Consider the following 137,492-nt stretch of genomic DNA (forward strand, 5'->3'; position numbering starts at 1 on the left):
AGAACAAATAAATTGCAGTGCATTGATGAATCGATATTTTTACCCAGCCCTAAATGAGTGTTTGGGAATCGGTATGGTATATACGAGAGACGTTCATTATTTTCTGTATCATTTTTAGGCCATTCAATATTTAATAATTCCAGGACGGCCCACTCAGAGGAGAGCCCCCACCGGATATAACGAGAGTCGCCAACGTGACGGAGCCGTTCGGTTAAGACACGACTACACGACAACTTATGCCCACTATCAAACAATAGTGGGTTAAACGGTTTTTAACACACTCTACACACACAGTACCCTCGAATCCTCCAGATAGGGTATCATTATATACTACTCACGTATGAAACGCCCCCACCCCCCAGCGTTTATCCAATCACGGAAGCCCCACCACTGGACCGGTCTGGGACCGGTCTGGGACCGGAATCTCGCAACATCAAAAAACGGTCTAAAGGGGGGTTCATTATATACTCCTGCTGTTTGTTTGTGTACACAGATCAGCCCTTACCTTTGACTTCGAGGTGCACTCGTCACACTGGCAGTTGAAGAAGTAAGAGTCAATCAAGCGCTCCCTCCTGTCTTCAGTGGGGTAGAGCAGGTCTATGTAGCTGTTGAAGACCTAGAAACCCACACACAGGGTTGGCGGACCGATGTAGGAACAGAAGGAGGAGGGCATGCTAAAGAAAGCCGTGATGACTCATCCGATTTCATTTTTTTATAAAGTGAAGCAAACTTTCTTGGCCAAGGCTGAGGCTGATTTTATGGAAACTCGACGTGTATATGACCAAACATGAAATACCAACTGGAACATTGTTCGATCCATTCTTTTCACATCTGAAGCACTGCTCCGTCTCTCCTTGTTAACATTCTGTCACAGAGCTTCTATTTCAGACACCCAGTGTCTCCTGTCCAACGCAGTGCAGGGGGGGGGGGGGGGGGGGGGGTGGGGGGGGGGAGACTCACCTCGTCCCCGGGGTTGATGTCCTGCACGGCGCGCACCTCGGCCACGGTGCCTTTGTAGGTGACGATGACGTTTGGACTGCAGCTGTGGTTCATCAGTGCTACACTACAGTGGGGGGCGACCAACAGCACCGCACAGACCACAGAGGGACAGAAAGACAGACAGAAAGGGAGAACGATGAGCAAGATAATAGCATAGAGCAGAGCACCTGCTTCTTAACCAATAAAAAAAAAAAAGGAAAAACTAAAACGTGGTTTTTAGAATAATAAAATAAATTCAAACCGTGGAATAAAGAAGAATTCCAATGTATTTTCTAGAATCGTATCCACTCAAAATGGAGACATTTTTTGCTTTGGTTTGCATCACCACTTATGCATATACACGTACACTCCTTGTTATAGTACGTTCCAGGCAGTGACCCCAATGCGCTTACTCTGGGAACACGGCAGACCCGAGATGGGAGAGCTCCTCGTCCTCGATGGTGAAGCCGTTACAGTTGACCTGGAGAGGGGTCGGGAGAGGAGGAACACCAACCGATCAACGACCAAACCAGTCCACCCATTGACCACTGACATGTACTGCAGGAAGTTAAGAAAGTCATGGACTATTGCCTGACGGACAGGGCGGGCAGGCTGCTGGTCTGTGTGGTGGTCCCCACGTGGATAGAGAAAGTACCCCCCCCCCCTGGGGGAAGCTTAGCTGCACTGAGTTAAGCGCCCATGGCCACTGACAGACTGGGATCAGAGCTAATGGAGCTCATTTAGTAGAGATTGACAAGCACCATTGGCTGTGCGTGTGTGTGTGTGTGTGTGTGTGTGTTCACATGGATTCAGCACACCCGGTGCCCCTGTGTCTATGTGCTAACAAATGTAGGACAGCTGCAGAGGGCTACAGGGGGGGGGCGGCGGCGTTGTGTGACCTACACACACTGTGGGGATGTCTTCATGCGTGACACAACAACATTTGAAAAAGGTCTCATACCCAGTGTAGGATTTTGACACAGCCTCCCTCCCTCTATATTTAAACGATGGATTAAACCACCTAGATGTCAAGTCATACCATCTTAAGACAGTTGTCATCTCTTTTACATATGTTTATACGATAAATATAATGCGTTTGTTACCTGGTTATTATTCAAAATTAAAGGCCAAAATGTAAATTACCATTGAGAACTCTCTTCATTAACCAGGGATTTAACCAGGGCTTTAACCAGGGCTTTAACCAGGGCGTCAACCAGGGCTTTAACCAGGGTGTCAACCAGGGCTTTAACCAGGGCTTTACCTGGCCGAAGAGCTCAATGAGTGCCTGGTTATCAGGAAGATCTATGATGTTTTTGGAGTAGAAGTGGTGGAGGGCTGCGATGTCCGACTGATTCAGCTCCTCCTTCTCGCTGTCCAACTTATCCAGATCTGAGAGGAGGGATAGAGGAGACATAAACAACAGAACCAAAACATCCATCAAGGAGAAATGAACGATGGATGGAAAAGGAATCAGAAGATTGAACTGTTTGAGTCGCACGATGGATTTCCGGGAGTCGTTTCGTTTGACACTTCGATGACATTCAGGCGTCTAGCATGCCAGGGTCACAAATTTGATATGATAAGCTATATATATATATATATATATATATATATAGACATAGATTAGTAACTGGTACCTGAATGAACATGTGTATGAAATAATCTGGTGAGTTAATGTGAATGAATGCATGTCTGATCGGGTGAATGAATGTGAAAGAATGTGCCTGATCTGATAAGGTGAATAATGGAATGAATGAGTTCCGTCGCGACAGTGATTAACAGAGTTATATCGAATTTCCCTTTCAACCCATACATTAGTCAAGGGGCCGTTCATGACGCCCAGGTGAGCGAGGTGTTGGGAAACAAACACTGCTTTAGACCACACGTCCGTGTCAGTCTGGGCAGCACATTAACTATTGCCGGGTGACAGCAGATGGGGGAGGGCAAACAGGGGGATTATGCTATGAGCGAGACTATGGGGTTTACATTTTAAAAGGAACTACATGGTATATTCATTTGGTAAATTAAGTGTAAAATAGTTATACTGTATATTCCAACAGCCATCCCTGAGATAGAGTGTTTGGTCAGTAACATAGGTCTCCACGTTCCTCCAAATTCCTCCAATCAGGAGCAAGATTTCCACAAAGAGGCGGTACTCTCTGGTTGTTCACAGGTGGGCAGAAGGACATCAGTGTGAACTCTCAATGGCAAAACGGGTGAAGCTAACGATCCCAGCGCTCCCAGCTACGGCTCACACTGCCAAACACTGCAGGCAAAAGAACCGGCTGAAGAAGAGAGAGAGAAGAGGAAAAGGTGCCAGGAAAAAGAGACGACCGGTGGAATTACATGTGGTGACGTGGAGAGAGAGAGGAGAGGAGAGATCTAACTGCAGGAACGGACAGGAGGTGCCTTTATCTTCCCCGCTCTCAATTCAACTCTTGTCCTAGCTCTGCGACATACAGCCGCCCTACTTTCCACCAGTTTAAATCCCAGTGGTGGCTTCAACAAGGTGCCCGTGTCCATCACGGGGCCCAGCAGTCTCGTTTTAGGATTCATGCGCTTCCTTTCTCCGGCTCGGTAAAAAATTCATGCATCAACCACAAATCTAAAAAGTGTCTCAGGAACAGTTGGAGTGGAAGGCTGCTGGATGCTGTTGTATCCATTTGGATTGGAGTTTGCGGCCAAAAGATTTCAGCAGTTCCCAGATTGTAAAGCCAAAATGGGGGGCATCCTAAATAGTCCCATTTGTGAAAGACCGAATGTGCAAAATGCCGTTCTGTTGAGCTTTTCCCTGCACCACAGGCATCACTCGCTCTGATTATCCTATCAGGCTATTTGAAAACCAGCCAACAGAATGAAGCAGGCCAGGTGCATGGTTCTAAAAACACCTGGAGAGGGGCCCTGCAGAAGTGTTGTTTGTGAATGAGTGGGAGAGACAGTGCCCTGGCCTGCACTAGAGACAATAAATAGATGGCCACTTTACTACTCAGGCGAAATGTCAACAGGGGGACAAGAAGTGTAAGTATCACTAATGGGAAGGATTCGAAAAGGTCATCGAATATACCCAACTCTATCCTACACGACTATACAACCGACGCCTCCCGTGAACGTTTAACCATCGGTCTGAAGTCAGCCCACGAGAAACACACACCTACTTACGGGATTCAAACTCTGTAAGCAGCAGCAGTCGCTCTGAGGTGGTCCGTTCCGTTGTCGCTCTCTATAATAGATATATATCGAACAAACAGGGAGGAGGTCATCATCATCATCAACATTATCATCATCATCATCAACCTCAACATCAGCAACGTCATCTCTGATCAGCGTTGAAATGAGATTAAAGTTTTTTCGTGATTCTTTGTGAAGTCATGCACAATTTGGCCCCTCAGACTTCAGCCGACCAGATACCGCAATGTATTAATTAGACTGTAGTGTGAGGACCAGGTGTGGTATCATGTCATTGCTTGAAGGATCAACAGCTCTTAAATACAGAGCAAACTTTCCTCAGCAGCCCAAGACGACCTTGTCTTTAGATGGAGCGATGGACCTTCTCCAGCATTCTGTGTAGGAACCATGACCACGTGCTGATGTACTCCTACCATACCGTAATGATGCTTCTACCACATGGATCGTAATGAGGCCTATACAATTGGGTTCCTACCTGTTTCATTATGATTCTGGCCACTAGTCTGACGGTTTCAGACGGACACCAGTTCTCCCCATAGGCACACATGGCGGAACATTCCAGTTTATGCATGGGCCAATCTCCCTTCTGTAGGGCACACACACACACACACACACACACACACACACACACACACACACACACACACACACACACACACACACACACACACACACACACACACACACACACACACACACGTTTCTTATGTTGTTGTTGTTATTACTGCTAGATAGATGACGTTCAACAATCCAACAAGGAATTTCAAGGTATCCACCATTGATGAAAAGGCCTACCTGACAGTCGACATCACAGTAGAAGGCTTGTTTACATTTGCCACACTTGGAAAGGCCCTCTTTCCTGCAAACACAATTGTTGTCATTTTGATATGAACTTGCCATAGACAAGGAGGCACATTCAGCACTAGACTTTAGACCAAAGTGATGTCATATCAATACTGTAGCTTTCTTTATTCTGTCATATGTTGCATAAATAATGTAATATTTTATGCATTGTAACTTTGTCAGAGGATTTAATGAACCACTGCACTAATGGTATCCCATCAATGGCAAGCACAAAAACAGAGCCCTAATTCCCTCAGCTTGTTTTTTTTGCTATCTTTTTGTGGTAACTAGTGGGTGAGGCAAATTTGCATGTATCTTTGACTTATTGCCAACGTGTGTAAAGCCGTTTATGCTGCATCAGCTTTCGTCTCATTAGACTCCCTCAGAAGAACGCAGGCTCCTCTGCCAGCCTGCTCCTACACCACCTCTAGCAGCACGTGTCCAACTATATTTAGAGTCCTAACCTTTGCTGCTCACCGGAAAGGGGGCAGAGAAAACGCCGAGGGACAATATAAACGTGTTATTTCAAAATATAAATCCTATTAAGGAGTAAGCAATGCATTAATTATACGAAATAGTGATCATTAACTAAAGCTTGTGAAAATAGCGAAACAGACCGTAAGACCTTCAACTGGAAACAAATACATGACACAATGTCTCACATTCAGAGCACTTTGGTTGTGAGGACGAGGCACACTATTGTCCAATTTTGCCTCATATCGAGATTCTCGACATTTCTAACATAATTTTCAACCGATAACCTGGCTGCACAACGATGATTAGCCAATACATCGCTGAGATCACATTGTAGTAAGAAGCAGATTGTTTACTTCTTGTGGTATGCCTGCCAACCCATCTGCAAATACGCTTCACCATTATGGGCTGCAGGGGGTTTGGCGTTTACAGTGACGTTACCTTGAGAAGCAGTATTCACAATGTGCTGCCCTCTCATTCACTGTCAACACATAGGAGTACGCAGGGCAGGCGAACACCAGCTCCCCGACGGCAAAGTGTTGGACCGCCCGCAGTCCTCTTCCCTTGTCAGGACTCAGGAACCTCTCGGTCCCCTCGACGCCTTCGTTTTTCATTATCCTTCCGTCTTCCGTTATCTTGACGAATCGCTGCCAGACCGCTGCTCTGTGTGTGACTGCTCTATATGTGACTGCTCTATAATGATCTTATCTACTGAATGACTTGTTTGGTCTTCTTTGCGTTCTCCTTTCCGGGATCATTTGATTAGACCTGCTCTAGGGCGCAGCACTGCCGCTTATTGGATAGGAGGCGCTCTAGACAAAGTGAGAATAAAGTGGCCATAGCTGGGTCCAATCTGACAGAGGCTGCCCAGCTAGACCAGCTGTTATTTGGGGCAATTTGATTTCAGAAAAAAATATCAATATCATTAAAGGATATTCATGTAGCTCTACTTTAATGTAGAATTGGATAGGAAATTAAGTAGGCCTATATGTGACCTTATATTGACATTAATAAAGATATAAATATACATGAACGCGACAATGGAACGTTGATCCATTTTGACAAGCTATGTAGGCCTACTTTAAGTTTTTACTGCTTTTAAGATCACTCTAAAATAATTTATATTTGGCAACTTGTAACTGCTTTTGATGACTTATTTAAGGTTTGTAAACTCATATTAATTGACATTAAGCACTTTAAGCATAGACTGCTCAATGGCCAGGTCAAACGGTTGTTAAGACAGACAAACACTTTTATATAAATGTATTTATTTAAGTTAATCATTTATTCGTCTCATTCAAAGTTGTATTCCTGCCCCAATCTATAAAACAAATCCCAGAAGAGCTGTACAGTCCCAGGTCAAGCCTAGGAACCTCGGTTGAGTACATTGTGTATATATGTACATCCTGTACACACACCCCCCGACGCATGTTTATATATATATTCATATATACACAAACATATACACTTTACATGTCGTTTACCTAGACATACCCAACACCGTCCCCCCTAGTCACATCATTCAGTTAAGCCACATCCTCTTAGAAAAACCCAATAAATTACCCGTTTGTTCAATGCGCACGTCGCTGTTGTAAATGTTTGGCTGGTAGATCCGATAAACTGCCTGCGTCTATGTACTTGTCTGCAAAGCTCATACGCTACAATCACTTGCTAAACAAAAAACAAAGGAAAAAAAAAGGGGGGGACATGTTTTGAGCAAGCGAATGTGCACAAGGCTTTGAATGCGACGTTGGTATCAGGTATAAAGGTGACGTGTCAACCCATGAGGAGTGCACGTTGTGCGGCTGTTGTTTCTTGCCTAATTTATCGTTACATCAGAAGCAGCAGTTTATTTGCACACGGTAGGCATACATGATTTGAGGGATGCGCTTTCAAAAGCCAGATCGACTACGGCCCGTCTCTAAGAACAGTGAGAGAGGAAGAATAATATCGGGCTCGGAGGTAAAGAGGAATTGGTTTATGCAGAACACTTTGTTCAGCCTCTGAATTTCTGCTGAAATGTTGTATGGATAAGACAGTGAGCTAAATAAAATAAAAAAAATCACAATGAATTGAAATCAAACAAGGCTGCCTACAAATGTATACATCCGAGCCACTTTAAGATGACAGCAGAGTAAGAAAGGCCCCTTACTGGTCCATGACCTTCAGGAAGAAGAGAGGAGAGGGACAATAGGAACAGACCATTTCCTAAAGGTCAGCCATAACAGTAGATTCACATGGACCGTTTCAGAACATCTGCAGTTTGTTGTAACATTTCAAATGATTTGACCTCCCTTGAGCTACCTCTCAGAAGACCAGCCGAAAAAGAAAACGAAAACCCTTTGGCACATTGTGCTAGAGATGTAAACATTTCATCATTTGATTAAAATGAAGTAATGGACTTGATGTTGTACTGACTTCTCTTTTTTTGTCTTAATATAAAAACATATAAACAATAAGACTATTTTAAAAGGCTTTAAACAATATTTTACATGAAGCATTCCCACGGCCCCGCAGATTGATTTTGAATTTCGATGCAAGCAGAGATTGAAGATCTCCAAAGATTGGATATTCAATTAGCAAATAAATGAAAACACTTTTCATCATGGAGACAGTTTACGAAGTATGTAAGCATTCATTGAATGAATCAAATTTCCTCATCAAACACAACAATCAACAAACGTTTAAGAAATGCGTTAAGTGTTGCAAACCATCCCAGTGTTGCAATGTCGGGTCTGTGTTTAAAGTAAGACTAATTAATAAGGCATATCAAGTATTGTTTGGCCAAACGGCGGCTAGCGGGATATACGTTAAAACACTGCTTGGATCGTGTCCTGCTTTCCTCTGCTGTTTTTAACGTGACAGGTCAAGAACAAATGAAAAGGAACAGAAAAGGGGACCCAGAAACAAAACAAGATAAATGAACAGTCACGGTAAACGTCAACAGCGATATGGTTCACCATGGTAGCGTCGAGCGGCCGCCTCTTTTACTCAAGACTTTCTTCCTGCGATCGTGTTGTAGGTACCACAGCTTCTGGTCCATAGCCTACATGTCAGATGGTAGGGTGGGACACATTCATTCGAAGACAGCCGCGTTACGCTACCCGCAGTATAGGGCGAGCACAGTATGTGTGGACATGGGTCAAGGGGAATACTGAGTTCAGAGTGGCTCAAACTGTGAGGCTGCGGTCCCTTAAGGAGTACCCCATCATGAACCCACATTAAGAGGGCGGTGATACTTTACACAACCAACAAGGAATGTGAAGTACTGAGCGTTGAAAGGAAGATCCCGAAGAGGTTACTCCCGAGACATGTTAACAAATCTCATCTGGTCCATACGCGTTGTAGGAGGATGCTCTTGTCCAGTGCTTTTAACCCCCCTCATAACAAATTAAAATGAGGGCAGCTGGGAATTGTAGTCCATCAAGTAGGTTTTGAGACGCTTTACATTCCCATCTGACCAGTGGCACATGTTTAGAAATCACACCTTTTCCATCCGTCTATTCACTCGTTTAAACACTTCAAATATCCAACAAAATAATTAATTGGGATAATTGAATACTCATCTTCCATCTCAAATATCACTTGGAAGAAATATGATGGCTGCTAATATAATTGCCAGTATTTTCTGCATAATTAAACTTCAAATTAAATTGGTCCACAGGCATAACTGTTGTATCCATATTTTCATCTTGAGGTTGGATACGTTGATAAAGCAAATAGGTTAAAACTTACAGGCTGAAATACAGAAGTAAACTGTATAGGCTCTGGACAGAACAAATATGGCATGGTTAAGATAAGTCAGGATCTTCATCTCTGTTGGAAACTAAATACAAATGAATTCAGTCGCTTTCACCCAGATATAAATGTAAGATCTAGAATTGATGTCACACACACAAACAGAACAGTAAGTGCCTTAATGCTACCATTTGGCTATAAAACCAATCAAAGCTGATTCCCAAATCTACTGCCATCCCAACAAGAGAATTTCCTCTGGCTTCACTTTGGTGTGTGGCAGCAGAGATATCCTGTTCAACATTAAGTACACCCGACCTGTTGTGACACAAAATAACACCCACCGGAGGAGACAGAGGTAACCAGTCTTTTATGTACTAGATGAACTCAACATTATCAACTCATAGAAAGATCAGACCGACCATATACTGTCTTACTGGACCTCCAAAGAAATGTGTGGGGCTTTAAGTGGGAATGATCTTTGATTTATAATGTAAATAACATGCTACTGGTACATAGTATTCAAGTTGTTTGTGAAACATGTTATAACTTAATATTTGAGCCAAATGATCACCAGCTACCCAGCAGTTTGTGATATTGTTAATAATATGGAGCAGCCTATATATTGTTTCTGTAAAGAAGAGTAAATTAGGCATAGCTTTTACTCCCCGACCACCAATTCAAAAGCATATGGCATTTGATTACCAAGTCCTGTCAGAACAACACAAGAAAATACAAAGGAAAAACTTTGCACAAGGAGGGCATAGGTCAATAAATAAAACGGTATTCTGTCACTTGATTATTCTACAGTTTAGCTGGAATACAACAGATGCATTTCCTACACACGTAGGGAGGAAAATGAAATTAGAGCTTGGTTGATTCTGCAGACCAAATGAATAATAACGACAGTTGAGTGACCGACAAGGATTCCTATGTTGGCGTTAAAATAGAGCAGAGAAGTGGAGTTACTGAAGCAACCTTTGGACCACACACACACACAGGACACACACACACACACACACACACACACACACACACACACACACACACACACACACACACTTCAGAAAGGTCCCTGGCTGTTTGACCCTTTGACACCGCACCCTTCTCACAGAGACAGGACCTTCACGAATATAAAAAAAAAACTAAATCAAAACCAATTGATCAACAGGAAATTCGTCGCTCCCATCTCGTGCCTTGCGTGTAAATGAATGCGTTCCCTGCTGGACAGTCGGCCACCTCGGTGACTCTGTGGGAAAACGAAAGAGCTCTGTGCACGGTGAGTCCCTTTCTCTCTTTTTCACGCCAGCAGCAGCAAACGTCAACTTAAAAACTCAATAAAACCACGAGCACATATCAGCTAAATCACAAACCCAGGAGAGAGAGTCTGTCCGAGCGGAGAAGAAAGTAAAAGCCCCCTGGTGGGGAATATCGGTCATTAAAATACATGTTGAAAGAGGAACATAATTGCTTGGTGGAATCGTATGAAGAATATGAAATGACAGAAACGTGAAAAAAAAAATGCTGAAAGTCGGAATGAATCAAAAGTAAAAGCGTTCAAACGAGCTTCCGTCTCTCTCACTCTCACCAGCATTGATTTTGTTTGTTTGTTGTTTGTGTTTCCCTTGATTGGGTGACCGTCGAGAATAACCTTTAGGTACGTGGTTTAGATGGAAAGCATATCCCATACAACCTTCATCACCACCACCACCACCACCATCGTCATCGTCGTCCATCCTCTGAACATACACAATTCTTGCCTCCCCCCCCCCCTCCCCCCCCCGCGACCCCTGACCTGCACACCCGGCTCCCAGTGAGGGGCAGGGGTCGTTGAACGAGAAAGATAAGGAAAAGGAAGATTGTCCGTTTATCCGTCTGCGGTCTCTCTGCACGTCTCTACATCCACTTCCTCCTCCTCCTCCTCCTCCTCCTCCTCCTCCTCTCTTCCCTCCGCGTCGCGCCTCTCCCCTTCCGCTGTTGTATACCCGGAAGTCCGTCACAAGGCCACCATCCGTAGCATTCCCCCCCCCCCCCCCCCCCCCCCCACCACCGGCCCCTAGGTGGGAGTGGGCGTGGGGGTGGGTGGGGTTTACGACTGCAGGTTGAGTGTGAACTTCCACTGCTGGTTGAGGCTGGGGCTGCAGACCTCCACGGTGAGCCCCCCCGCGCGGGCCGAGCGGCTGTCCAGGCACACGTTGCTGCCCACGTGGCGCAACTTGGAGTTGGACTCGATCTGCTCCCATTTCTGAGAACCCCCCCCGAAGAAGAGGAGGAAGAGGAGGAGGAGGAGGAGGAAGAAAAAGAAAGGGGCACCAGGTTGGTTTTAAAATAGGAGACCGCAGAAGGACAAACTCCCAAGAACAAACGCTGTATCGGTGATATAAGTAATGGTGCGGGCATGGGGTTAGCGTGTGTGTGTGTGCACGTCTATATTGGCTTACTGCCCATGTTTATTCAGTGGGTTTATTCACCTGTCTGCTGTCGTTTTCCCTGCAGCCCTGCAGCTTGATAAGGGACCCAGCGGTCCGGTCCACCACGGTCAGGCAGAGGTCCATGTGTTTGACAGACTTATCCTTGGTGAGGGCCCACTCCTACAGGGAGAGAAATAGAGGTACTTGGGTACGTGCGCCAATGGGGATACACTTGCATAACATTGCATAATATCTCTCGTCAGCGGTTCGTCTAAAGCAGCTCGTGCAGCCACTAAGCCCACTCCTAGCGCCCCCTGCGGTTCATCCAGATCCCTTAGCCATTCACACACCACACACCACACACCACACACACTTTTGTCCAAAAGGTGTAGTGCTCGACACTTTCTTTTCAGAAGGAAGCCAAGGACTTAAGCTGCTCCGGATTGCCGGACGACCACACTGAAGTGAAACCGGTCCGACGGGACATTGACACGGCGGCGTCGGTTATTGCGATGGATAAAACGGCCGAGCTCCCGGATTCGGAGCAGACTTGGAGGCAGCAGCGGCAGCTTGAGTGGCTTCATTAAAAACAAACAGTTTGTAATTCGGTTCGACCCAGTGCGAGAATCCCCTTCAGTCCTTCAATAGCTGCTGCCAGGGTTGTTATAATGCTAAAAGTAATGTACTCCACGCAGTGTTTTTTTAGTACAGGCCTGGTAATATGTCACATAATCGCCCAGTCGTCCTCTTCTCTTTTAAATCTCTTTTATATACCCTTCCACCGCCGGTGAGCGCCCTGGTGAGCCGTGGAACAGGGATCTGATTGGCTGACCTGTGTGTGTTGCCGTGGTAAGCTACCTGGTTGCCTCCCGCATTGTGGCACTCATAGACCCCCACCACCCCATCAGCAAAATGGCCGAGGGTGTCCAGGCAGTTCCCACCCTGTTGTAGGGCTCCAAAGGCAATATCCTGATGGTCAGGCACCCTACACACACACACACACACACACACACACACACACACACACACACACACACACACAATCAAAATCAATCACTGCTCTACAGACTATAAATATGAGTTTAAAGTTGTATATGGCCAACCCATCCTGTCATATAAGTTCTGTTAATTTATTAGAATTCTACATAACCCCTTTTTCATACACATTTCTTTAACTTTAACTGATGTTCCAGATAGATATTGGACTGTAATGAATGATGTTTTAACTCCCGCTAACATGTTAATGAAGCTATTTAAATGCATTCAGGTCTCACCGTAGTTCTGGGTAGACATTCTCCAGGTACCATTTGAATGGTTTACAGGACAGTCTCTTCTTCATCTCCAAGCGACTCTGGATACTGGGAGAAACAAAAACAGAGAGACGGAGAGAGAGCGAAATTGAAGGGAGACAATAATAGAGATCATTTACAACACACTTCAATTTGAGTGGCCGATTCACAGCCGAACTCGACCGTCTGATGTGAATGCGGGTGTGAATGCGAGCGAGATAAACGTTTATATAGATCATGTTCTACATAAAGAGAAATAAAGCGTCAGATAATGTATGCCTATTGCTCCAGTGTCGTTGAGCCTAAACTTTGGAGTGGGCAGGGGCCGAATTTTGGCTGTCAAACAAGCCGAAAGGTGGGGAAGCCAGTATTAAAACTCCCTGGCTCTCTGGGAAAGTGTAGTGAAAGGCGTCCGCCCCCTGTTCCTTCTCCATCCATGCGTGAATCAACAACACGTCATTCTTTCTATTTTATTTTTTGGTGGTGTGAGAGTGAGATAGATTTTGTGTGTTGAGAGTGAGATAGACTGGAAGGTATGGGAGAGAGGGGAGGACATGCAGCAAAGGCCTACACGCAGGAATCAAACCCGGTTCGCTGTGATCAGGACCGGGGGCGCCCCAACAATCCGTCATTCTTTAACAATAACCCCCCTATAACAATGAGGGAACAGAGCTCTCCGCTCCCCCGGGACACAACAGTGTTCTGTGTCTTCAGAGTGTTCAAGCGAGGCTACTTACTTGCCGTACGGCACGTTCCTGGCGGACGGGACGGCAGCGTAGTAGAAGTTCTTGAACTCGTCCATCCACACCTCTGCAGCCCTCCTCGTGTTCCTACATGGGGCAGGAAGGAGGGGGGGGAGGCCAGGTAGTGGGGAGGGAAGGGAGGGAGGGAGGGAGGGTGGAAGGGGGGAAGGAAGGAAGGAAGGAAGGAAGGAAGGAAGGAAGGAAGGAAGGAAGGAAGGAAGGAAGGAAGGTAAGAAAGGAGTCATTGAGCGTTAAGAAGGTGTGTTAACTGATATGTTTACGTCTGCAACGTGAGTCATTGCAACAGAATACTGTTTAACTGGATAGTTGGAGTCAAGGCTGCCCGCTTTGAGAAGAAAGAAAACCTCTGTGCGCGATTGTTAGAAAACTAAACCGACCGCTCCCCCCGTCGCCCTCCTTCCGTCTCTTTGTATGCCATGTTCCAAGAGAGAGGCAAGACTGACACAGATACCAAACAACACAGGGTAAGTATGGACGAACACATCGCCACACACAGTAGGACATCTTTCACGTTATGGGACGTCGGCACACTCGTGCCTGGCAGCACGAGATCTCCCATGAAATCACACAATTCATGCTTCGCCCCATTGTCATTCCCAAGCTAACCACGCGGAAGTCCACAGCCAGGTGTGGGGAAGAGCAGTCTGTCGCGTTGGCAAGGGCTTGAAGGACAGAAATACCCAGTTACTATGGTAACCCATTCACCGAAATGACTTGTAGTAATACTCTCCTCTCACAATGTTCACACATCTATATAAGCAGCCAATAATCCCCAAACTGTGCCTTACGCCTGGAGACAACTGTGTCTAAGAGTGTCTCAATGCGCTTACATCGACAAAGAGGAAGGGGCTGGTTGAACCCAAGAGGGCTTCGGAGAGCTATGAAATCCACCCAATGAACGCTTGGAGCCTTACATCTTGTGTAGGAGGAACCGTGGGCATCTTACAACATTACAGCTGTATAAAAGATCATTAGTTCTATAATTACCTCCATGTTTTTAGACGTTGCAAACACATGTAATACATGCATTTGACCACAAGGGGGAGCACACCCCGGTCAGAGGACGAATGGCTGAAGTTGGTGAGTTGTGCGTTGATTATTGCATTTCATTTGAGTCAAACATAATCTGTGTTGTTTAAGTGCAGGGACCAAAAACCACAATGTTAATGTCTACTCCTGTTGATGGCAGTGTCCCACATTATAATGTGTCACATAATTGAAAACTTGAATCATACAAAAAGGCCGAATGGAAACTTCCAAAACAGCTCACTATACTAGTCACTGTTAGCCAGAGTAAACACTGGAAAATGCTGTAGACAGAAGTAGAGGTTTGAAATGTGTCACGTTCAAACAACATCCAACCTCACACATTACCATATTTAGTAATATTTCTGAATGTTGCCATGGAACTTGTGTACAGAAAATCTTTAACACAAATCTAATCTTTTGTTTGAGCGTATCTGTCTGTCTGTCTGTTTGTGGGTGTTTCTGTCTGTGCGCGCGTGTGTGCACACGTACATGCGTGTGCACGTGTGTGCACATGCGCGTGTTTGTGCGCATGTGCGTGTGCGTGTGCGTGTGCGTGTGCGTGTGTTACCTGGCGAACACCGTCCCGCTGCCCCCGGGGAAGGTGTATGGGTGCTGCTTCCTGAAGACGTGGCCCACCCGACTGCAGGGGATGATCTCCAGGCTGCCACCGCACTGCCACACTCGGAACGAGATCTCTGGAGCCCAAACCAACACAAGGAGACCATCCGTTATTTTAAACTTACTTAATTGCGAAATCCACCGATATACAGGCAATCAAAATCGAATTGACTACAATTTACAAACAATTTCTGCATGACCAAGGTTCTAAAAGATAAATAAACACGGCACAGAGTAGCTAGGAGTGACACAAACACACACACACACACACACACACACACACACACACACACACACACACACACACACGTGTGTCATTATTGCTTGACTCATTTTACCGGCCAAACATTGTGAAATGTCAGTGTTTGTATATGCGGGGGTCTGATGTTGGACCCTATGCCTCAAGGACAGGATCTATTACTTCCTACGTCTAGCATCGAGAGAATAAACCAATCCATCCTGCCACGAGTGCTGATGCACAAATGACAAGCCAGCTGTTAACTCGACACAAAAAACAGCGGCCCATTTAAATCCTTGATGGACTATGGTTCCGCTCTTTTCAAACTGGGGTTTTCATCACCGACCCTGTGTCTTCATTTGTGTCTGACCGTGCTGCAGGATTCTCTGTGGACGATGACAGCCGCGGCTGCACCTAGTGCCCCTTCTCAGCTGTGGTTAAACGTTCATTTAGCACCAAACACAGGTTCCTTAACCCAAGCTGCTGCGAGTAACAAGTTCGGTCGTTAAGGCTGGTGTATTTTAATTCACTACATGTATATCATTATGCTGGATTTGTTTTAACGTCTGTGAAATCCGGTCTGTGTCGTCACGCGTTTCCCTTTGATTCTGCTTTCTTGGTCAGGCGATGGGCAAGAGATAAATTATCCTAATAAATCCTATAGTCATGTAAAAGTCTGTTGTCTAGACGGGAGGATCATAGTTCTGCAAAACAAAACATGTGAACAAATAAATGAGATACCGATACTATAATTGATTCAGTGCACATTTGGTCAACGGATTCTAACAATTGCTCCCATGGTTGAATAATAGTTATTCCTGTGCATTAATATTGATCCAGACATCTTCGTGAGAAGGTCTTGTTGGGAGAGCACTGCAGATGCAGATGACGCACCCTGCTGCAATCGCTAGATTCTGGGGTGGAGGGGAGGGGATCAGTTCTCTAATGCTATTGCTAGACTCTGGGGTGGGAAAGGGATCAAGACCCTGCTTCCATTACTGGACTCTGGGGTGGGCAAGGGATCAAGACCCTGCTTCCATCGATGGACTCTGGGGTGGGCAAGGGATCACGTCCCTGCCTCCATCGCTAGGCCCAGCAATGGAGCAGAGGGGATCAAGTCCCTGCTGATATCGCTAGACTCTGGGGTGGACAAGGGATCAAGACCCTGCTTCCATTACTGGACTCTGGGGTGGGCAAGGGATCAAGACCCTGCTTCCATCGCTGGACTCTGGGGTGGGCAAGGGATCACGTCCCTGCCTCCATCGCTAGGCCCAGCAATGGAGCAGAGGGGATCTAGTCCCTGCTGATATCGCTAGACTCTGGGGTGGACAAGGGATCAAGTTCCTGCTTCCATCGGTAGGCTCAGTGGTGAAGGAGAGGGGATCAAATCCCTGCTGCTATCGCAAGACTCTGGGTAGGAGAGTCCGGTGATAGTGTGCGTGTGCGTGTGCGTGTGCGTGTGCGTGTGTGTGGAGGAGAGTGGATCAAGTGCAGACATTGCTGAGCGACTGTGGAGCCCAAGCCAGGGGCGCTTCTAGGATATGACCTTTAAAAGAGGCTAAGCCCAAATATAAGATGTACTTTTCGTTACATCTGCACCGCATTATTACGTAGGGCTACTAGCGAAGGGAAAGTGGGACACGGAAGACATGGGCTTGATAGGGCAATACATCTTGTATATCCATGGGGAGAATCTGTAGATTGATCCTTTGTCTCCTTCCAGACGGTGCTTACATTGAGCCCATCAGCCTCCCCAAACAGCTGGGATGAAGCCTGAATAAAAGTGAAAAACGACTGGACATTTTCAGACGTGGCTGGGATTAGAAACATTGAGGGTTTCAGCCCGACAACATAGGGTCTAACATCACCACTGAGCCACACGGAAGCACACTCCCATGTCTCCACACGTCTGCACCGTAGACTTCAGAGTCTGCATACGTCGCGGTTGGTAACCCGTCGTTAAAGGGATGTTCAGCAGATGTATCCCGCCGCCAGCACACCACTCACCCAGGTTTTCTCCGCCCCAAACGTCCATCATCATGTCATACTTCCCCAGCAGCTCAAAATAGTCCTTATCCATCACAAACAGCCCGCCCGCGATCATCGGCGTCCTGGTGGGGGGCAGAAGACGGAGAACACGAATGAGGAGGGAGAACCGGGTATTGTTAGAAGTTTTAGGAGCAAGTGCAGGGGAATCGTGGGCAAGGGCGCATGATGCTAGGAGTGAGGGAGTGTGGGGGGGGGAGCATGGGTTGTGGCGTGTGTCAGTAAGGCAGTGAATGAGTGAGTGAGTGAGTGAGTGAGTGAGTGAGTGAGTGAGTGAGTGAGTGAGTGAGTGAGTGAGTGAGTGAGTGAGTGAGTGAGTGAGTGAGTGAGTGAGTGAGTGAGTGAGTGAGTGAGTGAGTGAGTGAGTGAGTGAGTGAGTGGCATACAGTATACGACGTGATTGGGGGAGTGGACTGTGTGACGGAGCGAGGGAGTAGCATGCACGGGATTGGGTGAGTGGAATTTGTGAGTGAGTAAGGGAGTTGCATATCAGTGATTGTGTGAGTGGACTGTGTGTGAGTGAGTGAGGGAGTAGCATACAAGTGATTGGGAGAGTGGACTGGATAAGTGAGTGAGCGAGTCCTACTTGATGGGGGCAATGGGGTTGCTTTGTCTGGCTCTCCTCTGCTCCGGGGTCATGTAGTCCCACTTGAACACCAGGTTCCAGTCAAATCCTGCAGAACCAGCAGTAAGTCACGAACACTACAGCACTAAACATCTCCAATCGAGTCTTTACAAACTCAATTCTCTGAAAAATGATCCAAAAAGTAGCATGCAACACAAACGCCCAGTTACTGCTGCACACCTTTCTCCAAACTGAAGTACTGGACGTGTGCATTGGTTCGTTTGTATCTTGATATCTGGTAAATCATGTGTGCACGCTTGCCCATGCTTAAGGAATATACACCAGGGTTCCTTACCTCCTTTCAGATCGGCCGAGGCTCCCACGTACTGAAAGTTGTCCATGTTGATGACATCGATGATGGGCGACACCACCCTCGTCTTGTCCTGAACGGGTCGAAACGAGAGAAGATAGTCAAAGATATGAGGGAGCATGAGGGAGAGGGAACAGCATGGGCTTTTAGACACACTGGGAGTCACATTCCTGTACCTCGTGTGAGCCAAACTTGTTAAAACATTATGACTACTAATCACACATCCCCATCCTTGGATCTGACCCAAACTGAGCCCCGTCTCAAAACAACCGGGCCAAACTGTATCAGTGCCCGAGATTGTTGACGTTAAACATAGAAGATTAGACCATCCCGCTTTAACTGCTTATTACAAAGTCACTTGTAAATTTAAAAACGCATTGAACTTGCACAGCTTCCACTTCAGCTGATTAAAAAGAGGGGACTGCAAGGGATTTCAAGAGTTGCACAATATGCATGAGCTGGCATCATGAAGCAGACGCACCCTTCGGTCAGGGTGGGAGCCGCCTTTGTTGCGTGGAACAAAGAGGCCTTGTGTGAGACCGGCAAAGCCTCCAAAAGGTACTTTTGTAGTTTTTCGAGGATCGCTGACAAGATTGGAGGTAGACTGAGCATTTGCAGATGTTTACCAAGAAGCGTTTTATTTTTAATAAATGTTTTGCTGGGCCGTCCATACTAGTAAAGATAACAGATTCTAACACTAAGCCTCAGGCACAAGATACATATAGCATTCTGGAGTTGGATTTGAGGAAGAAGAGCTAGATCTACTTGAAAGGACAGCCTCAAGATTATGTTGACATCATCACCGTATTTCTTTGGTATTTTGTATGTGAAAAGAAACGAGTGACAGGCGTTTTGGTCTTGGCATAGACGAAGGAATGGTCCGTTGATGGCTGTGCTCTAGACACTGCATTCCACAGATAGACACACACACACACACACACACACACACACACACACACACACACACACACACACACACACACACACACACACACACACACACACACACACACACACACACACACACACACACACACACACACACAGGCTTTCCAAGCTGCTCTGATTGCAGCAGTGTGCTGTGGTTTCTGCTCACAAGGCCCATGCATAAAAAAGACCCCAGGAACACATGTGGAAACACTTCTTAAGACAGTGTGAAGCACTCTGAAAGCATAACATGATACATGAAATCCATATATGGCAAGGCTGCCCTAAACGGTGCATTGTTGAAATCCCTGAGGATCGTCTCAGGGGATTTTATTGCATGTTTGGGTGCATGTGCATGAGCGCGTGTGCGTTAGCGAGTGTGCGTGTGAGCATGTGTGTGGGTCATTACTAGAGCAGAGCATCACCTGGAGCAGGGCCGCATTCCCCTCGATCATGGCAACAATGTCCCGTACTTTATTACAGGTCTGCAATCTGCTCATCCATCTGTATTATGTCATTTCCATCTTTGCTCCATTAGTTGTGTGTGCGTGCATAAGTGAGTGAGTGTGTTGCAAGGAATTTGACAGTGCTGCAAACACAATCGTGCGTACGCAGGTACGTGCGTGCGTGCTGCAAGGAATTCAACAGTGCTGCATACACCATCGTGCGTACGTGCGTACCTCAGCCACCCTCTCCAGCAGGGGCTCGAGCCAGTGGTCGTTGCATTCACAGTGGGAGTCCAGGAAGGTGAGCACTGAGGCGGTGGCCGCGTCCGCTCCTCGCACCCGGGAACGCATCAGACCTGGGAGCCCCCCCCGACAGACACCGTTAACCCCCTCCCATCGCTCAGCCGCACACAGACTGCTATCCTGAGCATCACTATGGCAACAGGATTCCAAAAAACACGCGTGGACAAAAACAAGAGAGATAGTGAGTGTGTGTGTGTGTGTGTGTGTGTGTGTGTGTGTGTGTGTGTGTGTGTGTGTGTGTGTGTGTGTGTGTGTGTGTGTGTGTGTGTGTGGTGTGTGAGTGTGAGTGTGAGTGTGAGTGTGTGTGTGTGTGTAATAAAGTGAACAAAGCATCAGTTTCAGTCCTACCTTCCCTGCGGTCATTTCTCAACACGCGCACCTTCTCCATCTTCCCCAGCAGCGCTCCGTCCTCAGCTGGATAGCACACACACACACACACACACACACACACACACACACACACGTTACACCATAGCAACAGCCTCCGCGTCTATTACGAGCCGATGTGTTTTTTGTCCATCTCTCTCCAAGGTCCATTGCACCACTCACGGTTGTCACTGTAATCATCCACCAGGATGATCTCCTTCACCAAGTGGACGGGGCTCTTCTTCAGCACGCTGTGGAGGGAGCCAGGTCGGTCATCCACCCCCCCACCAGGAAAACGAGCAGAGACAGAGGGGTCAACGTGGAGGTCCGACAGGGTGCGTGGAGGAGGGCGGGGGGGATGTGTTGGTGGGGGGGGGGGGGGGGGGGGGGGGGGGCCTACCTGACGATGGTCCGCAGCAGGGCGGAGCGAGCCTCGTTGTGGAAGGTGATGACCACACTGGACGCCGGCAGCTCCGACTTCCACTTGCTGTGCTTACAGCTACGGAGAAACACACACACTTTTAAGAGACGGCAAATGGGGCGAAGAATGATGCAACGATCATCTCGGAGACTGTGATAAACCTCTAGGAAAGTAAAGTCAACTAGCAACGCCAGACCCACAGGACATGGAGACGTGCAGGCACGCACACACGCTCAAGACTCAGAAACGTGAGATGCATAAAGTTATAGATTCCAGGGTTTACATGAACGCAGCCAACAGGAGTCGGTACATCCTGGACAATGGGGAGCGTGGGTAGATTGGAAGATGACCAGGCAAAAAGGCAATTGAAGAAAAGAGCGCTGTCATTGTGCGATGACGCAAGGAAAGGATAGACTAGGAGAAAATAGTGATTCGATAAAAGCACTCGTCTCAAGTGGTTTTATCGAATATATGGTCTCGACATAGTGTCATGGTCTCCACATAATGTCAGACACACACACACACACACACACACACACACACACACACACACACACACACACACCACACACACACACACACACACACACACACACACACACACACACACACACACACACACACACACACACACACACCCAGTGTTTACTAAGAGCCTACTCTGTTCAACAAGGCTACCGTCAATACAACATTGGTGCTGTATCAATATCAGAAGGGAAGTGAGGAAGTAGGCACTAGCCTTGTAAAGACCAACTTGTGATAATGTATTTTATTACTAGAGGACTATTGCATCAATGACAAACCATGTCCGAATCCATTGATTTTCAATTGTGAGATGAGATGGGGCTATGCTATTGGCAGCATAATATCCCGGGAAAGCCAATAAGAAGAACAAAGTTTCAAAGCAAGGTCAAAGTTCATTATATATTTTCTTTAATGAAACTTTGATTTGCGCCAAAGGCTTTTTTTCCCCCCTGAGAGCCAACATTTATCTGCACATTTAGGCTCTCTCTTTATATATACCAGCTCCTAATAGACAGAGTTCATCTAATTTGCTCTAAACTAATGTTCTTTAACAGTTTGCCCAAAACCCTGCTTAACATTTAGACCCAACCCAGGTCGTGCTTGACCTCTTATGTTAGTTTGTACTAGAGTTGGTAATAACGTGTGTGTAGTTCTCTTAAGTGTTAAATATCCCGCCAAAAGGCCGGGTCCATGGAGTCACTTGATCCAGGAGATTGGTATCAACAGGGAAAATCCATAGGAAAACATAAGAAACATCTGACTAAAATATATTTGAACGTCTACACAGTTCAACAGTTTGCCATGACTATAGAAAAAGGAATTTACAAAAATGGTTAGTTTTCAAACTGTGAAGAGTCAGACATCCCTGAAGCCGCTTTACATTTGTCTTGACTCTTGAGGCACTTTCCACCCCTCAAGCCATTCCAGTTCCTCATCAACATCAAACGCAAAGGCTCCAACCCGCCGTCCTCACAGTTTTAACACATGGAACAGACAATTGAATTCGTCCTCCGGGAAACCAAACTGAAAACCACACTTTGGGGGTGGATGACTGACTTGTCGTGCCGGGTGTCCGGTACGGCCCGGTCCATGCGGAGCTTGTCGCTCTCCAGCTGGTTGAACTTGTTCCTGGCGTAGGGGTCCTGGCCTGGCCGCACCACCGTGGCCCCCACATACAGGTCCTGGTCAAAGTCCTGCCAGCGGACCTTACCTGCACGTACACACACACACACACACACACACACACACACACACACACACACACACACACACACACACACACACACACACACACACACACACACACACACACACACACACACACACACACACACACACGTTAAGTTGGTTGTAAACTGTTGGTATATATAGAAATGAGGGGCCAATGATGAAACAACCTATTTAGATGCAATACTAGAGCAATGCTGATGCAGAAATATGAAATATATGGCTATACAATGAAAGGACAACAACAACCACTACAAATACAGTGTTCACACACAGAATTGGATTAACAGAGGAAAAAAGTTCAATTTCACAGTTTGTCACTATCTGCCCAGGAACAAAACGCATAAATAGTACAGTGTGTGTGTGTGTGTGTGTGTGTGTGTGTGTGTGTGTTGTGTGTGTGTGTGTGTGTGTGTGTGTGTGTGTGTGTGTGTGTGTGTGTGTGTGTGTGTGTGTGTGTGTGTGTGTGTGTGTGTGTGTGTGTGTGTGTGGGAGTGTATAACAATGGCACTAATTAGCTGCAGTGCCTCGTGCAGCTGCTATGCTAATGAGTTTTGTCGAGCACATGGTGACGTGAGATTATGCCATCGTTTAGCATGGATAGCTGCGTTGGAGCCGAGGAAACAAGAGACAGACAGGGAGGAGGGAAAAAAGGAGAGACACACACAGTGTGTGTCTGTGCAGTAGCACAAATGAGCGAACATGTCTAGCATGCTAATGATGCGAGAGGCTCATCTATCCGTCTGTGATTCCCAGCATGCCTTCGAGACACTGTTGAATAAGCGTGTGATGTCCTTGATGAACGATGCAAGGAGGAGCACCCACGTATGGATCCCATCCTAATGTCTGATCCCACAAGATGTGTGCCCCCGCCGGGTGTGGGCAATCAAATTTTGATTACAGCAAGATTTCCTTAAACATATCCTCGGATCCTAGTTAGCCTTCAAGCTTGTGCTTCGAGCTCTTCCTGTTCCCTATTTGCTATTAACTGATTTAAGCCGACGCTCGCATTTAGAGGAACGTACAGTGAACTCAGACTCAGCAGGTAGGTGGCGGGCTCTTTGCTGAAGGAGGCAGATGCACTGCAGGCGATGGGAATCGAAGGCAGGGACTTTGGTTTGGGAGTCGAACAACCCTTAGCCCTACCTCTCTATCCCGGCCACGGTCCTGTAAATAATATCCGTGATCATAGAGCGCTGGCTAGTGGCTGGCTACCCTTTCTATTCAGATAAAACACCGCCATTAAGATCATGCACAGCACACGGTGAGAACTACGGAGTCCATGGGGCATGGTTAAGAGGCCAGTCATGGAGGACCAGTGAGCGGAGTGCTCGGAAGTGTTCGTCATCTGTGACCACAGCTGTTGTTCTCCCATTCGAGGTCCAGGGTTCACTCCTCCGGGCTGTCAGACTGGTGAACCACTCCGATGCGGCGCTTCGGTTAGCCGCAGCGGAGAAGCGGCCCGCCTGAATCCACAGCATTCAAGCCTCTTTACGTGGGCGCACGGAGGGGAAACTCACGGGTAAACGCGTTACGTGCCGACAGGGTTGCAGTCCCGAGTGTCCCAGGCATTGCCTGAGACAAGCAGGAACACGTTGTCCCCCCCCGCTAGGTAATTACACCGCGGCAGGGTTGAGGGTGGGTTGAGGCGTCATCTCCCACCACAAAATAGGTCTCCGGGTGTGTGCCATGATGAGTGGGCAGATTTTAGACGGTGTGCAAAGCGCTTGCTTGCTTGAATTGAGCTTTATGACTAAGCTCAATTAAGGAGTTAAGGAGACTTAATGGCATAATGGGCAGGATTTACATGTGGAGTCAGGAGGTGGTCATGGTTACACGGACAAAAACGAGCAGTAAAGTGTGAATGATACAATAGAATGAAGAGCGTTCTATCTAACCTGGAGGTAGAGTCTCCTGACTCGCCTTGTCTTCAGAGTTGCCAGCCTGCCTGTGGCTGGAGGAGTCGTTGCTGCCCCAGTCATCCTGCCACAACAACAGAACACAAGAGAGACAATGTGAGCACACACATCAAAAGTCATACCCGAGCACGATTGTGTGAGGGGATGCACATAATATCTACGAGCTGATCCGATGTGACTGAGACAAAATATTTTTTTCTTTAGGGTGTTTTTGGAGCCAGCCACTCCAAAACTATTTAACACAAAAGAAAAAAAGGAAGAAAGAGAAAGAAAGAAAGAAAGAAAACGAGAAAGAGGAGAGAGAAAGAAAGAAAGAAGAAAGAAAGAGAAAGAAAGAGAGCGAGAGAGAGAGCGAGCCTCCTTTATACAGGAAGATACTGTACAACTTAATCAAAGCTGTCATCAAAGCAGGAAACTGAAAAGTTCCTCTATGTAATCATAAATGTCCTCTGTTTATTTATTATCTGATCCATTGTCTTCCAGGACCAACGAACCAACACTGGTGGTTACTCAGACCCATACTTTTACCAATCACTCAAATATTTTGTGAACAGGCTCCAAAAAGACGATATTGAGCGAGTTGTTTTTGGAAATGCTCAAAATATACTTGGTGAAACAATGGAGTGAGTGTGTGGTGCTTTTCTGATCAACCAGCCATTCACACTGACTAATAAGCCGATCAGATTGCACGCATCCACGTGAAACATGTAGGCCTTATTCGTTTTCAGACAGCTTCAGGACATGTGGAGGACAGAGCACACCTTGTACAGTACAGTGATTCATGCAAGTTCATCTAATTCAGTGGACGGGGGAGTGAAACACAGCATGCGTGCAAGACTAAGGTGGAGCAGCTCTTCTGCCATCACATGAAATCCCCGGTGCCTCAAAGTAGGGGCTACTCCCTCCTGGTTCAGAATGAAGATTCTCCCTTCTGTTTAATGTTTTAAGAAACGGTGAGAAGTCAGCGAGCCAAAATGTTGAGGAAATTAACTTTCAAGTGCAGTTTGAATAAATATTAGCTCTCCTGCAAATGTATCACAGCAATGTAGTACTTTATTTTGGGGGAAATTCTCTTGAATTATGTGTGGAGCAAGCCGTTTATTATAGTCTAGGTTCGATAACCATAGATGGTTTAGAGTGCTAAATGGTTTGGTTTGTAAGATATAACAAATGGGCCAAATTCAAACAAAGAGACCGGGTAGAAACAGTGACACAGACGAGGGCAGAAAGATAGGGCAGCTCAACATCCACTACATGCCTCCAAAATTCCCGGCAATCACATGGGATAAAAGGGTCTGCGAGATGACTCAACGTAAACATAAACCTCAATCTCAAACCAACTGTATCCTTCCATTTCTTCGCTGTATTCATACGTGATTCCCATATTCCTACTTTGGCGCCCATCCAGCTTCTACTCCACCCTAACCAACCCCAAACTCTCCTGAGACAACACCACCACACCAGGGACACTGCTGTAAACGGACAGCGTCCTCCTGGCCCACGCCGTCTACTGGATCCCCCCCGCTTTGAGCTTGGAGGGGTGGGTCGCAGTTCAAACCCCCTGAGCGCTATCATCATGCAACTTGTTTCGCTTTTGATGAAGGCGGCACATTCCTTTGCTGGCCTTCTCGTGCCACAATTATTCATTTTTGTGACTATCACTTACTCTACGTTTCTCACAACTGGTGGTTAAAGAACGCGCGGTACCATCTAGGGACGGGCAAAAGGAGGGTTGCTCTTTTCTCCCTTAATCCATTGAAGGATTTCGCCAGGCAATGGGTAGGGAGAGGAGAGCCATGGAGCTCAAGTGACTGGAAAATATGTCTGACACACACAAGCAACAGAAAACAAAGACAAAAGACAGAAACATCTCTTCTTTTCATGGTCCTTCCTGCGTGCTCTGCCGTTCTGTTGACAACCTCTGCTCGCCTCCGATTCACCCCTTCTCCCCCGCCCTTTATTCTTGTCACATGGACGTCTGTCGGTCATGTGAAGGTTCTTAAAAAATTCAAGTTTGTTACAATTCTAGAGGGTGCATAATACGCAGTACACCGGTCGGCAGACCGCAGACGAGAAATGACCGACAGCCCACTCCGAGAGTCTGATTCACAGGGGAAAATTATAAAATTAGCTCATCTCAAAATTGTCTTCCTTGGAAACTTTTAGGTCCCAATATATACAACTCAAATTAAAACACCCACACACAAACACGCCTCACTGCCATTAAGAGTAACATGAGCACTGAGGGTTTATAAACTGTGATGAAAGTAATGTATTTTAGTTTAACAGTATGCGTCCAAGTCTCTGAGAGCTTGCAAGCATTCTAATTAGGGGTGGGAATCTCTTGGCACCTCACGATTCGATTCCGATTATGAGGTCAACGATTCGATTCTGAAGCAATTATCGATGCAACAATTTTTTTTATGTACATTTCCATGCGTGATTTTCAAAAATATATATATATACATCTGGGTTTGCTACTCAGAGTTTGCTAATCACTTCCTACTTTTGTGATGATCATTAAAGACATCAACAGATTAATTAACTTATCTAATATTTCATAAGAGAGAAAGCTTTTGTCACAAATATGACTTTCTATGAACAATGCAATAATCAATGCAGCTTGCATTGTAACACAATATGGAAGCATGCAAAAAATAGTTTTCAGTTTTATTTTATTTCTAATCTTTCTTTTCTATGTCATTAAAGGAAAAGCTGCTCTTGAATTAGGAGTTCTTATGTCTGGCTGTGAGTTTGCACGCATGCTATGCATAGGCTTAATCACAATCGTGTCAAGACTAATCAGATTGGCCAATACACACTGAAGATAAATTCAGTGATTTTAAAATTACTAGGGCCCGACCGATATTGATTTTTGAGTGCCGATGCTGATGCCGATTTAATCGGCCGATTAAAAAAATAAAAATAAAAATAAAAAAAGCATATAAAACGTAGTTTTTGATACCTTAAATATAATTTAAACACTTTCGTGACACAGTGACTAACACTCACTTTTCGTGAGCAGTGACTAACACGTGCGTGCTGAGCAGTATGGTCTCACCGCTAGAGTCTACAGTATAACAAATTAACATGGCCTGGGACCCAAAGAAAAACAGGCACAACATGCTCAAACAACGCGTTTTGTGTACATTGGTGAGGTGAGCGCGCAGCTGCCTGAGCGAGCGTGCTTTCATGTTGTACGGTAAAATTCAATCTCCTCTTTTTTACTCCAGCTAAAGTTGTTAGTTAGAAAGGCGAGTAGGAGCGCAATCTGCAGGATACCAAGCGCAATAACATTTAAAAAAAAATTTAAAAAAAAATTTAAAAAAAATCGGTCAGCAATCGGTCTTTTTGGCCAATGCCGATTATTTTTCAAAAAGGCTATAATCGGCCGATTAAATCGGCAGGCCGATGAATCGGTCTGGCCCTAAAAATTACAAAAATTATCCCTCTCTGGTGAACAGAATGTTGCAGCAGGCAAAAAATAAATAATAAGAAATCTATTTTTTCTAATTTTATTTTAGATTATTAATTTATCTGCATCGAGACAGAATCGTTCTAGCGAGGCTCGCGATGCATCGAAGAATGCTATCTGATCACATCTCACATCCGACAGGAGACTACCACAGCCAGAAGTCAAGAGTTGAGCAATAAGCAGAACTGCAAGATGCAAAGACTAGGCTTCGGGGAGAGGTTGAGAGAACCCATCTTGAGGGTCCGGTGGAAGGCCACCGTGCAGCAACCAGGGACCAAGAGCCAGAGCCTTGGCAGGAGTATTTACATGCTCTGAACCACAACGAGAACAGCCTCCCTGTTATGCATCCCCGAAACTGGCTTTGAAGACCAAGCCACACGTTGTGATAACCAAAATAACCTCATTTCCTGTCATTCATGGATTACAGACAACACACTACAATTGCCACACACAAAGAAAAGCATGCGCTGGAATTTGGTGTGAAAAAAGGCTGGGTTCCATTGCCATCGTATCAGTTATGGTGCAAAAAGATCCTCCAGCCTGTTGGAGTCAGCTCTCCCCCATTAGTGGATTGTGAATTGAATGCAGATCTGTGTCAAGTAGTAGCATGGTTTGCCAAATCGTTTGCGTTGACATTCAATGTTATGGTGCTGCTGTTGCTGTGGGCCATGGCAGAGCAAATGGGTTCAACTTGAACAAAATCCAAACAGAAGAGAAAGTTGTTAAAATCCCTCTAAATTTGAATCCCTCACATCATAGAAGCATTGAATAAGCAGTCTATTTTTACCATCAGTGACCTTTGAAGAAAAAACAAACAAGACATAGGGTAACTTAGCAAACTTAGCAAACTAGAAATTACTCATTCTATCATCAATGCGCATTGGCCTTATAATTTTAAATGAAACAGACACGATGAGACATTTCTTTCATCAATTCTTTCAGTTTGAATGGCTAGGAAAGTTTTCTGCAGCAAGCAAATGAGAGATTTACATTAGTGTACATTTTGATCAAGGTACAAAGGACAGATTGATGAATCATCGTCATACAGTGCACTGCACAAACACAGCCCATCCCGGCGGCATTTGTACTCACTAGCATGAGTCAAACTCAAACATTGCTAGATTCATTCTGCACGATTTGGTTCGGATTGCAAATCATTTCGTCACCTGTTGCACATAAATTTTACCATCTGAAAATTGAGACTGCACATTTGAACATTGTCGATGTGTTTTGATGTAGGTGTGTGTACTGCGTTGATGTAGGTGTGACCTCACACATGTATCAGCTGCCTGCTTGCCCTCCCTCACCTAAAGCCACGTGTTAAATGTAAACAGTCGGTTTATATTCTTACGTCCATGCAAGAAAAAAATGATCGTCCCACTCAAAACTCCCCTACTACCGAACAATATGCATGCTCACCTGTGCGGTCTCAGCGGGGCCGGACATCCTCATCAGCTCCTCTAATTACATGTGTTTCTACCAACTGGGACGGTTGGACGTTTTTATGTGTCATGGTTTGGCTCCAAAAAATTAGACAGGCTTGCAGCGTGAGAAAGATGAGAAATCCCATCTGCCCTTTATTTGTGTGCACGCACACACACACACACACACACACACACACACACACACACACACACACACACACACACACACACACACACACACACACACACACACACACACACACACACACACACACACACACACACCAGCTAGTCTCAAGGATTTGATTAGGAGAATGGCCAAGAACCTTTCCAAGTAGATCGAGGTGAACAGCTGACGAATACAATTTTTACCATTGAGAAAACCTGTGCACTTTATGGGGTCATCGACTGGTATACCAAGCGCTATTACATTTAGATTCTTACTAATAATGACCAGTGCACTCTCACTTCCCATTCAACATTAGTTAGAAACCTTCACTTTCACTTGGCAGTCGGACTAGTAAGAGCAGGAATGTGCCCCGACCAGAAACCCAATGCACCTCCTAGCTACTGGTGTGACTTGAGCTCCATGCATGAGCAACAAGGCCTCTCCATGCACTGCCGATTGTGAGGAAGAAGCGGACAGCGTTCGAGGAGCTAGGGGGGGAGGAGGAAGAGGAGTAGGCAGTAAAGAGAGGAAGAGAGGCACCGCAGTGTAATGCCTGCCTTTTAAAGCTGACAAGCCTCACAAACAAAAAAATGGCGAGCAGGGTGAACTCTTAAGAGAGAGACCCAGGGCCCTATAAACTCATACCAGGCAGGGGCGGGGTGTGTGTGTGTCTCACAGGGGATCATCAATGATGAAAGAGGGATGGACAGCAGACACCCAGGAGAAGAGGTAGAAGGATGGGAGGTAGAGAAACAGAAGTGCTGAAATAATCATTATATGTCTCTGAGAGAGAGAGAGAGAGAGAGAGAGAGAGAGAGAGAGAGAGAGAGAGAGAGAGAGAGAGAGAGAGAGAGAGAGAGAGAGAGAGAGAGAGAGAGAGAGAGAGAGAGAGAGAGAGAGAGAGAGAGAGAGAGAGAGAGAGAGAGAGAGAGAGAGAGAGAGAGAGAGAGAGAGAGAGAGAGAGAGAGAGAAGTAGGTCACTCCTGGGTGGGAGAGGAGTTGCAAAAGGAGCAGGAGACGTGAAGGGACAGAAGAGGCAAAAGGGGGTAAAAACGAGGGTGAGGAGGTGGCAAAAAGACTGCCCTGCTGGGGAATCGGGATCTTCAAATACCCACTCAAGTTATCAAAGCTCTTTCATCAGAGGCTTCCTCTCTGGCTCCTCACCCGGTCTTCTCTCCCCCTTTGATGCCTCCCTCCCCCATAACAGTAAGGGTTCTGTCCCTACATGCCAACAACAGCGCTTATTCAGGCTCCACTTAGGTGCAGGTTTAAGCTGCAGGCCAGTAACAAAATAAACATAAGAACAGAAAGGTTGATTTCAGATGACGGTGTATCTCACACACACACACGCTGTTAAGGTTAAACACAAAAGGTTGTTAAAAAAAAATAATTCTAACGCACATGTAAATCAGCAGAAGGGATTTCATGGACAATGAGCTCAGTGTTAGGAAAGGGATAGCTGCTACTGCAGTACCCAGTGCCATAGCATGACCTCATCCAACCGGAGTCTAGTGTGAAAGTCCAACAAATTATGCAACATATAAATATTTTCTTTTCCATACAAGGAGAAAACCAAGGAGTTTGTGCGTGTGTGCGTGTGTGTGTGCGTGCGTGCGTGCTTGCGTTTCAAGCCAAACTTGCGGCATGTGTAGATTAGATACCGCTGGAAGCAGAGCAGTGGTTAAGTGTGTAACGGCGTGTCGCCTGTGACAGAACGGGAGTTGTTAAAAAATACAAAATACCTGCGGCTGAATCTACAAATACATATTTTGTGTGGACCTTGAATTATAGTGTACATCATGCAAATCAGAATTTGTATATGGCTTTTTTATAACTCGTTTAGAATTTCTGATGTCTACCTTTATATTGCCTACCAAAGGACTGTTATTCCAGTTGGTAGTATTTCTTAATGACTTTTCTTAATGGGAAATCACAGATTTGTTTTTAATGGGTGACAATTAACAAAACATCACAAGCAATTTATATGCAAAGTAGGTGAAAAAGGATGGTGACTTAACCAATTTCAACTGGTTGGATAAGTCTCCTAGTATGCATTGTGAAAATAATGGAGATTTATGAGGACCCAGAGATGAGTAAACACTAAATGATACGTAGACCGCTGGAAACCATGTGAGCTATACGCACCTCACGTGCCTGCGTAATGAGGGCTGAATGGACGTTGTGTCGGGCTATTGGCCGCATGCTATGCTGCAGTGTAGTGCTTTTCAAATGCTGTCCTTTGGGTTCCATACGTTAAACTCCTCAACTCCCCATTAAATTGTTTACCTGATAAGCTGATGACTGCTTAAGCAAAAGGGTTTCGGCAAAGTTTAAGCACAGCTATCAGAAGAAACAACCAATCCATTAAAAAGTAAATCACGGCTAGACCAGTTAAAAATCAGAGTGAGCCGCCGAAGCATTTATGAAGATCCCACTGCATCCCCGAGATTGGCTGCCAAGGCTCCCAAAGCAGATAGCCATCTCCCTCATTAATCTTGATAGCACGGGGAGATCCACACTCCCTCACCATCACTCACGTCTCAGCGATCACGGCGGCGGCCCGCTGCGCAAGTCCAGCATGATCAAAAAAGCAATAAAGCACATTAATGAAAGTATAACGAGCCATTGTTGCCACCGACTTCTATGGTTCCAGATGATAAAGAGGCTAGGTTAGCATTCAGCTACAGTTCCTGACTGTACACTAGGAGACTTTGAAAGTCAGGGTCGACTTTAAAACACATCAACGCACAGAGACGTGATTGAGGTCCCCCCGGTATATCTTTATAATAGCTGTTGGATTTATCGACACCTCTGAGGAACACAGGCCCCATCATTTCTACCGAGACAAAAGGTTTCGAGAACAGTTTCAAGCCTGCGTTTCTGCATGTTTAGACAACAGGACTTGTTGCTCTAGGGAAAAGTTAAGCAGCAGGTTAAGCCATTTAAAATTACAAGGAAGAAAATAATGGGTTTATTATTAACATCAAAATTTTTATCCAGATAGCCGCGTTGACAGTTATGAGGAAGTTCGGGTGTTTGATTTCAGTTCCAGTCCACCTCACGGCCCCCATACTATGACAGACTGGTCCAATAATATCAAAAAGATTGGGAGCTAATCTTTGCACTCAAGACTCAACAGGGGGTTGCCAAAATGTGTGTCTTAAGACCCCACCCACCACATGACCATCACAGCCGAATTCAGCCCTCATTCAGCGGACTCATTATCGGCGGTTTGGAGGCCTGGAGGGGTGAGGCCTTCACAGAGCCCCGATGTGGATTCAGCTTGATGACCGGCCGGCGTCGAGTAGCCCGTCACGACTCAGCATTCGTGAAAGCTAAAATACCACTTTCCACTTTCTTGTGATCCATATGGGTTGGAGCCTATTTTGAGATCCGGGGGTCTATTCTAGTTCTATAGTGTCTAGCAGCGGACCGGTCTACAAAGCCCCACCCGAGCATTATCAATGTGGTTTCGAGCAGGACAAGGTTTCACTGATACAGATACATGCAGCTGGCCCCAATTTTGGTCTGTGAAACATGGAAACATCCATCGAGAAGCAGGCCTTTAAAACATCTATGTTGGAGAACGACTACTCGTACAACTGTTCATTATGTCTGATTACATAGTAAAACATACATAGTTAAGCATGTTGTTTAACTTGGCAAGTAAAAGGAGACATTTTGCATCATGCCAAGGAGGGATAGCTCATTCATTTAAAAACAATATATACAAGGGTACACTTTCCTGTATGAGGCAGTTCGGAGTGTACCGTCTTTGCTAGGAAACGCAATTAGGGACCACTGTTATTCAAGGCTCAAAGTCCCCCTCTGGTGATTGTTGTACTTCTAACAAAACAGATTTGGGGTTGCTTGGCTCATTTTTGACTACTCTGTACATTTTCATTTTCAAAGCATTTTGTGCGGACTGTTTCTATCTTCTCTGTTCCGATCTATGCCAAAACGTTATTGACTATATCTACAAAAACACAAAACATCCAAGTGTGCATTCAAAACCCTATATTTTGTTGCATTCAATGACAATATAGGTAGCCCACTACAAATGCCACTCTAAACAACCGAGTCATTAGTTTGGTTCGTTTTTAATATGAATGGGTATAAAACAAGTCATATAACTTGGGCACAGCGACCACACACCAAATTCTTTACTCACACAGCGGACAACAGCTGAAGGGGGAGTTAGTTTAACCGAGGCGTAAACACGCAATAGGACAAGTTATTTATTTGTGCGAAAGTTGAGCCTCTGATCTCCAATAGCAAACTCGAAACCGCCATTTAAGCCCCAATCATTTATAGATTAGCTTGGACAAGTATAAACTCTCTCTCTCTCTCTCTTTCTCTGTGTGTTTGTGTGCATGCGCGTGTGTGTGCGTGCGTGCGTGTGATGAATGTACCATAATAAAAATATATGACACTTGCAGAGTGAATGAAGTACAAGGCAAGAACATCAGATAACGAGCGAGGGGGGTGAAAGGTCAGGGAGCCTGAGGGGTTAAGGCACTTTAACCAGTCTCTGTATGCATCCGTTTGGCTGGACCAGGCTCTATCCATGCCTTTAACATGATGTTAGACAGCCAAACGCTGTGCACAGGAGGAGGGGTACCGCTACAAAACAATCGTCAGCTAAACAAGGTGGCCGGCAGCCAGCTATTTCAAGACACATCCTGACAGGAACTGAAGTAATCACATGTGCTTCAGCGCGGGCCAAGCCTCGAGGAAAGCCAACTCAACCCACTTCGGTCGTGGAAAGTAAACGCCGTACAACAAAACTGCAGCACAGGGGGAAAAAAAAAGCTTGTGCTACTTTGAGAGTGTCCCAGGTGATGAACAGTACAGTTTTCACCCGGGTTCCCCCTTGAAGCAAATTATTTGAAAGTGTGGCAAGAGACCAGACTACATTTCTCATGGACTTCAGTAAAGAGGTAGAGCTGAGCGGAGAGGGGGGCCGGTATCTAGCACAGAGCGAGAGCGCAGGAGAATGGGGTGAGTCAGGGCGAGAGAAGGCTAGAATAAAAGAGAAAAAGGAGATAGAACAACTACATGGAAAGTGGGAACATTGACGTTTAGCCAGCTGGGGAGAAGATGCAGAGCTCAACCATTGTCACATTGAACACAATGTCACAGGATAACACAAAGAAATCATTCAAGATTTAACATAGTGTGTCCTAATGGCCCGTTGACAGCCTAAATGCAACAATGACAGCATTACACGTACAATGGCCCTGTCATCTTCTTGAATTATGGTATTATGTGAATTGTGTGGCAAAGGTCTATTTTGTATGGATTATTATATTTCTAGGCTCCTCCCAAACTGAGAAGATAGTTTGGGGGGGGGGGTGAACACACAACATGAAACAGTGCCATCAGAGCCGTTATGTGGACTTATCCACTATCATAATCCTACACAAAAGCAATGATATGACACAATGGAGTCCTTGTTCATTTAGGCCTAAAATTTTTTTTTGTTTGGTTCCGGTTTCCGACCGACCCTGTCCATTTGTGTGCGACCCAAATTATTTTATGAGCTTTAAAAAAAAAAATTAAAAAAAAATGTTTTTTTTTTTATTTATTTTTTATGCAAACTATAATTACGTTTTTGTACAGCACCTCTTCATTCTGTACAAGGATGAGCGCATTCTCTCGTTTTTAAATGAAAACAACCTACTTATCATTCGCTGCCGCTGGAAAAAATAAAAAAATAAAATAAAATAAATTCCCTACCTACCCATGACCTCAACTGACAACCAACAGGAACCAAATTTTTTAGGCCTTATAGTAACCAAGACTTGCTATAACACAATGTTGCAGCAAGGTTATTTAAACAGTCAGCAGAATGATTAGGTCAGAACACCCTCTAAATGTGCCTAGTGGTTATCCTCAGGCTATTACACAATAGCCCTTAGCCAGCATTTTCCACAGCCAATCACAGATAGCCTTTTTGTGTGCCTTAACCATCCCTTAAACCTAAACCAATTAAAGTCGTCATTAACAAAAAACTATTGCCAGTCTGGGAATTAAACCCACAATATAATTGAAACTTTTGCCGTTACAGATATGCTAGTTAGGCTATAAACAATGATGCCAGTATTAAGTGTTTCCCATACTTAGACCAATGTGTGGCGCAGGGCCACAGAATGAACACGAGCGCCACAAATGTATTCTGCTTTTTATTTTATTTTTTTATTACGCGATTTTGATATACAAATATCGTTCCGTTCATTCATCTCTGCATAGCACTCTCTCCCCCTGTCATTCTCGTTCATATGCGCAGACAGAGAGAAGCGTGCATACATGCCAATGGTGCGCGGGTACACTACCACTTATTGGATAAACCTGCGTATCACTGATACATGCACACGAACTGACAGCGGATTCGCCCGCTCCTCTCAACGTGCCTGCAAGGGCGACTCCACGTCTTCCCACCCCCCCCCCCCCCACCACACATTGCTACCTGGTCTGTGGGAAGCATGTCAACTCATATAAGCTCATTATTAAATTCATTTTATTAAGTTAATAATAAAGAAGTGGAGCTAATATTTGCTCATGTACTTTTTCCAGAAGGCAGCCAATAAAATAGCAAACATCTCTGTAAGCTAGCCTGGAGGGGTCAGGAATTCAGACCTTCATTCCATTTATCTTTCTGTCCAAACACGACAAATCTCTGTCAATTACAAAGTGTATACGTGTCCATTTCGAAGAGGATGTTCAGCTGGCGAAGTCTCAACCTTTAATTTCAAGTTTAAAAATAGAAACGCATACGATACAAAAAACTAATAAAACATAAAAAGATAAGCTGTTTAATAGAAATGGATCAGAAAGATGAGACGCCAAGTGTCTAAATATAACGCGTGGCCCAGCCAGTTCTGGATGAGAGGTTTTTTTTGTGTTGCATAGGAGTCTGTTTCCACAGTGAAATGTATCTAAACTAAATATAGATCCACCCTGAGTTGAGGGGATGTTCTGCTCCTTCTCAGACCAACGCAGAGCGAAGCCGCCTCCAGCTTTCACAACCCTCCCATTTACACTAACTGAGAGTATTACATTGTTGATAAATGTAGCTCCAATTATTTTAGTTATCTGGACGTTATACAGTTCGGTCTACAATCGCGGTCTTCGTCTAAAATCAACGGTTCTATTTCAAATTGTAAAAACAACTGCCAAATTGACGTTACTGCTTCTGAAGTGGTAAGTATCAAGAGTATCAAGAATAATTATGAAATAAAAGTCACAACACACGTTTGAGCCCCTCCAAGATAGTAGGCGGGGGGCTTTCTTTTAAGCCAAGAGGTAGTTTAAATATTACACATTGTGACTTTATGATTCATGGGAGTTGTTGATAAGCCTGCTAAAACAGCAATAGCTGGAGTAGATCAGGACAACAGATTGAAAATTAAAACTAATTAAAAAAAATAGAAAAAACAAATGTCACGCAACTGTAGTTCTGTTAGATAAGTAAAAGGCCTGGTGTTAGGCAGCAAAAAGGACAAAATTAACAATAAGAAATCAAAGAAAATACAGTTTTTCACATTAAGTACAACAAGGATAGATTGCACTCGAGAACACTGATAAAGTTACATTGCGGACGAAAATAGTTTGACGACTGGAAAATCCCGGAACCCGTTTAGAACAAGATTCAATATCAAGATTCATACTTGTTGCAGTGTAATAACAATGGGATTCATGAAAAGCCCTTTCAACTTTCATGATCCCCTCATACGTCGTGGATCGTTACCTACATGCACATCTACATTTCCAGAGTGCAATTTATTTTTCCCCCCTTTTGTTTCTCTTACTACCTAAAATTCCCCTCCTTTATTTAGCAGTCCGTATTCCGTCACACAGTGACAAAAAAACAACTCCAGCGTGTGTGTGGGAAAGTTGTGAGTAGAATTACTCAACCTCCAAGCCTGACATCACCAGACAATTAGAAGACGTGCAATAACACGTTATCTTTGGATGCAATTGTATTGACCTACAGGCAATCAAAGCAACAAAATGTGTTCCAAATGCATCTTGGTTGATTATGAAACATCAGCGCTCTTGTAGGGCACTCCTCAGTCATCGTATCAAACCCGCCCCATATGAGATAAATGGTTGTGATTGGCCGGACTGGGGCCAGGTCCGCTGGAAATCTATCTGAATGGGAGGAGGGCCAGAAGAAAACTTGATCTATCATAAATCGACTGGTTCCCAGGCTAACAAAAAAAGGGACACAGGAGTGAATAATTACAAAAATATATAATATTCAAAATATTGGGGGGGTTGATCATGAAAGCCAGCTCCTTTTTTCAAACCCCATTGAATTCTGGATTGGTCAGATAGATTTGGAAGTATGACATATAACCACAAGCCATTTTTATGTACAAAACAGGGGAATTATCTGGAACCTCAAGCGTTTTAGGAGTAAAACTCCAGCGACAGGGCCAAAAGGCACCTGGCAAGTGTAATTCAACTAGTTAGAAATCTCATGGCCATGGCTCATGGTCCAAACCGGTGGAGATTTCACAGCACAGATCTTGCCCGCTCGATCTCCTGTGGAAAAGAGAGTAACACTCATCCTAAACTCGTACAGAAGACTGAACATCTGTTTTGGACCGAGTTGCCTGAGTCACGCCGGCCAGGAAACAGAGTTTGGCAGTGTTGGCAATTACTAAATAGTGACTAGCAGCTTGAGCCAGGTCCCAGTGTGTAGGGGAATAGTATGTAGCCTAAATATATGCACTTGTTAGTGGTGTGCGTGTGGTCTTCTGTAATCTAGTGATTACAGGAGTCACCTCACCACAGGGCAGGCGCGCACACACACACACACACACACACACACACACACACACACACACACACACACACACACACACACACACACACACACACACACACACACACACACACACACACACACACACACACACACACACACACACAGCCTTGCATAAATGTATTTGAATGTAGTGTAGTGAATATGGGGGCGCCGTATGGGTTTTTAAGAAAATGCCAACGGCATACCAAGGCACATTGAGATACAGATGGGTCTACTGGTGAAGCCAAAGCTCTGGACAAGCAAGGACAGGTCAGAAATCAGGCTTGGGGCTACAGAAAGCCTCAACGCCAGCCTTAGCATCATTCTATCTTCTGCCTACTCCTCAGGCTGTAATGTCAAAGACCACATAGACCCCACATTCGTTCTGTCTAGGACTCAGTTAGGTGGCTGAGAAACCCTGCAGGAGTGTGGATTGGTAGGTGACCATGCATTTCAGAGAAAGGGATAGAGAGGGCAACGGAGAGAAAGAGATGGAAGAGGGCTGCTTTGCAACACTGATTACAGCATTTCATGGAATTTAATTATGATTACAAGCATTGTTTATAATGTGACTTAATGGGGGTAGATGATAAAATCAGTGTCGCTTAGTTTTCTCAGGGGGGTCAGGACCCGCCCCCTCCCCCTCATTCATCTGTCTGTCATCACACTGATGATTAGCAAGAAAATAACTCAAGCATGAGATGTTATCCAATTGACAACCAAATCTGGAAAATGAGGTTTGTCGCAGAGGTGAATCACCGTGAACAATTTGGGCCTTTTCCCTTAAAAAACACTTCATCATAATCCAACTGTTGCACTTAATTTCATTTTCATTAGGGCAATCATTTTTTCAAGTTAGAGAAATCAATTTGAGAGCACATTGGTGGCGTGGCCCTGGCTGCCTACCTCCAGGCTGAACATATTGTTCCATTTGATTCTAATTTGACACACAAAGCAAGTTTGTAATTCAATGACAGAAAATACAAAAACGATTATTTATTTTCAAAGCCATTATGTGACATTTCAATATGCCACCACCACACTTAAGCAAAGCTCACAAAGATGTTATCATGAAAGGCTATACCGTGCTTACTGTCAAACAGGGCATTTGTCAGCCAAAAACGTAAACTTCAGGCAACTTGGCGCTCAGAGCCTATGTGTGACAAGATAACTTCTAGTTTACCCTCAACTGATAGGAAATGCATTTCCGTTCAGCCCATAAACATAAACCGAGCGGAGGATCTATTAAATACCTTACACACCATAAGCGATAGCGACTAGAGTGGGGTGAAACCGACGGGTTGTTTACCAGGGGCAATGTTCATCGATGCTGCACATGCACAAACACCTGAATCTCCATCTCCTTGATTGACTGACCATTTAGAAACAGCATTTGTGTGAATTGTATACAACTTTAGAGTCAAGTTATTGATCATCATTTTTTATACATATTCTGTTTTATTTTCTGACAGGATAACAGAAAGAATCCAGGCTACATCTAAGTATCTTGCGGATAGCATTATGCTAGGGAATGGAAATGATTGGATCTTTGTGTTGCGTTTATCAACGAAAGTCAAGAATTGTAGACGGTTTAAAAGCAAGGTCAATTTGAGTCATGAAACGTTGTACGGAGGGTGAAATTTCTTAGTTTTGGTTTAAATAAATAAGCACAAAATGAACAAATTACACACACACACACACACACACACACACACACACACACACACACACACACACACACACACACACACACACACACACACACACACACACACACACACACACACACACACTTATCAAGTTAATGGAAAAGCAAAAGAACAGCTTTGGTTGACTGAAGCAAAGCAAACAGTGAAGTAGATAACAGGCAGGTGTTATATGTACAAGACGATTAAAAAATGCACACGCAGACATACACACATCGAGGAGGTAGGGATAACTAATATCCTGTGCAAACAGAGACCCACACAGACACCCACACACCCTGGGGTAAATATTCCAGCAATATTTAAGGTCTGTATCCGGAATATATGTACTTATATAAACAGCACACCTCTGTTTGAGTGTACTTTATTAATTCTGCACAACAATTTAAACATTGGAGTAAACATACATGGCAAAGTTTGGATTCTGACTAAAATCATTACAAAAGATAGAATAACAATAGCAAAACAATTTACAAAGCATTGTTTAAATTGTCAAGTGTATTATAAAGCGTAGGGACGTATAGTCCCTTTTTGAACTTATTCATACATAAAGTACAGTGTGTCCATGTTAGAGTAGGTAGTCGCCTACTTGATTGCTTAACCCAAGAAGCATTTTAAAGACGACTTAGTGAAAAGCTGAAAACGTTGGAAAGTCTTCTAGACTAACGATCATAACTATCAAACAATAGTGAAACCCTGTGTAGATGTCACATCCCCGTGACATAAAAATGCATACTTCCTCAATGCCATTGCTGTTGCTTGCAGTGGCTTATGATGACGTGCTCCACAGTCCAAAGCGCCCGGCCCGGTGTGCCAGGCAAGCCGGTTAATAGTCAGTGGTTTGGCCATCTTATCAAGTGTGTTTGGGGAATTCAAAAGGCGTTTGTGTGAAGAGGCACATCATTTGCATCTTAAAAAATGCTAAAATGTTTAAATGCACTTTAATGTCACAGAAAGGCATTCGGAACAGCGGGGGATCGGTAAGTGTAAACTAGCCCAGCACCGCTACTCTACTGCCCTTGCCCACATTAGATTTCGACAAAAAGGAAAATCAATGCTCAGCCACTGATAATAAAAAGGCCCATATGCATGCCTCCAATCTTTGTAGGCAAATATAGGTTATAATTCACCATATTTACCAGAGGCAGGAAACGTCATCAGTGGGATTCTGGCTTACAGGTTGTGATGTTTAATGAATTCAGAAAAAGCAGGCAGGCAAAGGCAATCCTACCTTTCGACTCAACGATGTCCCCGAGTAGAAGTAATAGGCTATTCCCAAAACCCATAGCACTGCAAAACACAACTGTATTCTCGATTTCCTCCTCATCGCGGACTGTTTTTTTTTGTCTTGAGTGTCAAGATGTGCGGGTTTCGCTGTTAGCAACGGTCCGTCCTGGCTGGCTGTTCAGGACGCTTCGCCGTGCGGCTTCGGAAGGCTTCGTCGGTCGGTCAGCGCAAGCGAAGAGAGCAGGAAGCAGCCAGCCAACATCACCGGGGTTAGAGGGGAAAGGCTACTCCGCTCTAATCCAATCACGCAGCGGCTTAGGCAGCCACGGAGGAGGGCCAGATCTGGCAGCCGAGTTCAGTGGCTTGCTGTGCCGTGCCGAGCCAGACTACGTGGTGTGGGGGGTTGGGACGACGCTTGCTGAGAGGATAGGGGAACGGTTGTTGAAATATTTCTGAGTGATTCGGCAGTAATGGATCTGGGAAGTTCCACCTATGTGGATGCATTCAGTTATTAATTTAACACTAGAAGTCCAGGTCTAAATTAATTAGGTTTAACTTTGCATGCAGACACCAATCAAAAACAATATCATTTTCAAGCCTATTTCATCTAATTTGTTAACTTGTTTTCTTTATTTCTTTCTTTGTGTCAAGACTACTGCTACTGAGTGAGATAACGTACCCTGGCCTGGCATGGTCAACAAGATAATTCCCACATATTAATAATCAATGTAGGTTAAAAGAAAGAAGAAACATATTTGCATTCCTTGCTAACCTTCATCTCTGCCTGAACCCTCTCTGGCTACAGCTTGCACAATTAGCTTCTCTGTCCTGCAGATCATTAAAATTTTCTGACCTACAGCCAGAGGCACTTTAGAAGATGATGGAAATTAATTTGTACTTGGAACAGTGTCAATTCTGACACATTAAATTAATATGGTAGCAGACATAGAAATGCACATGTTTCTAATGAATGCAATACAATGTGGACTAAGTGGAGTAGTATATATATATATTTTTCCAACCTAAAATAGGCCCACATGTGGAAGTCAACAGGACATAAACATTGCACCTCAGTAGGCAATATCTGTTGTAATGTTAAATCAAAATTAGACTCTATTATTGTATATCCTTGTGTCTTAATATAACATATCATCGCAATGTGTTCAAGACAGTGAATATGTATCGTACTCTCCTGAAGATTATGGCTTTGAAACTTGAACAGGAAACCTAAAGCCTCTCTAAGAGCAGGTCAGAGTTCAACTGTAAAAGTTAGTCCATCAATAGTTTCAATTGCAGGTAAAACCTCAAGTAATGGAATTGTCTAACCTTCGCTCCTCCAATAACCTTGTAATTTGCACTACTTCCTCTATGGTTAGCTGGTTGGTTTCCTGAGGTCTCCAGAGATCAGGTGTTATGATTGCCAAACAGTTTTTTGGTGTATTGTGTAGTTTCAGGAACACATGACGATTCCAGGAACCGCGGACAGGAATGCATCCAACCAGAGGATGTAGGATTGTAGATCGTTTTTGATATATACCAGGTGAACAATTTAATCTGGAAGGAGGGGTGAGCTTTGTAAACCTATCTGGGAACTTCTCCAAGATTGAGTAAACAATTGAAAACACAAAGCAGCAGGCAACTGCTGCTTATCAATTTGATTACCTGGTTTCAGTCTCCATGCGGATGTGTCTATTCTTAGCTGACGATTTAAACAGCTGAAATGAAACTATTAAAACCAGTTCGCCGGAGAGGAGCCTATTGGTAAATGCAGAACACCTTACAAAGTGTCATACCGCATATTAGTGTTTGATTTTAGAACAGGAGGCAGGTGAGACTGGTGGCGTTGGAGGTAGAAGCAAGAGATAGTGTGTTTGACAAGGTAATGTCAGACTGAAGCATAAACATGCATTTATGAACGGGGGAGGGTCATCGATTGTACTGGGTGGCATGATCCCCACAGTCAGACCTCCTTTGGCAGAGCCACTGCCTAAAAGCAGAGGTATTCGCAGAAATGTGTACGTTGTCTTGTATTTTGCAAGCATTACAACGTATTGGTTGAACTTTTAACATTTGATTGTAGCAAAACGCTTTTTATTTATTAATAATATTAATGGAGGAAGAGAAGTATGTAGATGGACATGCTCCGAGCAAGCTACAAGCCTAGTTGTGGCAGTCCAACGGGTTGAATAGGTGGAGTAGAGACAGACTTGTATTGCAGTGTTGCAGAGCTGTGCGTGGTTATGGGAGAATGTCAGTGTTATGGCTACACAGTGATTTAGATAGACATTTAACCAATCTTCCAACTGACATTAGAAGGGAGGTGGCCGTGCAGTCTCAGCTTCAGCATAATAGTCTGACGTTTCAGAGGCATTTTCTTTTCCATCTGAGAAATTAGGTATTTACTTAGATAGGAGATAGGAAGATAGGAAGAAGGCACAGCCCAGTAGGTCATTACCAGTTACTTAAGCTAATAAAACAACTTAGTCAGCAAAGAGGCAGATGTCAAAGATGCATCTTTCGTCAGGCAATTCCTGGTTATCAATCGAAACTGACAAAATCATTACAAGTACATAAAACAGGCGTTTAATAATACACTCCATATTATATTCATTTTCTTAAATCAGCAATCTAAACAGTTACAAAATGTGACTTTCAAAAACAGCCCTTCATTAAATTGTATGTTACACACGTACATTTGGGACAAGAGATCGTTCACACATGAATTACTGGAATGCCAAGTAACCACGATGAGCACGGCTACCTAGGCTGCTGTGTATTTGTCCTCTCCTTGTCTCTGAGCCTTGTGGTAGTGGCTGTAGCTAGCGTAAAGCTCGTTAAAAACTTCCCGGACTCCGGGTTGTAGACCGGCCGTCAGGAACTTGATATCTCTCTCAATGCAGAGGTCCATGATCTGATAAATCCCTTCCGTGACACGCAGCTTGACGTCGGGGCGCAGAGTGACCTGGAGAGAAGAGTGTTGATGTTAAGGGAGGGAAGTACATAGAAAAATATATTTGAAGTCTCCCCTTGAGTTTATTATTGTCAGGCGTAACCGTTTGAAAAAGTTTGGATCCCTAAAAACAGATCATAAATCATTAACTTGTCGGAGCCCAGATTATTTTCTTTATGAACACGCATTTCCCTTTGTGTCTACATCCTTCTATTGACAAAATAACAAAAACAAGGAATTATAAAATCAGGAGGATTGGAGCATAGCTGACCATGCTTTCTGAAACCCGACTAGGAATACACTGACTGATCAAAACAAGGAAGAGCGCTGCAAGTCCACTCACAAATTGAGTGTAAATGGAGCACACTAGTTTGGAGGTCTTTCAGAGTGCCGAAGGTCTTTGAATGTCAATGTGATTCTTAGTGTTCTTGTCTGGTTCAGAAGGGATTGAGCTGTTGACATATTTTCCTCTGACTCTCTCTAGTGCACAACAGAGCTCTCTGCATCCGCATTATATAAGGTCGCTATAGAGATCAATTAACGTCTACAACCCATTTTACACTGCTGCATTTAGCGGTATCGTAAACCAACACTACTTAACTTTAATATTACATACAATTAAATATCTAATAATGCAGTGGGTGTAGGACATGGAGTTAGCTGTGGCAAACAAAAGCTAGGATAGGATAAATGCCCCCTACATAATTCAATAAATCTGAGCATAATACAACACAGAAACTACTGGAGTGCTAATTATCCTCTGGTGCTTGGAACCTGTGGCCTCTGCCAGCCATATCCTTTTCTCCTGCATTTCTAATTTCTGCATTTCAGTGTATATACTACTCCGCCAGCAGCGGAGTGGAAAGTTTAATTAGGGCCAGAGACAGCTCTGAAGGAGAAATGGGATCATAAATAGCATCCATTCTTCAATGATTTAAAACGAAATACTTTTTTTTTTTTTTTATGCCTTAACAAGAAAATCTAAAAAGGCGTAGGAAGAGCAATGGAGGGAACGAAGCCCTACTTGAGAGCAATACATGAAGAAAACCCTCCACGAGCCCTTTAGTTTAGAGTTACGTTAGGATTTGAGTCCATTTGAAAAAAGACACTTTAGCCCGATTATTATTCAACACCTTTGCGTAATGGACCAACCAAACCCTTCATTTTTCAGAGGCTTTCATGTACGGTTTTGTCACATCATTATTTTTCTATCAATCCATGTTTAAAGAAAAGTTCAAAAAGGAGCATTTTATTCAAACACCCCACATGACTTAACACACCACTGATCTCACACAGAATGCTTAGGTTAGTCTCCGCCTGTATGCTGCGCCCCGTTTGCTTTTCAATCCCCTGATCCTCTTCTGCCGCACTACTGGCCTGCCCCCTGAGGCCACTTGGATCTCTGTGGCCGGTTTCAGCCGGCCAGAGGCGGGCGAACGCTGACGCTACACCTCGCTGCGCGGGTGGAAAGCGCAGAGTCAGGCTGGCGTCATTTAACATCCAGACTGGTGGTGGCAGAGCCGAGTCCATAAACCACACATGGGCTCTCCGTTAGTAAACGGAATTAGAAAGTACACTATAAATATATGATGTGCAAACATGGGGGCCAGGAGAGGAAGCGTTTGTTTGGTTGTTTGTCTGTCCCTCCCTTCAACAACTGTACTGAACTGCCAGTTGGTGTGTGCTACACGTTCGACCACAGACAAAGTAGACAGGAAGAGCAGAGTCACTGGGTTTCGGCTACATTATTCGGTTTTTCCGTGAAACTGTGCATGAGTGTGGATGAGTGTGGAAATGTGTGTTAGAGTCAGAGCAGTACAACCTCGAGCGAGCGAGCGAGTGAGCGAGTGAGCGAGTGAGTGAGTGAGTGAGTGAGTCTACCTTCTGCAGCTCGGTGACATACTGAGACACTATGAAGGGAGCGAAGTTGGTGAAGACCTCCGCAGCCGCGGCGATGTGAGTGTACATCCTCTCCAGCAGCATGGAGCACTGGAGGTACACGTCCCCGTCAGGACCTGCACGGCGACAAGAAGCGTGGAGGTGCACTTTTTAAACACGGTGACTACACATGCGTCGGACGCAGGAGAAAACACACATCACGTTCGGAAGTGAAATGAGGAAGTTGGTTCGCAGTCAAGTTCGAGAAATCCACGCTGCTCAACCTTTTCCCGCCATAAAAAGAAGCTCCGGTTGGATTGTCCATGTCTGAATTGATATCTCACCTGTGTCGCTGTCTCCTTTCTGCCGTCCTTCGTGCATGATGGACGCCACTAGCCGGTAGAACACCGTCAGAAAGGTTGGAGCCGTGCTCACCAGCACCTGAACACGGACACAGACGGGAGGTCAGACCGGGCTCTGTAGGACCTTTACAGCACAATGCATCATGGGATTTCTTTTTTTAACGGCGATACCAAGGTCATATCCAGAGAGTTGAATTACCGTCAAATCCTAAATCAACGTAAATATACCGTAATTTAGGCCACCAAACAGTTTGTTGCGCCCTGTCTCGCATGAGGACCGATGTGGCGGCTTCGAACAAAACAATGTCCGACAATAACGACAAATCATTTCATCACAATACAATGGGCTTAAAAAAACATTATGACCAGTACCAACATAATAACTCAATTCAGTCATACAAATGAGGAGTGGAGCAAACGTATGATTCAAATTCAATATATTACTTTTTGGAGTAAGAAGAAAAAAAGTAGTTTATGAATTAAAAAAAGTAGTTTATGAATTACATTGCTAGCCGTAGCACAAGCTCCCCTTCGCCTTCTGCCAACGGAGGCCTTGTGGTGGGCCAGAGTGTTATAGGAGACAGACGCAGGGAGGGAGTGATGTAAGCCACTAGCTGGATCTAGGTAACGCTTTCCATCTACCCCGGCCATGCCAGGCCTCCGTGGCACGCCAGCTTCCTGCCACGCTACACAGCTTCATCTCCCCAACACCCCTCCCCTTCATTCATTATTACTTATTCTCCACCCCACCTAGCGCTCTACATTCTGCTAGACACACACACACACACAATATGAAACAATATCTCTCACACACACACACACACACACACACACACACACACACACACACACACACACACACACACACACACACACACACACACACACACACACACACACACACACACACACACACACACACACACACAGTAACCTGGAGTGGGCCTGAATGCTGGTGGGCAAGTCTTTTACAGCCTAAACAAAAGAAGGAGTGTGTAAACAGAGCTTTGCGTGTTCCAACATAACTATTCATATTATGTTTTTTTACTTTTTACTTTTGGTCATTGCTTAATTCTTGATTGTGAAATAATAATTATTATGGGCAGACAATGAAACTACCACAGCGTTTCTCATGCGAGACAGGGGAAATTTGATGATATTTGAAAGTTGGCATTGGTCACGGTATATTAACGTTGGTTAAGGATTTGACATTACTACAACTCTCTTGAGTCCTCTCAAAATGGCAGAGTATCGCCAACAAAACGTCCCATGAGTAACAAGCCCTGTTGTACAGATTTATTGCCGACAGCTACCTCTCCTCCTGATAAAGGAGAAGAGGCAGTGCGTTTGAACCTGTAAGCGTGACTAGACCCACCGAACTCTGAACAAGATATATGTGCTACATGTTCCAGGTCGAAACAACATAGCGGAGGTTGACGATCCATGTAAAGCGTGTTCAAAGTTTAACTGCGTCCTCTAAACCAGGATGTTCACAGGGCTGTCTGTTTGAAGGGCTGCAGGTTGTATAAGCCATAAGTTCAAAGAATCCGCTGAGTGTGCTGCCTCCAGCTTTCAATCCGTTTTTACAAATGTCGTTCTTCCAAAAAGCTGGAGTCGCTTTGCTTGTTTAGGAGGGAAACCTAAACCAATATTTGCTGTGCCTTTCCAAACGCCACGCCCATCCCGGGTCCCAGGGGCCCATCGGTCACGGAGCGTACCTGAGGATGGCAGCTGACGACGGCGAACAGAGTCTCGTGCACGGCGTGGAAGGTGGACCGGTAGGCGGGCGAGGGCAGCCGCTCCAGGGGAACCAGCTGCAGCGCGGCCAGCACCAGGGTCACGTGGTGCGGGCTGGAGATCAGCCCCTTGCCCTGGTTCAGCAGCGACGTCATGGAGGTCAGCGTGGGCACGGTGAGGGCCTGGGACAGGGTCGGGTCCTGGCTGGATGACCTCACGACGAACTAGTGCACGGGGGGAGTCGGGCAGAGTTAGGTGGAGTTTTAAGCAAACGCACGGAATGGGTGCGTGCGAGTGCGTGCGTGCGCGTGCGTGTGCGTGCGTGTGCGCACGCGCCTGCGTGCTTGTGCGAACACCTGAATGACGAGGGAGGGCGTGTGTGTGTGTTCTTCTCACCACCATTGAGGAGATGATCTGAGGAGCGATGAGCCACAGCGCTCTGGAGCAGGCCTCAGGCATACCGCAGCGTGACAGGAGCTTTGTGGTCGTGACGGCAGACAGAACCTCCTAGCAGAAAACAGATGACCACCCAATCAGAATGTGACGCAACTCACACAGAGCCTGCACATGGTTCCCATCAGAGTCACACCAAGCCCGAAATATATCCCTACATATATAGTAAACGGATCATCGAGTGATTTCAGGGTACCTTGAAAAATCGAAGACCACCTTCTTTAGTTTTATCACATATTCAGTACTTTGTGAAATTAATTGTGAAATATTTCGAAAGACATTAACTGTGGCCTCGGATTGCTATTGATTTTCTGTTGACTTCTTCAAAATGAGCTGCACATATATTTATGAAATGTTAGGCTTCAATGCAGATGCAAGGCTTCACATCACTTCAATTCCCTAATGCAACTTTATGGACGTTATTTAAAATATATTTCCATCCGAAGCGATATCAAGACACTTACACCATAAAGAAAAATGAGGATGTTGTGATAGGAACCCATTGTGTCTGTATTTAGCATGTAATTACACACGCTCTCTCAGTCATTACATGATGCTGAAGAATGCTTTGTTCACTGGGGGAGGGAGGGAGGGAGGGAGGGAGGGAGGGAGGGAGGGAGGGAGGGAGGGAGGGAGGCTTCGGGGAAGGCGTAAGTAGAGAGTGACATGATGGCTGGATACAGACAAACCAGTTTGAACCAGGACTGAGTCATAGTAGTGTGGTGTTGCCCACCAAGAGCTTCCAGATGTTTATGTTCATAAATGACATTGTAATTATTTCAACACCACTGTCCTTGTTAACAAGCAATTACACAGGTTGATTCGAAGCATGCCTCGGTAAATAATCAAGATAAGCCCTTCTATTATTGTCCCCATGTCTTAAGCAGCCATGTGCCAACGTGGCTTTCCAATAGATCAATCGTTTCACGTACAATGGCCACCAGAAGAAACACCTCCGCATTTTGAAAGCTGATCGGTTATTCTGTAATACGTTTACTTGTGACTAGTGTTTGGGCCCATCGAAAGAAATAATAAGGAAAGATTGTGAATTGGCTTATGGATTCTTGAGTTTTCTCTTAACCGTCCAACTGTCAAGCTCATTGTCTTCTTTATTATGAGTACATTGGACACCACTAAGCCCCATTGTAATTGCAAGTCAATACAATGCCACTGAATTACTCCCAAGCCCTCGTTTCGAGTTGGTTCTTACCCTGTAGCTCCCAGCCTCCAGCTTGCTACTGTCTAGTCCCTCTCTGATCAGCAGTAGCAGAAGGTTGAACTGTCCTGTGGTACTCCCATCCAGCAGGTGGCCTAAGAGGTCTTCCACCGCCGGCTCCAACCCACACAGATCACTCGGTGACAGCCAATCAGCTGCAATCCACAGGAGAGAAAACGACAACAAAGAAATACTGAAAAGCCGCATACAAACCGGGGCTGTTCAGAGGCCGCAGACGTCAGGTAAAACAGTTACAGTATCATTACAGCAACATAATGGCTATGAAAGGCTCCATACCTGCCAGCAGGGTGAACACAGTCTGCAGCATCCGCGTGAACAGCTCGTCCACCTCGTCTCCTCCGCTCTTCTCTCCCGCGTTCCTCTTGACCATGCAGTAGAAGGCAGACAGAAAGCGCAGCGAGGAGAGCAGGAAGTCTTTGGGCCGCGGCGCCGAGTGGATCTCCTTGAGGATCTGCTGGCAGAAGCTGTGGTACAGAGCAGTGTGCGCGCTGCTCGGTTTCGCCCCCGGGTCCGCAGGTACGGCGGACAGCTCACACTGGAGCATGACGGTGACGACCTCGACCAGAAACGCCTGGCCGAGCACGCTGGCCGGCCGGCTCACCGCCTGGGACTTGAGGACGGTCTCGATGATCGGCCCCAGGGCCGCCGTGGATTTCCGTATCGTTTCGGACAACGTTTGGTCCATGGGTTTGCTTCTGCCGAGGCAACGCGCCATCGTCTTGGAGAAGGAAGTCAGCGACGCCAGCAGCAGTTGAAGAGAGGGAATGTCTGGGGCCTCTGGAGCTTCAGACACGGTTACTGTGGGTGTACTTGGTTCGGTCTGAGGCAAAATGGTTTCCATACCTGCAATCCTTTGGCTGGCGAGGTAGGATGTAAACTGGTCAAGGTTCAGGCGGACGCTGCTGTTTCTGATGATGATGCAGTGGACTAAGGACTTGATGAAGCCCTGGACAGCTTTGACCAGATCCATCCAGCCACTGTCGCCTGTGGAGGAACGTCCTGCCTTGCCACTTCTCGCGAGGATGGACGACACAACCGCCTGCAGAACGCTACTGCCATGGATCTGCTTCAGCACGCTTTGAAAATGGCTACCCTCCATCAGACCGGTCAGAAGACCGAGCAGCTTCCCCAGAAAAAGCGTGTCGTTCCCCGGGTTATCGGTTTCCCCCGCCGGCCCCTCTGGCGGGCTGGTGGTAGACGTGAGAACGAAGAGAAGTAGGAGAAAGAGGTGGGTGAGGTCCTCGGCGTTGATCCCGTCTGGGTTGAGGTTTGCCGCGAGGTCCATGAGGCCGAGGAGCTCCTGTGTCCGTGCGTGGGACACCACGATGGAAGCTTCTCTGGTCTGAGAGGATCCCAGTATCACCTCGACTAAAGCCTCCACGTCGGCCAGGGCTTGGATCGCTTTGTCCGATGGGCTCGGCGGACTTCCTTTCTTCGGGAGATCAGTTTCGGGGGACATCTGAAGGACCGTGATGATTCGCTGAGTGAGAGACTTCACTGTGGAAGAGTACAGGGAAGGCAGCTCAACGTAGAAGTGGCTTTGGAGGAGCTGGGAGGATATGGCTGAGATGGACTGGCTGCCACACAACACCGGCAGCCAGCCCGTGTTTTCCTTGGTCCGTCTGCTCAGCATTGAGCGGAGAACCACGTCTGCCACACAGCCTTCATCTCCCACCGATAGATAGGAAGCAATTAAGGGTAAACTTGATGTGACCAGAAACCAGTGCGCCACAGGGTAGGAGTTTGGGCCTTTGTTCGTCTCCCTGTCTGCGTCTTGCTCCTTCTCCAAGCTTGCCAAGAGCTCTTCTTTCGCCAAAATAAACTGCGCTGCACTGCTCAGTATTGCTGCAGTTTCAGCTTTGGCCAGTAGATGGGAGTCTAACAGCACTTTCTTAAATTGTTGCAAGGCGAGGAGTTTGAGCAGCCACCCGCTGGTCGTGCTATCAGAGGACTTTGAGGGGAAAGGCAGGAACATACCCGGCAAAACCTCACCAGAGAGAAACTCTTTCAAGCGGCTTAGCACTAAAGTACTGGGTAGCTCTTGGTCATCGGTCTTGCTTAGAGCTGGGCTTTGGGGCGACTCGAGAGACGTGTATTTGCTGCAATGTATATGGAAGAGAGCGTCCACCTCCACCCAGGTGTAGCGCAGTAGCAGCGCCGCCTCTGTGGTTTTCTGCTTCCACTGGGTACAAGGCTCCGTGTCTTGGCCTGGTTCGCTTTCCTTAGTCTTGGAAGTACTTGGGTCGTCGTCGGTGTCCATCCGAGTACTCTCCGACGTGACCAGCTTCAGCAGAGTGTCCACAAGGTGTCCCATGACCCCCATCAGTTTGGTGGTCTGCCTCACCAGCGGGACGGGGGAGGCGTTGTCCAGCGTCTTCAGGCTGAACAAGACGGCGTGGAGGAGCTGGCTGTGGGAGAGCAGCTTCAGGGACGCGTCGCCTCGCTCCCCTTCCTCCACGCCGACGCCCTGGTCCATCTTCACGTCTCCGGCCTCCGCGCCTGCCTCCTCTCCACTCATCTCAGACTCCTTGTCCTCCCCCTGGTTGTCCAGCAGGTCAGGTAGAATGTTCCTGTTGATGCTCTCCAGCGTCAGAGCGCAGATCTCCGTCGCCTGGGAGGCGGACGTGTCGAGCAGGCAGGTCTTGATGGAGGTGCAGATCTCGTCGGTCAACAGGGTCGGGCGGAGTTGATCGGACGCCGGCCAACAGACGACGGACAGAAGCTCTGTGAAGAGGCGGGGAAGCTGGTGGAGTTTGGTGTACGTCTGAAGCAGGTTACACACCAGCAGCTGTTGAGGGACATATATATTTTAGTTGAAGATAATTAAATATGTATCCAGTCCACAGATGGAAAAAAATCCCAATTATAACTTGAGCACAAATTAATCTTATTGTTGAACTAAACCAGAAGTTGAAATTATTAATTATTACTACATTTTATTGTTATAAAAAATATATATATAATTTCAATGTCCTTTCCCCCAAAGGAAATCATGTGAACTGTGTGCTGTATTTCTACCTGTCTGGCCCGTTGGACCCTGGAATCCATGCAATCCGAATCCACCCATGCCAACGACAAGAGCTGGTCCAGTTCCGGTTCTACAATCAGATGGTTGAGTCCCAACAGCACCTTCAGACAGCGGTACCAGGCCGGGATGCTGCAACACAGGAAACAAACTTTGAGTAAGGATCCACAGGGTGGCATCACGCAACATCATGCCGCCTTAAAGAAATGACATATTAAATAGTATTGTCATGCATGAATTACCTCTGCTGGGCATGGCTGAAGAGTATTTGGACCAGCCCTCTGTAAAACAGAAGTTGAACCTCCCCGTGTCGGATCCGGTCTGCCGCTACATTATAGATGTCTGAAGACAGTGCTTGATTGAGCAGGTTCTCCAGAGTCAGAAGGGCCTGGCTCCAGCTCTCTGGTTGGGTGGTTTGGTCAGAGGGACCGGGCACCGCTGAGGAGCCCAGGCCTAAGTCTAAGGCAGGAAGGAGGTGGGTGAGAAAACGGAAACAGAGCATCCTCGGCTCCTCATTGACACCGGTACCGCCCTTCCCATAGCTGTCCAAGCACAGCTTGAACAGCAGAGACAAGGCGTTCGTCCTCACGGCATAATGCAGGGAGGCATCGCAGTAGCCCTGGGCCCCTAGCTTGGTCAGTATGGTTTTCAGGGGCTTCGGTTGGCCCTTGGCCCCGCCGGGACCGACCTTCCCGGTCTCCGCCTTCACCGGGACGAGCTCTTCCTTGTAGGAGCCCAGCTGCTCCGTAGGGAAGAGTGCCAGCTGGAGAATGGAGTCCATTTTACCGCGGATGTCTCTGCTCAGCTGGGGGCGAAGGCGCTGAGAGGGCAGCGACGGCGTGGGCTCGGCAGAGGTCAGCAGGTGCCTCAGGAGGACCACGGGCTGTAGCAGCTGGTTGGTGACGACGGTAAACACGCGATGGGCGTTCACCTGTTGCCGTTGAATTGACAGATAACACGACAGCACCTGCAGCAGAACCTCAAACATGAGCGTGGGTTCATCTTGAGACGGGGCAGGTTCTGAGCCCGGTTTGGACGCCAGAGCGGGAGGCGCAGAGTCCCGGTGTTGTAGTTTGTGACAGGCCAAACAGCAAAGTTTAGCCATGAGCTCTGCCAAGAGTTCATATTTGGTGGTGAGGATGGATGAGAGGGTTGGGGAGGAGAGGATGCCTTTACACACGCTCAGCAGTGTCGATAGAGACACCGAGGGTTCAGGCCCGTCACACAAACACTCCTGTAGACGATCAAGCAGTGCCTGGGGAAAAACATAGAAAGAAAGGGTGTAGGTGAAGCACAAGAACAAGCCTAGTATCTAGTCTAGATAGACATAAATTGAATTCATCCTTGGAGTGGAAATCCACAATAGTTCAGAAATTTGTTACAAAAATGTAGGTGAAATGGCAATAGCATTAACATTATAAATCACATTTTCCACAATCATTTCACAATTTGTGTACATTCCGTGCATGCATGTGGTGTACGCATGGATCAATGGTACCTGTTTCACATTAAGCTTGAGGGTGATGTTTTTACCCTGGCTCAACAGGGAGTGAAGCTTCTTGCTGTGCAGCAAATCGTCAAGGTAACACCACAGTCCCTTTAGAACACTCTCAGAGAACTCCACCTTCTTATTGTAGAATCCTGTCAAAGCATGTGTGGTCCAATCCAGTAGCACCTATGGTGGGTGACAATGATGTACATGGTAAAATATGTGTAGCTATAACTGTTATTATATACGGTAATAACAGTTATAATAATAATAATACTGTAATAACATCGGAAACTATCAATGGATGAATTCACATGGCAACGCATTCAGTATAAAGAACTGACAGGAACCACACATACATGCAAACAAAAAGGTACCATATTCCAAGATGCAACATATATGATTTGAATACACGAACATTGCAAAATAACGTGAAAAAAATCAATGACATGGTTGTTGTTACCTGTTCCTTGTTCGGCAACAGGCACTGGGGGGAGATGAAGGCAAACCGAGCCAGCTTCAGCTTGTTCTCCCATGGAGTCCCTGGACTCTTCAACTTCAAGTGGATCCCAGAATAAATGGCAGCCATCTCTGCTGCTAATTTGAGTGGTAAAAGAAAAAGCGGGATACATTTCAATTTAAAGTTTTGACAGGGAAATCGAATAGCTTTTGACGGATCTCCGAAATTATACTCGTAACGTGAGTAAATTCCCACCCAATTAATTACAGACGTTACCCAACGACGTTTCAACCTTTCTGTGCAATTGAGACTAGATACATAATCAGATCATTGGCTGCAGCACATTGCTGCATCTCCTGCAACTTTAGAACTATGATGCTAACAAATACCAAGCTATCCCAGCATGTGCAAACAGACCAAACACACCGTTAGAGGAACCCCTGTACAATGGGCTGCCAAACCTAAAGCTAGAATATCAACATGTTAACCTTCGACTATATAACACGAATATTATGGCATTCCATACAATGATAATAACATGTAATAGAACCTGCACGTGTGCCTGTGGGTGCGCTACATGTCCGTTACCTTTCAACTTTCACCTCTTCACTTTAAGGCCAGGGGAAAGCAATCGAGCATTGTTATTTCGTAGTACTGGAATTTTCTGGAAATGTACAAAAATAATAATTTCTGTGATTTATTGGTTATGGATAGACAAATATTTCAAATTTAAAAAACATGAAATCTACGTAAATGCTACTTGATCTAACTTAATTCTATTTTGTATACAACATGTGTTTAGATGTTATTATTAAAGAGAAGACTTCTAGGTAGGGTATTAAAAAATAAAAGGTTTCTAGGAAATTATTTGTTGTACTTTACGTGCTTTTAATTTAGACCCATTTCTGAATGAAAAAAATCGTTAAACACAATATCCCTGGTTTACCTGTTTACCCCGTTATCTGTATTCAACTCTTTATGTCTGAAGAAGTTGCCGTCTACGTCACTGCCATTGATTTGATTGCATCCGCGGAGTCGCTCTTTCTCAGGTCACCTTTCTGTTTTCATTATGACATCGGTTTCGCCTACATACACGTAGTGGTATGTATGTGCACATGATTTGAGTTTGTATGGATTGAATCCGTTTGTTAAGATGATGATATCACTTGAGTGTGTCTACATGCCTGCCGACCACCTACCGATTCGGCGACAGATGACTCTGACAGGCAGGGTGTTGTAGCTAACTTGCCACTGCTGATCGGAGATAACTCAGTTGATATGGCAGTGTGCTGTGAAACATAGATAAAATGGACATAACCGTCAAAACTCAACAATACCACCGGAACCGCCTAATTTTGAGGACACTTCAAGTTTTGTTCAAGGACAGTGTGAATAATGCTGCTTACCAAAGAAAATCTTCAAGTGGACATCAACAAATTGCCTTTTAAAGGAACGCATCTTTCCATTACATGATCAGTTAACCTTATTCACATCTGCATTATACGTTGATTTTTCTTTCTTTACTGGATTGCTTGCCAGCAACAGACGATGCGACTTTTATTTGATATATCGAGATGCACCAGTGGGGTGCATTTACTGAAACGCACAATCAACCACCCCAGTGTACATAGATGTTTATTGTTAGACCACAGGAAGAGTCATGCTGCTGGACTACATGTTTGGAGCAATGGGACTGGAAAACCATCACCAGAGAATGTGACTCATCGGGGTCACCACCGTAGCACTGTATCAGTACTGCCATGTAGCGCACTTGGGGTTCTCTTTCGAGATTGCAAGCGATCGCAACTGTTGCTTGAAAAGCCATGGACGGCAGGGCACACATCAGTGGTGTTCAAGAGCTCTTCGGCTGCCTCCTCAAAAGAAACCACAATAAAAACACCAGTGGAGAGTGGCAGTGGCCAACCTCCGACAACCCTTCCCTTGGATGACGTGAAAAGGATTCTGAAACTCGCTTATCCTGAGAGACTGAGATTGTCGGGTATGTGTTGTTTGTATGCCAACGTTATGCCTCTAATCGCTTACTGGAACTGTCTGATGGTCTTTACAATTTACTGGACTGACCTTCAAACTATGTAGAGCTATGTGGTGATGAGCTATTCGGATGGCTATGGGAGTGCTGACATATATGTTAAGAAGGAAGTTAACGCATCATACTTTAACACAATAGTATTGGGACCAACCTTCTTTTTAACCTTTTATTGTTCTTAGACAGTAGGAGCTTTTGTCCTCAAATTGTTCCCATTGTTAAGCTTTTTGAATGTCTTCACCCTGACCTCCCCTCAGCCGCACTAGGCTTCCTGACCGTATCCAGTGCAGTGACGATGTCCGCCCCGTTCTTCTTGGGCCGGGTCATCGACACCATTTACACCACTGGCTCCGACATGGAGACCATTGCAGTGTCCCTGACCTCGCTATGCGCGGTGCTGACTGGAGTGTTTCTCTGCGGTGGAGCAGCCAACGCTGCCAGAGTTTACCTCATGCAGATCTCAGGTGAGGGGAGACGATGGAGAGATGGTCTTGAAGTACGCACTCTGATGATGATGATGATGATGATGATGTGTAGTAGGAGCAATGAAGAAACACGCAGACAGGTGGTAGAAACAGGAAGTAATAGCAGAAGTGGATTCAAATTCGACATGTGTGTTTGGTGGTTTGTGGTTAGGGTGTTCAACTCAAAGTTTGAATCCCCAGTGTCCACCTCACTCCTCCTAAATGACATGTTTGAATCCAGCTTAAGGATGCTTGCTTTCGATTAAAGCGTCTGCCTAGGGAAATAGAAATGACTTGTTTGTTGTGGAAAAAACAAAGAGTTGTTACCTTTCATCAGACATCAAAACGATCAAACTAAATCACCCGAACGGATGGTCAAACCCCCAATGCTTGCAACAGTTTTCTTTCCTCAAAACGTATGTGTCCTTCCTTTCATGGCTCTATCCCCGCCCAGGACAACAGATCGTCCGGAACCTCCGCGTTGCTCTGTTCTCCTCCATCCTCAGGCAGGAAGTGGCGTTCTTTGACCGCTCCCGCACCGGCGAGCTTATCAACCGCCTGTCGTCCGACACTACGATGGTCGGCCGCTCCATCACCGACAACCTATCGGATGGACTGAGGGCTGTTGCCCAGGCGGCGGCTGGGGTCAGCATGATGGTAAGAACCTGGAGGTCAAAGGTCCACTCTGATAGGTCAGGACAGATAAGCTCCTTCCTGTCCTCCCCCTTTTAAACAAACTCTCCCTTTTTAATAGGAATAATAAACTCCATTTGATTCAGCTGTGATGATCAAGATGTGTTTTTATGAGTAAAAACCTTTTCTCCCAGTGAAAGAATAGAAAAAAGAGAATGCGCTGTTGTATTGTCTTTTAGCAAGAATTAGGTTTATATTACCTATTCTTTAGTGAAAAAAATAACTAGGCCTTATCCTAAAGGGATGAGGAATGATAATTAATCAGTGAATTGAGTTGCTTTGATTTCCTAAATCATTCTGGTAGCTCATCTTAATTAATAACTCTATTAATCATTCATTCTTAGCTTAGCGCTTCATAGTTCAACGGTTTCCATTCAGGATATCCCGTCCTTTCTCTAGTCGTTCTCTTTTGTGCATTAATGTTACTAGGCTGCAGAAGTGTTCGCTGAGTTTTCTTGAAGGAGTTAACGAGGGAAGGAGCTCAGGATTTCAAGTAATTATACTGTAGCAGAGAGCAGGAAGTAAGGTTATTCCACTGCAACAAGAAGCAGAACATCTAATGAATTATCTGTAATAGGAATCAAGGAAAATAATCATTAACCTGAACCAGGAAATTTACTTTTTTAATTGCATAACAAAGTATGCAATAAAAGAGTGAATGTTATCCCACTGTATTCATGTGGTTCTCCCCTCCCCCTCCCTTCACCCCCTTCTTGTAGTTCTACGTCTCCCCCAGCCTAGCGGGCTTTGTTCTGATGGTGGTTCCTCCCATGGTTCTGCTGGCTGTGGTCTATGGCCGATACCTACGTGCCATCTCCAAGCGCACCCAGGATGCCCTGGCAGAGGCCACACAGGTATTTGAACCAGTCAGAAAGAATAACTAACCTGTCCACAGGAAAACCAGTTCCATCTCACACTAGGGCTGTGCAAGTAATCACGATCTCCAAACTGATACAATCGAGTCACTTTATTGAAGTATATTTATTTCATTCATTACATTTTTTTATAGAAATTGATCCAGAACAGTTGGATACATATTTGTATATTTTTCTTTTTTAAGGGGATATTTCAAAGCTCTCAGTTACAACGCTTTTTTTGGGAGATAAATGCTGAATAAATGCATCATGTATTCAAACTCAAAAACATTCTTTTGAATATTCATGATTTCAATATTTACCAAAATAATCGTGATTAGGATTTTGTCCATAATCGAGCAGCCCTATCCCACACTAGCGTGTACAGAGTCTAGAGTTTCTTGACCCTTTCCTTTCGGTTCCTGTCTTTTGTGAATCACATGCCCAGACCTATGTAGCTGGCCGCCGAAGTCTGCATCACATCACAAGATATGTGAGGCCAGTGTTGGAGATTAGGAGACGGCTTTCAAAGTCATTTCAATTGTGGACGGAGGTTACAAAACACAGAAAGAAAGAAGAAGAATAGATATTTATTCGGTCTGTTAACTAAGCAGCAGATGTTCCAAGAATCTATTATTTCATTTGTATGCATATAATAAACATTAAAGTAATTGTGTGTTTGTTGTCTTGTGGTTCCAGTTGGCAGAGGAGCGTATCAGCAACGTGCGCACGGTCCGGGCGTTTGGTAAAGAGCTCTCTGAAGTCAGGAGCTACACAGAGAAGACTGACTTCGTTCTCAGCCTGGCCAAGAAGGAGGCTGTACTGAAAGCTGGCTTCTTTGGAATAGTAAGTGTGTGCGTGTGCGTGTGCGTGTGCGTGTGCGCGCGTTTTATTGTCAGTTTATTACATAATTGTGTCCCAACATGGGGGTAGAAACCAGACTCTGTGGCCCACTGATGACGCAATCCCTCAGAGTTGGCTCATGAACTCACTGGCTTCTGCTTTTTTTCTGCATAAAAACATTTCTAGAAACCAGTTGGGTTTGAACCAAACTGTCACTTTGAAGCCCAATATCTCTGGGTTCCGTGTGTCCACATGATTACCTATTGGCTGTTTGTTTGCAGACAGGTCTGAGTGGCAATCTGATGATCCTCGCCGTGCTGTACAAAGGAGGCCTGCTTATGGCCAATCAGCACATGACCATGGGGGAGCTTTCCTCCTTCCTGATGTACGCCTTCTGGGTCGGCATCAGCATCGCAGGTACTATACGCCGTATCCAATAGACAGTAGACAGTTTGAATAGGCAGCCCTTATCTGATCTAGCACTCTCTGTGTTGTTTCACCTGATGATGTGGTTCCTGTGTTTGTTTCCCGGTGTGATGCCAGGTATGAGTTCCTTCTACTCTGAGCTGATGAAGGGCCTGGGAGCTGGCACAAGGCTCTGGGAGCTTCTGGACAGGAAGCCAGAGTTCTCAATAGATGGTCAGTTCGAACGCATGTAGACTCGCACACACACACACACACACACACACACACACACACACACACACACACACACACACACACACACACACACACACACACACACACACACACACACACACACACACACACACACACACACACACACACGCGCGAGCAGAAGACTGACACTATTTATGTTGCTGTGCATCCCCTCCAGGCCTGTCTGATTGGCTTCACGTGGGAATGTTAACATTGGTCGGATGTACATAGAGAAATCCCAAAGGTGTAAGGGTATAGCCACTTGAACTCCCTCTCTCTCTACCCTCCTGCCTCTCATTGGCCACAGAGGGCTCGGTGATCCCAGCAGACCAGCTCAAGGGCCGGCTGGAGTTCAGTGATGTCACCTTCTCCTACCCCACCCGCAAGGAGGCCCCTATCTTCAGTGACCTCAGCCTGCTGGTACCGGCCGGGTCCGTCATGGCCGTGGTGGGATCCAGCGGCTCTGGGAAATCCACCTTGGTGTCTCTGTTGCTCCGTCTCTACGACCCAGACGCAGGTGAGCGGGGAAGCCCAGTGGTGTTCTGGTCTTCTAGCTACATTCAAGAACTGTTTGTGTTTTTATTTGCAGCATTATGGTCTAGCAGTGGGTGTTTGATTCCCCGGGGAAAGGTTCTGAGTTTGGATCCCAATGTCCCAAGTCGGCCTATTATGCATCCTTGAGCAAAATCCCTTATGCCTACCTGCTAATTAATGTATCAAACATGATATATCGTCAAAAAAGTATGATATGTATCAAAAATATTTATTGAATTAAATTGGGAGGAAAGCGTTGGAAAGGTATTTCCTTCCCCTGATCACATTAGTCAAATAGATTAGCACAGAGGTGGTTTGGCTCTGAGACTGAGTTGCTCTTCCTCCTCCCACAGGGACCATCACGATAGACGGGTGGGCCCTGAAGGATCTGAATCCTCATTGGCTGAGGAGTCAGATTGGAACCGTCAGTCAGGTAATACAAAAGGAGCTTCCAGTTCTGGACCAATTAACATTTCATGTTCAAACATACCGTTTGTTGAATCATTTCAAACTACAAGACCCTTTCTCTCTCTGTCTCTCTCTCTCTCTGTCTCTCTCTGTCTCTCTACCAGGAGCCAGTGTTGTTCTCTTGCTCCATCAGGGACAACATAACGTACGGGGCGGTGGAGCCGGCCTCCGTGACCGCGGAGGAGGTGTACAGAGCAGCCAGGATGGCCAACGCACACGGCTTCATCCAGGACTTCCCCCAGGGCTTTGACACCGTGGTGGGGGAGAAGGGGGTGCTGCTGTCAGGTGAGGGAGCTCACGGGGACATCGTACCACTTCATGACTGGTGTAACGTGGCTTGAGTTGGTATGCTGCAACCTTTTGGATGTGATTGAAATGCTTGATTTAAAGCCTTGTGTTTTATGTCCAGGTGGTCAGAAACAGAGGATCGCTATCGCCCGGGCTCTGCTCAAGGTAACGCGTAGAGAAAAGACGCATAAAGAATAACTATTTGAAATGACGATTGCATGAATCTTAATGGTGATCTAAAAAAACACTGTGCATTCTATCCACAGAACCCAAAGATCCTACTTTTGGATGAGGCCACCAGGTTAGTGTGATTAAAATAAAAATATCTATATTGCTTGCTATGGTAAAATCAATCTGTGAAATAACTAAATCTTGGAAAAGATTTATAAAAAAAAATAAAAGGGTAAATTCATTCCCGATTTTCAAATGATTGGATGTGTCAGTCCTCAGCAACAGCAGTAGTTAGTTTGGACATTGCTCATTGAGCTAATGCTTTGGCTAAGTGCCAAACCTAATTCCCATCCAATGTCTCCTTTAAGTGCGTTGGATGCAGAGAATGAGTTCCTCGTACAGGAGGCCTTGGAGCGTCTGATGGAAGGTGGGTCTCTCTCTCTTTCTCTTTCTCTATCTCTTTCTTTCTCTTTCTCTTTCTTTCTCTTTCTTTCTCTTTCTCTCTCTCTTCCCCTTTCTCATCCCCCCCCCCCCCAGAGGTCCAGATTGTCCTAATGTCGTCCCTCCCGTTGAATATGAGTCTCGTCCCTTCATACTGCCGTGAGACTCACTTTCCGTGCCCCCCTCTCTCCCCCACTCAAAAGGCCGGACGGTGGTGATCATCGCTCACCGTCTGTCCACCATCCAGAACGCGGACGCGGTCGCCGTGCTGGACTCACAGCGCGTGGTAGAGTGCGGCCGACACGCAGACCTGCTCGCCGACAGACACGGACTGTTCCGGAAACTCATGGAGAAACAGGCCTTTCTGCTCGAGGAGCAGAAGGAGGCCCTACCCTGAGACACTGAGACACAAGCGTTTTATTACACAGAATTAATGGAGTAAGACCACTTCCTGCTGATTAAGAGCTCTCTGTTTCTCGGAAGATGAAACCAAAATCGCATATTTAAAGTTGGTTAAAATTACGTAACCAAACTGTGAAGTGGATGGCAAAGAGTATTCAGGTCCTCTTTCCAATCGTGAATAACCTAGATCTTTACCCACTCACTACAACATCAGCATCACTATCAGTTGGTGTATCACCATTTCGTTCTGAGCAATGTTTTTTGTATTGTGGCAGAATCAGGGTTTACTGTTAGTATCCATTATTCTGGAACCAGGCAGTACCACAGAACCTTTATTTGTTTATTTTGTGTTATTTTTATTTTTATTTAATGAAGATTGTTAATTCAAGCAAAGCACAGTTTTTTCTTTATTTTAATTCAAACATTACATCTAGTTAACCATGCCTTCTCAGGGGCAAGAGGGCAACGTTAAAAAAGGAAATAGTTTTGTTATTTTTCTAGGATGGATAAAAACTTCTTCTCACTTATTTCCCTGTTTTCTCCAATCAAAACAAGTGTGCTATTTGATTATTAGTTTGACTGAATTTGGTATTCCAGTGAAGTTTATTTCATTCAAGTAATGTAGCGTGTAACACAATGTTTTGCCTTATTTTTTTACCTTTTTAAAATTACTTTTTTATGAAAATCATAAAGGAATAATTCTAATATATAAATGTATACAACTATAGATGTGGATATATTGGTCAAATCTTCGTAGAATAAAACCTAAATCATTGGTCGCAGACTATCCCAGTGAGTGTTATAACATTTGACACTTTATTTGAAATGTTATAATCCACACACACTTTTGAAGACAAGGGTATATGAACACTAGCCTCATAATTCATGAAACATAATGATGGTAATGCTTTATAGTACCAACCACACATTCGAGTTGCACAATCAAATAATGATGGGAGGGAGTAGCGGTGTCCTATACATCAGTAAAAGTATAGTATTAGGCTACTATATAAAAATGGGTATAAATTAATAGACTTCTCATTAAAAGAAAAAACATCTTTATGAATCATATTCATATGATCTAGACAAGATGGGAAACGGTATCAAACTATTTACACATCCCTGCAAAAAAAACTTTTCCCAGTGCACCACTATCGATCAGACTCGTTTTATTGCATCGGCTAAGGAACCTTAGTCTATGTAATTTACCAGACAGTCAATGGAGGGCGCTGATTCTTCAGGTAACTGGCCATTTCGCCAAATCAATATCCGAAGTTGGACAGCAGATCTTGTGATTCAGCTCCTTGATGTGTAGGCCTACTGCACACCTATTGGCAAATCTTGCATTCGATTATTTAAATCTTCTATATGCCTATTTCTGAGTGAGTGTACTCACTCAGAGATATGCACCGGTATTATAAAAAACAGTCCTTTCCCAAGGTGCATTTCAACCCCAATGGTTGAAATTCATAATAATTCCAGTTGACCGAAAAACAAACAAAAATTCATTTTATCACCGCAGCACGTCAACATACACCGCTATAAACAGCGCTACAAGTATGCGTGTGAAGCGCTATGGTGTGAACTATGCCTCCCCCCACCCTCCCCTCTAGTTCTTATGCAAGCGGTTAGCAAAGTAGGTGCCTCCTCTAGTAGAGCGAGCAGTCGTGTCCCCTCCGGCAGGGCACTGGGGCGACGGTCAGGCCGACCTGTGGAACGGCAGGTGCGGCTCTGCTGATCCGGGTTTCCATTTACAGCTCTCCTCTCTCTCTAAAATACACTGGACTATATGAGGAAGTGAAAGAGCAAAGCTGGGTGGTGGAGAGAGGAGCATTCCAAACACACACTCACACAAACACACATACCCACACATAAACTTGTCCTCAATGTGTGGTTAGTCTGGGATCGATTTGGATACTATTGTCTAGCATTTTGGGGATTGTGGGGGATTCCCAATGAGTTTACATCAGAGCGTTTCTGAGAGGAAAGACAACGAGATATATTACGAGTAAGAAATACAAATTCTGAATCAAAGGGTGACATCTCAGCTCATCTACATTTCTCACACATTATTTAATTCCCATGGCTCTATGTATTATACAGACTGTTGTGGTTAACTCTTGTCCTTTGTTAACCACTGTGTAGCTGAGCTTAAAAGTCTGATGCTTATACCAGATATACTAAATCAAAAGAAATCCAGGTCCAGTGCTGTTTAAAGTTGAAACCATATTGAACCATATGAATCATAGTCTACTGTTCACACTGATTCTATTTACCAAATCCATACAGAAACATACAGTATAACCAACTATAATGCTATATAACTGCATAACAGGTGAACCAATGAATACACTTTAAATAGCCAGACAGATCAGTGTGCCACTTCTACTCTTCACTGATTCAGACAACAGAGAAACAATCTGCAGTATGGAGGATCTACTCATTCAAAAAGCTTGGCTTCTCTCCGTCAGTTTAGTCCATCAGCCTATCAGATCCAATGACTGAATTTGTCTCAAACTCCAAAAACCTGAAACTCTGTCTCTCCTCAACAAAAGCAATCTCATGAACTCCTAGAATCCGGGAGGGCAGCAAACAAGCTATCCAAAAGCCACGCACCCAAAACCTAAACTAACATTCTCCTCTAAAAACGTGATCGCTTTTGGTTCCATGATAGCATTCGAGTCATCTAATCTAAGCCATCGCCGCCATATATGTCTAAAAAAAGCCAAAGACAAACAGTGGTGTGGCGTGCGTTTGCCGGCCCCAATAAGAAGACTGCCGCATGCTCAGTGTGTGTGAAGGTCTCTCTCCTTCCAGCTGGCCCCAAGTGGGCAGCACCTCACTCAGAGGCTTGCCACCACCTGCTCCAAACCCTTTCTCCTCCTTCCCTCTCTTCTGCCTTCACCCTTCACAACAACCCCCGTGTCTTGGCCCCTACGCCCCTCCGCCCCCCCCGCCCCCCCCCCCCCTCCCTACCCCTTCCCTTCCCCCTCCCTCCGCCCCTCCCTCCCCCCTCCCCAGCCACTCAGCAACTGCTCATGCCATATACAATGTAGGGGTTGCCAGCACGATTATCCAATAGGCCTCACAACAAGTGCATAAAAGTAGCTCTGCTTTGGCATGCTATCCCCCTCCCACAAATCCACACAAACACGCAGGGATATGCACGCGCACACACACACACACACACACACACACACACACACACACACACACACACACACACACACACACACACACACACACACACACACACACACACACACACACACACTCTCACTACTTCACTTGGCAAGCCCCCTGTAGGTTCTCAATACCATGTGCTTCTGATCAATTATTATTGTTATTATTATTTCTCTGTGATTCTACATTGTTTTAAATGTTTTGGAGGGGTCCTGCTATTGCCACACGAATCCTGAGAAAATAGGACGATTTTGTAACTGAAACAGATGCATCCAACCTGGTGTGATAAAATTCAAACATTAAACATGATTTCCTTTATAAATTGCATTTATACAATTGAATTATGATAAAGATATATTTGTTTTGAGTCATATGGCTATTGATTTATTTTTTACAAATGTATTCTAATTACTACAATCTGAAATTAGCATATGCATGAAGGTATGATTAAATTATTCATCACTGATTTCTCAAAATCGGCCGATTTTCCAAGTGCCCTGAATTCCTTTCCCCATTTCTCCTTGTACTCGACCCCATAAAGATATTGAGATGTGCTATTTGCACCAATATCTTTGATTGATTGAATCTTAATTGATGCTTTATTCTGTTCCACTCGTCCCTTGCCCGGGTCTCCTGCTCTTTCTCTTCCCTTAATGGGAAGAAACGGCCCCCACTGGTCCACGCAGGGCTCACTCTTCCTCTATGGGGCCTGCATGTGTTGTCGTCACTTCCTTGAGGTTTATAATAGGCCCCTGAGCACCTCCCACCCTTGTCCACTCCCTCGACCCCTAACACACACAGACACACACCCACAAACACACCACATACACCACATACCCCAACACACGCACAATCTCACCCCCACACACACACACACACACACACACACACACACACACACACACACACACACACACACACACACACACACACACACACACACACACACACACACACACACACACACACAAACACACAGGCTGGGCGGGTTATAATTAAGCTCTTTCACTGAGTGAGTAGAGTCCAATGATAGGGTCACAGTTTTTTTTTCAGTTCCCCTTTTTATGTGTTTATTTTCCCTCTATATTTATTGTTTGAATATTGAAGTAGGAGAGGTGAAACCCATTAGTCTGATGTGTATTTTTGTTGTTCTACACAACCTCACTATTGGACATGTGACAAATAGGAATATTATTATTTGACGCCTACTGCCCATGGAATATTGTTTATTTCCCCACATTCTGGCTTAATTGTTGCAGTGAATATACATTGTATAGTTAAACCATTGATTAACATAATTGGCCACAGATACTTGTAACGAAAACAGTGTGATGACACTGAGAATCAAACACGTATTGTGTTGAGCCCCCAGGGAGCCACCTGCATTTTAATTTAGGACCCCAGTATGGCCTCACTCTTTTGAGATGAGAGCAGCATTTTCGTTTGTAAATGCTAGGTGGGGCCTGTAGTGGCACCCAATCAACTCGGGAGCACATGTCGTCTCACTTAGGGAATCCATGTCCGCGGGCTCCATATACGGCCCGTGAGGTGGGACCGCGGGGTGGGACCGCGGGGGGCGTCAAAGTCCGTGTGGGGAGGTCACAGCGACAGTTCCATATATGGCGCGCGCTCGTCTCCCCCCTTGGAGGACCTCGTCGGGAGCGCGCAACGTTACAGGCAAGCCTCACCTCATCACCTAGTGTCCAACTGATAGATTTCCATATATCCCGGCGTGGTTCCTTGCTGTCTTCTCCCCGCCTCCTCGTGTTCCTCCACCCCCTCCCGGCCTGTCAACGTCCTAATATGGCAGATTGCCGGTATAGGGGGACAGTCCGTGGTGTTTTGAATGGTCGAGGGGTTACTATATAAAGTGGTAGTGCAGCAGAAAGAGTTGCAGCTGGTTCAGCAATCGCAGTGGTTAGGTCTTTCTCTCCTCAAGCCGTAGACACTCACCTAAGGTAAGATACCATCTATACCGTCCCTAGAGCCTCCTCCTTGGGCCCTAACACAGGGGACCAGGCTTTGCCCGAGGGGCTTTCCTTTGGAACCAATGGACTATAGGAACATGTTTGGAGTTTAGTCGATATGATGCAGTGTGTGGATAGTGATCGGTCTTTGAGAAGTCTTCCATTCATAATATTGGATAGCAAACGATTGGAGTATAGCTCATGCCGCTGAGCAGTTCCCAGGATGAGGATAGTTCTAGTGCATCGCCTGAAGTCAAACTGGGAAGATACGGATGCAGATAGAAACCAAGGCGGCAGCGATACAATATTTACGCAAAGAGATAACTTTCTCTCTGAACAAATGATCTGCGTTTATGTGATACGTTAATGTTTTATTTAATTGACAGCTTGACAAAGTAAATGTGCCAAACGTTATTCGGCAGGCTACTAGACTGCAGATTATATTTCGAAGCCTAAATAGTGGACAAACTTACTATCAGATTTGTTCTTTAGCAGAACACACAAGAAACGTTCTACATAGGTAGCGTGTGCGTAACGGCTGTCGTGCGTAATGGTTCACAACAGGTGCGCTGTATACGGGATCTGAGCAGGGCAAGACAAGTCATAACTATTGGAGTATATAGGTATTCCAATACAATATAGAATAGTATTTTATTTATTGAAGTATTTAATTTTAGATTATATTATATTTAATATTTGACTATTCACACGTATGCAGTCGATATAGGGAGAGCTTGGGATGGCTTGAGATTATAGCCATGTCCTACATGGACCAACAATGCTGTACGGAAAATAACCGAGAAATCGAATATGTTTTAGTGTTTGTCCCGTCCCTGCGTTTCATCAAACGAAGTAGGGGGTAATTGTTCTTTCTTTCTCCCTCCTCTGTTTTAGAAGCCAACATGTGTGACGACGAAGAAACTACCGCCCTTGTGTGCGACAACGGCTCCGGCCTTGTGAAGGCTGGGTTCGCCGGAGACGATGCCCCCAGGGCCGTCTTCCCCTCCATCGTTGGCCGCCCCCGTCACCAGGCAAGCAGCCGCACACGTATTGAAGAAAACAATACAAAACAATAGACAGAAATGGGTGGACATAGTTACAAAGGACAGTACTAGAATAGATGGAGACTATTAGGCTATTCACAATCATCATTATTTAATCTCTATGCTTTTTTATTAGCAGTGAAATCTAGAAGCCTCCAAAATATTTTCATATTAATTTAGTCTATTTTATTCTGGGGGGTTTTCTGCACCAAGCAGTAACATTACACTCTTGACAGTCAAGCAGTTAGAAATCGTCAGGTGACAGACTCGGTTATGTTGTGTTTACTGCCAAAAATGTGGACACCGCCTATTATTACACACTCATAGTTCAGCCACGGTGGTAAAACGTCCATCCGAGTGTTATGTATCCGACGTTTTATATGTTCATAGACCGACCATTAATATTTTTAATGCCTCCTATTTGATCCTTCCAGGGAGTCATGGTCGGTATGGGTCAGAAGGACTCATACGTCGGCGACGAGGCCCAGAGCAAGAGAGGTATCCTGACTCTGAAGTACCCCATCGAGCACGGTATCATCACTAATTGGGATGACATGGAGAAGATCTGGCATCACACCTTCTACAATGAGCTGCGCGTGGCACCCGAGGAGCACCCCACCCTGCTCACTGAAGCCCCCCTGAACCCCAAGGCCAACAGAGAGAAGATGACCCAGATCATGTTTGAGACCTTCAACGTCCCCGCCATGTATGTGGCCATCCAGGCTGTCCTGTCCCTGTACGCTTCCGGCCGTACCACCGGTAAGAATGACAACATTAACATTACATAATTTCATTCATAAGAACACAAAAGACCGAACGATAAAATCTCCCCTCCTCTTTTACGCATTTCTCAGACTGATAAATGATATGCGTAATGTAGACTTAAAGTGCCTAATAGTGTCTTTTAGGCATACTGTATGTGTGCGGTCTGTGTGTCTAATCATCACGCGGCCCTGCCTCCTCTCAGGTATTGTGCTGGATGCCGGTGATGGTGTCACCCACAACGTCCCAGTGTATGAGGGTTATGCCCTGCCCCACGCCATCATGCGTCTTGACCTGGCTGGTCGCGACCTTACCGACTACCTGATGAAGATCCTGACAGAGCGTGGCTACTCCTTCGTTACCACCGGTAAGGAGTCATAGCTTCAAGCATAGCTGCCCCCAATAGTAACCACGTTATTTTATTAATCCCGCGAAAATGCAGGACATTACCCACAATCCAACAAAATATTTCACGGTGCCGTAATACTTGATTATGTCTAAACTGGGACTGAGTGTCATTCTTAACGTTCGACAAAAAATGGTCTACTTTCGGTGATGCTGTGCGACCGATGGACTTTCCCCACTTAAATTCCACACTTGTCTCCTCACAGCTGAGCGTGAGATCGTGCGCGACATCAAGGAGAAGCTTTGCTATGTGGCTCTGGACTTCGAGAACGAGATGGCCACCGCCGCCTCCTCCTCCTCCCTGGAGAAGAGCTACGAGCTTCCCGACGGTCAGGTCATCACCATCGGAAACGAGCGTTTCCGTTGCCCTGAGACCCTCTTCCAGCCTTCCTTCATTGGTGCGTAAAGAGGATCGATCGGATTCCCCAACCATTACGCACTTGGATAATCCAATACTTGCCCTTACGCAGCGGTGCTGACTTAACTTTCTCTCTCCGCTCACCAGGAATGGAATCCGCCGGTATCCATGAGACCGCCTACAACAGCATCATGAAGTGCGACATTGACATCCGTAAGGATCTGTACGCCAACAACGTGCTCTCCGGTGGTACCACCATGTACCCTGGTATTGCTGACCGTATGCAGAAGGAGATCACCGCCCTGGCCCCCTCCACCATGAAGATCAAGGTATAGCAGACTAACCAACAAATACACACTGCAATTAACGAGTTAGATATAGCCTAATCATCGAGGATAATGCACTTCAAAAACGTCACTTGTCCCTAACAACTTTCTCCCCTCCTCCTCCTCCTCTAGATCATTGCTCCCCCCGAGAGGAAGTACTCCGTCTGGATCGGTGGCTCCATCCTGGCTTCCCTGTCCACCTTCCAGCAGATGTGGATCTCCAAGCAGGAGTACGACGAGGCAGGCCCCTCCATCGTCCACAGGAAGTGCTTCTAAACCCTCAACCTTTTTCTCCATCGTCGTCTCCGTCGTCATCATCATTACCACCACCAACTTTCAGGAGACCGGGCGGGGAGAAGGACCACCCCTTGCGGCACAGCGACACCATGCGGTCAACGGACTTTCCGTCTGCGCTGTTGACACTCGTCGGCATTTGTTTTATGATTCTATCATGATTGCTGTGTGTTGTCTGTGTTGTTCGGAGAACAAACTGTGAACAAACAACACTGAACCATGCATCCAACCCCCAAAAAATAATAAAAAAATCTAAACAGCAACATGTAGCCCAGCACATGTGAATGTAAGTGTATATACATGACGATTATTAATTTAATAAAGTCCAATATTTGGTATTTTTCCGCTGTTTTTTTAAACTATATTAAAGAGTGGTGATCGGTGGGTGGAAGCTGCAAACATTGGAATTCAAGATATGGTTGAAAATTCCTAATTTTGCAATTCTTTTGCCTTTTAAATGACAATTGTTATAGGCTAAGCCAAGGTGAAGACCGACCTTTATATTATCAAAAAAGAAGTAGAATAGGAGTAGGCCTACTAATTATCGACAAAGTTACAGTAGCGACTCATCACGACTGAGCTGAGACAGTGTGCATGCTGGCCGCAGTTGAATTTAGGGCCCGGCCAATAGACCTAGAATGATACACTAGTCTGCTTATTGGTGAGGCACAAACTTAAAAGACTTATGACCATTGGATGATACCATAGGCCTACTTCTCATATACAAATAATGCGGATGTAGACCAAAGAAATCTCTATTGAACATTTTTCAATATAGGCCAGGCCAGGTGTATTGGGTTCAATGGAGTATAAATAGATTGGAAATTCAAACGGGGGGGGGGGGGGTAAGAAGGAGAGAAATAGATCCGGCGGTCCGATCACAGCTGATAGCCTGGATGCGGGGTGGGCACCCCAGCACGGGTTTGGCGCTCCAGGAATGTGTCACGGCAGCAGCAGTTCTACTTTTGACCGAGTGGATCATGGCGTGGACATCCGACCCCGAACTCTGTCTCCCAGTCAGGCTACAAATGTCCAACTCACAGGCCATCTTTAGAAAAATACCCATGCATGCAAGTCTGCAATCCTGCCCTCGTAGACATATTTGTGCCGCAGGCGTGGATTGACTGGAGCGCAAGTGTCCTTGTCAAAAGGTGTGCTAATTCTGGCCGAGACCTAACCATGGTGTTCCCAATATATATAAATATCATTTGTCTGTGAGAGTAGTTTGTATCATAAATACACTTAAGATTCGTACAAACAACTATCACAATAAAAGAAGGCTGCGTCATTATTTATGATACGTCCTCCTATAGGCCTACCTACCTACCAATGATGACCTAATTTGTGATTCGTCTAAATGAGAATGATACAATGATAGCGACAGGGCATGGTAATGAAAAGAGTAGTGCATCATCTGGTCAACGGTTATTAAAACAACATGTATGGACTAAGAGCATTAGTCATTCCCCGTGTTTCAGCGAGGGACACCTGTTGAATGCGGCCGGGTGGGTAGCTACGTTGAGAGGGCGGAGCTACGACGTAAAGCCCATATTTGGGCTGCCCCACCTCTTCGAATTAACGCCATCTGTTCCACTTTGCGTCGCTGAAATCCGAGCTGCTGTAAGTATTGTATTACTCCCAATTACCTTTTCCAACAGCGATATCTGCTTTTGCGTTTCCAGGCATTGCTCTTTAGTTGTGGGTGTTATGTTATTGTTTTATTTTGAATAGCATTAGCATTTGAAGTGTCTTATTCGGATGACTGTTGCTTATAATCCATTAGGCCTTTTTCTACAGTATGCTGTAAATCCCCGACATTCATAACTAGGTAAATGGACACGCAAAATACAACTCGAGGGTAGATTAGTGTGAACATGTTTTATTCCAGGCTTTAATAGGCTGTACGCCTAGAAAATATGACGTCTCAAACCATTTAAAACATGAAAGGGCAGATAAAGTCAGAGCGAAAGGACATGTGGTGTGATATATTACCGTGGAGTCGACATGTTGTGCGTATGTTATTGAATACATACGATGGAAGAATACATGACACGGAAGTGACGTGCCTCATCGAGCACGCACGCAGCTCTTTTACTATTGGCCTAAAACGTGCGGAGCTTTTCATTTAAATGTCTGGGCGGTGCCGTTTGTCCACGTCCGAGTGCCTTAGTAAATAAACATTGTTACCGGTTAGGGGATTTTTTGCATTTATTTGTTATGCACTGTGGACATATCGTAAAAAATGGTTTGATCTGAATCTCTTTTTATTTTGCAGAGACGAGAAGGAAGTAGCGAGGCAAGGGATGGTAACCATGAGGATTCGGACAGAATACATGAAGAAATTTAAAGATCCCAAATGGGAATCCTACTCCAAGTGTTATGAGGAGTTGTTCAGGTACCGGATGGCCCGGAGGCTTCTAGAGCACAGTCACAACCCTTGGTTCTGGAGCGGATCCGACACCGACTCCGATGTTAGCGAAAGCCCTACGCAGTCGAACAAAAAACCCACAGAAACTGTAACCGCAGGAGACCGACAAGATGCTGAAGAATATGAACAATGTAGGGGAGACGGTAGAGTCCGGCAGGGGAGGCACAGGGTAACTCTTCCGTGTAGCACAGAAACGGTACCAAAGATTCAACTTCCAGAAGAGGTTGAGGATGCGTCTCATACGACCTCTGCTGCCAACGGTAACTATAAGCGCCAATCAACTTCTGTAACGTATAAAACCGTATTGTGTTTAGCAAACGTCATGTTTGTGAAAGGAAAAAAAAGTTGCATGCCTTATTTTCCAATGATGTCCCCGACAATACCGCCTACTCAGCACTTGCCCACCTCCCTTCTACCCGCTGTTCTCTCAAGGAGGCCAACGTGAGGGTGTGGCCGAGTTAAGACCCCAAGTGGAGGAGGAGAGCGAGGAGCAGAGGGCCAACAGTAGATGTAGTAATCAACCACCAACTCTTGCAAAGCAACCTGACCAAGGTATCCAAATGCTGAACGACTTACAGCACCTAGTTCTCATGTACTCATCAAAGGCTAAGAGTGAAACAGTCTCTGTGTATATGGACGCCGCCCCTTGGACCAGATTCAAAGGACCTTGATTTTTACATAAAGACTGAAGTCAAATGTCTTTATAAGACAATTTAATCTAAAGTGACATTACACTGTAGAACATCAAGGACAGTTGTAAGCGGTGAAGGAAATAGATCGTTTTGGAAGCCATATAGACATCATGGCCAACAGTGAACATTCACTATGCTAAATTGGGCTTGTGTAAAACACGGACGATTTGAATGAACGTCTCAATAGATCAAGCATGTTTGAAGAGTCTGTGATAATTCCAATACAAACATTCCTTTAAAATGTCGACAGTAACAAGTGTCAACACACTACACACTTGACATTTCCTTTTTGTATTATTTTTGCTTCCAGAAAGAGTTTCCCGCCACCCAGAGCGGGTGAAGACCGCCTCCAGGTCTACTAAAGCACCTCAGCTTGTTAAGAGAGTGAGGTCTGCGCCGAAGCACAGGCCTCGGGACGAGAGCATGGAGGGCCGGCATCCCTTTGCCCTGTACGGGCAGGGGGAGCGGGCTGCCGACATGGCTGCCAAGAGGACTCATAATGTGGGCCCTGCGGCCTCCACTGGGGAGGTGAGCTCACGCTCTCACCTTCCACAGCACTTTCTACTTTCTTCCCTCATCGTGTGTGTGTGTGTGTGTGTGTGTGTGTGTGTGTGTGTGTGTGTGTGTGTGTGTGTGTGTGTGTGTGTGTGTGTGTGTGTGTGTGTGTGTGTGTGTGTGTGTGTTTGCGTTTGTTATTTATTACCATGCCACCTAATACGAATGTAGCCAAGTCATGTAGCAGCATGGACCCTTTGGATAAAAGCTTCCACCAAATCACATAAATGATTGATATGTATTTATATTCAAGATTTGATGTATTCACATGCCGCCCTCTCATTGTCAGATCCATGAGTCAGCACTACGAGCCAAGACCAGGCGGGATGTAGAGCGTCTTCTCCAGACCCAGCGAGTTGAGCAGCGAAGAGCGAAATCGGCTGACCTGGACAAGAAAAGAACCGGGCCAGAACAGCCGGAGTTCAACCCCTGGCTGACGGAGTACATGAGATGCTTCTCCGCCCGTGCACGGTAGAACAAATGGATGGACCAACATTGTGGTCCTCAAAGACTAAAAAACACACACACACACACACACACACACACACACACACACACACACACACACACACACACACACACACACACACACACACACACACACACACACACACACACACACACACACACACACACACACACACACACACCAGCATCCTTTGTAGATTTACAGGTTGTGGTTACATTAGAAAAATATAAATTGTTATTGAATTGCGGTTTTAATGTTCTTAGCGTTTGCACAGTGTGTCTGTCAGACTGCACATCATGTAGGTATTTTTAGTCTTTGTTTCGTTAGTAGAGTAGTTTAGATAAGATCAAAAGCTTTTCATTCGGGATATCGTGGTTGTGGATGATGGTTTTCTATTTCTGTATATTACAACACACATAATGTATTTTAATCAATGGTTAAGAACAAAAATGGTTTTCCTCCTGTTATTGTACAGAATGAAATGTATTTGGTTTGAGATTTCTTTTTTTGTGACCTGAATAATAGTGTTTGTATAGTTAATATAATGTGTTACACAATTCTTTTCAACCAAGTAATTTGATGTGAAAAGAGGCATTCCATGAGCGCTGATATAGGGTTTCAACAGCTTTGGGACTTTTAACTATACATGCATCACTCCGCTTTACAGATGTTTATAATTATCGTTAATTAATCCAACAATCGTGAACTGTAAACTCATTGGCATCACACATGCTACCAAGAGACTGTCAACATTCTCTAATTTCACTGGTTTCACAATAAATGGAAACCTGCAGATAAATGTACATGATACATTCTAGATACATAGTAGCTGGCCTACAATAACTGTAGACCTACACAAAGTAGCAAGCTAGTGTGCAGGAAAATGTTTTTTTGTTGCTTGGCAACAGTCCAGTCCCAGTCGAGTTGCAGAACGTTTTGTGCTGGCGGAGCCGAACAAATGATTAAACAAACAAATCCTATTCTGTGTCGCTTATAACTGTTATCACAAATACACGTCCAGAGTGATTATCCTCGTCACTTGGCGTGCAGGCCTCTGACTGCCAACAGACCTCCGTCTCATTTGTTATGGCTTAAATGACTTTTGTGTTATGGACACAGAATTGTGAATGGTGTGTACTGTACATATTATGTGTGGGTGTAGGCTTGTTTCTGGGATATTCACATGGTTGAACCAAGAAGCCTGACTTGTCTTTAAACTGGTCTATTATAGGCTCTACTTCACAGCATTACCAAGACAAGCATGGAACACAACTATTAGGCAACAATCCAAACAAATCACTTCTGTTCATAACCTTTTTATCCTAAAATACTATGGCTGTAATCTACATTTGCAAATGGTCAGCCTTAATAAAATATTGCCAACTGAGTGAGCTTTATAATAAACACCACCTAGATTGACACTTTACCAATGGAGGGTCAATGATGCATCTATCAAACGTTGGATTTGGGCTCTTCATGTAGTTGACATTTATGATTTGCAGTCACTTATTTCAAAAAGATATTTTATTATACACAATAAATAAAATCCATGTGATTGATGACGGCAGATAAAACATACATACACATCAAGTAAAAGGGTCTGAGAATCCCAGCTGGAAATCAAACCATATCAGTAAAAGTGGTCCAATTTCAGACAAGCACTATTTCTCAAATACATTTTTGCTTTGTCCGTGTGATTTAAGATAATCAATACTACCAAAATAATTGGCTACATCGCTAAAATATACCCGATGGGAGTGACCCGTTAGCATTAGGAAATAGCGACAACACACTTAGATAAACAAAAATAAAAGGACTTTACACCAGTTTAAATGGGTATATAAAAGGAGTTTGTGACTCAAAAGTAATTTTGGAAATAAAGAAATACTCTCACATTTAATGCACTTTAAATCTTCAAATATTTAAAATGCAGCAAGGTGAACCCAGGCGCATGCTGGAGTAGATGGACGATAATATGGCAGCAAGTTCGGAAATCTAGGCTTCACACAATATGCTCTCGGTATTTTTTAGGTCACCATGAACGGACACTAAGACAATGTGATCGTTATTTAAATGATATGGAATGTTGACAGCTCGGAGTGATCAAGGGAAACGATACAACTCTGCTCCCACTGGCACCACGAATATACTATTTTTTTTTTTTACAACCGACAGGTTAACTGACTTTCATGGCAGACTGTTATTATTTATGAAACTTTATTTACATCCACATTGACCGTCTTTTCTTTCCTTGTCGAGGCTGCCAAAATTATATTTTTTTCCCCAGAGAGGACGTTTTAAATAACTGAATGATGAGGCCTTAAACGATGATAATATAAACATGAAGTTAATATACACGTTTTTTTTTCTATACATAAGTCGTAATGGAATACTTTAATATATTCTGTTTGATAAAACATGCGTCAACCTCTTTTTACAGACTCGATGTACATTTTGCAAGACGCATTGAGGTGGGTGGAGAATGAACAAGAAAGGTAGGAGTGATGATGATATTAAGAGCAGAACAAATCATGGTAGCCAATTAACTAAGAGGAAGGAAGCAGGGACGCTCATTAACATGTAGGGGAAGCGGAATTGATGGGAAAAGCATAACAGAAAGACAATAAAAAGGGAAAAGGGATGGTGACCAATGGTTTGAGAGTAGACCGTTGGACAGATTGCAAGTAGACAAGACGGTAGGAATCCTTGCGTGAACAGGATAGAATTTCAACAAGAGGAGTTTTCCTGAAGAAGCTTCGGCACATACTTTAGCATACATCAGTAGGATGAAAAAAGATACGAAAAGATAGATTGGAAAGTTAGTAGATTAAGATTCATAGCGATATAGCTTAAATAACGATTTTGTTTGGTACGTGGGTAGGCGAATGGCTAAACAGGAAGGAGAGTTTAGGAATGGAGATAGATATGGATACTAACAACCTCGAAGAAGACTGGTGTTTGTTTGCAGAAGAGGCAGTTGGCAAAGATTGGCATATGCATATTGGTAGAGGACTCAGAGAACATACCAGTAAGATTAGAGTGACAGTAAGAGAAATAAGGTAGATAGAATCCATTTGCAAGAAGAGGAAGGTTAGCCCTTGGTTGATAACAGCAGGTGAGGAAGGGACAAACCCACAGTTTTTCATTGATACACTTCCTAATTAATGGGTTGGGCTTTATTAAATAGCTTGGTGGATGGGCTGAGGCAAGGTTGATAGAAACCACTGACAAGTACTGATTCTTGATTTTGATTTTGATTTTGAATTAAAATCCACCACTACAAGGACTTACCTAGTACAAAACGACCAAAGAGGATTCCTCGTCCCCTTCGGCTCCTTCTATGCCGACCAGTGCCTAACCCGGGATGACTACATAATGAAGTGCGGTTTAAAAAAATCAATAACATAACGTAACAAATGCACTCCTCATAATGTCCATGTGTTGTGTTTCCATGCATATAATATTACATCACTTTGAGAAAATCTACATAGCTAATTCGACCATTTTTTATAATGAACATGCTCATGTAACTATGGCTATAATGAGAGCAATGCAGGCCCATGGTAATGAAGCAATGTGTATAAACGGTACAGCAAGAAGCAACATCCAAACGCTTGCCTTTCGTTGTACCTCCATTTCACTCACGCCCACTCTAAAACGACAATTAGGACTTTCTGAGGCCAGGGGTTAGGGTTCCAGACAAGGGCATGGTATAATTAAGTATTTTCAATGCTCAGGAGATGGCGAATGGTTAAAAAGGTAAAAGAAAAAAGTCACAAGAATAGTAACCTAAAATCAACATTTTTTTCTCAGGCCGTTCTTCTTTTTCTTCTTCCACTGGTCTTTTTCCAACCTAAATGAAAGTATGTACATTTAAAACCACACCTGTGCCCAAACCCCCATACAAACAGTTGGCATTCTGTTTGTGACGATCAATAATCAATTGTCAACTACAGCCATAAAACCCAGCCTGCTGCCACCCAAGCTGGTCAATGATCATGAACCAGATAACAACTCCCAGATCTCATCTCCTCAAGGTGTGTTCGAGAGGCCTCGTTCACCACCCAAATAAGTTGCAAATGGGAAGTCTCCCAGCTTTCTTGCGACATCCGACCGTGGCAGCAAGTTCAGCGAGGTTGACAACTCGACAAACAAAAATGGCTGCGCCCGTAATGAGATATATTTTCTTTTGTATTTGTACCACGTTGGTCTGTTCTTCCCCCAACTTGTCCTGTAGCGATGCCCACAGAATCAAACGGGAACGCTACAAGTGCTAAAAGCCTGCAACTCGTGTGTGTGTGTGTGGTGTACGACGCATCTCGAACACACCGTGATCCCACCAACATACTCCCTAGTGTGTGGTTGTGTTAGCCCCACCTGGTGGATGCAGCGGCGGGGCCCACTAACAGCTGCAGTCCTGGCCCCCCTGGGGCTGCCCGCGGCGGGGGGAGCGCAGCTGTCGCAGTGCCGCGTCGCCGTACTGGATCCCGGATCCCATTCGCTCGGGATCCAGCTCCCCTGGAAATGGAGACACAACCAAAACCTGAATGAAGCCCAGGGGCCGGGATTGGATGTGCTAGGCCCAAAAACACGTGTGTCAGAACACAGTTCATGCAGGCCGCCTAAATGTAAATGGATCAAAACGATACACATTCCTGGCCATTCATATTTGAACTATGACCATTTACCAAACGATTCTGTTTGGTAAGTAGGCGGGCGAATGGCTAAGCAGGAAGAAGAGTGCAAGAATGGAGATAGACATTGAGAACAGCAACAACGATGTAGACTGTTTGTGTTTGAAGAAAGAGAGGCAATTTGGAAAAGATGGTATATGCATATTGGTAGAGGACTCAAGAGAACGATACCAGTAAGATGTGTGTGTGTCTGTGTGTAAAATATACACACAATAATACTCCTAAAAAGGCAGCTAAACCAGTCTTAAGACATATTGGTTCCTAGGAGACTGCAACGCCCACACTGAGAAATGGTTATGCGCTAGGAGCACCAACCATTCTGCTCCACTGGCGGACATTCAGCCTGTTCCCCCCCCCCCCCAGACCTTCTACAGATTCATGACATCTTACACGCTAACAGGAATAAAAGTGTGATCAGAGCTAGCAATGGAAATCTAATCACTGATCCCTATCAATGATTTCTTCAGAATGGACTCTGTATCATGGAAGTATTACTGTGTATCATCTTGTGTCAGACTATGACAGCAGAGGAGAGCAATACAAGTTGCAGGGTGATACACAGGTCAGGTTGTGTTCAGCATTTGTACCTGACTCAATCTTGTTGAGGATTTTCCTTGCACACTGTATAAAAGCCTCCTCAACGTTCTCCCCCGTCAGAGCGCTTGTCTCAAGGAACATCAATTCTGAAAAAGAACCAGAAACACACAAATGTTATGATCAAACATACACTGTTCCTGTATGAGCTACTACGTGCACAGGCCAAATCATTTATTCATATGGGGGACTATTTTTTTTGCCATCACACAGATAAAGAGGAGTCGTATCCGAACCGTTTTCCTGTGCGAAGCGCGACGCCTCCAGGAACGTGACCTCTCTGTCAGCCTCCAGGTCTTTCTTGTTGCCACAGAGGATAATGACGATGTTTTGACTGGCCAACATCCGGGCATCGCTTAACCATGTGGTTAGAGCGTTGTATGTCTCACGACTGGGAGAGAGGTGAAGGGATGGTTTAATAAAGGAACAATTAAATAAAAAGGAGTGCTGTAATGGATTTAGATGACTCACCTGGTAATATCGTACACCAGTAGGGCTCCGGCTGCTCCTCTGTAGTAGCTTCTCGTGACAGACCTGATAAACAGTATAAATATTTCAATAGAAAGAACAGACAGACAGACTTCAGTTTTGCAATAATAGTAGCTATATATATTTGATGCAAATATATTTTTGTTAGTAAAGTACTAAGCTGACATTAAAAAATTCTCATGATCATTACAACGTTTTTGTTTCCTTTCCTTTTATTTTACAGCTTAAAGAATAGTTTTCATTGCAAAATAATTTAATCAGGTACCTGAACCTCTCCTGGCCAGCCGTGTCCCAGATTTGTAGTTTGACCATTTTGTTGACTACACTGATTATCTTGGAGCCAAACTCCACTCCGATGGTATGATTCGACTCATCTTTAACTGGAAATAGAACAAATTGTCATTAGGCTAAGAAGATCCCAAGACCAACAGCTTGCATCGTTTAAGGTGTGCAAGACCCCGATTGGTTGACTTGTCTACAATGTACAATCTTTGTACTTGGTAAGTACTATAAGTAAAATATTTTGGTTAATTTGTAGTACACAGAGGCAAGTAATACAAGATAGAAGAAATACTGATCGTTTGTGTTGCATAATGTGTGCTTAAAATAAACTTTATTTCCCTTATTGCAAACATAACCAAGGAAATGGCCCATGAATTAACTTGCCACTCACAGATAGTATTCGTCTACCCAGCCTGACCTCAACCTGCCTCTACCCAAATGTAAGCTTCAAACACTGATATTTAAGGTAAAGAAAATGATGGTAAATTGAATCCTATTGAGAAAATTTTCTACCAAAAGCATAAGGGCAAGCCTGACTTATTCTTGGTCATAATGGAAGTCTACATCCCAGCATACGTTTTACACATAGACATACATGCCCCATTTATTTTAGAGAAATGAATTTGTCAGACAAAACATTGCCAGTGTTGGCTGTTGCATTGGCGACGTAAGATGTAACATCACTATTTTGAGTTCTTTGAACAACAACATATTTAGAGTTGTACGTAGTACTTATGTATTTCAGACTTACATCTCTTCTCTATGAACTGGTGCAGCAGGCAGGATTTGCCTGTTCCAGCATTCCCAATTACCAAGAACTTAAACAGGAAATCTGAAGAGGGAACATGAAGTGTTATAAGTTGCGTTATGAGTAACCGAATGTTGTACAGAATCAAGAATTTGGATTGAACAACGCCAGCTATTGAAGTGTGCCCTGTCATCAGTGAAGTGTTTTGCTTCTCGAAGTTTAGAAAGAATAACACGGAAGTCTTTAATAATATATTACTACGAACATAGTACGCTGGCCAGGGAGGCGTTATAAACTTGCAAAACAAGCATCAATCGCGACAAAGAATACGAAAATGTTTCGCCAAACCACAATGTTAGATACAAAACAAACAAAACTATTGATTCCTTCCAAAGTAACGTTACCTACGGAACAATCCATTTGATACCTCCATCCACACCATTATGATCACATCATCTCAATTTCGACAAACGAATGAAGTAGGCAAATCTCTCTTGTATTAAGGTTAATCTCTCAAGTCTTCCAATTCCAGAAAATGTCAGAAAAACAATAATGTTTCAATAGATATAGCAATTAGCAGACTGACAGCTGCTAGCTTTAAGCCCCGGCTAGCTGTCAATAAGGTGTAGCAAGGAAAACCTTGTGGATACACCTGCTCCATCCCTTTGCCCCTCGATGGAGAATAATGGATCAATAATCAACGAGGCTCTTACCGTAAGTCTCTGACATAGCCAGGGTGGCGTTATCACACAAAAAAGGATTTTCTCAGAACAAGTTCAGGGAATAGAGGAAAGAGACACTGACAAATGGGTGTAATGGGACGATAGGTTGGACCAGGGTTACAACTACGGATTTGCTAGATTGTCCTTCCGAGGTTCCGTAGTTTTGCTTTTCAACGTAAAGGCCTCTTCCATAAAATAACAAATGTTTTTCATCGACTATGTTTTGTTGGACTCTCATAGTTCTTCGAAAACTAGGCCAAATATTTAACAAGTTAAATATAATTTCGAAAATAGACTTTTAGTGGCTTCACTAAATAATTAGAAAGTCTTATATTTTACTTTCACTGATGAGTTAATATCGCAACACTTTGACGTACCCTACAACGATCCTAAACCCTAGATTGAATATTATTTTCATGTCTCTCGTCTGAAATTAAAAGCTGTTGCGTCGCAGGGATAACTAGATTAAATATTAACCCAAAAGCCTCTTCTTTCCTTATTTTATTTTTACAATTCGGACAAATTACTCTGCCAAATGTGTGGGTTCAGACACTTGAAAACACAACGTCAGGTTTTCTTGCATCTGAATGTAAATGTATAAGAAACCCTGTGTTTATGTGGATTTGGTGGCAGGGCCTTGAAGCGGCATGACTGGTTCTACACCTGAACGCACCACACAACACTTGCACTCCCACGCCGATGCGGCCCAAGGCGGCCCTCTGCAGTCTGCACAGAGCCAGTGTTGTTACCGCCAAGTTCTCCATCCAGATTCTTGCCATTTTTGTTTCTCTTCGCTTGATGCTGGAACTGTCCACCCAGCTCCGTCCAGTCTGCTCACAGTCCCTCAAACTCTTCAGAAAGCACCTGAAGAAGAGATTTCCTGGGGAGAAGAACTGAAGCACCTGCCTACATCTTTTAATGGATGTCTGTTATTACGTTAGATAATATAGTCCTAGATTTGATCTCACTTAACCCTCTCTGTTAAGGCACTTAACCATCTCTGTTGATAATAGGATGAGTCTGTTTGGAAGGGGGGCCGGGGGGCAGTGGAGCCCCCCCAACACACACACACACACACACACACACACACACACACACACACACACACACACACACACACACACACACACACACACACACACACACACTCCATTGTAGGCGCCAACAAAATTTTGATTTTTTAATGTTAGTCCCCAGGCTTTGCCCTGCGCGTAACAATATTCACCTTTATGTCTACATTTCATATTATCTTATGTATGTTGTGCATATTTGCCAGTTAAATGTTCATTAAATATATATACATAATAAATTGAACTCGACACGTCCACAAGGCGCCCGCAAGTACCCTCTGGTCGGCATCTCGTCACATCAGATTCAAACATGGCCACTGTGCTGCCCGTCAGACCGTCCTGTGATAGCAGCCCTGCAACTCCAGGAGTGCCATGTATCAAGGTAATGTTGCCTCGACGGAATCCATAACAACCTTATCCAAGTGTGGGAACATTGAGAAATGTGTGCAACGTTAATCCGGGTTATAGAGCAAGCCAGCGGGCATCGATAGCTAACTAATTCATGTGTGTGAATTGGTAGCTACGCTAGCGCTCCTCCTTTGTTTCCAATTCATGTCTAATAGTGTAAGGTTAGCCTAGTGTCCCTTGTGTTGACTGCGATGTGAATTGTTGGTTAGTTTGTGTTAAGAAAATGTAACCTTAAAGATAAATGCACGGTGAATTGGCTTGGATTTCCCCGTGGAAAGCTAATGTTGGTAACGCTAATGTTATACTAACATTAAATGTCCAGTATGGATTAGTATGGTCGGTTTACATTACTTACGTTTAACTTTTTGGTCCATCAGAAAATATGACCTGAACTAGATTTGAAAGTTGCACAACATTGCATAGTTTATTTATTTGTGCAATATATATTGCAGTATTCGTTTGCTGCGAGTGGTTGGGATCTGTGTACGTTTTTCATTTGTGACAAAAAGTGGCAAAGTATAACATTTAAGAAATTTCTTAGAGTCAAATGTGCAGAGTATCTAAATAATATTTTAACAAATGTTATTTTCTAACAAGTGTTGTCACGATAACCTAGAGTAGACCAGAGTAGAAGTAAGCCATTGCCATAGACTTGCATTTAATATCTGTTGAAAGTTAGGGATAGATATATTTCCCAAGGATGCTGCGGGGTATGTTTCAGACTTTGGGTTTCAGACATCGATGGAAACAAGTATCTTGGAGTAAAATAGACCCTAACGCTATACTCCCCCTTTCTAATAATATTTAATTCACATCAATGGGAAGCCCTCCCATTAAACCTATCATGGTGTAATAATCAATGGCATGTTGGTGATGGTAAACTATACTGTGTGTGCATATAGCCGTGTGGACCAGAATTTATATTTTGCGTCATGCTGGTTTTTCCTCTCAGGAGGATGTTATTGAGGAGGTGTCCAATGATGGAAGCCAACCACCCAAAAGGAGAAGAATGGGTTCTGGGGATAGCTCCAGAAGCTGTGACACCTCCAGCCAGGAGCCTGGGTGGGTAGAAATGTAGGACAGGCCATATAAGACATATTCAGGCCAATAACCAAAAATAATTGAACAATTAAACAACTTTCTTACTTTACACCATAATCTATGCAGTTAATTATTTATTTATTAGTAGAACATATTTATTAAGTATTATTGGTTATAGTAGAAGAAGAAAACAATTATTATTATTAATAAAGGCCCATCGGTCGTCAATGCTGATGGAAACTAATTCAAATATTGTTAGTCATAAAATCACATGCTAAAACTGCTGTTGCAACTTTAACAAATATATGAATAATATTCAGCCTATGTTTCCCTGTTGCTGGATGGAAAACAAGGAAGCGTTGGCGAGGGAATCCTCACAGTTATAGCTTTCCCTCTGTCCCCACAGACCCACATATTTTCCAGCAGAGAACCTGACAGAGTACAAGTGGCCTGCAGACGACATGGGGGAGTACTACATGCTCCAGGAGCAGGTCAGCGAGTACCTGGGGGTCACGTCGTTCAAGAGGAAGTACCCCGGTGAGCGCGATGATCCCTTCGAGAGTATCGTACCATATTCTACCAGGGTCCCTATTGTAATGCTTAATGTCAATGAGATGAACCGGGAAAAAAGTATTCAAACATGCAATACATACAAAGCCCCTTTTAATTAATTTCACACTTCTATTGGAAGGGAAATAAAAGTGTGTGTGTGTGTGTGTGTATACTGCATACTGAAAACTGCTTCTCTCTGCCTGTGTAACCGTTGCCTCCTGTTTAGACCTGGAGAGGAGAGACTTGTCCCACAAAGAAAAGCTTTGCCTGCGAGAACAGAATGTCATCACTGAGACGCAGTGCACCTTGGGTATGACGCATCTTAATAACTTCTGCGTCATTCATTTACATTATTTTATGGAGGTAGCAATCTGTATCTGTGTGTGTGTTCTGCAGGTCTAACCGCACTTCGTAGCGACGAGGTGATAGACCTGATGATCAAGGAGTACCCCATCAAACACTCAGAGTATTCCGTTATTCTGCAGGAGAGAGAGAGGCAGCGGATAGCCAAAGAGTACTCTGTACGTATACTGGGAGAGTGTTTGTCTTGACCCAAAAAATCTTCATAATGTCATGTCTGATATGATAGTAGATTGTAAAAGAACGGCCACATTATTTGGGTTTTGTTTCCTTGAAAAAAGTCTCTGGGCCATATTTGTATTTATTAGTAGGAGCGCTGAGCTAAGCATGTGTTAGAGTTTGGGAGGGTGAATATATGTTTTAATTACTATTAATAACATATGTTCTCCCATCGCTCTTCTCAGCAAATGCAGCAGCAGAATCCCCAGAAGGTGGAAGCCAGCAAGGTCCCGGAGTACATTAAGAAGGCAGCCAAGAAGGCAGCCGAGTTCAACAGCAACTTCAACAGGGAGCGCATGGAGGAGAGAAGAGCCTACTTTGACCTCCAAACACATGTATGTTAGCATAGACATATTGTTACTATCCTACAAACTTCAATACATTAACTCATGGGAATGCCATTTGTGGTAGACGTTCACATTTAATTTGTAAGTTAAATTTCCAAATACCAGGAAAGAAGCAACTTATAGCATCTTTGGTTGCGTCATCAACAACGATTTGTTCTGTAGCAACCTTGTGTTGTTGTCCCAGGTCATCCAGGTGCCCCAGGGAAGGTTCAAGGTGTTGGCCCCGGAGCTCACCAGGGCTGGGCCCTATCCTGTGGCCCTCATTCCCGGCCAGTTTCAGGAATACTACAAGAGGTACAAACCCAATTGTTCACCTGTGAGGTTGACAGCCTGCACCACTTACCTTTACTGCCAACGTGTCCTTGTATAGTGATGCATGGAAATGGGTACTCATGGGTAATTGGTAATTCTTCGGCTTGCAGGTACTCTCCCAACGAGCTGCGGTACCTGCCGCTGAACACGGCGCTTTTCGAACCTCCCCTGGACCCGGAACTCCCGGCTCTGGACTCAGAACCTGATTCAGATGACGCTGAAGACGGCAAAGATGTCAAGAAGAACAAGAATGCATCCGTAAGATATATGTCCAGCTGGCCCCTGGAGGGCGAGAAGGCCACTCCAGGGGTAGAGTATAGCGTTGCAGTGTAATGTGGTGAATTATTGCACTCTTGTCTTCAAATGGCTCGGTTATTTTGTCACGATTTAGAAAAAGCTTTGATCCAAAGTGACTTTTAAGGCTTTTTTTCGTTATCATGTTGTTATGACGGACCATGTCTGGGTTGGGTGTTTTGCTGAAGAACAATGGAGGTAGACATTGGGGTACCCCTTTGGATGGTATCCCAACCCCCGAACCGCCTCTCTGTCCGGCCCGCTCCCTTCATGCCCCCATTTATGTGTTTCTTTATTCACTCCTTGGCTCCCCTCCGTCTCCAGGACAGTTCTTCGGGCAACACCTCCGACGTGGAGAGTCAGGAGGGGGGAGCAGCGCCGGCACACAAGGGCAAGGGCAAGGACCGGACCACCACACCGGGCAAGGAGGGGACCCCGCGGCACCCCCACAAAGCATCCGCGACCACGCCCGTGTACAAGGTAGAGGACAAACCCACCTGAACTCTGCTCTCCTTCAACAGCAGCCGCACTTTTATTAGCCCCGCCTCCTCTTCCTCCTTGTAGTACTTCCTCTAGTCCCTTTCTCCGTCACCCCCATCCCCTCCTCGCGTCCTTCCCTCTGTCCTCTGGTTACTATGGTTCCCAGCAGCACTTTCTACTGAGGTCACGCACGCACCCTCGTGTGCACAACCACGCACTCAAGCGGTTGCCATGCGACGGGTTTCAAACTGTAAGCAATAAGAACCACTCAGAGGAACAGTCGGCCGTTTTTTCGCGGATCACTTTTCCCCCACACCGCTTTTCAGTTTTGTGTGTGTGTGTGTGTGTGTGTGTGTGTGTGTGTGTGTGTGTGTGTGTGTGTGTGTGTGTGTGTGTGTGTGTGTGTGTGTGTGTGTGTGTGTGTGTGTGTGTGTGTGTGTGTGTGTGTGTGGTCGGTCAATGGATACACCTAGAGGAATATACACATATGGCTGCTATTTTTTGGTTTAAGAAAATATATTCTTTTTTCTTTTTTTAATGACGCTGACGTTGTGAGATATCTAAAGTTTTGAGTCAGTTTTAATGTTTATACCTAAATTTGCCTAATTTGAATATGTATGTTGGCATACATATGATATACTTTGTGTTCTCAACAGTAACGTGCGGTTGTAAATTATCAGAGCAATGTTTGTTGTGGGCCTTACTTTGTGCTTATCTTGGGTGAGATGAGGAAACACGGGCCTTGTTCACACGGCTACAATTGAACTCTGTTCTAGTTCACTCAGCCCAGTCAAAGTGAACTGCTCTGACAAACTACCATTAATTGAAACTACGTTTTTCGTTTCAAATATCGCCCGACAGCCAATGTTTTGAAGTGTAAATAACAAAATATAGTGTTCGGTTGGGTGTTAATTATTTATGTTATCCAAAGAATTGGTATTTCTTCATAACCGTTTCCCGGAAAGACATAATCTTTCAGATCGAGGTTAGTGGTGTGAACAAGGTTCTGTTTACCAGTTGGATCTGAAAAGGGGTTACTAGGTCAGCTTTCATGATGTTTGGGCTTCTCCTCCTATTAGAAGTGAGCTCAGGTTTTAGGGCATAGCGAAACCTATAACTTCTGTTACTTCATTGCATAGCCTTGAACGACAATATAAATATTGAATAAAGTTGAGGATTTTGAGTTGATGGAGCAATATGCCTGCAACCATACTTGACAGGGCAAATGCACAGGTATTGATCTGTATGCAAACCCCTGGACCTTTTTTTATTTGATTTATTTTTATTAAAAAATGTTATGTTCTTGAGAAATTTGTAGACAGGGATGCCAAAATAGGCAGTTTGACAAACATAATTTCCGTAGACTTTGTACATGCAATTGAAATCTGTTGAGTTTAATAGGTTAAAGCATATTGAAATGTTTCTGGCACCCCTCATTGTTTTTAAGGATGTGAGGGCATTTACTTGCTCAAGTGTATGAGGAAATATTTATTTTAGAAATTAAATATCTCACACAAATAGTTACCACAAAAACCTTTATACGAAGCATAGTATTGTTTGAAATTATTTTTGAGCGATCTTTTAAGTGTTTCTTGTTCAATAAATAGGTTGTGCAAATTCAATTGGTGGTCAAGTTAGACAATATTATTTAATGCAACTGGAGCATTGCATAGATGTAGCTCCACCAATTGCTATTTTGGGGCTTTCACACTTAAGTAGGACAATTATTTTGAATCTCTAAAATGTCTTAAACAATGGCGGTCAACATGGTTAATTTGAAAGAGATGAGAATGAGATAGTACCACTTAGACATGTCTAATTATAAAATTGAGCAGTCATCAGTGTTTTAAAATGGATGGATCGGCCTAAACTGCTCTCATTGGCTTTCATTATCCTCTCTTTCTCTCAGTTTAGCCGTCACCCGCTCTATTTACTCCCTTCCATGTCTGACAAAGTCAATACTGTACATGTGTGTTCAAGTTTCCTTTTCTTTCAGTCAGGGGACATTTTACTTAGAATGTCACAACATGTCAATAACGCTCGGTAAAAAAAACCATATACTACAAAAAGTAGCACATATATTTTTGTAAGTTGCATGTTGAATTTTGTAAGACAACTGTAATTCATGAGAGGGGACGGGGCAATGATTTTTATCCTGGTTTTTCTACTAACCAGAGTGCTTAGACAACGTTTATATGTGTGCAATACTGTGCGCTTCTGGGCACTTTTTACTCACTGAAAGCAATGCTACATGGGGGATAATAGAGTAAATCTGCCCCAAGATAAGTAAGGGGAACTGGCAAACAGTTTAAATACTTAGTTGAACATTTTGACTAGTTTTCATTATTGTTCTTGACTCTTTTGGATTGAACTTGAAGCTTGACCACAGTATCTGTTTAATAAAATCACTGTTGTTGTTAGACCTGTTCCATTACCGATACCAGTATCGGAAATGCCACCGATACCAGTATTGGAAAGGCCTCCAATACCGCCTAAAAATGCAGTATATGGTATCGGCGAGTTCGCAAACCTGGCAAAGAACATTAAATTATCAGAGGTGGGAAGTCAGAAACGCATCATCTCCGACCTACGTTAATTATATAATGGTAATAATAAATGTAAAGAACAAGGTTAGTAGTATTCAGCTGTTAAAATAAATAGATAACGTATATCCCCCAAATAAATATCTTACTCTGTATCATCTGATACTAAAGTATCGGAATTGGTATCACCAAGGAAGAAATGGTATAGAAAAATCTCTAGTTGTTGTCAGTGACCTATACACTAAACATATTTTTTTGTGTTGTGTATTTATTGTATCTACAATAGAGATATTTAAAGTAAAATAAGTAACTATAGATTGTTCTATGTTGACTGTGACTTCCTGATCTTAATGTCCCTTTACCCTCAGTCTGTCTTCTGTGTTGTGTTCTTTCCTATGCTTAATGCTGTCCTTCACGGTATATTCTGTAGGAAGGAACCTTTTTGAGATGTCTATCTAGCAGAGTTTCAATAAAAGTTAAAAAATGAGTGTATGGTTATAGAAGTGGTAAATGTTTTTACAACAGCACATTTCTCAATCGATTTGAATTGTCTTTTTGATCGGATCTCTTTATTTGGTGGAATCATTGGAGAATAGAACCATGAGACTCTTGGGGTTGAATTCAAAATCTTGTGTTGCTACTGGTTCTTTATAAAATCCCCCTTTATTTAATTATAAAAAAGAAATGTAATTTGCATTATCTGCCCACCCACAAAAAGTCTTAAGCATTAAAGAAAAAGGACCTTTAAAAGTTAGCAGCACTGTATAACCACTGAATTGTAAATGCCAACAAGCTAGTTATTATTCTTCAGCCATATGTAATAACAATATAATTTAGCACTTTGTTTTATCATTATCCTTCAAATGAGCATTAGTAATCCATTATTTAGTCTCTAACTTTGTTTGTCAAATGCTTGTATTATTTTTATTTACCAAAAATGCTTATATTCTCATGATGTAATGTTGATTTAACCTGTGGCTGTGGAATGTATACATATGTGATTGGATTTTATAGCCTTATTCTGCCCTTGCAGCCTAAGGTCATTCCCAATGCTATTTGTGGCATTTGCCAGAAGGGTAAAGAGGCCAACAAGAGAGGCAAGCCAGAGGCTCTCATTCACTGCTCCCAATGTGATAACAGCGGTAAGTGTGAAGGGTAATTTTAAAGGATTGTTCCTGCCTCTGACATATCGAGGTAGTCATTCTAGCTAACACTAACTAAGCCTAAGCAGCCTTCAGGTGAACTACAGTCTCAAACCCACTGTAGTATTTCATCTGATCCTTTGCAAGAAAACAATATAGCTTTGTGTGTGTGTGTGTGTGTGTGTGTGTGTGTGTGTGTGTGTGTGTGTGTGTGTGTGTGTGTGTGTGTGTGTGTGTGTGTGTGTGTGTGTGTGTGTGTGTGTGTGTGTGTGTGTGTGTGTGTGTGTGTGTGTTGATAATAATTAGTGATCACTCATCACCTTGCTGGGCCACAGGTCACCCGTCGTGCCTGGACATGAGCGAGGACCTGGTGTGCGTCATCCACACATACCGCTGGCAGTGCATGGAGTGCAAGACGTGCACTGTGTGCCAGCAGCCCCACCACGAGGACGAGATGATGTTCTGCGACCAGTGCGACCGAGGATACCACACGTTCTGCGTGGGCATGAACGCCATACCGCTGGGTACGTGCGCTAGATCACATGACCTGGATGACCATAATCCCTCGATGTGGATCATACTGATTCGTTATCTTTGAAGTGCAAAGATTGCATTCGAAGTACAGTAATCCTGTACTCAAAGTAAACGTGTGTTTTGCTGTGTCCGTTCCTCCTCAGGTCTCTGGGTGTGCAAGCTATGTGAGAAAAACCCCATCACACCGAAGAAGAAGGGAGGACCCAAAACGCCCAAGAAGTCCAAATGATGGAGAGAACGGAACGCCAGCGTATTGGAGCCTGGTTATGTTTGTGACACACTGTCAGAGAGCGTCCCCTGGCGATTCTCCTCACTATTATTAGTCTACCAATCAGAGAGGTGTTTGCATTTAAAAATAAAGGCAATATTTTGTACTTGTTGCTTACTCTGCTATAACGACTTGATTTGATATATGTTTTGGTGCTAAATTTGTCTTGGTAACTTTTACATATTTTTGATAAAATATTTTACATACAAAATGACAGACAGGTCTACACTTTTTTTCCTTTTTCATGGCGCTGAAAATATCCTGTTTAAGCCATAGACAGTAAAGGGTCAGCCCTGTGTCAGCCAGCTGATATGCATCCATATGTGCAGACACTACTTGCATGAATCGAGTGTCCTGTAGAGCTTAGCCAAATGTACACATTAAACAACTGTTGCTCATTATTTATTTTATTTATATATATATATATATATACACACACACACAATCAATACAATTATTAACAATGTATGTATTTGCTGAGCAAATGTTTGATAGCTCTTTAAGATAATTCGGTCATGTTTTTAAGGTTCGCCCCATGCTGCCTCCAAGGGATACAATTATCACGTGTACTCTATGACAAACACTTTTCTCATCTTGTGTTGAAAGGTTGTTGGTGTTTCTTTTTTTGTATAACTTGCTGTTGAAAAAATATATCCTCTGTGAATTTTTTTACTTGATCCATCTTCGGGGAGAAACCTTCTATTAAAAGCATCAACTGAAAAAAGTTATAGCTTATGTATTGGAAATCGAGGGCATTAACATGTTTAAGTATATTAACAGGTTTAGCTGTATATATGCAGGAATAATGGACAATTGATAATTTTTTCAGTTTTTTGTTGTACTTCTATTTTAACATTTGTGGATTTTCTTTTTATCATGCAGTTTTTTAATTCAAAATTGTCCATTGATTTATGTTTAACCATGCCACGGACCCAGTTTGAATATGTTTGAAATAAAATGCGAAAAACTACGTATTTTGTTCTTGGGCAATCAGATGGATAAACTTTGTGTAAAGTCATTCATGTTCCTAGAGGTCTGTGGTATACGTGGCCTGTAGGGGGCGCTACCTCGCGGTGGTAACATGACTGGGCACATGTTATCAAAGTAAAAGAAGAACAAGCTGCCATATTGCAGTGATACAGCGAGTTCATCCTATCAGTTTTTGCAATAAGTTTCAGACAGAATATAAACCATGATTTCTGCGCAAAGTTTTGGGGAAAATGGGAAGATGAAGGATTATCATCATACCGGGCCGGTAGAATACCGGTTTTCGCCTTATACTTTCAATGGAGGGTGAGTAAGATATGACTATTGTTGGGTAGCTAGCCTGAGGACTTGCGATAACAGTCGCTCATTTAGCTAGCCGGGTTGTTAAGACTTTAATTAAAACTATTACAAACATCTATTTAACGAGGATTTCATATTATATTGCTTCTATAAAAGACCATCTTTTGTTCATAGTTTAACAGTAGCATACAATTAATTTGTTGAAAAACCTGACCTGTTTCGGTTTCGTATCCGCCTGCCTGCTTGCTAGCTTGGCGGCTAGTTGCTATCTGCTGTCTTTTCATCAGTCAACAATTAGTGGTCAACTAATCGGTTTATTCTTTGCTGAATGCTTTGTTTTCAGCACTGTGCTTGCTGTAGCCGGGGAAGACTTTGCCATCGTAGCCTCAGACACTCGTCTCAGCGAAGGCTATTCAATCCACAGTCGTGACTCGCCGAAATGCTACAAGCTGTAAGTGTGCTACATCACCCCTTGTTCTCTTAACTGGAGAGATCGACATTTATTTATCTTCTAGAAAAGTATGTTCGGTTTGCATTGATTGCTTAAGCATATTAGCAATAATAAAGCTAAAATAATATTATATATTTGTACTTACTTTTATTTATTTATTTATTGTATTCACTATTTAGTACCTGCACTAGCGCAGAGAGCTTGGATCCCTTGAATTTCATTGCCAGCAATGACTGCTACTGTATGTTTGTCTGTTGTGCATTTGACTGAATAAAGAACTTGAACTTGAACCATTGATAAATACGGACAAGTATTATGTGGGCATTTCATACGGTCGTTTCATTATAATTGACCATCATTTACCTATCTTTTCTAAAACAGGACCGACACCACTGTCATTGGCTGCAGTGGTTTCCATGGTGACTGCTTGACACTGACTAAGATTATTGACGCTCGGCTAAAGGTACTTTACTGCCTGGATTTCAACCCAACCCTTAATATATTGCAATTTGATTCAATAATTGGATGTCTTTGTTTGCTTAAAATCCTAGTCTTAGTAAAATGTACATGGTTGCATGTTTTAAGATAAGCTGTAATGACCAAATCAGTCTGCAGGCTTACAATTGACCCTGCTTGTTTCTGCCAGATGTACAAGCACTCCAACAATAAGATGATGACCAGCGGGGCCATAGCCGCCATGCTCTCCACCATCTTGTACGGCAGGCGGTTCTTCCCTTACTATGTCTACAACATCATCGGAGGACTGGATGAACACGGTATGAACCGTAGCCATTATGTACTTAGTTTAAATTGCATAGAACTACATTCTAATACTGTATCCACCAGTTTGCATTCATTACTTTGTGGTGTTTGTATTGAAAACATAAGTGGTTGCAAGCAGCCATTTGTTAATCTTCCACAGTTCTGAATGTTGCTGTGCCCAGCCTGGGTAGCTAGGTGCAGTAATTTGATAAAAAAATGTACAGGGACCAACCGTCTTTTATTTTACAGGAAAAGGAGCGGTGTACAGCTTTGACCCAGTGGGCTCCTACCAGAGAGACACCTACAAGGCTGGAGGATCAGCAAGCGCCATGCTGCAACCGCTGCTGGACAACCAGGTTAGCATGAGTTCTTCATCCAAAGTAAATATTAGCAGGTAGGGAGGGGTCGAGCATCTGGCTCAAGGATGCCTTCTACTGGTAGCCGGCGACATTGGGCTTCAAAAACAGAAACGTCAGCTGGGAGACAAACACGATAAAAACTTGATTATCCTGCCCCCTAGCATTTAAAGAATACAACCTTTTTATGACTTCCTACCCACACACAATAAGGCAATTGTTGTAAAGCTTATTTCATAGAACCTGTGAATATCTCACACCTTCATCTCTTTCTATTTATCTTGTCTAGATTGGCTTCAAGAACATGACTGGTGTGGAGCACGTGCCTCTATCCAAGGATAAGGCCGTCCAGCTGGTCAAAGACGTCTTCATCTCGGCAGCAGAGAGGGACGTGTACACCGGGGACGCTCTTCAGATCTGTCTCATCACCAAGGAGGGTGTGAAGGAGGAGATGGTCACACTCAGGCGGGATTGAGTTCCCTCGGTCTTCTCTACAATCTCACTTTCCATCACCCTTTTACCGTTTTGTTCATTATACATTCAGTCCCTTGGAATAAGAGTGCTGAACTCAAGGGTTTGCTTATCTAAACAAAAAATGTCTGGGTTCTTTGTCTCCGTCACGTTGGTGTCGTTGAGGTCAAGTGGTTTTAATTAGTAGCCCTACATCAGCCCTGCTATTCTGAAGAGTGCCCTTTCCCGTCCCCCCGGGGAAAGTCGCTTGCCTCTTTTCTCCTCCTTGGGGAAAACCACAACCCGAAAACCATCCACGTCTGGATTCTGCTTGTCTTTATTTCACGCCAATATTTTTACGATCTTGTAGAATAAAATGTGCTGAATTTGTTTTTTATTGACTTAATTTGTTTATGCACATATGCAGTCACATTTTCTTTAGAAAGCAATTAACTATTACATTTTCAATCTCCGTTAATGATAAGGCACAGTAGATCTAACAGGGAAATTAAGGTTGGTCTGGTATACCTCCATATGTAAAAGTCATATCCAAACAGAAGTTTAATGTATCTGAACCACTTGATTAACTTTGCAAGTTATGCATTTGGAAAGGCTACTTATTGCACTCACTGAAATAAAATGATGCTGCTCCCGTTTAAAGGCAAACATCAGATTTGTGAATGCCTTCAAAAATAAAAAATATTGCATCCAGTATTGTTTAGAAAATGGAGGACTGGTGCTTCTTTGTAGCTGATATGACTGTTTGTCGTATAAAGAGTGCGGCGTCCAGAGCTGGCGTTCTCCCTTTATTGCTTCAGTGTCCTTTGAACTTCCTCATGGACCATCTGAATCATCAGGTTCTTCTCCTCACTAAAATTGAATGGATATGCTTAATTTTACAAATACATAGAATGCTTATGCATTTTTGTTCAAACCACACAGGTGACCAGACTTTTATAGCCAAGACTTTCAATGGAATAAAATTCTCAATTATGACTTTAAATCAGGGTGTATTGAAATACAGCGCGTGTTGTATTTTCTTGAACATAAACCCATGACTGACCCTGAGGAAGTGATTTACAAATCAGAAAAAATCCACCCAAGGAAATCTTCCTTTTATCTGTCAATCTGGTTAAACTTCTATGAATCGTATGAATGCACATTATAGCATATCTAGTTTATCTTTATAATTTGTTTAATAGCATCTGTGAGTAATACTACTCTACCTTCCTGCCACTTGAGTATGCCAGGTCACCATAAATTCCTTTCTGCAAAGGATACTGTTGCCTTGAACACCCTTTACAGAAGAATTCTATCCCAGGAACACATGCCTGAGTGCTAAGAAACAAGATATGACATACATGAGTGAAAGCAACTTTATTTGCCCCTGCCCTATGCTTTGATTAGTCCATGGATTTAATGACCAAACATTCTTTTACTCACCTATCTTAGAGTCTGCCCAGTTCTGCAATGTTTAAAGAGCTCTTGCTTCCTTTGGAAATGCTGTCTGTAGCGGCAAACTATTTCTGATTAAAGGAAATGATTTAAACTTTGGCAGTGCTGGCATATGGATTTGCCATCAAACCAGTTTTTCTAGAATACCAGCAGACCACAGCTTGAATGCTTGATGAAAACAGTACCTCGAACTAGTATTTCATCAAGGTTTTATTCTTTTTGTCCGTATAATAAATAGAAATGCTGAAATTAATCACCAAGACAAGAACTCTATACTCCAATTAATTGACTAACACCACTAGTATTTACAGTGACATTACCAGTAACGCAGTATAGTATAATAGTCATTCTATAATAAGCATTTATTTTAGAGGTCATAAATTCAGCTTGAGATACTCTGGCAAAATGGGGTGCATCATGCCCAACAACAATAATTTAAGATTGAAACCTGTAGATAATTACAAGAATTCAGCTGCATGAAAAAATGCAGGTATTCATATTACAGAAAGCTATTGAAATGAACCAAAATGTATTTAAATGTAGTAAAGCCATGATGGAAATATTTTAAGTGGAACTTCTAATATGCCCAATTGGAATGTCACACTCTTAGCAAATCTAATCCAAACTTTAGTGTTACATATGCTTTAACTGTATGAATGAAATCCCACCATTTAAAGTAAACTTAACCGCCAATGCTTGAGCTGTGGGTTCATCACCCTCATCAATAAAAACACAAGAATCCATGATGCCATTTTAACCCAGCTTTATTTATATCAACGTTATACACAACTTTCCATTAAACAATTTAACTGAAAACACAAAAAGACAATCAAAGTGACCTTAGGCATAGTATTGCAGGTTGGCCTTCTTCTTGGCCTGGACCTCAAGGATTCCCTCCATGTAATCCTCATGGTTGAGCTCCGTAGCCCCGCGACGCAGCGCTATCATGCCCGCCTCCACGCACACAGCTTTGGCCTGGGCTCCGTTGAAGTCGTCGGTGCAGCGGGCCAGCTCCTCGTAGTTGACGTCGGCGCTGACGTTCATCTTACGGGAGTGAATCTGCATGATGCGGGCCCTGGCCTCCTCGTTCGGCATGGGGAACTCGATCTTCCTGTCGAGGCGACCCGAGCGGAGCAAGGCTGGGTCCAAGATGTCCACCCGGTTGGTGGCAGCAATCACCTTCACAGGACAAGAGAATGGTTGAATGGTAGTCAATTCAAAACAAGTATGAAAAAACAACTGGGTTTTGCTTGGCCACTGGAGATGTAATCTAGTCTCAGTTCCTAGTGGATTGTTTCTGGCCAAAATGATCCACCAAGTGCCTCCCTATAAGAGTATAGTCGTATTTACAGTTTAAGAATAATGTATAATTTATTATTGTGGTTATATTTGATATGTTTGCATCAGTCTTGATGAGCCATGGGTCTTTGTGAGCCCTGGGTTGGGTCAAGTGCATGACAGTGTCAAACAGAGATGAAGTTGGGAGGAATTACCTTGACTTGCATGTTGGGCTGAAATCCGTCGAGTTGGTTGAGAAGCTCCAGCATGGTTCTCTGCACTTCCCTGTCCCCGGCCTTCTCGCTATCAAACCGCTTGGTGCCAATGGCATCCAACTCGTCGATGAAGATGATAGACGGGGCTTTTTCTTTGGCCAAGGCGAAGGCATCCCTCACCAGCTTGGCTCCATCCCCGATAAACATTTGGACCAATTGGGGACCTGCAAGCTTCAGGAAAGTGGCCTTGGTCTGAGCAGCACAAGCCCTGGCCAGCAAAGTTTTCCCTGTCCCTGGTGCTCCATACATCAACACTCCCTTAGGAGGCTGGATACCCAAGTTTTCAAACTTCTCTTTGTGGTTCATAGGCAACACAATTGCCTCTACGAGTTCCTGGATTTGCTTGTCCAATCCACCGATGTCACTGTATTGCTCGGTTGGCCTTTCGTCGACTTCCATGGCCTTGACCCGGGAGTCGTACTCTGTTGGAAGAGTCTCCAGGACCAGATAGGAATCTTTGTTGACACCAACGAGATCCCCAGGCTTCAGTTTCTCTGCATCTACCAGGCCGATCACTGGCAGGAAGTAAGTCTGCCTGGTGGAGGTCTTGATGACTGCGCATTTACCTTTTCTTTGAGAATCAAGATCAATGTTGGCTCCATCTTCCTCCTGGTCATTTGGATCCACGTCCAATAGCTCAATCACATTGGATACCAGGTACGGCAGAGTTTTGTTGACTTTAATCTTCTCGGTGTTTTCTTTTATCTTGTCCTTCATGGCCTGTAATTCGTGCGTCACTCGGAGGACTTCGCTCTTCATGATCTTTATCTCACTGTCAAGCAGACGGGTTCGTTGAACGATCTCATCTGTGGACATTTTAAGCACTTCTTCTCCGATGCCATCTTCCACTTCGTCCCAAACTGACTTGTCACTCAGCGACGCCATCTTTGCTTTGTGGCGAACTGAACCTCGACACGCCGGAAGTTAAATCTTATTCTTCCGGATGTGGAACTCACGAGCGCAAAGCAGACGGGCATGAAACGACTGCAAATTCTTTACATGTTTTCTACAGTCTATGGTCTTTATATGTTGAATATTCGGTTGTCTTTTGTGGAGTGAAGGCAAGTACTACTGCAAACGAAACCATACTCAGCTTGAGTGCATGTTACGTTAAAAGGGCATCAACTTGGAGGGAAGTTTCTCACTTCTCGTGGCGTAACTAGATTCTACATTTGAATGGTTAGCTGCGGATGCTAAGGGAGAGTACTCCGACTAGCCTACTTCTTCTAATCAATCTATATTTGAGTCAGCTTTGCATGCCTGGAAATACAATGCAACAAAGGGTTGCCATACTTCAGTATTGCAATTGCACATTTATATAATTGATATCACTTATTGCAACAATGCAACTAAAGCTAATCTTTAGCAAGCTGTCAATTATTGTATTCGCGCCACTGCAGTAGTTGTATGCCTGTCACTAACAACAGATTTTAAATGTACATGTCTGACGCCGTTTTCAGATTCATGTGTTTAATATTTATTTTATTACTTACTTCCAGAACCCGAATAACAGTAGGCAGCCGGGAAATTCATCAAATTCCGGCACATGGTTGTTGTTGAGTTTTTAGCCTGCACAGACCGACCGACCGCCCTCCAGCCGCTGTGCAGAGTTCATCGTGTCCGTGTGACTAGCAGCCTCCCTCGGTGGCAGCTGTCTCACGCAAGGAAGAGATGGACCCGAACAATACACCCTTTCAGGGGCTGGCGTCCCCACAGGTAAAGACAGTATTATTGGTTGTTCTCCAGCCCCTAAACATACAATAACATGCATACATAATACAGGAAAGTGTATATATAGACCCCAGATTACATATTATTTATATTGCTACTACACAATCTTATCTTATCTATCTAAAGATGTTGGACATATGGAAATATTTCTGCGTAAAATATCTCGAAAGATTTTCCATCTTTTATAATGATTTTGCAAATAAGTAAGCCTGCATATTTTTATCTCCAGTTTGTCACAAAATTAGACATGGACTATTAAGGGATTTTAAAGCAAAACAAATGACCAAAATTGGACCCATAGCCAAATGCATTGCTAACTATCGAATGTTTACTTGTATCTTCCAAGGGTGCCATGACCCCGGGGATGCCCATGTTCAGTCCAATGATGCCGTATGGCTCTGGCCTGACCCCCCAGCCGGTTACCAACACCAACAGCCTGTCCATCCTAGAGGACCAGCAGAGACTGCAGCAGCAGCAACAAGCCCAGCAGGCCAACGCAGGTGAAAATATGATATGGCCCTATATTACAACTCCCACTTATTAAATCACAAATGTTGCATCACTATTCGCTTTTTTAAATGGACTTGCTGCGAGTACCCGGTGTATGTGTATAGATATAGGCAAATTTGTTTATCTTCCTGAACTTAGTATGTTGCATGTTGTCATCATTTTGTAGGTCTTGCAGGTACGTCGGGTCAGACCCCTACGTTGTTCCACTCCCAGACTGTTGGGGGGTCCACCACTACTGCCCTACCAGGAAACACCCCCCTGTACAACACACCGCTAACCCCCATGACACCCATCACTCCCTCCACGCCCGCCTCGGAGAGCTCCGGGATCGTACCACAGCTGCAGTAGGTTTACCACAGACACGTTGGTGTAGCCGTTTCTGTCAGTCTGTGTAACAATGACCTGACTGCAGACGTGGCAGCGTACAGGCTAGTCAAGTGGTCAGGGTGCTCAACCCCCCTCGCCGAAAAAGCAATGCGTTCTATCCCTAATATCTGCAGCCTATAACTGCAGAAATCCTCCAATAGCCTGTAGCGATCCTCGCGTAAGATGATTAACCCCTACCTAGTCCTGATCCCTGAATGCTCTGATGGTTACTTTGGCTGAATGATAAAATAGTACAAAGTGAATCTTAATCTGATTGTTGTCAGAGGCTTGGCTACACTATTCCGAAGCCACTCAATGAACTCTTTAATTAATTAAACGGAATAGATTTTCGGCAGAGTCAAGATAAGACCAAGACATTAGTCAAAATCAACCGGGGCCCCGCAATTGTATCCACACTTGTGGCTCCACATCTGTAACATTGGGACCTGGTTGCTGGCCGTTGCACTTCTTCGGCGTGATGGTGACCTGTTTCTGTTATACTGTATTCCAGTTAAATGCCTCAGAGTACGACGCAGCATGAGCAACTGGTGCTTAGCATGGACAAGGTCGTCCTTCAGTTTGAAGGCCTACCCTCGATCTTTTTTGATTAAGCGTTGGCTTTGAGGGCCTTATCCAAGCTCTATCTGCCACAACAGGACCTGAAGAGCCCATCATTAAGCTACATTCCAAAGTTTTCTTAACATGCCCGATTCACAAGAATCTATCTCCCGTTTGCATTGCCATGGCCAGAGACTAGAATGAGGTTATCAAATTGCCATTTTTGCCAGTTACTAAATGCAATATTTGGCCTGGGTAATGTTGAATGAAATCCATGTATTTTTCTCTACTCCTCTCCTGCTTGTAGGAACATTGTATCAACCGTGAATCTGGGCTGTAAACTTGACCTCAAGACCATCGCACTGAGGGCTAGAAACGCAGAGTACAACCCCAAGGTGCGAAGAGAACTCCATTTGGAGACCTTGGTTCAATGCTTTGTTATTGTCTTTAATCTTTGCTTAATGCACGCTTGTGTTTTTTATTATTAATTAATTTCTATGATATGATCCAACTAGGCTTGTACCGTCGCTATGAGGCGTTTCCAGACCCCTATATTCATCCTCTTTTTCCGGTGTCTCCCCGTCTCAGCGTTTTGCGGCCGTCATCATGAGAATACGAGAGCCCCGCACCACGGCCCTGATCTTCAGCTCTGGGAAGATGGTATGCACTGGAGCCAAGAGGTGAGCCCCTACCGCATAATCCACCGCAATCTCTTTTGCAATACTGAAAACGGCTCCCAATACATTCCAGTAAAATTGCATCAAATACATTGCAATAAGATTGCATCCAATCAAAGTATAACATCTTGTTTGATTCCCTCCCTCCCTCCCTCCCTCCTCCCTCCCTCCCTCCTCGGGTGCCAGTGAGGAGCAGTCGAGGCTAGCGGCCAGGAAGTACGCCCGTGTGGTGCAGAAGCTGGGCTTCCCAGCCAAGTTTCTGGACTTCAAAATCCAGAACATGGTGGGCAGCTGCGACGTCAAGTTCCCCATCAGGCTGGAGGGCCTGGTCCTTACCCACCAACAGTTCAGCAGGTAACCGCATGTGCCATAACATCCACTGGCTCCAGGCTCACTCCTTCTGTCTGCTTTAGGGATTAGCTCGACGATGGAAAAAATCATAATCATTAATATTTTAGTCAATATCGAAATCACAATTATTCAAACGATTATTTTTTAGTATGAAAACATGATTCATTTATTTAGCCTTTCTCTCCAAAAAAACGCTTAAACTGAGACTTTTAAAATCTCCCCTTAAGCCCTAATTGGAACCAGCTAGAACCATTAGCTAGAGCTGGGTTTGTGATAGCACTCGATACTTGATTTTCCAGGTATTGATTCCGGTATTTGTGTGTTCTTTTGTTGTGTCTAACATCTGTCCCTCTGTCTTTGTTCTAGTTATGAACCTGAGCTTTTCCCAGGTCTCATCTACAGAATGATTAAACCTAGAATCGTCCTGCTCATCTTTGTCTCTGGGAAGGTGGTTCTAACAGGTAATCTTGGCATTGTACCTCCTTCTATAACCAATCATTTGTTTGATTATGTGTCTTGTGGTCAGTGTATAAAGTCCCCAAGTAAGATCAAGGCAACCTGTTTATACACAAAAAATCATACAGAATCAAAAGCTTTCTGTATATTCGTATCCTTTAATGAGCCCTGCAAGAACAGATGAGAGGCCTCAATAATATGCATATGATGCATTACCCTATCTGGTTTAGAATGCAATGGAAGAACCCTTTTTGAGTGTCAATTAAACATTTACTGACACAGCACCTGAGACAACTTGAGGCAACAGGATTTACTGCAAGTACTAATATCATCTCTGTTTCTAGGTGCCAAGGTGAGGGGAGAGATTTATGAGGCCTTTGAAAACATCTACCCCATCCTGAAGGGCTTCCGTAAAACAACGTAGACAGCCCCCCCCCCCGCGCTTAATTTTTGTACTTTTTTTAGAACATCAGATTCAAATCTATATATTGACTTTCAAAAAGCGGACTGCCTTTTGGGCTGATGTACATGGATGTAAAATTTGCGCAACAAGGTCACGTTGTTTTAAGTGGTCTTGTTCGGATTTGGGGACGTGCCATTCGGTGCCATTGGGAGGCTGCTGTCCTACGTTCAACCTCCAAATGACCATCCTGGTATACACACGGTTTTGATGATCTCGTCCTGATCATCATATTCACTTTTTTTACGGTGATGACGAGAAGTACACCTGTTCAGAAAGTACAGAAGGGGAAGAAAGCCAGAGATGTCAACTTATTTTTGAGGAATAGGACACACGTTGACACGCTGGAAACCAATCGAAGACTTCTTATCTCTTTTGTTCATAATTTCTTTCTTTTTTTATGGACCTGTCACTGCACATTCCATTCTGTATTCAGTTGAATTTCGTAGTATTTCATTTTCAAACATGAAGTGCCAGTTTTAAATCGATGAGCTTAAATTCAATCCATGTATAAATAAGGAAACCGCCAAATTCTTAGGTCCAAGTTTATCCATTTGAAAAAATTGTAATTGGTTGGTTACAACTTGTTTGCATTTGAGAAAACACATGACAAACATTTTATCTTTTGGCATGGCATTGAAATTTTTTTAAAGATAAATAAACACTTTTTTTTTTTTTAAGTAAGGATATTAAGCTTTTGTATTATCCACTGGAAATGTTTCTTTTCTGGCTTAAGAGCAACTATTGAGGGTTAAACCTTTTGTGTAGGTGATTTAAGTAAGTGAACTCCATGGAAAAAGCCCCTCCCCTTTTTCTGGCATACTCAATTGTTTCCTTTTAATAGCACTGACGGTTTAATGGTTGAACGAACTATGCATGTTATGTTTGTAAGTTCTTTGTATTGTCCTGAAGTTTTGAATTTTTTTGGATATTTAAGTCATTAATGCTAACAGATTTCCTGGAAATATGCTCATGGTTGGTCAGACTTGCTAATAACCTCAGCTAAATTCAATGTCCTTTTTCTTTGGCACTGCTAGTGTTACATGCATGTCTCACTATTTAATTGTAGTCAGTTTTATTTCAATGTTTTCATTAGTTTCACTCACATGATGACAAAGTTGCAAAGTAATTGGAGAAAGGTACCTCAGCTCTTGGATTGAAATAAGCACTATTACAAAACGCAGTCTTTATTCTGGCTTCAAATTGGATTTCTGTTTGTAAATAAACATATCTAAGGATTGTTTGTGTCAATATCCATTTTGATGTAGATGTTTTTTGGTAGTCAGTGAAAATATCAGACACTTTATTTTAAAATATACATAACATATGGACATAAGCAATAGTGGATCATAGCAACCAATAACTTTATTTTGGAAAATGTTTCAATTGATTAATGTCCATCTGGATCATAGTGGAGAAAAGTTGTATTTTGCTTGCTATTTAGCCAGACCCAGAAAACTTGTGACTGGCATCTCCATCACATGCCAGGAGATCAGAAAATACTGAACCTTGAGGTTTTCTCTGTGGTTGGCTATCTAGAATAGTATGGTTGTATGCAACTTTTAAGAGCTAGCCCATATATTTTAAAGAACGAAAGCCGATAAAATATTTTGATGTTGAAAGTAACCATACTAACTTCAAGAAAAGCATGTTCAGAATCCAAAACTACCGGTAGACTATTTAGCCATTCTCTGATATGCCTTGCTCACAAGTCTTAAATCTTCATTACCAATCATAGACGGTGCCTGTTCGGTTGTGTCTGTATATGTAAACAATGCTATTTTGGTTCTCCAGTCCAGAATCAAAATGAGGGTTCACACAGCCTCCATATGATCGGTGTCCGGTTATTCTGATTCAACTTTGAAGCGCAGGTACATCTTCCATCGGTCTAAAGCTGCTGCTCTGAGCTGAAGTCCTGCTTCCAAAGGAACTCTCTGCAGTATCCTTCAGTATTACAGCTGACAGAGCAACTGTACACAGCTAGCGTGCCCCAGTCGATACTGGCGCCAGTAGAATCCACTCGCAGACTGTTCAGCAGCTGTGGCATCACCTGGAAACATTTGATAGGTTTCATGGAGGGCATAGAATTAGCATTACTATTATTAATATGTGTGTGTGTAACATGCAATTTTTAAACCCAATGCACACATTGTTTGACACACATTAACTGCTTTTAGATTTAAGTGAATCTCTACTGAGGATATAATGAATAGCACTGAGTGAGGAGTCAACATGGGCTACCTGGAACTCAAAGGACCTCTTGGCACCACAGGTGCATGATGGGATATCGTGGTCAGACGGGACATGCTGGGAGGAGACCCATAAGGGACATCCTGCTCTACTGTACCGCAGCACCTAAAGAGGACAGAAGCAGGAAGAAGAATAGTGGCCATGTACCAATACCAAACCGTCACCATTTTCCCTAATGTCCCGTTGGAATTCATTCAGCAGTAATTCTTGGAAAGTAATGGTAAGATCTGTTATGCAACTGGAAATTAAAGCACAAATCTTTTCTGCATCTGTCCTATTTGACTGTACTGTTCTTTACCTGGTCTGGTTCTGCTGCGGTCCTCCTCCTAAACCGCTGGAACACCTTGCTGTCTTGGGTCTCGTGCGTGGCCATCTCCTCAAGGTCTACCTCTGCCAGCGCTGAGTGAGTGACCAGAGGGAGGGGAGTGTAAAGATACACGAGGAGGACTCCAGACCCACATACAGGGCTGCTCTTTAAGGACTAATGGATGCCTGTTCATTGTTTTGTTACAACTTTACCCAAAACAAAGAATGGTTCATTATTAACATGTAAAGCCATTACTTTACTGAGTTAGGGTAAAGGATCATCGGAACATAAGAGCATGAATATCATTATTGTACTTCGTTTAAGAATGCTTGATTCTGATTGGCTGGGAGGAGGGCATTAACCCGGCAGGTTGCCCGCTGACTTGTCTGTTGTACTTGCTGACTGAGCACAGCGTCATAAAATACTAGATCAATACGCCTCTTGTAATGTTTTCTATCACAGAAATTTCAAACATGAGATCCATTGTAAAAGTAAACCTTGTTTAAGTTTCTTAAATGTGTTGGAAAACAATTGGGGGGTCAGTCGATATAGTTTTGCAAGAGAGATGCAATGTAGCAACTATGTTATTAAACTAGCGATCAGACGCAGCCTTGTGTGGTTGCTATAGAAACTAATAAGCTATAGCTGAGCTAACGTTATTCACTGTAGTTCTAAACATTGCAGCGTTATTACTTTGAGTGAGTATGTAACTAAAATAGCCCAAATATAAAATATTTTGCCAAATAATTTTGTTTTACATTTATTGCAAATAACAATTATTTGGAATAAGGAACGCATGTTTGATCGATCGTAATTAAAGGGGACTACTTCATGAGGGAGATGAACTCCAACAGACTATACATTTAATAAGCATGCGATACGAATAAGAAAAAGCATAATTATTAAAGTATTTTAATTGTTTTATTATAGAATAAATGGTAGAATAAATGGGATAATCACCTCAAGGCAGGGCAATAAACAGTTTGATATGCCCGGCTCGTGGAATGGAACCACCCTTGACTTCGTTTCAGGCGGTAAGCCGTCCACGAACCAGGCATATCAAACAGTTTATTGCCCTGCCTTGAGGTGATTATCCCTTACTTATTTTCTTCAGATCAAACAAGTTTCTAATCCGAAAATGAAGTTGCTACTTATGTCAGCTGTAATTTTGCCCAAATATCATGGAGGTCTATGCAGCAAAGCAATGCATTGACAAGTATGTAAATAGTACAGATTGATGCTATCTCCCTCAGCTAGCTATGTATTTCGGTGGGAGATTAACGCAAATCTAAGAAAATAAAGTTACGTGGACAACAATAGAGTAGAAGACCCAGGAAGAGATATCACTGAGACACAATGCCTTCACCCACACATCACCAGCTCACCGTCTGCCAAAGGAGCCCCACTTTCAGTCTTCAGTGCCCCCTCCACCTCCGCGTTCTCCTCTGCGTTCTCCTCTTCCTCCACCTCGTCCTCTTCCTGCTCCACATCCTTCTCTTCCGGCTCAGTGGCCAGCTCAAATTCAGGAAATAGGATTAGCGATGCCGCGTCATTGGATGCCTCTACATGGAAAGACAGATGATTAACAGGTCAGTGTCATACATATCCTGGGTAAAATGTTATAAGCGAAACAAGAAACCGAGATGAAACAGGTGATCCATTGCCTATTATTAGCAGTGAGCCTTGACTTAAAAATGCTCAGCATTTAAAAAAAACCTGGCACATCCACCATTGTTGCAATACCACACAGAAGAACCACCCATGCGGATACGTACCCTGGCTGCCACAGGCCTTCTTGTGCGAGTGTTTCCAGTGGAGTGTCTGGTGATGCTTGCTACAGTAGGTTATGTTGTGACAACGGGAGCAGGCTTTGTTGCCAGGGCAACCACACACCCAGCATAGCTTCACCCCAGTAACGGGTAACACCACTTGGTCATGGTCAGAACCGCTAGACTCTCCATCGTCTGAAATATGACAAAAAGTGAGACATTTAGCATTCTGCACACCTCCTTTGATGGATCAATTACCACGGATATCCATTGAGAGAAACAAACCTGGCGGAGGGTCAAATGGATAGAAGTCATTCACCCTTGGGAGCTGGCTTCTGAATACTGATGGAAAAAGGAAAAACATTTTTAGGGTTAGAAGAGATTGGTGAAAATGGAAAATACAATTAATTGGAAAATAAGATCAGGTGAATGGCATGTATTAAAATTTCCAACTAACGTAACCCTATTTAAGCATGGTACATTTAAAAGAGTATTTCTATACCTTTCATACAGCTGCCGTCATTGCGTGAGTAGCATTCAGGAGTTTTGCAGCAGAATAAAAACAGTGCTCTATGGAAGCTTCTTTCCTGCCCAGAAATCGGGGCATACACCTAGAGCAGATACAAAGGTACACCCATTACAATGGTTTTTCAGAGGGGGGGGTGTGCATGTCGCTTCACTCCGGAATTGCACTCACCTGCAGAAGAAAGACCATTGGTAGTTGGCATATATCACACTCCAGCCCAGGCAGAGAGGGGACATCTCTATAGCCGAGCCATGCTGGCTTCCCCCCGACTTTGCTGGGGAACTGTGGACTGCGAAGCTCCCACGGTTCCGCCTCCTCCACAAATCCCAGAATCACTTCCATTTCTTGTTCTGTGTTGGGTTTGCCGCCAGACATTTTTTTTCCAATAACAGCTGAGCGGTTTTAAATATCTAATACACAACGTCAGCTGTCAAACACCACAACACACCCACATGCCTCCTGTGTACGTTGGCAAAAACCATCCGGGTGAGCAGCAACAGTGAACAAACTATGGTTCCATACAGATACACATTTATATGAAAACCATATAATACTTTCTACCACGTTAAATCGCAACAATTACATCTCTGTAGAATTCATTGAAAATATTTTATCATATATTACAGGTAGATAAACAGAGACGGAAGTCTTCAGTTATCTAATTCAGTACAATAAGTGATGTATCAATAAAAGTCTGAAAAACAAGTTATTAATTTGTCCACTAGATGGAGGAAAATACTTGTTTCTGTTAAACACACTGTGGCCATGGCGCTAGCTGGGGGCCGTCACTTTTACAGAGGCGGTGTGGGGACAATAGTTGTAATACTGATGAAGAAAGCGAGAAGGAAAGAAAGAGGGTCGGAAGGAGGATTGTAAAAGAGTATCTTAAGATATTCGTCTACTGACCTTTTAGAAAATATTGAAATTACAAGTAGGCCTATCCATATTTCAAGAGTCACTATTTGGCTTGTCACTTATAGGGCGACCCATATATGTATTATCTCTCTCCCCCTCTCCCCGTGGCTCTCCCCCCGACTCCAGAGAGTATGTGATGTCATCCTGTTGACGAGCAGAGGAAGCGGCAGGGTGTGTGGGTCGGGGGCGCGAGCTGGGTCGGGCCGAGTTGACTGGAAATATTCTTTTGATCGGAACCGATGAACGAAACAAGTCTTTTTGGATTAGGTTACAATTCAACGTCACTGTAAAACAATCGCTAAACCTGTCTCTATTTGACACCAACTTGAAGTTTAAACTTTATTGTGTAGCCGACACTATGGATACTAAATCGACATTGACAGATCAACAGAGAAACTTATTTGGAGATGCCAGCGGAATAATGAGGTATTTAAGAAGTCGGCCAAACCAGGAGTAAATGTGTTACTTGGGTCTCCTGTAGCCTACGTATCATTCACAAGCCAATGCCTCCGCGAGGTGAGGGACCATGTAATCCAGCAGCGGCGTCCCCTGCCCCCCCTGTCCCGCCGAGGAGATTCCGAAGCCGGGACAAGGCTTCCGGGAGAACCCACAAGTCATGGCCAGGGTTGTGGGGGAACGGAGGGGCGCAGAGGAGGGTGAAGTGTGTGTTTGTAGGCGACGGAGCTGTAGGAAAAACCAGCCTGGTGGTCAGTTACACCACCAATGGTTATCCCACAGAATACGTCCCCACTGCGTTTGACAATTTCTCAGGTAGAGCTCGTATAACTTGTTTTCCGTACCCTGTAATTGTACAGTTGTTGGGTCTGATTGATCTGTTCTTATACATTTCACTAAATGTGTTATGGTGTATTCATTAACATGCAAATGTATAGTTGTTGGATCAGGTTGGTCTGGTCTGATTCATCCTAACTAAATGTTATTTGTTTCAGGAAAACCGAGTAGACCGTGACAATTGTAACTTTCATGGATAGAGTTGATACGCGGGTACAGATAGTTTCCACTGTTGTGAGAATAACTTTGGGGGGTGATGTGGTGTGTGGGATGGATGTAATCTATAGCTGTGGTGTCCGTGGATGGCCAGCCAGTCCAACTTCAGCTCTGCGACACAGCTGGCCAGGTATGAGGTATCTCATAAATTGTTATATATATATATATATAAGTATAGATATGTATATATATATATATATATATATAATATATAGGTATATTAGATATATAGTATGATTCATAGTTCATTAAATTGTTGTATTATTATAAATAATAAATGGGTAATTCGTTTTTCAGATGAAATGTTCATGGATATAAAAAATACTTGCATTCCACCACAACTGAAGACAGTTGTGGTGTATATTTAAATCCACACACACTCATACACACACTCACACACGCACACGCACGCACACACACAGCAACACTTGCTTCCCCTTACTCTCTCTGGCTCCCTTCCTCTCTGTCCCTATACATCTCTCTCTCTCTCTCTCTCTCTCTCTCTCTCTCTCTCTCTCTCTCTCTCTCTCTGTCCTTGTACTCCCAGGATGAGTTTGACAAGCTACGGCCCCTGTGCTACACCAACGCCGACGTGTTCCTGCTGTGCTTCAGTGTGGTTAGCCCCGCCTCCTTCCAGAATGTCCCTGAGAAGTGGGTACCGGAGATCCGCAGACATGCCCCCTTCACGCCATTGGTCCTTGTGGGGACACAGTGTGACCTCCGGGAAGACGTTAAGGTGTGTGTGTGTGTGTGTGTGTGTGTGTGTGTGTGTGTGTGTGTGTGTGTGTGTGTCTGTGTGTGTGTCTGTGTGTCTGTGTGTCTGTGTGTGTGTGTGTGTGTGTGTGTGTGTGTGTGTGTGTGTGTGTGTGTGTGTGTGTGTCTGTGTGTGTGTTCAGCCGTCAATCATCAATCACTGTGATAAACAATGAAACAAACAAATAGTCCAAAAAAGCGATTTACATACATATTATCAATGGTGGATTCAGATATATGTCACTAAGGAGCAGGTAGGGTCTTTGAGATTTTGCTCAAGGAGAAACACCATAACCATAGTCTTTGGCGTCTTCCTCAAGGACTAACACCATAACCATATTCTTTGCCGTCTTCCTCAAGGAGTAACACTATAACCATAGTCTTTGTCGTCTTCCTCAAGGAGTAACACCATAACAATAGTCTTTGGCGTCTTCCTCAAGGAGTAACACCATAACCATAGTCTTTGGCGTCTTCCTCAAGGAGTAACACCATAACCATAGTCTTTGGCGTCTTCCTCAAGGAGTAACACCATAACCATAGTCTTTGGCGTCTTCCTCAAGGACTAACACCATAACCATAGTCTTTGGCGTCTTCCTCAAGGACTAACACCATAACCATAGTCTTTGGCATCTTGCTTAAGGACAATCCAGGGCAGTGTTCTGTGGGCGTTTGGGGAATCGAACCTATTACCTCATTCAGCTTGGAGTCAAACTGCCCACTATGCTATCCTGCCCCCACTGGAAATATTGTGAGGCAAATAAACAAATTAACTGTGTTGCCTCTCCAGGCATACATTTAATTTACCTACATTTATTTCTTAAATAATTATATGTAAAACGGGATGTGGATAATTACTTTACAGTTGAAATTAGCTCATGTATAAATTCATATTATTCTGCTATTTTATTATTATTATTACGTCACTATCGGTTTAGACACTTCCTGTGAAGTCTCTTCCTGTAAGACTTACCTGTGTAGAAGGAATGGCAGACATGTGAATCATCTGAATGTAATCTGCTAGCATCCACTTGGAAGCATCAAAGAGGCAATGCCGTAAGTTTGTTAATTGTTAGAGGACATGTTAAAAATAATATATTATGGTGGATTAAAAACGTTTTGGATAGCAATTGTGCACAAGCTAATGTAGAATATCTACATACAGTGTTAGACAGTTAATATTATTATTTACAACTCTGCACAACGTGATGTTTAGTCATAAATGGACACACAATATTTTTGTATTTTATTTGCAGTTTTCACCGTCTGTTGATGAGGAAGTGTGACAGTAAATGGTCAACCCTACTATGACTGTCTTCATTGGCTACGTTTTTAACTCTGTTTAGTCAGAGTTACAACACACTGCACCAGAACACTACATTAATGCTGCTATCCATTTGGATGTACGAAGTGGTAAAGTCGCAAATCTCCCGGCTTTCTTGCAGCATTTCACTGAGGCACGCCCCCCTTTGGTCGTAGTATCTCGTCGCTTTCAAAGTAGAGCGAGCAGAGCTGTACAACTTGTAAAGAAGATGGCTGCGCCCATAGTTATGGGGGGTTGAGATGTATTTTCTTTGTATTGTACCACGTGGAGGTTTTAAGGTCGTTTTTAAATCCTCTTACACACTTGATATTCATTGGCTGCTTAATCCGGTAACCAATTTATGCATTGCACGGTCATGCTTTTCTTGCAATTCAATGTAAAGTTGTGTTTTCAAGCTGATTTGCTAAAGAGGCTATGTTGCTAATGATGAATAGCCTGCTACTAATCCACCTCGTGGCTCGACAGAAACACAAATGACAAACTGGAAGGCTGGAGCAAGGGAAATACGTCACGTTCTCGCTGAAGCTGGTCGTTCGTACCAGCGTACCATCCAAATGGATAGCAGCATAACTCTCCCACCCTTTTATCTCCCCTGCGTCGGTCCTGGTAGGTTCTGATTGAGCTGGCCAAGTACAGGGAGCGCCCGGTTGAGATGGCCGACGCCAGGGACTGTGCGGTGGCGATCGGCGCCGTGGCCTACACTGAGTGCTCCTCGCTGACCCAGAAGAACCTGAAGGAGGTGTTCGACACGGCCATCGTGGCCAGCCTGCAGGACCACGGAGCCGGCCCGGCCCGTGGGAGCAAGCACCGGCGACGGCAGCAGCAGACGGCCCGCAAGAGGAAGGACCTTTCCAAGTCCTGGTGGAGGAGGTACTGCTGTGTGGCCTGAGTGAAGACCCCCCTCCTGGAACTAGGGTGTCCCCCAAGGTCTTGCCTTCTGGGCGGTGTTTGGGTCATGGTTGAACCAGAGACTTGCTGAGGAGGGGCGATGTGAGGGGGACGTGGTCTGTCGTCTCTCGTCTCCTTCAGGTTGTCTTCTCCACCGTTTGTTTTTGTACTACTGAGCCATGTCTGAATGAAGAGGATTTGGTGTCATGAATCTGAGGTGACATTAGGGTCTTCCTTAAGTTGAGGATTGGTTCCTGTCCAAAAGGCTTCAGTGTGGAAGGTACTGCTTCTGTATCGAGGAATTTAAACATGAAACTGACTAAAACCATGTTCATGGGCAGCGCTTTAATCGGCTGTGGTGTTCACATAGCCGTTTACTGGTTCAAAGTACCCTAAACTACCCTAAACCCTAGGGTGTGTCTCGGATCCTAACTTCCTTTGTTTGGCTGCAGCGTATTTTGTTTCTTAATGTTTGTAAATGCAGAAAGACAATCTACTTCCTTGGTTCAAATGTCCAGTATGCTTCTAATATAAGGGTTCTTGAGTTGAAGGTACTTATAGAAACCACATGCCTCAGACTGATGTTTGGATCAGCAGCCGTTTGTATTCAATCTGACTACATCAAACTAGGTCAAATCGGTCCAAATCACAAGAAGTGTTACGCCAGGGCCTTTTTGCAGAATGCTTAAACTTAGTTCAACTATGTTTCTCTTCTTTGATTAGGGGATTATTTAACCATAACATCATGACTTTTTGTTACAGCAATGGTTGAAACACTGGGCCAAAAGAAATATTTCCAAGGTTTGGAAAATGGATCACTGATTTCAGATGTTGTCTAGTTGGGTTACATTGATTCAGTTAGTTTACAATTCTGTGATTTTATCATATTATTACTGTTTTTATTAAGCACAATGAGGGCAGAGATCACACACACAATGTTCCTATGCAATCTTTGGCTTTAATTACTTTTTTTGCAACTGTATAGCATCATTATCTCACTTTTGTGACACACATGTCATGCTCCTTCTAATCCCTAGTATTGACAAACATCTTGTCGAGCAAGTGGTCACATGATAACCGGCTCAGACTGGCTTTCAACCCCTACCTCCTTTCAGACCTAAACAAATACTCAAATCTTTTGTGATATACACAACGTATTAGTTTCTGCCATGATTCTCAAGTATGGGCCCTTGAGAATCATATGACTGAAGTTGTCCTTTTGAAATGGTCACTTGTCATTTATATTGTTTTGGAAGTAAAGAGTTGCATTCTGCACAATGCATACCGTGCACAAATGTTTATCACACAAATTTATATAAATGTAAAACATTTTAAATCCATCCACCGAAAATGTAATCTTTGTAAAGAGTAGTTGAGTAGAGAGTAGTTGTCCCCAAACGTTGTCAATGAGGTTGAACCAGTGTTTGTTTTCAGAACTTCAAGCAGCATTCCCATGAAGATTATCCCTCACTGTTAGTCAGCTTGTGAGTGCTGGAGTAGGCTGACTTTTGCCTTGAGATTCAACTCACCTCAGCTCAGTTTCTTGTAAATGAAATTGGGTCAACACGAGAAGTCAGCCAAAGAACTCATCATACTGTGTTTGTTTTGTGATATAAATCATAAGCCATGATAGTCAAACTATCTTTTGTGATACTGAATTAATCATTTTACATTTTTACAAATACGATGACTACGTAGTACGTGATTACCCCATAGCCTCTTTCGTAACCAACCCAACACCCAACAGCTGTTGGGGTCAAACACTTGCCACAGTACAGCTTGAATTTGGCCTAACCTCCAATCCATGCCCTGCTGAAATGTTGTCTTTCACAACCCAAACTAAAGTACAAAGTCAGATCACACCAGAAGGCAGGTTGTGTCTCATTGGAAGGTATGGACGTTTTTATGGCGGTTGCGGCTTGAATGTGTATCTCAGAGTGAATGAGTTGGCTGTCGCTAGCTCCCACTCGTGATGGCAAATCCATTGTTTCTGTTGCGGGCATAGGCATAATACAATGCTTGTTTGTGTGTGTGTGTGTGTGTGTGTGTGTGTGTGTGTGTGTGTGTGTTTGTGTGTGTGTGCAGGGAGTTTCTGGTGGAGTTAAGAAAGTAGGCTGAAGTGCAAAGGTCTCCGTAATGGCTCACACTTCTACGGTATATCAAATTCTCCACTTGAATCAGATGGAGTGCAACGCCGGTGTACGTTTCATATCGTCTTGGTTTCAGCGGTGGAGTAGAGCTGCTGAATGGAGCTGTGCTGTCAATCTTGTCTCAAATGTTAAAGATTAGAGCTTTGATGAGCAGCAAAAGATTGTGTGTTAACAGCAGGGCTCGGCTATGTTGGGGGGGAAACAGCTCTCAGAAAGGGTGTTATTGTGTGGGAAGAAAAGAAGAAGGAAGGCCTGTGGCCGGTGATGTCCTTGGAAAGGGGAGTGGATGTGCAAGGCTAACGTCTCAAGATGTCGCTGATTGTCAGAGGTTCCCAAATAACTCAGACGATAAGCCCAGTGTCTCACACACTGTCGACGACTGTGCCTGTGTGTGTGTGTGTGTGTGTGTGTGTGTGTGTGTGTGTGTGTGTGTGTGTGTGTGTGTGTGTGTGTGTAAATGATGAGAATGACATGCAAATGTAAACTGACATGGATTTATTGTTTTTAATGTTCAACGTTGCATAATGCTAACGGAGACTCACTTCACATCTCAAAGAGAAACAACCAGGCCGTCCAAACTGCTGTGAAACCAGTGTTCTACTCGGTAACCACCAACTCATGACTCATGACCGCCATGAGAACACTTCAAATGGGTTTAAAATGCTTTACTTGATTAATTGAACTGATGTATTGTTGTACATGTTTGTACAGATGTTTTATACCTTTCATAATAAATGAATAATGATATCACCATGATGTTTTTTGCGGTTTCATTCCAAATCAGGGCACATCGCTTGCCGTTACTGTACTGACCAAACTTACCTATGACACCTTGTATCTTCCATTTCGAATATCGTTTTCAACAAATGTTTTTTACCTTAAAAGTTTCAATATACTCTGAAATACTAATATTATACATACGAAAATGATGTTATGTGAAAAGTTTTTTGTTGCAATTTGTAAAAAAATACATCTATTTATTTTTAACGTGGTTTTGTATAAAATATTTGCTTGCTCAATTAATAGTGGTTTAAAACATGTGTTTTTATACTCAGCCTGTTTTTATTTTTTTCATGTGGTGTTATGTGGGCATTCAGTCCAGCTTGCTTGGTGTTAACAACATGTGTGACGGCTCTGCTGCACTGGACCAGCAGGGAAGAGGAGGATATGCATGGAGCAGCACTCAGACAGAGCACAATACAGGCGCAACCACACCTGGACACACGCAATTATGATTATAAAGAAGGGGATGGTTCTATAGGGGTGTTATGGGATGTTATGGTTCTATAGGGGTGGTGATTCTATAGGGGGGGGTGGTTCTTTAGGATGTTACAGTTCTATAGTGATGGTGATGTATTTATTTGCTATTATGGTACGTGGGTTTGTGTGTGTGTGTGTGTGTGTGTGCGTGTGCGTGTGCGTGTGTGTGTGTGTGTGTGTGTTTTGATATCTCTTACCAATCAAAGTTCAAATATGATTGCAGCAAATCGAATATAATCAATCAAACAAATCACACAGCTATTCTTGATGAACGGTAGAGAGATCGACTGATGATAAATAAAATAAAAGAGGATTGAGAGGAGAGTATGAGAAAGAAGTAAATAAACAGATTGTAGCCATAACGGCAAGATAAGTGTCCTAAAATATCAAAGGGGAGTATTTACAGAAAATAAACTCGTAACAGAGGGCTGATTGAGTTAGAGCCATGGAAACAGTGGAGGCAGATGAGAACAAAGGACCATTCAGATCGGACAGAGCAGTTCCAACTTCTCTATTTATCTAGTCACTTGAGAGGAATATTTGATATCATTTTATATAATCCTAAGGAATATTGCAACTATTTAAATTGTTACAAACATACACATTTAAAAAAAATGTAAACCGTTTTCATTTTAAACTGGAGGTCAATTTCTTTTTTTAAAGACTAACAGTAATCACTGTTTTGGTCAGTTAAATCAACATTAACGGAACAAAATAATAGAAATGTAGTTAGATTAAAGATGAGGTCAAGACATTAATTTGGTGTTAATTATATACCCATTTACTGAGTATTTTGTCCAGGACATTAATGTGAATTGAAAAGAAGAGAAAGAATCAAAACGATCTGTTTCTTCTGCATCAACCTAACACAACAGTGGCCTATGTTATCAGGCATTATCTCGCTGTGCAAACACACACCATCCTAAGCGCACACAGGGCTAACAAAACACAATCCTGCTAGTTTGAATCATACTGCTGGAATTTTGTTGAGCAGGGGAAACTTGTGTCTGTTTGGACTTTATCTCGAGATTCTATTTTTTTTTTTCTCTACTCGGCTTCATCAGACTATGCAGACAAACACACACACAAACACCCCCCACACACACACACACACACACACAAGTGTGTCTTCAATTATTGCAATGTCTGTCATGAGATGCATTTCCATCGTGTGTGCACATGCATCAATAGAGTGCCTCTATTCACACAATATACACATCTTTCCACTCAACCTAATATAATGGCGGTCTGTTGATATAGGCTACTATGGAAAATATTTCTGAACCAACAGAAACCATCCAGAGGTAAAAGGAGTAAGGTTAGATATCCATGTCACATGCTTATCTAAGAATGTGATGATTTATTACAGAGCTATTTCATATCACAAGACCGGTGTAGCAGTAACACCCTGGTACGGATGAATATTATATTGTACTTTTAATCTGTATGAAACGTCTCTGAGGGGGGCATTACACATCGATTATTATTCAGTTTGACACCATCTTGTCCTGATGTTTCAATAATGAGTAACACACACATACACAAGTACAGAGGGGGAAAGATCTCCCTCCTACTTGTCTCCAAACAAGATGCAACCAGCTGCTGCGCGCACACGCATGCACGCACGCACACACACACGCACACACGCACACACAAGCACACACACGCATGACTAAAGGAGAGATCTCCCTCCTACTTGCCTACAAACCAGATGCAGCCAGCTGGTGTGCGCATGCACACACGTTAGGGTGCATCAAAAAACGCAATTCTTGAATTTTGATATGGCTGGGTGGTAAAAGTGTTCCAATATATGTAGAAACAACACATGCAAAATATTTTTCCAGTACATGATGATTTAGGGTTGCCACCACACATCTGTTTTTGTTGGATAAAAGTGCTCAATGGTCGCCATAGAGATCTGAGGTAAACAATACTACAGCTCAAGAAAACTGAGGTGATCTTTACTTTCTGTGTTGGGTTGGGTATGTATATTATTACATATTACTATCATATCTGTAGTTGTGTCTTTGTATACTTATTCATCATAAGTCATTTAAGTCATATTTATAGGTATTTGGTGCTCATTACATCTAGGTAACGTTAGCTAGCAACAGTTTGCTAACCACAGTTAGCTATCTATGTTAGCTAAGCTATTAAGCTTAACATCAACAGTATTCTAAGGTGGACAATGTCATATTCAGAGTATAGATGTCTCATGTTTAATGAGAGAAGCATTGTAGTTGTTACAGTAAATTAACAAGCATATTTGCAAGCACAGCTAGCTACTCTGGTAGTGATGTCACGGTAAGTTATGATGAAGTTAGACTATGTACAGCAAAAATTTGAGGCTTATGCAAGAATGGTTTATCATAATTGAGTGATATTAAGCATGGTAAGATATGATTTTAAACACTATCCTTGAGCTTGTATCCTTTTCATTCTCAGGCATTGCACAACACAACCCACCCAAGGATCCAGCTCTCCTAAAATGCTGCCCTCACCAACTGGTCCCTGCCAGACTAGCAGTCGCAGCCTGGTCTTTGGTCTGGGCCCCAGCATCACCAGTGAGGATGGCATCATCACCAGCGACAAACTGCCAACTGGTCGTCAGGTCTTACGCTGCATGCTTGCCAAGAAACCCGGTGCAAATGGAGCGCTGTCGCAGTTCGAGGCAGCCAAGGTTGTCCTGGAGCAGGTGCGGCCATTTTACAAGAAAGCCAACATCCCAATGGTGAGCGACAAGCGTGCATGCTACAAAATGGTAGACTTTGTCAATGCTAACAACAAGATGCGGAAAATCTCCCAGGCCAAGCGCTCCAATGAGAATACAGCGAAACAATTGCAGAAAATGGAGTGCAGACTTGATGCCACATTTCCGCTGTGGCCTCCAAATGTTGAAAAGCTGATCGATAACCCAGAAGACCTAGCTTTCTTGGCCAGAATGAAGTCTGACAGAGTGGCCACATTTGTTGTATTGGACAAAAAAGCTGCAGCTCAAGGTGAAGCGGCGAGGGGAGCGTCAGGTGCCGTAGCAGATGATGACGGCAATGTCCAGCTTGGAGTCGGAGAGTGATGAGGAGTCAGAGGAGGATACTAACACAGTCTAGTCTCCACCATCTGAGGGAGAACCTTGAAATCTCATTTTTATGTTAATTGGGTCAAAATGCAATCCCAGCCAAATTGATATTTTGAAATTAAAATTTGATGCACCGTAACACACGTACTTACACACAAACACACACACACACGCACACAAACACACACACACACACACACACACACACACACACACACACACACACACACACACACACACACACACACACACACACACACACACACACACACACACCAGGGTTATCTGGAATTGAGCCATGACATGGAGATGATGACAATGAAAAAAATATATATATATTTGGCAGCATCTAGTTACTTTTGTTATACTTCATAACATTCTATTTGGATGTTATTGCTTTGGAAATATTGTCTCTAATATTTGAAGCGAGAGAGAGAGAGAGAGAGACTTGCTCTATTGTAGAATGTTTTAAAGTAATGTAAACTGTTACTGTTGCAAACTGTTGTAGCTCACTGCTTCCCTATGCTGGGCAACAAAGTTGTGCAAAATCTGTGCACGGACCTCAACGTTGTGCTGACAACGTCAGTCATGTGCTACACAACTGACGCTCTCTCAACACCGCACCAGGGTAAAGGGAAGGCGCATTAAACAGACACTCTGGCGGGTTAAATAATGATAACAGTTTTCACCTGATAGTGGTCACGTGATATGATGAGCGGTAATCAACAGGCGATCAACCAGCTGCAGGGCCTTCTCCTGTGGGTTTGGAGGATGCTGCTCTCACCAGTCATAAGATGACTTCTGCAGGACCACAGAGGGAAACGCGGAGGTCACATGGTCGCTGTATCCGACGTTTGTCTGATGCATGGCTTTAAACATCCAGAGACATTGTTATTCTTATCCCTGTCTTAGGATGTGTACAATGATTGGTGTGAAAAACAACCGGCTATGGTCTCACTTTAAAATGGCTGCTTTAAAACAGCTTATCATTCTAGACTAGATGGCTCAATACAGGGACCACACATAATCAGCATACATGTGTTTACCAAAAGGAAATGGTTCTGTCCTCTTAATTACCGTATGTTTGTGACTGTAAATATCATGGCATCAGAGCACAACATGCACATTCAGTGCAAATAAATGAAAGAAACTCTCTCTCTCTCCCCCTCTCTCTCTCTCTCTCTACATATGAACAGAATTCAACTGGGATATAAAAAAATCATTACAGGGACAAAACAAAACAAATTTTAACAAATAAAGCACCTTTGTGTTTGAAAGAACAGCAAAAGAGACAAAGAAAGAGTGAGAAAGAAAAAGAGAAGGAAAAGGAGAGAGAAGGTGAGAGGGGGGGGGGGGGAGAAATGTTAGGTGATGTAATAGCTATACTATGTCCGTTGATTAGACAGCTGTTTATGTTTTTTTATGTTTCCCTAATCCCTGTGTGAATGTGAATCCCTCTGTTTGGGTTTCAATGTACGTTCCATCACATTCCTACCTACCTACAATATGTGTACATGTGAATGACGTGTCCAAATGGACATGTTTTACTGGGAATTGTCTTTGTGGCTATATTATCTAACAGATTTATTTTTTAAGATTACTTAAACATAACGACACACACAACAAAGTCATTCTGCAATCCAAGTCAATCTTTAAATCGTACATCCATAAGTCAATGAGTCAATTACAACACACACGTTTATAAATAGAAATTCATAAAATGTATAGCATATCCCATTGATAAACTGGTGGGTCACACCCAACCAGTGCAGGAACACTGGAATATGGGACCTGCAGACTGGTGGTGGGACTTGGTGAGATACAGTCCTCCACGGTTTGGTGGGCAGGACCGATAGGCGCAGAAAGAGCCCCAGAAAGAGCCCCAGAGAGAGCCCCAGAGAGAGCCCCAGAGAGAGCCCCAGAGAGAGAGAGAGAGAGAGAGAGAGAGACTCCGGCCATGACAGCTGGCTTGGTGGAGTCGTGGTACACAGTCAGTGGTACAAATAGGATACGAGGCCTTACTCATTCACATGTTGTGGCTGGATGGAAGTTAACATGATCTGAAACAGTTGCTTTTGAATGGTTTGGTTGTTTTTTCACACCATAAGATGAAATTCCTTATTCAAATTAATATTTCAGTATTGTTGCCGCAATGAGAAGAGTTTTAAGACTTTTTTTTCTACTGGTAGAAAACAGGAACATTGGAAGAACATGCTAGAAAAAAGATAAAATACAGATATCGGGGAAGACAAAGAAGAATAGTACAAGAAGAGTGGATAAAGTAAAAGGTGAGGAAGGCGAATGAAAAGAAAGTCTGATATGTTCGGCCTACCAGAGGGGTATCAGGAGAGGAGACTGGGAGAGCGGGAAGGGAAAAAACAGAGCAAAGAAAGTGTGATGTTGTACTCATACTTTCAAAAGAGGGAGCAGAGGATAGAAGAGGAAGAACAAGGCCTGACAATGATGTCAGTGTGTTTTCCTGTTTTTCTAAAACTCGCTGTCCGACCGAGTTGACATAACGTTAATGACTAACAGACACTGATATGAACCACACGCACAGAAGCTGATGCAAACACACACATGAACACACACAGAAAAACACACACACACACACACACACACACACACACACACACACACACACACACACACTCACAGGATGCGTCTGGAACTGACAAGCTGCCATATCCTGCAGGACATGTCAGCTGGATGTGTCAACTTCCTGTAGTCTTTATGTGTGAGAGTGGGGTATGAAATATGTAGGGTGGCTTCGAATGTGCTTCTTGCAATGGGCTGTGTGACTTTGGCGGGGTTTCTTTCATTCATTTGAACTGGTTTGGAACCAAACAAGGAACCAATATTGATTTCAACAACCTGGTGATAGATGAAATCAACTGTTCCATGACTTTCTTATAGCTCATCTAAGCTAGCTATGTAGTCAATCTTTATATTGTTTTTAGCAGAGTAAGTCTGATGGATACCCAACAGAGGTAGACTAAAATACGTTTTAGGTTTGAATTCATTTCTGGGGCTGCTGTAAAGTGTGTGTGTGTGTGTGTGTGTGTGTGTGTGTGTGTGTGTGTAGGGCGGTGAGGTTCAATATAACCTGCTATTGTGGTTCGCTCTCTATCCTGCATTTACAGCAAGCCAACATATCCCCCAGATACAGTGTACTATGTTGGTCTCACTACAGGTCTATCTGAACTCCTGTGGTTCCCTCTGCAGTCATTCGTCAAGTTTAAGAGGCAGGGTGACACAGGCTCTAACCCAGACATATAAAGCTGGACAAAGGTAGCATTGAGCTCCACAGCCAACGGACTACATGTTCCTCAGTTTGAATAGAGACTCCACATTGGGCCCTGGAAGCTTTGTACAAAGTGTAAAGTGAAGATACTTTTCTAGAATAGAAATAGACAACTCCCTTTAAAAAAAAGCAGATTTAGGTGAAATCCCCAACCTCACACACCCAACCTATACACTGCTTGTTTTAGCCCAAGCCATACCTCGATAGTATGGAACGGAAAGGGTCAGAGACTTTGACCCATAGACATCCATATTGTCAACACAATAGAACATCCTGATGGCTGATGGCTACAGAGCACGTATGTTAACGCACGAGTTTGGGAGCATACCATGCCATTTATAGTTATCAATGGCAATGCGACTCCTGTTTGGTTTCCATTGTAATGTAAAATAATAGCATGTCCTTAGGGATCAGCACAACTTACAGGACACCAGAACAGCAGCCAATGAGAGGCCACAAGTGAACAGGAAGTTCAGTCTACTCTCCTTGGTTGTATCTCTATTTGGACCATCTACAAGTATAAGCAAATCCAGACAAAGGTTTTGTCGCCATCTGCTGGCTATCTTTGTAAATACCAACGACATATGCAAGTTGTCTGTGGCCCCGACATAATTCCCTCACCACACCAGGAGTTCGGGAACACCTCGACTAACATGTTATTGAGACACACAACATAGATATATTGATTACATATTGCAAATATTACATTAAAAATATTTATTGTATGGTGTTCAATTTGTATCTGAAATGTAGGCTTTTAGGCAGGCTGGGGCAAAGAGTTCATCAGCGAAAAGGATGAGGCTACTGTTGTGGTTGATAAGCCCACAGCGAATGGACTGACACTACATCGGGGAATCAGAGGCAACTTCAGGTTGAATGGAATTACTCCCATTACCAAAAAGTGTCAAATAAAGCTCAGGATTCCAAGCTATATTAGTTATGGCACAAAAAAGAGAAAGCAAACAATGAAAAGGCAGAAGAAAAATAAATCTAACCTTTTTAGTTTAAATGGTGATGCTAAATTGAGTACATAATTAAGCAGAAAGGGACCGTAGCAATCTTATGTAAAAAATGTATTTGTATATGCACTTCCATACTGGTGTCAAAAAGAGTATCCACCAAAATGTCACATTGAATCACAATTACAAAGAAAAGGCCTTTTTTCTTCAATTACAATTATTGAAAAAGTATATACAGCAAAAACAAAAAAACGGGGTAATGTGTTGAGCACAAGAGTGAATTACACTAGACATTATGGTTCACATGGGCCATCAACACATGAACACAAGAGTGCAGCAGTGCACACCGATACTCTGGTTGCTCCACTCAGAAATAACTTGGGTTGTCTCCACGACAACACATTTAACCACAGTCCCGAGTTACTGTGTCAAATGCATTGCAGCTAAAAAGAAAAAAGGAACCAACACAATGAAGATATATATTTCAGTGGAAGTCACCTTTACTTGAAAACTAAACACGGGTTTTGGACTGCCAGGGGGGGGAAGAGAGCGAGTGAAGGGATTTCTGTGATGCAGCTGCCCATTTTATGTTATTGTTAGTCTGTCCCTCCAGTGCTACAAGCCTGAATCTCACTGCATATCAGCTGCCTAATGTGGGGGTTGGGGGGGGGGGGTCGTGTACCATCTGACAAAGTGCCAGGCTACAATGAGCAGAGCCACCAGAGAGTTGTCATACAAACTCCTCTGCAAGTTCCGAGTCCAGTTTCCAAACTAAAACTAGAGGGACGACAGCAGAGCTGGTGCCCAAGACCCCTCCACCACCCTGGAGAAATCGACGTCCCCTCTCACAGGAATTGAGACTCTGGGGAGGAGACAGTGAGATTGAAATGGACAAATTTCAAAAGCACACAAGATGATTGCAAGATCTCACTTGGAGTCAGAGAGAGAGAGAGAGAGAGAGAGAGAGAGAGAGAGAGAGAGAGAGAGAGAGAGAGAGAGAGAGAGAGAGAGAGAGAGAGAGAGAGAGAGAGAGAGAGAGAGAGAGAGAGAGAGAGAGAGAGAGAGAGAGAGAGAGAGAGAGAGAGAGAGAGAGAGAGAGAGAGAGAGAGAGAGAGAGAGAGAGAGAGAGAGAGAGAGAGAGAGAGAGAGGACTCAACCGTTGAGCCCTTTTATAACTGTAAGGTGATCGGCTCCTCTCTCACCCCTTCAAAATAACTCAAGTGCCAGGTGTCCAGTAAAGTATGGCCACTACCACAAAAGGCTTGGATATATATATGCTTTTGTTGTAATCTACGGTTTACATTTTATCTTTTATGTCTTCAAGACAAAAACACAGAAACATCATCATCGTATGCTGAGCAGTGAGACGAAAGGCCGGTAACTTGAAGGGGGCCTTCGAATAAACACTTCACATAGCTCTCATTTCGTCTCCGGGGAGACCGGAGCTTAAATCACATGGTAAGAAAAAAAAGAATAGCAATAATAATAATTTGACCCATGACCTCATTAACATTTAATCATAGGAGTGGAACGTGGGAATTTGGTTGGATGAGGGGGGGGGGGGGAAATTAGACCCTTGCCTGGCAAAGATTTTCGGGTTGTGGAAATTAGTCTCTAACATGTGTGGGGCAAACGCAGGCCAGCGGCTGCCCAGTTGCCGGGCGTTCGTTCAGTTACTCTTTGCCTTTTTGCTGTCATTCCCGTCCTTCCCGTTCTTCTCCAGCTCGGCCTCAGCCTCCTGCAGCTTCCTCTTCCTCGTGTCCTCCGATTGGTTGGGAGTGGAGGCGGGGTGGGGCCGGAACGAGATGATCATGCAGGTCATGTTGTCACACCCGGTGCCGTCTCCGGTGGTGTCCGGGGCCAAACACTGCCCCAAAAGCTACAGAGGGAAGAGACGGGCACGGTAAGAAGTAAACAAAAAACACATACAACGTACAATGCCTTTCAGAAATACACTTCCTGATGGTCAATGTTTATTCCAAAGATTTACTGTCCAATCTATTCGTCCATCGTCACAGAAAAATGCAGCAAAGGAAGTGTCTGCATTCGGCACATAAAGGATGACTCTTTGACACGGGACGCGTACCTCTTCCACTATGTTAGAGAGGGGCCGCACTTTGCCGGCCTGGTCCGGTTTGATCCGTGCGCTGACGAAGTCCACCACCTCCTGGCTGCTCAGCACATTCCTGCACGCACACCGACCGGACACACCTTCAGTAACGGCGACTCAGAGGAGACGAGGAGACGACGAGGACGATGTGTTTGGAACAGACATCGTGTCATCATGGCAACCCCCACTCACCAGATGCCGTCGCAAGCGATGACCATGAAGTCGTGGTCGTCGTGGAGCGTCAGGACTTTGACGTCGGGCATGCAGGAGATCATCTGCTCCTCTGGCGGCAGGTTCTTGTTCCTCTTGTAGAAGTGGTCACCTGGAAAGGGGAAGGGTAAAGGTTGAGTAAAGGTTGAGGAATGGTTCCTCAACGACCACATCCGTGTTTCCATTGACGTATTACAAACAATGTAACATTTTTGAATTTCTTGAATTAGAAAAGGCTGAGTGATTATTAGGAGTGCGAGGACGTGCAGGCAGTTTTTCCCCACCCAATTGGACTACTTTTAAACGTTAGGCTTGAAAAATTCGCATTAGGCGAGTACATACAATTTAATCTGTCAAAAAAATGGTGGATTATTATAATTCTTTCTAGAAACATCACTCAATACCATTCCCTTCATAAGGCATACAGTTAGTGCAGCTAGTATCACTTTTACTTCAGCTACTACTACTACCACCACCACCACCACCACCACCAGCTCAGCTACCACCACAACCACTACTACCTACACACTTCATTACAGTTTAGCTTCCAGCTTTTTTTAACAATGTATTTCAGCACATGCTTCTTCATATAATGCAACTCAGCATCTGTCAGTTTTCGTTTCGCAATACATTTGCGATCTCAGATTTTTCAGCAATGCTGGGCAAAATATTTGACCTTTCATATTATTCGGTTGAATTCCTTTTGCATTTCTGCATTTTGGCAATGCTTTGCGCTTTTCCTTCAGCTGTCACTTTATTTGTTTCAAACTATTTAATATATATATATATATATATTTTTTATAAATGGTGTGCATGTTTACGTTGTTTTATCTATTGAGACTTTTGAACTCTTCAAATCCCTTAATTTGATTTAAGCCATTTAAAGTTTCTTTATGTCATAATCTATTTGGCTTTATTAAAACATATTTTCAAACCTCACTTTGTTCTACAGCACTCACCGCATTATCTGCAGGAAATGCATTTCCTAGTTCAATAAAACATCCTCAATTTCATAAAGATTTGATAAAAATATGAAATTAATTCAACTGCTTGTGAAGTGTGATTCAAGTCTTCTGGGTGCCTGATGTTTCAGACATTGTCACTTTTCAGAAGCTGGCTGTGAAACTACTGGATAATGTGACCTCTGTAGATCACACACACACACACACACACACACACACAACTGTACCGATGGCTCTGGACAGGTTCAGTCCCCCGTTCACCCTGCCGTCCATGGTCACCTTGCCCCCGGCGTTTTTGATGCGAGCCAACTCCAGCTCATCCTCTGGTTTGTGGTCATATGACATGTCGACCGCCTTGCCTGCGCAGAACGCACACATGAAGGGTTAAATCCTGCCTCATAATGTTAACTGATATGATAAAAACATTGCCCTTCATCTCTCCATTCATCATCTTGCATAAATGGTATTAGCATCGTACAGGTTTGTCCCTCATGAAATATAGCTGGTGAAAGCAAGACCCTTGATAAATATACATACTGCATGCTACCCTTTTAGTTACCCTTTTAGTTTATTCTTCCCAATGGAACTCAGCAGTACGCCAATTAAAACCAAAAGCCGAACCGTCCTCCAAAGTCTTCTAACTGATTGTCATCACTGGTGTGGGGGTTTCTTGCTTACCGCTTTCAGACACCACACAGCGCGAGTCCCCAGCGTTGGCCACAATCAGCTGCTTCCCACGCATCAGAGCAACCACCGCTGTGGTTCCACTGTCTGAGCCGGGCTGCGTCCCCACACACACACACACACACACACACACACACACACACACACACAGCTTGAATACCAATTTTGAAGGAGTCACAATGAGGTGTACACTACTGAAAAGTGTGTGATTCATCATGAGACGGAGACAACATTTTCTATACTATTAAGTCATTCAAGCTAAAAAAAAAAAAAAAAAACAGAAAGTGGATTTAGATCCATATTGAAAGATGTTTCGCTCACCTCCTCTTTGCCGTCCATCCCCGGTAGACACATTTCTTCCTCTTCCTCCTCATCCTCTGAATCCTCCTCTCCTTCATCTGTGTCCTCCTCTTCCTCCAGTTCACTGCTGTCACCGTCCTCCTCCTCACTGCCCTCCTGATATAAAATAACCCCGAAAACCTTTCCGTGAGCACACCGCTCCCAGGCACCTCGTTGACCGCGAACCTCGGCCACCATCCGTTAAGAAGGTGGTTAAAGTCTGTTTTAATAGCTTGCTAATGTTTAACTAATTCCAAACCCTGTCGGGATTACATTAGGAGAAGGCTTTGGGAGGAAGACCCCTGGACCTGCCCGACTATGCCTGAACGATTTCGTATAATAAACTAATTGCAATTATTTCGACCAATATTGCGGTTTAGCATGTGATTTTTCTTCTTATTTTTAAAGTTTCTTAGGTACTGTATTATTCACTAAACAAGCAATACATCATTCTATAGTATGACCAACACAACATTGGAAGCAGTCCACATATAAACTGGTCTTTCCCTTAGGCCAGGCCTATGTGTTGAGATTAATTGATATTATAACATCTCTATTTAGCTATTGAATTGTAAAGGAAAAATAAATACAAATTAGGGGTGTACGTTATAAAAAGTACACCAGTGTGAATTGGCGCTATGGTATGGATTACCGGCATGACCGGTAGACAGTGTTGTGTGTAACGCGTTACAAAGTAAGCAACGCCTTAATAAAATAAAAAATAAATGACCATGTGACCAGGTTCGATGCCGGGTTTGAATCCGATCCATCGTTCAGCCATGCCGCAGCGCCCTCACCTCGTCGTCGCTGTCCTCCTCGTCCTCCTCTCCCTCCTCTGACTCCTCGCTGTCCTCAAAGAAGCGAGAGCGGCCGTCTGCCACGGCGGCGCTGGAGGAGCAGGACGGCCCGGCGCAGCCCTCCGCCTTGCCCGCCTTCTCGCCTCCGCCGCCTCCCCCCGCCTTGCCGCCTTCGGCCGCCACTGAGAGGGGGGTGGGGATGGAAAAAGCGTGAGGAGGAGAAGAAAAGCGTCGTCTTGATATCGTTTTTTGGGCCAGAGCTTGACAACCTCCTTCATCACGATCCTCAATTTAAAAAGTACATTTCTTGAGCCTTTACAGCTTTGCCCTACCTGAGGAGGATCCGCCCTCGTCCCCGCCTGCCCCTCTGGTGGCTTTGCGGCAGGCCCTCAGCTTGGAGAACCCTGTGCCCCCTGCCTCTTCAGACTTGGCGCTCCCGTTGCTCCCCTGGTCCGTGGCCTCTCCGTTCACCTCCGGCTCCTCGCCCGCCGCTCCGGACTCGGCCTTCTCCCCCGGGGCCCCGGAGTGAGGACAACCCGCCTTCTTGGCTGCGGCGCTGGGGGGGACGAGGCACGGCAAGAGGCTGTAACGTCGGCCCAGCCGCGCAACACTTGGATAGGGCGGAAACTAGACCAGGCCGCCTTATCAGGGCTCATCGTAGGGGACGATATGACCTATCAGGGCTCATGGTGGGGGACGATATGACTTATCAGGGCTCATCGTAGGGGATGATATGACCTATCAGGGCTCATGGTAGGGGACGATATGACCTATCAGGGCTCATGGTGGGGGACGATATGACCTATCAGGGCTCATGGTAGGGGACGATATGACCAATCAGAGCTCATGGTAGGGACCAGAGATGGGACAAAGTCACTGTTTGGCAAGTCCCAAGTAAGTCCCAAGTCTTAGCAGTCAAGTCCGAGTCGAGTTCCAAGTCAAGACAGGGAAACCCTATATTAACATGTGACTGCATACAAATGTGTCCACAGACATGGTGACTAATGCATGATAGTAAGCATTATTGGCCCTTAACACTAATATTCAGAAACAACACTTCCTCAAAAGGCTACAAGTGTGTAGATTTGTCACATTTTTTGAACGAAGGTAAACGGAAAAATTATTAAGTTAGGATATCTTAAGTGTCAGAGGCTGGCCAGACGGCTTCAATGGGACCAACTGAAGACACAGCCAATATGAAACTAAAACTGTTATTCTGAATAAAGTATAAATGATATCGAAATTTCGGTTTGATATTATTGAAGATACAAGTGTAGATTTGTCTTCGCTCGCTGTTTGTCTTTTTCATCTTCACGGAAGTGAATGCGTCTTGGGTGTCTAGCCTTCCTGGCGGGAAATATGTTAGATATCTAAAACAATAAATGTTTTAGACTCAAGACATGTCGAGTAATTACAAGTCCAAGACCGAGTCAAGTCTCAAGTCAATAGCAGTCAAGTCTAAGTCGAGTCGCAAGTCATGGGTGATTTTGTCAAGTCGAGTCTGAAGTCATAAAAATCATGACTCGATTCTGACTCGAGTCCAAGTCATGTGACTCGAGTCCAGATCTCTGGTAGGGACGATATGACCTATCAGGGCTCATGGTAGGGGACGATATGACCTATCAGGGCTCATGGTGGGGGACGATATGACCTATCAGAGCTCATGGTAGGGGGCGATAGGGCCGCCATATCAGGGCTCAGGGTTTGGGATAACATGGCCGCCCCATCAGATGGCATGCTACACGATGTCTCACCTGAGAGCGGCGGCGTGCTTCACAGCGTTGAGGTTCTGCCCGTAGCGCACCAGCAGCTCGTCGATGGTCATGGTGGCCTCCTCGTGGAGCAGCGCCGCCTCTTCGTTGTCCACTAAGAGAAGGACAACACCATGGGCCACCAGCTCATTCAGACGCAGAGTGGATGATGACGATGATAATAATACGATATTTTAGAGCGCCTTTCTCAAGATTAGATTAGAAAAACTTTATTTATCCCAAGATGAGCACTTTCGTTCAGTTTCAAGGTCGCCTTACAGTAAAGACAAGCAAATTACAATTTTAAAACAGGCAAATATAGTTAAAACAAACACATTTAGTTAATAAACAATGGAACATATTCATTAAATTGGCAGGTAGGTGGAGTTAGGTGGGAAAGGTCAGATGGATGATAATAATATACATTTAAAAGGGGGAAGGGCACGGTGTGCTTGCCAAGGGGTTTGACTCTGAGCTGAACGGGTCCACAGCCCACCTCTTAGAGCAAGATGCATAGCCCACTGAGCGACGTTGGGTAAAAGATGGCTAAATTACCCAAAGTATAAAAACAGCCCCATAGAGCGCCCTACATGGCCTGCTGGACAAGAGAGGTGGACTGGGCCCTGACCGTCACAGTTGGACTCTACTACAGACAGACGGATCCACTTACGGTCGTCCTCCTCTGCCAGCTTCTCGGCGGGGGGCTCCTCGGTGGGCCGCCCGGCGATCTGCACCAGCTCCTTGATCACCTCTTCGGAGGTCATTCTTCCGTCTATGAACAGGAACGCCTCCTCCAGGGCCTGGCGGGAACACACAGGAGACTTGAAGAACAGGGCCACCACACATTGGTAGGCAAGCACCTAGTGAGTCCGCAGGTCGGGGTGTTCGACTCGCAGCAGGTGCCTGCCCACCGTGATGAAGTCCGTAGGCAAGGTGCCCGAGTCCTACACCCGCTTGTTGTTAGAGACTATGCATCTAAAGGCAAAAATCATCTGCGGGTGCTTTGGCTCAATAATCATTTGTGTTGGAAAACAATGCTCAGAACAACGGCCAAAATACATTTGAGATTTGGGCAGGATTCCTTATTCTGCACCATGTGACTCAATTGGCCATCTACTCTATTGTACAAATATCTATACTTCAAAAATCCAAAACACATCAGAGTTTTTTTTTACCTTCTGCAGTTTGCCATCTTTGTAGTTTTTCTGCTCCTTGATGATATCAGGGAGGTACTTTGAGCAGTATAGAGCCACCTCTTCACCTAGTTGGGGAGTAGACAAACTATTCAGAAAATACTTTTCCAAATTGATATTGAGAGAAATGCCCATGCACTCAAAATCCAACAAAATATCATACCTTAAATACCAATAGATAGAATAGTCCTTTCATTCAATGAAATAGTCATTCATTCATCTACACATATGTGTGTGTGTGTGTGTGTGTGTGTGTGTGTGTGTGTGTGTGTGTGTGTGTGTGTGTGTGTGTGTGTGTGTGTGTGTGTGTGTGTGTGTGTGTGTGTGTGTGTGTGTGTGTGTGTGTTACCTCCATGGCCGTCATACACTGCAAACATGGCTGTTTCGCTGTCAAGCTCTGGGATGCAGTTATGAGCATCCTAGCAACAGGAGAAGAAAACATAAATAATATAAGCAATGTTCCTAGAAAATACATCATCTTAGATATGATACGTAAATCACTGCATATGTAGCTCATTACTAAACATACATTGTTTAGTAAATAATTCTAGCGATGCACACAGAGCCTAATTCCAGGTATTCAGGGAGCCAAACTTAACGCTCAACCCTAAAAATCACGACACTTCGAAAAGGAAATCAATTATCGATCAATCCACAAACCACTAACACATTGCATCTCCTCACCTCCATGGAGACGCGCCATCCCTGCATAGCAGAGAACCCGTAGCTCATGCTGCTGTTGCCGCCATCGGAAGAGGTCTTTGTCGTGTTTGGTTGCGACAGATATGCCCCCATGGTGGTCGGCTTCTATGGCTTTCTACCTTGACAAGAGATCACAGTTAGAATGCTGCGCCTTTATGTTACGTACGGCTTAGTTTGACCGTCTACGCAAACGTTGCCCAGCTAACGTTAGAAGCATTTAATTATACGGATTCTTGCTAGCCAGTTTAGCCAGGAAAGGTAGCTGGTAGGCTAACATTAGCAGGATAACAACAAAGTGGACAGCGGCTTGCTAATGCAAACATGCTAGCTATGACAACCCGGCTAAAGTTCCGTAACCTGTGCCCCACATATAACCCTCTACGCATTTCTCAAACCCAAATCGACGATAACTAGGATGTGACGATAGACAGTTATCCATCAAGCCACCACATATAACAGTGTGTACAATGGAAGGTTTTACATAGGATTCCTACACGTGTAGCGGCAGTGGATATCAACAGTCCTTTCACTGAGAAGCCGGAGCCGTAGAGGAAGTTTTGGCTACGCGCAAGCTCAGTCTTTTCAAAGAAAAGGAGCTAGTGCGCATGTCCAGAGCGCCAGGCATTCGAGCGAGCGCGGGAAGTCATGGAGGGCAGCGGTTGTGACGGGGTCGGCGTTACTGCCTTGGATATACTCTCTCCCTCGACTCTAAAGCTATACGAGGCACAGTTTTTTGGCTTTACGCCGCAGACATGCATGTTTCGAATATACAGCGCCTTTCAAGATTGCCTATGCGGGATCTTACTTGTTGTGGAGAAGGTGTGCGTAAGAAAGCTGAAAAAACGTGATAAAACGCAGGACGAGGACCTGCTACAATCGAAGGCCCGGGAGTGCAGCCAAGAGCTGTACATGTTTCTGGAACAACGCTTTCAGAGTTTTTCCAAGCGTATGGACGCACTTTTGGTTGACAAATGCTTCTCCATACCACCAAACGTTCTCCTTCCCGGTGACAAGCCACACCGAAAGTCCCCTAGAGATGTTACGGTAAGAGTCAGGGGTCGTTGGATATGCTTAAAGTCAGTTCATTAGGCATATAACTTTAACTTTGTTTGCGTTCTGTCTTGCGAATTTAGCGTCAGACGCGTGCTGAATCTGATAATGCTCTGCACATAAACAACATAGCATCACACAATGATGACCGATCACTCGGGAACAATTCTGAAAACCCAATAAGGTCTACATATTACAGCCAATGTTGTATTTGTTGGCCTCTTATTTGCTTCCTTTGTGTTTTGTCACCATGTTTACATTATGTTCTCAAACTACCCTGTCACGGAAATCTTGCTGGGTTGTATTTCCGCCCTTCCAGGATTTAATGCGGGTGGAGTCCTCACTCGCCGCTCTGCAGAGCGCCCACCAGGCGGAGCTGTGTGCCCGACAGGAGCTGCTCGCTGAGCTGGAGGAGCAGAGGGAGGTGCGTATGGCGAGCCGATTTGACATAAATTCGCTAGACTGGATATGTGTTGCAGATATCTGCAATTCAGTTTCGCCTAGTCAAAACTAACATTTCGGATATCCGCAACTACATTCCTCCTATCCACAATTGTCATTTCAGATATCCACAAAGACATTCCTCCTAGGAGAAATGACGTCATTTTCGCCATTCATGTCTATGGGGTTTCTCATTGCAGATATCTACAATTCAGTTGCGGATATCCACTTTGTGAATTACGGATATCTGCAACTGAATTGTAGATATCTGTAATTCCAGTTTGAGATATCTACAATTTGATGCTGACTCATATTTCCAGTTCAAGATATATTTAATTCACCTCAATTCAAGATTTCTACATGTCCCTTTTCAGATATCTTAAATTAAGTTTTGACTAGGCGAAATTACGTTGTAATCTCTAACTGGAGTTACGACTAGTCAAAATGACGTTGTAGATATCTCAAACTGGAGTTAGGGATAGTCATAATTTAAATGTAGATATCTATTATCAAGTTATCGATATCTTGAAAGGAATCTTGATTAGAGATATCTAAAATTGTAGATATCTTTAACTTTCATTCCGCCTAGTCAAAATCTAATTACAGATATCTTGAATTTGAGTTTCGACCAGTCACAATTACGTTACAGATATCTTGAATGAAAATTCCAACTATTCAAAATGTAATTACGACTAGTCAGAAAGAAGTTGTGGATATCTACAATGTTAATTCTGGATAGTCAAACTTAGTTAATAAATTACAATTCGGCTGTCCATAGGTGCGAGAACAGCTGGATGGGATCTTGAGGTGGGTCGGAGAGCTTCAGACAGCGTGGCTGAAGGAGGGGCTGGGCAGCTTCAACGAAAACTTCCCCCAGGTGATGGAGTCCGTGAAGAAGTTGCAAGTCAACGTAGCAGAGATATGCGACAAGAGGCCTAAAGAACCAGATTTTTAGAAGTCAGTGGTTCGTGGAGGATGACGTTGCTTCTTTTTTTTTATTTTTTATTATTTGGTAACTTCCTTTGTCCTATAAACTAAACTAGGAAGATACATATTTTGACCCGCACATTCCTTTCCTCTCACATCCTCTTCAGATAAAAAAGTGTACGTTTTTTAAATGACCGTTCTGCATTTAAGTTTCTCCTAGGCGTGTTATTTATTTACTTACTTCATAATTGATACTTTTAGGATTTTAAAGATGCTTGATCTAGAAGAAAATGTTTATTTAAAACTTTGTGGACAAATAAAACATTCAACAATGTAATGACACTGACTGGATCCATAAATTCATAAATTGTGTGGAAGGAAAGGACTACCACATTTATTTACCACCAGATTCCATGATCTTTATTTCACAAGAAATAAACACATTTGCGCATGCTTCTGTACTCTACTGTTCTATTCGTTCAGTGGAAATAGAATGTTTGGGATTGGAACATCACATTCAAAAGTACCCATTTCAATATGCCGCACCAAGTAATCTTTAGGCACACCCAGCGCGGCTTACGGTTTGGTGCCTTTGGAGTTTTCCGACGTCCAGATTTTCTCCCCGTCTCTCGTGATCTCCAGGTATCCAGCGTCTGTCAGGGTCAGTCGCATCCTCGCCGAGACTTGCTTGTTTTTGGTTTCAGTGTTCCAAACTATGCTCTTCTTGTGGGTGACCATCACAAGGTTGCCATCGTCTTGCAGAACGAGTCGCACACCGGTGGTCTGGGCGGTGTCGGTGTGCCAGAGGGCAGTGGTGCCGTAGATCACCAGGTTGCTATCAATCTGGGAAGTAGAAGAATCCAGTGTTACATTTTTAAATGGTCATTACTTCAGAACACAATTGTTTACAATATAGATATATTTATAAAAAAATATTAACATTGTTAACTTAAAACACAACCAGTCTGTTCCATTTTGATTGTTACATTTTCATAACTCAACTGTCACAGGGTGTCCGCGGAGGTCTTAAAGTCTTAAATTCATTTTTCTAAATTTAAGGCCTTAAAAAGTCTTAAATTCGTGGTTATTTTTTTATTTTTTTTTCTCGCGGGACTTTTAGGGAAGGAGATGTACGAGGGGCTACTTTCTTGCTAGCTGCATATATAAACGGATGTCTGCGCGCTTGCTAGCTAGTCTGCAACAATGGGTAAATGCAAGTTCAACGTCAGTTGGCTGGAAGACGTCCGTTTCCGAGGTTGGCTAGCGTCCGTTGCCAACCCGGAACAGGCCAGATGCATTCCGTGCAAAAGTAGCCTACATTCAAGCTCGGCACCATGGGGATTAAGGCTGTCGTCAGCCATGTGCAGAGCCAAAAACATAAAACCTCTGCCAGGAGCCACACAGACCCCAGCCATTTCTACGTTTTGCATCTCTGCCCCGGCGCCACCGCCGCAGACGGTCCGCGCTGCTAGCACTGACCTGAGGGTAGCATTTGGTGCGACACCAACACTGAAAGCGGAGGTGTTGTGGATTCTAAACACAGTGGTCAAGCACCAGTCCTACAACTCGAATGAGGGGATAGGAGATCTCTTCGGTTTGATGTTCCCTGACTCTCAAATCGCGAGCACCTTTACTGCTGGAAGGGACAAAACGGCGTATATAACTCGCTTCGGACCAGCGCCTTTCATCCGAAACGAGCGAATCCGCAGCTTCAACAAGGCTGATTTTGTTTTGATATTTGAGACGTTGAACCACGCCACTAAAAGCAAGCAACTTGACGTGCACGTCTGATATTGGGTCGGAGATCGAGGGCATTCCCGGTACTTGGGCTCGCAATTCATGGGGCCCCACATAGGCTATATGGGGGTAAAAGGGATGATGATA

At 44.0% G+C, this 137,492-nt stretch overlaps 16 protein-coding genes across 30 annotated transcripts in view; 8 read left to right on the top strand and 8 right to left on the bottom strand.

The window, feature by feature from the left end:
- LOC130403244 (N-lysine methyltransferase SMYD2-A-like) overlaps positions 1–6,336 on the bottom strand; it is a 13,197-nt gene extending 6,861 nt beyond the window's left edge. Inside the window, exons 1-8 of the mRNA XM_056607505.1 lie at positions 5,923–6,336; positions 4,960–5,023; positions 4,640–4,750; positions 4,138–4,198; positions 2,240–2,367; positions 1,392–1,459; positions 961–1,063; positions 506–616 (exon numbers count right to left, since the gene is read on the bottom strand). Of these exons, the coding sequence (XP_056463480.1) occupies positions 506–616; positions 961–1,063; positions 1,392–1,459; positions 2,240–2,367; positions 4,138–4,198; positions 4,640–4,750; positions 4,960–5,023; positions 5,923–6,095 (819 nt within the window). The 5' untranslated portion in view covers positions 6,096–6,336. The remainder of the gene's footprint in view (positions 1–505; positions 617–960; positions 1,064–1,391; positions 1,460–2,239; positions 2,368–4,137; positions 4,199–4,639; positions 4,751–4,959; positions 5,024–5,922) is intronic.
- A 4,949-nt stretch (positions 6,337–11,285) lies between these two features.
- On the bottom strand, positions 11,286–41,861 carry galnt2 (UDP-N-acetyl-alpha-D-galactosamine:polypeptide N-acetylgalactosaminyltransferase 2). Of its 2 annotated transcripts, none has more exons than XM_056607593.1 (16): positions 41,501–41,861; positions 24,660–24,753; positions 22,591–22,744; positions 20,989–21,087; positions 20,772–20,839; positions 20,571–20,636; positions 20,154–20,275; positions 18,532–18,619; positions 18,198–18,285; positions 17,573–17,676; positions 15,278–15,404; positions 13,654–13,746; positions 12,902–12,985; positions 12,486–12,612; positions 11,688–11,807; positions 11,286–11,461 (listed from the first exon to the last, which is right to left on the bottom strand). In XM_056607593.1, the coding sequence occupies exons 1-16, from the start codon at positions 41,594–41,596 to the stop codon at positions 11,306–11,308; spliced, it is 1,686 nt and encodes a 561-aa protein (XP_056463568.1). In that variant the 5' UTR covers positions 41,597–41,861; the 3' UTR covers positions 11,286–11,305. The 2 variants fall into 2 exon arrangements, with proteins under 2 accessions (XP_056463568.1, XP_056463569.1); XM_056607594.1 differs by having other exon boundaries at positions 24,660–24,744; positions 41,501–41,843.
- A 2,079-nt stretch (positions 41,862–43,940) lies between these two features.
- Positions 43,941–55,697, bottom strand: urb2 (URB2 ribosome biogenesis homolog). Of its 8 annotated transcripts, none has more exons than XM_056608170.1 (12): positions 55,676–55,697; positions 55,091–55,221; positions 54,637–54,813; positions 53,381–54,393; positions 53,132–53,270; positions 50,390–52,901; positions 50,087–50,247; positions 48,820–48,930; positions 48,405–48,647; positions 46,669–46,765; positions 46,328–46,461; positions 43,941–44,458 (listed from the first exon to the last, which is right to left on the bottom strand). In XM_056608170.1, exons 2-12 carry the CDS (start codon positions 55,214–55,216, stop codon positions 44,258–44,260), a joined length of 4,914 nt encoding a protein of 1,637 aa, XP_056464145.1. In that variant the 5' UTR covers positions 55,217–55,221; positions 55,676–55,697; the 3' UTR covers positions 43,941–44,257. The 8 variants fall into 8 exon arrangements, with proteins under 8 accessions (XP_056464145.1, XP_056464142.1, XP_056464143.1 ...); XM_056608167.1 differs by having other exon boundaries at positions 55,091–55,224; XM_056608168.1 differs by lacking the exon at positions 55,676–55,697 and adding an exon at positions 55,638–55,671 and having other exon boundaries at positions 55,091–55,224.
- A 410-nt stretch (positions 55,698–56,107) lies between these two features.
- Positions 56,108–64,180, top strand: abcb10 (ATP-binding cassette, sub-family B (MDR/TAP), member 10). Its single transcript, XM_056608134.1, has 14 exons — positions 56,108–57,086; positions 57,392–57,598; positions 58,053–58,255; positions 59,011–59,145; positions 59,845–59,991; positions 60,270–60,405; positions 60,532–60,627; positions 60,956–61,165; positions 61,536–61,615; positions 61,755–61,935; positions 62,060–62,103; positions 62,205–62,239; positions 62,478–62,536; positions 62,754–64,180. The coding sequence occupies exons 1-14, from the start codon at positions 56,636–56,638 to the stop codon at positions 62,945–62,947; spliced, it is 2,178 nt and encodes a 725-aa protein (XP_056464109.1). The 5' UTR covers positions 56,108–56,635; the 3' UTR covers positions 62,948–64,180.
- A 3,711-nt stretch (positions 64,181–67,891) lies between these two features.
- Positions 67,892–71,628, top strand: acta1b (actin alpha 1, skeletal muscle b). Its single transcript, XM_056607129.1, has 7 exons — positions 67,892–68,093; positions 68,997–69,133; positions 69,580–69,904; positions 70,113–70,274; positions 70,519–70,710; positions 70,818–70,999; positions 71,129–71,628. Exons 2-7 carry the CDS (start codon positions 69,005–69,007, stop codon positions 71,270–71,272), a joined length of 1,134 nt encoding a protein of 377 aa, XP_056463104.1. The 5' UTR covers positions 67,892–68,093; positions 68,997–69,004; the 3' UTR covers positions 71,273–71,628.
- A 509-nt stretch (positions 71,629–72,137) lies between these two features.
- ccsapb (centriole, cilia and spindle-associated protein b) lies at positions 72,138–75,562 on the top strand. Of its 4 annotated transcripts, none has more exons than XM_056607132.1 (5): positions 72,138–73,479; positions 73,566–73,978; positions 74,151–74,270; positions 74,721–74,938; positions 75,255–75,562. In XM_056607132.1, exons 2-5 carry the CDS (start codon positions 73,594–73,596, stop codon positions 75,438–75,440), a joined length of 909 nt encoding a protein of 302 aa, XP_056463107.1. In that variant the 5' UTR covers positions 72,138–73,479; positions 73,566–73,593; the 3' UTR covers positions 75,441–75,562. The 4 variants fall into 4 exon arrangements, with proteins under 4 accessions (XP_056463107.1, XP_056463108.1, XP_056463106.1 ...); XM_056607133.1 differs by having other exon boundaries at positions 72,138–73,118; XM_056607131.1 differs by having other exon boundaries at positions 72,139–72,910.
- Positions 75,563–75,596: 34 nt separating this feature from the next.
- On the bottom strand, positions 75,597–83,104 carry rab4a (RAB4a, member RAS oncogene family). 2 transcript variants are annotated; one of them, XM_056607135.1, is made up of 8 exons: positions 82,955–83,104; positions 82,245–82,325; positions 81,477–81,591; positions 81,194–81,256; positions 80,959–81,113; positions 80,716–80,811; positions 79,812–79,952; positions 75,597–79,287 (listed from the first exon to the last, which is right to left on the bottom strand). In XM_056607135.1, exons 1-7 carry the CDS (start codon positions 82,968–82,970, stop codon positions 79,837–79,839), a joined length of 642 nt encoding a protein of 213 aa, XP_056463110.1. In that variant the 5' UTR covers positions 82,971–83,104; the 3' UTR covers positions 75,597–79,287; positions 79,812–79,836. The 2 variants fall into 2 exon arrangements, with proteins under 2 accessions (XP_056463110.1, XP_056463111.1); XM_056607136.1 differs by lacking the exon at positions 75,597–79,287 and having other exon boundaries at positions 79,807–79,952.
- Positions 83,105–84,173: 1,069 nt separating this feature from the next.
- Positions 84,174–93,523, top strand: phf10 (PHD finger protein 10). Its single transcript, XM_056607071.1, has 12 exons — positions 84,174–84,415; positions 85,394–85,503; positions 85,889–86,019; positions 86,261–86,344; positions 86,431–86,555; positions 86,799–86,948; positions 87,145–87,254; positions 87,383–87,530; positions 87,891–88,046; positions 91,623–91,731; positions 92,067–92,255; positions 92,409–93,523. The coding sequence occupies exons 1-12, from the start codon at positions 84,344–84,346 to the stop codon at positions 92,492–92,494; spliced, it is 1,470 nt and encodes a 489-aa protein (XP_056463046.1). The 5' UTR covers positions 84,174–84,343; the 3' UTR covers positions 92,495–93,523.
- Positions 93,524–93,569: 46 nt separating this feature from the next.
- psmb1 (proteasome 20S subunit beta 1) lies at positions 93,570–96,855 on the top strand. The gene is made up of 6 exons (XM_056607075.1): positions 93,570–93,826; positions 94,164–94,271; positions 94,653–94,734; positions 94,918–95,047; positions 95,283–95,389; positions 95,679–96,855. The coding sequence occupies exons 1-6, from the start codon at positions 93,726–93,728 to the stop codon at positions 95,862–95,864; spliced, it is 714 nt and encodes a 237-aa protein (XP_056463050.1). The 5' UTR covers positions 93,570–93,725; the 3' UTR covers positions 95,865–96,855.
- Positions 96,856–98,019: 1,164 nt separating this feature from the next.
- LOC130402975 (26S proteasome regulatory subunit 6A-B-like) lies at positions 98,020–100,133 on the bottom strand. Its single transcript, XM_056607072.1, has 2 exons — positions 98,788–100,133; positions 98,020–98,473 (listed from the first exon to the last, which is right to left on the bottom strand). The coding sequence occupies exons 1-2, from the start codon at positions 99,730–99,732 to the stop codon at positions 98,135–98,137; spliced, it is 1,284 nt and encodes a 427-aa protein (XP_056463047.1). The 5' UTR covers positions 99,733–100,133; the 3' UTR covers positions 98,020–98,134.
- tbp (TATA box binding protein) lies at positions 99,162–105,285 on the top strand. The gene is made up of 9 exons (XM_056607074.1): positions 99,162–99,908; positions 100,347–100,563; positions 100,925–101,078; positions 101,255–101,432; positions 102,320–102,407; positions 102,601–102,692; positions 102,876–103,043; positions 103,407–103,501; positions 103,841–105,285. Exons 2-9 carry the CDS (start codon positions 100,519–100,521, stop codon positions 103,918–103,920), a joined length of 900 nt encoding a protein of 299 aa, XP_056463049.1. The 5' UTR covers positions 99,162–99,908; positions 100,347–100,518; the 3' UTR covers positions 103,921–105,285.
- Positions 104,676–109,313, bottom strand: pdcd2 (programmed cell death 2). The gene is made up of 8 exons (XM_056607073.1): positions 108,980–109,313; positions 108,785–108,893; positions 108,568–108,624; positions 108,289–108,477; positions 107,899–108,075; positions 106,505–106,605; positions 106,198–106,311; positions 104,676–106,006 (listed from the first exon to the last, which is right to left on the bottom strand). Exons 1-8 carry the CDS (start codon positions 109,181–109,183, stop codon positions 105,845–105,847), a joined length of 1,113 nt encoding a protein of 370 aa, XP_056463048.1. The 5' UTR covers positions 109,184–109,313; the 3' UTR covers positions 104,676–105,844.
- Positions 109,314–109,628: 315 nt separating this feature from the next.
- On the top strand, positions 109,629–116,697 carry rhoua (ras homolog family member Ua). The gene is made up of 4 exons (XM_056607642.1): positions 109,629–110,494; positions 110,803–110,861; positions 111,279–111,467; positions 113,416–116,697. The coding sequence occupies exons 1-4, from the start codon at positions 110,227–110,229 to the stop codon at positions 113,692–113,694; spliced, it is 795 nt and encodes a 264-aa protein (XP_056463617.1). The 5' UTR covers positions 109,629–110,226; the 3' UTR covers positions 113,695–116,697.
- Positions 116,698–125,525: 8,828 nt separating this feature from the next.
- Positions 125,526–133,916, bottom strand: ppm1g (protein phosphatase, Mg2+/Mn2+ dependent, 1G). Of its 2 annotated transcripts, none has more exons than XM_056607868.1 (14): positions 133,685–133,916; positions 133,173–133,309; positions 132,838–132,907; positions 132,471–132,556; positions 131,966–132,095; positions 131,299–131,410; positions 129,877–130,100; positions 129,545–129,726; positions 128,730–128,864; positions 128,403–128,505; positions 127,952–128,083; positions 126,745–126,874; positions 126,529–126,628; positions 125,526–126,321 (listed from the first exon to the last, which is right to left on the bottom strand). In XM_056607868.1, exons 2-14 carry the CDS (start codon positions 133,281–133,283, stop codon positions 126,112–126,114), a joined length of 1,725 nt encoding a protein of 574 aa, XP_056463843.1. In that variant the 5' UTR covers positions 133,284–133,309; positions 133,685–133,916; the 3' UTR covers positions 125,526–126,111. The 2 variants fall into 2 exon arrangements, with proteins under 2 accessions (XP_056463843.1, XP_056463842.1); XM_056607867.1 differs by having other exon boundaries at positions 133,173–133,305; positions 133,685–133,915.
- Positions 133,738–136,288, top strand: mis12 (MIS12 kinetochore complex component). Its single transcript, XM_056607869.1, has 3 exons — positions 133,738–134,234; positions 134,560–134,664; positions 135,460–136,288. Exons 1-3 carry the CDS (start codon positions 133,836–133,838, stop codon positions 135,634–135,636), a joined length of 681 nt encoding a protein of 226 aa, XP_056463844.1. The 5' UTR covers positions 133,738–133,835; the 3' UTR covers positions 135,637–136,288.
- The window catches only part of LOC130403491 (B-type lectin plumieribetin-like), a 3,308-nt gene continuing 1,721 nt past the window's right edge, over positions 135,906–137,492 (bottom strand). The window contains exon 3 of one of the 2 annotated variants that reach the window (XM_056607871.1): positions 135,906–136,451. In XM_056607871.1, the coding sequence (XP_056463846.1) occupies positions 136,185–136,451 (267 nt within the window). In that variant the 3' untranslated portion in view covers positions 135,906–136,184. The remainder of the gene's footprint in view (positions 136,452–137,492) is intronic. The other variant, XM_056607870.1, reaches the window with a different exon arrangement.

This window comes from Gadus chalcogrammus, chromosome 14, assembly GCF_026213295.1.
Source record: "Gadus chalcogrammus isolate NIFS_2021 chromosome 14, NIFS_Gcha_1.0, whole genome shotgun sequence".
In the NCBI taxonomy this organism is placed as follows: Eukaryota; Metazoa; Chordata; class Actinopteri; order Gadiformes; family Gadidae; genus Gadus; species Gadus chalcogrammus.

What these genes read in the sequence shown, in the direction of transcription:
- galnt2 (XM_056607593.1), bottom strand. Translation starts at nt 41,596, where the DNA reads ATGAGGAGGAAATCGAGAATACAGTTGTGTTTTGCAGTGCTATGGGTT. An exon ending in AACCCCATTGCCCCCATCAA is followed by an intron (nt 17,677 to 18,197) that starts GTAGGACTCGCT and finishes GCCCCCCACCAG; the next exon opens with GACGCCGATGATCGCGGGCG. An exon ending in AGCGGGACGGTGTTCGCCAG is followed by an intron (nt 13,747 to 15,277) that starts GTAACACACGCA and finishes TGCCCCATGTAG; the next exon opens with GAACACGAGGAGGGCTGCAG.
- urb2 (XM_056608170.1), bottom strand. Translation starts at nt 55,216, where the DNA reads ATGGCTGCCATTTATTCTGGGATCCACTTGAAGTTGAAGAGTCCAGGG. An exon ending in GGGTCCAACGGGCCAGACAG is followed by an intron (nt 52,902 to 53,131) that starts GTAGAAATACAG and finishes GTCCCTCAACAG; the next exon opens with CTGCTGGTGTGTAACCTGCT. An exon ending in ATGTCACCGAGCTGCAGAAG is followed by an intron (nt 44,459 to 46,327) that starts GTAGACTCACTC and finishes TCTTCTCTCCAG; the next exon opens with GTCACTCTGCGCCCCGACGT.
- abcb10 (XM_056608134.1), top strand. Translation starts at nt 56,636, where the DNA reads ATGCGACTTTTATTTGATATATCGAGATGCACCAGTGGGGTGCATTTA. An exon ending in CGGCTGGGGTCAGCATGATG is followed by an intron (nt 58,256 to 59,010) that starts GTAAGAACCTGG and finishes CCCTTCTTGTAG; the next exon opens with TTCTACGTCTCCCCCAGCCT. An exon ending in CTTTTGGATGAGGCCACCAG is followed by an intron (nt 62,240 to 62,477) that starts GTTAGTGTGATT and finishes GTCTCCTTTAAG; the next exon opens with TGCGTTGGATGCAGAGAATG.
- acta1b (XM_056607129.1), top strand. Translation starts at nt 69,005, where the DNA reads ATGTGTGACGACGAAGAAACTACCGCCCTTGTGTGCGACAACGGCTCC. An exon ending in CGCTTCCGGCCGTACCACCG is followed by an intron (nt 69,905 to 70,112) that starts GTAAGAATGACA and finishes GCCTCCTCTCAG; the next exon opens with GTATTGTGCTGGATGCCGGT. An exon ending in CTTCCAGCCTTCCTTCATTG is followed by an intron (nt 70,711 to 70,817) that starts GTGCGTAAAGAG and finishes TCCGCTCACCAG; the next exon opens with GAATGGAATCCGCCGGTATC.
- ccsapb (XM_056607132.1), top strand. Translation starts at nt 73,594, where the DNA reads ATGGTAACCATGAGGATTCGGACAGAATACATGAAGAAATTTAAAGAT. An exon ending in TACGACCTCTGCTGCCAACG is followed by an intron (nt 73,979 to 74,150) that starts GTAACTATAAGC and finishes TGTTCTCTCAAG; the next exon opens with GAGGCCAACGTGAGGGTGTG. An exon ending in CTGCGGCCTCCACTGGGGAG is followed by an intron (nt 74,939 to 75,254) that starts GTGAGCTCACGC and finishes TCTCATTGTCAG; the next exon opens with ATCCATGAGTCAGCACTACG.
- rab4a (XM_056607135.1), bottom strand. An exon ending in CCAGTTCATAGAGAAGAGAT is followed by an intron (nt 81,592 to 82,244) that starts GTAAGTCTGAAA and finishes TTCTATTTCCAG; the next exon opens with TTAAAGATGAGTCGAATCAT. An exon ending in CCTCAACAAGATTGAGTCAG is followed by an intron (nt 79,953 to 80,715) that starts GTACAAATGCTG and finishes CTCCATTTCCAG; the next exon opens with GGGAGCTGGATCCCGAGCGA.
- phf10 (XM_056607071.1), top strand. Translation starts at nt 84,344, where the DNA reads ATGGCCACTGTGCTGCCCGTCAGACCGTCCTGTGATAGCAGCCCTGCA. An exon ending in TGAGACGCAGTGCACCTTGG is followed by an intron (nt 86,345 to 86,430) that starts GTATGACGCATC and finishes TGTGTTCTGCAG; the next exon opens with GTCTAACCGCACTTCGTAGC. An exon ending in CTCCCAATGTGATAACAGCG is followed by an intron (nt 91,732 to 92,066) that starts GTAAGTGTGAAG and finishes GCTGGGCCACAG; the next exon opens with GTCACCCGTCGTGCCTGGAC.
- psmb1 (XM_056607075.1), top strand. Translation starts at nt 93,726, where the DNA reads ATGATTTCTGCGCAAAGTTTTGGGGAAAATGGGAAGATGAAGGATTAT. An exon ending in TCGCCGAAATGCTACAAGCT is followed by an intron (nt 94,272 to 94,652) that starts GTAAGTGTGCTA and finishes TTTCTAAAACAG; the next exon opens with GACCGACACCACTGTCATTG. An exon ending in CGGAGGACTGGATGAACACG is followed by an intron (nt 95,048 to 95,282) that starts GTATGAACCGTA and finishes TTTATTTTACAG; the next exon opens with GAAAAGGAGCGGTGTACAGC.
- LOC130402975 (XM_056607072.1), bottom strand. Translation starts at nt 99,732, where the DNA reads ATGGCGTCGCTGAGTGACAAGTCAGTTTGGGACGAAGTGGAAGATGGC. An exon ending in AGCCCAACATGCAAGTCAAG is followed by an intron (nt 98,474 to 98,787) that starts GTAATTCCTCCC and finishes TGTCCTGTGAAG; the next exon opens with GTGATTGCTGCCACCAACCG.
- tbp (XM_056607074.1), top strand. Translation starts at nt 100,519, where the DNA reads ATGGACCCGAACAATACACCCTTTCAGGGGCTGGCGTCCCCACAG. An exon ending in ACGCAGAGTACAACCCCAAG is followed by an intron (nt 102,408 to 102,600) that starts GTGCGAAGAGAA and finishes TCCCCGTCTCAG; the next exon opens with CGTTTTGCGGCCGTCATCAT. An exon ending in TGGGAAGGTGGTTCTAACAG is followed by an intron (nt 103,502 to 103,840) that starts GTAATCTTGGCA and finishes CTCTGTTTCTAG; the next exon opens with GTGCCAAGGTGAGGGGAGAG.
- pdcd2 (XM_056607073.1), bottom strand. Translation starts at nt 109,183, where the DNA reads ATGTCTGGCGGCAAACCCAACACAGAACAAGAAATGGAAGTGATTCTG. An exon ending in TGGGGCTCCTTTGGCAGACG is followed by an intron (nt 106,606 to 107,898) that starts GTGAGCTGGTGA and finishes TCACTCACTCAG; the next exon opens with CGCTGGCAGAGGTAGACCTT. An exon ending in CCGCAGCAGAACCAGACCAG is followed by an intron (nt 106,312 to 106,504) that starts GTAAAGAACAGT and finishes TGTCCTCTTTAG; the next exon opens with GTGCTGCGGTACAGTAGAGC.
- rhoua (XM_056607642.1), top strand. Translation starts at nt 110,227, where the DNA reads ATGCCTCCGCGAGGTGAGGGACCATGTAATCCAGCAGCGGCGTCCCCT. An exon ending in TGCGTTTGACAATTTCTCAG is followed by an intron (nt 110,495 to 110,802) that starts GTAGAGCTCGTA and finishes TGTAATCTATAG; the next exon opens with CTGTGGTGTCCGTGGATGGC. An exon ending in TCTGCGACACAGCTGGCCAG is followed by an intron (nt 110,862 to 111,278) that starts GTATGAGGTATC and finishes TTGTACTCCCAG; the next exon opens with GATGAGTTTGACAAGCTACG.
- ppm1g (XM_056607868.1), bottom strand. Translation starts at nt 133,283, where the DNA reads ATGGGGGCATATCTGTCGCAACCAAACACGACAAAGACCTCTTCCGAT. An exon ending in GCTGGCAGAGGAGGACGACC is followed by an intron (nt 131,411 to 131,965) that starts GTAAGTGGATCC and finishes TCCTTCTCTTAG; the next exon opens with TGGACAACGAAGAGGCGGCG. An exon ending in CGAGGGCGGATCCTCCTCAG is followed by an intron (nt 129,727 to 129,876) that starts GTAGGGCAAAGC and finishes CCCCCCTCTCAG; the next exon opens with TGGCGGCCGAAGGCGGCAAG.
- mis12 (XM_056607869.1), top strand. Translation starts at nt 133,836, where the DNA reads ATGGAGGGCAGCGGTTGTGACGGGGTCGGCGTTACTGCCTTGGATATA. An exon ending in AGTCCCCTAGAGATGTTACG is followed by an intron (nt 134,235 to 134,559) that starts GTAAGAGTCAGG and finishes CCGCCCTTCCAG; the next exon opens with GATTTAATGCGGGTGGAGTC. An exon ending in AGCTGGAGGAGCAGAGGGAG is followed by an intron (nt 134,665 to 135,459) that starts GTGCGTATGGCG and finishes GGCTGTCCATAG; the next exon opens with GTGCGAGAACAGCTGGATGG.